General features: G+C 36.1%; 1 protein-coding gene across 1 annotated transcript; it reads left to right on the forward strand.

Annotated features, from left to right (window-relative positions):
• The first annotated feature begins 131,367 nt into the window (after window positions 1-131,367).
• On the forward strand, window positions 131,368-132,864 carry LOC309825731 (olfactory receptor 7D4-like). Its single transcript, XM_082659392.1, is given in 2 exon segments — window positions 131,368-132,040; window positions 132,042-132,864. Coding segments are annotated over 2 exon segments (1,128 nt in total). The 5' UTR covers window positions 131,368-131,566; the 3' UTR covers window positions 132,696-132,864.
• Window positions 132,865-144,179: the final 11,315 nt, after the last annotated feature.

Raw genomic sequence — 144,179 nt, forward strand, 5'->3', positions numbered from 1 at the left:
CTATTATTATTTATTAAGTTCTTATCATAGGCCAAGCCATATTCTAATCACTGTATATGTATGTATTCACTTAATTTTTATAACAACTCTATAATGTAGGCATATAATCATCCTTATTTTATCAAAGTGGAGACTGAGGCACAGGGAGATTAAATAATTAGTCTATAGTCATACAGCTAGTATATGATCAAACCAGTATTTAAACCAATGCAATCTGATTCCAGATGTTTTAAATCACTACACAGCACCTATTAAGCACTAGGCTATGCAAAGTGTTAAAGATCCACAGAAGAATAAATGTAATATTTGCCCTTTAGGATATGCAGTAGGAGACAGTAGGTAATTTTTAAGGTGTGATAAAATGTAAAATATGCTATCATAGCAGTATATGCTAGGTTAGATGGGGCTACAAAGGAGAGAGCAGTTCATTCTACCTATATCAATGGAGATGGTCAAGAATATCTTGAGTTAAACATTGAACTAAGTCCTCCTATTAAAATAGGTATGCCTTTAGTAAGAGACAATAAAATTTATTGAATGTGTCCCTATGTCACACATTATTCCAAGCTCTTCACATGAATTCGGTCATTTAGTATCTATAAAAAACATATGAATTAAGAACTATTTGCCCATTTTACAGCTGAAAAATTTGAGGTATGGAATGCAAGATTAATTTACCAGAGTATAAAGGGGTGGGGCCCAAATTGAAACCCAAGAGGTCTAATTCCAGAATCTGAGCTCTTAACTACTATTCTCTTAACTACACTTTTAGAACTAAGGGCCTATAGGGAGACTCCATCAAATTGTAATTGGCAACATTGTTTCCGAGGATTCCTGTAACTGCAAGTTGATCCGGCAGAAGAACAGATCAAAGCTAAAGTGTTTATTATCCTTCATGCTAGAATCTATTTTCAAACAGCCTAAAACAGTATTGAGGTAAAAGATCAATTGCTGTTTTTCTCTACCATATTATAATAGAGCTGATAGGCAATCATTAACAATCCTAAAAAGAGTCATAAATGAACAAAGAGTGAGAAAGATAATATTTATTGGGGACCTATGATGTTTCAGGTACTGTACAAATTTAATTAACCTTATTTAATCCTTAAAAATAGCTATCATTATGTTGTGTATGACACATTAAATATAAAGATCAAATCATTTACAAAGGATTGTATAGCTAATAAATCCTGAGTTCAAATTCAAGTCAATATGACTCAAAAAAAAATCCTTTTTTTACTTCATTATACCACACTGCTACTTATCTGGAAGTCTAACCACTGAAAGCATCAGAACAAAGTCCAGAATAGTTCTCCAAAAGTTATCATCATCTGTGTTTAAAGTCGTGAATTGAAGCAGTTCTTGTTATATTCTGAAGCATGAAGTGATGGTGCAATCTACCTCCCTGGGAAAGATCTGTCAGGGAAAACTCAGCAGCCCAGTACTCTCATGATCATATGTGTAATGAATTGGACAATGAATTGGGTAATCTACTGTAATGAATTATCACACTGATGTCACAGAGGTATCACTAATAATTCACAGGTGCTCCAGGTTCAAGGTTGTTTGTATGTTTTGGCTAAAAGTGGCATCTTTGTATCATTATAAATCTTTGGAGTCAAGATATACGAAGTGTGGCTACATTGTTTATTTCAAATAGGCCAGACACCAGGTTATTTTATAACAACAGACAATTAAGAATAATAACTGGGGACAACTAAATTAAAGAGAAACAAAATGAGACTAAAAATAACAAAATAAATCAGTATTACAGAATTTTCCTTCATTAAAAAAGATATATAAAATTATTTTTTAAATATGCACAGCAATTAAACAAGGGAAGGCATCTTCAGGCAAAATGTTTATAACTGTGGCCATAAAAAGAAATGGTAAAACTCAGCTATGCTATTATTTCAACAATCTCACCCCCACTTCCAGATGCAATGCTGAACAAAAAAAAAAAGTTTGACAAAATTCTGAAAGTTTTCGTGAATATCCTCCAATTTGTAGAGAAATAGACCAAGGGAACAAATAGGAAATTCTAAAAATAAATAAATAAATAAATAGATAAGGCAAACCCCTTATCATTAGGGCCAACTACATGTTACAGAAGCATCTGTAAATGAATGATAACCAGGACTTGTCATTTTCCAGGACCATGCTCCCAATCGTGTGTCCTCATGAAGTACTGTGTGGAGTGACACCCAATAGGATCTCAGAAGAGAGAGCAGATGCCAGGTCAATAGTCAGCCTAGCGCTTCCTTTCCCCAATCATATACCCTCATACTACTGGACAGTGGCTTGAAAGAAACATCCAGTCCTTGCTCCTACAACTCAAAAGAAAGATGGAAAATTGATCACAGTTCAGATGGGGACTGTGTCAAGGAGAATTAAGCTATAATTTTATCAGAGCAGGAAGACAGTCTAGAATCAGAGCACCCAAATTAAATATAAACAAGATGAAAATAAATGGCATGCCAACTGCACACATGGCACAGCAAAAATACATCAAAATAAAATATGAGGCAAAAAAAAAAAATATGAAGAACCAGTCTGGAAGGAAAGATGACTCAAGCAAGAGAAGTAGGTATTTTGCAATTGTCTCATGTTAGATAATTCTCAAAAATATAGATGTAACAAAAATAGATCTCAAGAAAGAAAAAAGATAATAAAATGGGAATGACAAGGTAAGTTGTGGACTAAGGTGAAATGTTGAAAACACAGCATCATGTCTTACCTAATAAGTAAGCTGGAAACAACAAGAAACAATAGACACTTCTAAACATCAAATTAATGATATGGAGAATAGGTAAGGTAAACAGTGATTGCAGAGGCAAAAAAAAAAAAATCTACTGTAAAGACAACAATTTCTAGGGTAGATAGACTGGTAAGGTAGACAGACTCAGGATGACTCAACATGAAGAAAATTAATATACAATTGACCCTTGAACAACATGGGTTTGAACTGTGCAGGTCCACTTGAACAAGGAATTTTTTCAATAAATATATTGAAAAAAATTTTGATTTGTGACAATTTGAAAAAACTTGCAGACAAATTACATATCCTAGAAATATCAAAAAATTAAGAAAAATTTAGATATGTCATGGATGCATAAAATATGTGTAAATACTATTCTATTTTATCATACACTACCATAAAATATACACAAATTTATTATAAAAAGTTAAAATTTATCCAAACTTATGCACATAAACACTTACAGACCATACGCAGCACCATTTGCAGTTGAGAGAACTGTAAACAAATATAAATATGCAGTATTAAATCATAACTGCATAAAATGCACTGTAATACATATGGTACTACTAAAATAATTTCATAACCTTCTCCTGTTGCTATTGTGGTGAGCTCAAGTGCTGTACCTGCTTAAAATTCCATGTGATGGCATGAACAGTTCCTCTCTCCAATAAATTGCATATCACAGTAAAAATTGATCTTTTGTGGTTCTCTCATATTTTTCATGTGTTTAATTCAATTCCATAAACCGTGAATAACACCATGGGATTCATAGGAAGTGCCACTAGTGATGCTGGAAGTGTTTCCAAGAAGCAGAGAAAAGTCACGGCATGACAAGAAAAAGTTTAATTGCTTGATATGTATTGTAGAATGAGATCTGTAGCTGCCACTTCAAGATAAATAAATTTATTGTTAAAAAAAAGAAAAAAGAATAAAAGTAAAGAAAAGAAAATTTGTGAAACAGTTGCTGCAGCTACACATCAGCTGTGAAAAGCTTGCACTTTCTGTGAAATAACCTTTTATCTTATATCAAAAATGCAGCTTTTAGCAGGATTGCTATAAGAAAGGCATACCTACAGACTCTAATATGATTTGAGAAAAAGCAAATCCATTATATGAAAACTTAGAGCAAAAGGAAAGTGAAGGATCTAAAGCTGGAGAATTAAATGTCAACAAAGGATGGTTTGATAATTTTAGAAAGAGGTTTGGCTTTAAAAATGTCAAGATAATACGAGAAGCAGCTTCTGCTGATCAAGAGGCAGCAACAGACATTTCCCAGACACCATTAAGAAAATCATTGAGGAAAAAGGATATCTGCCTGAACAGGTTTTTCAGAAAAAAGTGCCCTATTTGGAAAAAAAAAAAAAAATGCCACAAAGGACATTTATCAGTAAGAAAGAGAAGCAAGCATTAGGACTTAAGGCAGGAAGGGATAGGTTAACTCTACCATTTTGTGCAAATGCAGTTGGGTTTATCATCAGGAATGCTCTTATCTGTAAAGCTGCTAACACTTGAGACTTGAAGAGAAAAGACGTACACAAGCTGCCAGTCTTTTGGTTGTACAACAAGAAGATTTGGACAACCAGAACCATTTTTCTGGATTGGTTCCATAGATGCGTTGCCCCTGAAGTTAGGAAATATCTTCCTAGTAAGGGACTGCCTTTTAAAGTTCTTTTAATATTGGAAAATGTCCCTGGCCAACCAGAACCCCATGAGTTCAACATCAAAGGCATCAAAGTGATCTACTTGGCCCCAAACACAACGTCTCTAATTCAGCATCTAGATCAGAGGGTCATAAGGACCTTTAAGGCTCATTACACATGGTACTGTAAGGAAAGGACTGTCAACACAGTGGAAGAGAATCCCAATAGACAGAACGTCATGAAAGTCTGGAAGGATTACACCATCGAACATGCCATTGTTGTTATAGAAAAAGCCATGAAAGCCATCAAGCTCAAAACAGTAAATTTCTGTTGTAGAAAACTGGGTCCAAATGTTGTCAATGACTTCACAGGATTTACTATAGAGCCAGTCAAGGAAATCATGAAAGATATTATGGATATGGCAAAAAAGGTAGGGGGTAGAGTATTTCAAGATATGGATCTTGGAGAAATTCAAGAGCTAATAGGCATCACACCAGAGAAATTAACAGAAGACCACTTGATGAAGATGAGTGCTTTCAAACCAGATGATGAGGAAGAGATGTAGCAGGAGCAGTGCCAGAAAACAAATTGACGTTAGACAGTCTGGCAGAAGGGCTCTGATCATTCAAAACTACTTTTGACTTCTTTTACAACATGGATCCTTATATGACATGAGCATAGAAGCTAAAGCAAATGGCAGAAGAAGCAAATGGTACTGTATGGAATCATTTCTAGAGAAACGAAAAAGCAAAAAAGTCAGAGAAATTTACAATGTATTTCCATAAAGTTTCACTGAGTGTGCCTGCTTCTCCTGTCTCCCCTTCTACCTCCTCCACCTCTTCTGCCTCTGCCACCATGACACAGCAAGATCAACCCCTTCTCTTCCTCCTCCTCCTCAGCCTACTCCAGGTGAAGACTATGAGGATGAAGGTCTTTATGATGATCCACTTCCACTTAATGAATAGTAAATAATAGTCATGCTGTACTGTTAATAAACTTATCTGTTGTGTATGTGTGTGTCTTCATGTGAAAATCTAGTGACTGTGCAGCACGTACTGTATGAGACATTTTATGGCATCATCATCATTACTAAGTATTCATTGTGTAGAACATCCTACGCAGGACACGAAGTGGAAAACATGTTCTTACATAGGCATAAGGTGAATGATATTTAACATAGAATTAATAATGTATCAGTTTTCTTACTGTTTTATAACTTTACTTTCAAATAATTACATTACCTATAATATGCATCCCTCTTTCTTAATTGGAGAAATTGCATATCAGCCTATCATTACATGTGAGTTTCCAATACTGTATTATGAATATGACCATAATACTGTATGCCATAAAAATTTTATGATTCATTCATTAGTATATAGCCTAGACTATCATAAAGCAATTATATTGCTGCTTCTGCATTATCGATGCATGGATACCTGTAAATAAATATGAATTTCTTTTTCAGATTATCTTTTTATTTTTGATGTCTAGTGTCAGTAATATATATAACATCTACAGTGTTTTTTATCATATAAGACACTATTGATGTAGGTACTGACAGACGATGCATCTTGTAAACAGATGACGTAAAGTTACAGTATCAGTAAATACAGTTCAGTACTACAAATGCATTTTATCTTCCTTATGATTTTCTTAATATTTTCTTTTCTCTAAATTACTTTATTATAAAAATACAGTATATAATACATATAACACAAAATATGTGTTAATAGACTGCTTATGTTATTGATAAGGTTTCTGGTAAACAGTAGGGTTTTAGTAGTTAAGTTTGGGGGGAGTCAAAAGTTATACATGGATTTTCAACCCGCTGTGCAGGGGTTCAGTAGTCCCTTACCCCTGCTTTGCCCAAGGGTCAACTGTACTTTAAACACACCTAACAGGAAAAGTGACCAGAGATGCCCACTGAAATAAGGGAGAACTGAAGTTACAAAATATAAGATAATATAACGTGTCAATCAAAGGTATATACGTTAATTTTGAGATAAATTCTGATTAAATTGTTGAATTACAGGATGAAGTATTGATGAGGAGGGGAAGTATAATATGAAAATATATAAGAATGTTAATCACTTCACCAGTCATACAAAGTAGTTTAAAATGTGAGATTAAAAAATTAACAATTTTAACATCTTGATTTTTATCATTTCTTTTCTTCAAAGAGGAGTCCCTTTATCAAATATTAATCTGTGAATAAACATCTATATGACATTTGCCAATTTAGTATCTAATACTTTTTCATTTTTGAAAAGGATGTAAGATAACATTTCTTATAAAATTATTTTCCTTCATAGATATTGATCCATTATTCTTTTTATACATCTTTAAATAGCGAATTTTGAAATAATATTGTTAACAGGTTATTTCTTGGTGATGAGAGTTCTTTCTTTCGTTCTTTCTTTTTTTTTCGGTGTGTGTGATTCATTGCTTCCCTCTTTGCAGTTTTCAGTATTGTAAGAATTTGTTTCAGGGAATGTATTAATTAATTAATTTTATTTTAAGGAAAACATTTATATAGTGCTTACTATGTTCCAAGGATCATTCTAAGTGCTTTACAAACATTAACTCAATTTTCATAACTACACTATAAATATTATTATTATATATCCACTTCTTACAAATGATATATATGATATGCAAATGAGGTAGAGAGGTTAAGTATCTTGCTCAAGGTCACACATGTAGAAAGTGGCAGAACCAGGATTTGAACCCAGGCACCTGGCTCCAAAGGCTATACCTCTACCTACTATACTGAGATGACTCTAAGAAATCATTTCAATAAAGTCTTTAGTTTTAAAAAGTGATATAAAAGGCTACAATAGGGAAAGTCAGCATTTAAAAATTCTGATGAAAAGAATTATAGTATTAATCAGTCACCTCCAATGCCTTGTGACAATTTTTGTTTCCCTTGATCAGCCTTTGTGAATAGCTGTTACCTATAAATTCTCAAGATCTTCAAAGTTTAACCCCTGCCAAATGGTAATTCCTTGATAAAAAGTTAAGATGCCATTTGGAAAGTAATAAAATCTAATAACCAGATGCATCCTAATGAAAGACAAGTAGTCCTATATTCTGGAGATATCTATGTATACAAATCAATTTGACTCAATTCTGGTAAAATAATTGGTTTTTAAGTGTATTTGAATTTGATTTTTTGCATGGGTATAATGTAATGACTGAATAGTTGCATTTTTCCATTGGTTGTTTTAATGTAGATACAACTGATACAGGAGGGAAGAAAGCTGCTTTGACACTTCATCAATCATTACTATTTATTGAGTTTTCACTAAATGCAGAGTACTGTACTGCACTAATTTCACCCACAGTTTCAGATCCTGAAACAAGAATATGCTCCTCAGAATAGCAATGAAGATAATGACTTTATTGAGAATTATTATATGAATGGCAGAAAACCTTTATCTTTTGAAATATTTTATTTTGTTTTAAAAAGACTTCTTTATGTTTTTGTGCTAAATTAAAGCATATTGTCAAAATTGATATTTCCTGATTCTTGTATTTCTCAATTAGCTAATAATTAATTAGTGACTCCTATTAGCTTTCAGTTGGCAAACAATGTATAGCTTATTCTGTGGAGTGTTAAAAGTGCTAGAAAGTTATTTTATTTAATCATATAAAATATATTACCCCTAAATGAAGTTCTTTACATGTCAGCTTTGACACTGGAACTGTGCCTAACAATATTTGAGAGCTTTTGAGCTTTGTTTTAATTTGGAAAGCTCATAAGTTAATCACAACATGCTTTTGAAATTTGAAAACAGCAATGAATAGAAACATAAGAACACTCGTCTAAATCAATATCGTCCTGTACATAAATTGGAAATGTAATTTCTCACTCAGTTAAAATGGCCAGGTATGCTACTGGTATCCACGAGATGAAAACACAGTAGCAATTTTAAATATTTATGTATGGTTCCTGTAGAGATCAGTGGCAGTTGCCTTTGCCAGGTTTAATACTAAAAAAACACAAAAAACAAAACAAACTTCCATCTGGTCCAGTGGTAAAGAATCTGCCTTCCAATTCAGGGCACACAGGTTTGATCCCTGGTCGGGAAACTAAGATCTCACATGCCACGGGGTAACTAAGCTTGCATGGCACAACTACTGAGCTCACGCACCTCAACTAGAGAGCCCACATGCCACAAACTACAGAGTCAACGTGCTCTGGAGCCCATGTGCCACAACTAAGGAAGAGAAAACCTGCATGATGCAACTACAGAGAAGCCTGTGTGCCACAATGAAAGATCCTGCATGCCTCAGTAAAGATCCCATGTGCCACAACTAAGACCCGATGTAGCCAAAAAAAAAATTAAATAAATAAATAAATATTAAAAAGTTAAAACAAAAAAACGAAAACAAACAGCAAAAAAAAATGTAGCTTAATACTGATGAGTCACCTAGCTTAAACGTCTGATGGTCAAAGCAGCCCTAATATACCCTGAATCCAGAAGATCCAGTCAAATATATCCAAAACAGAAACTTTAATAAACAGCAGAGTTAAAATGGAAACCATTGCTATGAAAATTATAAATGAGAGGGTAGAACCAAGAATCTAGAATACTGAATGAGGATAAGCGTGAACTGTGTACAGGTTAGGATTAATCAAAAGAGGTCTGGATAAATTATAAAACTATGTTGAAACATTAGTTATCCAAGTCTTGGTTTAAGGATTATTCATTATGGAATGCATGAGTTTTTCAGGACTTTACAGATGTAGGGTTGATATTCACATCTAAACCTGCCTTCCACAGCTTCTTTGTCCTGAGCTCCACTCAAATCACACAAACGTACAACTTGTATGCAAGCACTCTATGGAATTACTTGCATTTGACTAAAGAAACTAGTTGTTTCATGACTTAGTGCGTGTTCTGTCTTCCCAGTTAAAATTCTCTAGATCATCTGTCTGGAAAATTGCTGGTCATTTTTTAAACTGTGTAAGTGTTGCTCTGTAAAGTCTCCGAAAACTTCCTACTCCTTAATTTGAGAGGGTCCTTTCCTCCATTATACACCCACTGGAATGTGCATATATGTTTTTATTATATATACTATACCATGCTTACAATTATCTATATTCTGCCTCCCCTACCATGCTCTGAACTCTTAGATGCTATATATCTACATAATTTATCTTCACATTCCAGTTGCCTGTGACATTCGTTGACACATAAGAGTCACTCAATATATGAGAGAAGAATGATTAGTAAATTTAGTAAAATCTCTGGTGAATCTATATTGAAGATTAAATACAAGGGAAAGTTTGCTTTTTCACCATCAATGGCCTGAACCAATCTCTTTTATATATCTTGATAAATAACTGATTACATATTTTAATAGTATAGATACAAATAGTAGAGTGAAGTAAGAAAAAAAATCTTATCTTACCATATGGTGCAGAGTTCCACATAAATAGTTCAGCTTGTTTGCATTGGTCAGGCCTAGGACCTTGGCAGACGTTGCATTGGGACCCCAGGATTCCGAGCCAAAAGCCGTTGTCCTGGTGCCAGGCCTTTCAGGTTCCTGAAAGGCTATAGTTTTAGGTTTGCGCATGCGTAGTTCACTTCACAGGTCTGGCTACTTGAGGTCCACTCCGTGAGCAGCCTTTGTGCCAGAGTTTCCTCCGCACCTGGCCGGACCACTGGCCCTAGATGTCCCTTCCTAGTGACTCAGATTGGGGGGTGGGGGAGTGCTGTGAAGAGTACACCAAGCACTTGGGATTGCGAGCTCGGTGGTGTGACCTAAATACCCTAAGGACGAGGACAGAAGGAAGGACCTTTAGCACAGGGGCACCCAGGTGTTTCTCAGCCCAGGACTCCGCTGCCGCGCGGTAAATCTCCCAAGATCCTGCTATTTCAGGCTTCCTCTGGAAAGGGATTGCAGCTGCAGCGCCTCCAGCCTTATTCCACCAGTCTCTGAGCCGCTCCTGACACTGAGCATCCCAGCCCATACTCTCCCTGCCCCTCCATCAGGACCCCGCACTTACAGCTCCCAAACACCGGAAATCACATAGCACACCCTGACAGCTCGAACTGCACCCTGTTTGCCTTCATAGGAAACTCCACACTCTACTCACCACAACCAAGCCAGACCTCAACCCCCCAACCTCCCACATGGTCTCCAAAACTTCCTGGCGAGGGTGCGGGGAGGGGGGGAGGTGGATTGGATAAAAGGGTCGCTTCCCCAGTACAGGGTACTGATAGGTGAGCTGTGGAAGAAACAAGAGTGAGGCCCTGAGGCTGCTTTTCATGGCAAATGTTTCAGGAACAAGCAGAGATTGTCTCCTGGGATGAATTTTAGACCTTGCAGCTGCTGAGAGGAGCAGCTGGCCCTGAGGATGTTCATGAGTGCCTGGGGGTGTTTGGGGTTTTTCTTTTCTTTTCTTTTCTTTTTCTTTGGTCTTTGTGTGAATGAAGAAAAAAAGGATGACTGAATACATCCTTCAATGGCTTCCTGAGAAACCATCTATGGAGGCTAACTGGAAGCTTTGCTTCCCTGAAAAATGCCATTAGTTTTTCTTCACTCACATTTAATTAATAGTTTTGACAGGGAACTATATATAATATCCTGTGATAAACCATATTGGAAAAGAATATGAAAAAAGAATGTGTATATGTATAACTGAGTCACTTTGCTGTGCAGCAGTTAATTAACACAACATTGTACTGGATTGGCCAAAAAGTGCCTTTGGTTTTTAAGTAAAAGACACATTTTTCATTTTCACCAAGAACTTTATTGAACAATGTATTCACCCTTTTGTTCCACTACCTTCTGCTATTTTTCAGGCAACTCCATAATTGCATCTTCCCAAAACTTTTATCCTTTTGAACAAACTGTTCCTAGTGCCTTTTATAGTCTTCCAGGGAAATGAAATTTTTTCCATTAAGAGAATTTTGTAAAGACTTAAATAAATGGAAATCCAAAGGTGCAATGTCTGGTGAATATGGGGGATGAATCAGAACTTCCCAGCAAAGCTTTAACAGCTTTTGCCTGTCATCAAATAAACATGTGGTCTTTCGTTGGAAGATTGTATTTTCTGTTGACTAATTCTGGACGTTTTTCATCAAGTGCTGCTTCCAGCTGGTCTAATTGGGAGCAGTATTTGTTGGGATTAATTGTTTGATTTTCCGGAAGGAGCTCATATTAGAGGACTCCCTTCCAATCCCACCATATACACAATATCACCTTCTTTGGATAAAGACTGGCCTTTGGTGTGGTTGGTGGTGGTTCATTTCACTTACTCCATTCCACATTATTGTACAGTATCCACTTTTCATTGCCCATAACAATTTGTTTTAAAACTGGAACATTTTCATTACATTTAAGTTGAGAATCGCATGTGGAAATACAGTCAAGAAGATTTTTTTTGCTTAAATTATGTGGAACCCAAACATCAAAGCGATGAACATAACCGAGCTGGTACAAATGATTTTCAATGCTTGATTTGGATATTTTGAGTTTGTCGGCTATTTCCCATGTGGTATAACGTTCACTGTTCTCAATTAATGTCTCAATTTGATCGCTATCAACTTCAACTGGTCTACCTGACTGTGGAGCATCGTCCAGTGAGAAATCTCTAGTATGGAACTTTGCAAACCACTTTTGACATGTTCGATCGGTCACAGCACCTTCTCCATATACTGCACAAATCTTTTCTTACATTTTGGTTGCGTTTTTACCTTTCTTGAAATAATAAAGCTTAATATGCCGAAAATGTTGCTTTTTTTCTTCCATCTTCAATATGAAAATGGCTACACAAAAATTCACCAATTTTGATGCCTTTTTTTAAATGCACACTGATATGACAGCTGTCACATACAATTTAACAAAATTGTTTCAAATGAAGTTAAAGACAACTAAATGTACTACAGCCATCTTATGGAAAAAACAAAAAGTACATTTTGGTCAACCCAATAATTCAACTATACTTCAATAAAAAATAAATTTAAAAAAGACATAAAAAAGTAAAAATAAAATATACACATAAAAAATAGTTTTCAGTGAATAAAATACCATTTTAGAAGTAGTTTTCCTTCAGAAATTTGAAGCTATTTCTTCTTTAAGTTTCAGTGTATAGTTAACCTCTGAATCTTTTCTGATTCTTGATCCTTTGCATGTGGCCTTCTTCTTCCCTCTGGAAAATTTTGGGAATATTTCTTTTTCTGCAGTGGTCTGAAATTTCTCTGTGATGTGCTTTGGTGATACCTGTATGCATTGTGCTGTGTCCTCAATAGGCCCTTTTAATCTATAACCGTGGGAAATTTTCCTGAATTATTTTTTTGATGAGTTTCTCTCTGTATTTTCTGTTTTCTCCTCTTGGAGTGCATATCACTCAGATGTTTGACCTCCTAGAATTAACTTCTAATTTTGTTATACCTCCTTGATCTTTTGCATCATCTTATATATTTTTTTCTATTCTCTGGAAAAATTTCTCAACCTTCCTCATAAACTTTTTACTTGAGTTATTTATTTCTCTTAAATTATGTACATATTTTTTAACTTTAAAAGTTTATTTTTGATCTCTGATATTTCTTTTGTTGTTTTTAGTAGCATCCTGTTCTTATTTGAGAGTTAAAATATTGTTTCTTGTTTCTCTGATGAATCAATGATGGTTCCTCTGCTTTTCATATTAAGGCATTTCTGCTTTCTTGCTGTATACTCTAATTTAGGTAGTTTAACCCTGTGTACAAGTGTAGGGCTTTTGAATTATGGGCTGCACTGCAAGTTAATAGTGCTGTGCCAACTATTTGAAGCCTCCAGTGTCTTTAAATCTTTCCTCTTAAGCTGGTTGGATTGATGAGGGAAGGATGTTACAAACTCTTGCCTAGAGGGTGTCAAACACATCTATAAGTATTTTAGAAGCTACAAGAGGTAAGAGTGTTAGGGTTTTTAATAATGACTTTGCAAATTTCTACAGAATTATTTTTTTATGTTGTACCTTTACCCTACAATATGACTCAACTTTTCCTGATATCAAAGTCCTACTGTACTGTACTCTCCAGGAAAAGGAGACTTTAAAAAGCAAATAAAACCAACCAACATACAAACAAAACAACTTTGCATCATCTGCTCCATACAGGAAAGGACGTTATCCAGTCTGCTGAGAGAGGAAGTGATCTGGGTGTCCAACTCCTTCTTGAAGAGTGTTCATTAACAGCCACACAATAATCCTGCTTCCAGAGTTACCTGGTTCCACCAGTTAGCGATCCTTTGGGAATTACTGCAATGCAAGTTAGGTTATATCTCCATTTCCTCAATGGGATTCAACTTGCTCTGGTCTGCTACACCAATGACCATTCTTTCTTTAGCTTTCTAGCTACAAAATATTGCTATTTTTCTTCTAAAGAGTACAGTATGAATATAGAGGAAAGAGCAGTTTTATAGTGTAGAAACCTGACAAACAATGTTTAGCCAAGTGATCAAAGTCAACATCAATAGTTTTAAAGTCATGTTGATAGTATACATATTGTTATGATATGATGAAAATGACTCTTGACATCTACGGTATTCCTCCCCAAAACACAAAACCCAAACCCCAGTCTGGTCAGAAAACAACAGCAGACAAATACCAATGGCTTTCACAAAATACCTGACTAGTACTCTTCAAAATTGTCAAAGTCATTAAAAACAAGGAAAGTTTGAGAAAGTGTCACAGTCAGGAGGAGCCTAAGGAGACATGATTACTAAATGTAATGTGGTGTTCTGGATGAGATCCTGGACTAGAAGAGAGACATAAGGTAAAAACTAAAGAAATCTAAATTAAACATGGACTTTAGTTAATGAGTTAATATTGATATTTGTTCATTAATTGTAATAATGTGCCATACTAATGTAAGATGTTAATAATAGGGGAAGATGGGTATGGTGCATATGTCAACCTCTGTAATATCCTTGTAAATTTCTGGTAAATCTAAGACTGTTCTAATAAAGTTTATTTTAAAATTCCAGTATCATCTCTTCTTTGTTCTCTCTTTACTTATGAGTTTATATAATAAAATATTTTGCATTACTGTCATTTAGTGTAGCTTTGAAAGGGATGAACACAGTGTTCAGTCCACTGTTCTTACCTAGAAGCATCTAACATTCAATTTTAATTCATCTGCTCTATGAATCTGTGATGACCCCATGACTATCACTGGATCTCCTTAAATGCAAGCACAACATCCTTATGTGAATGATAATGGGGAGAGGGAGTGAATCAGAGTAATTAAAAGAGTCAGAGTCCATGGATAGGCCACACCTAGGGCATGGTAAACCTAGAGTAGTATTACTCTAGGTTTACTTGTAAACCTAGTTACTTGTAAATTAAGTAAATTAAAACCTCATTACTTGTAAATTAAGTAATGAGAATTCTGCAGAAACTGGAAATCTAATCAGAAGTTACTAGGTGAACCAGAAATATCCAGAAATTTTTAAAAAGAGAGAGAGAAAGAATCTTGGGGAATGGTACTAAATCTTGGATGGGCATTTAATATAATTTCAATAGGATTTCAGGGTCAGGATGACCTTGCTTAGTTGAGTGTGCTGAAGTCTGTCATCCTTAACTCTTGTAACACTCAGTTATTGTAATAAACAATTTTTTGCAGCCACAACTTTGTCTTCTATTTCCTTTATATGGTCTCTACTGTGCTTGATACTGAGTTTACAACAAAATGGATTTATTAAAAATCCTGACTGAGCAATAAATGAAGAATGCTCCTAAAATTAAGAATGTACTTTGTACTTCTTCTCCCCTAGGACACAGTTAAATATCCTGACTTCCCAATTTTTGCTAGTAGCACTTCCATCCAGTGAAAGGACAGATGCACCAATGACTTTTGAAAGTATTTCTTTAGTGGCAATTAAAAGCTGATTGTCTTACTGAAATCCAATTAAAAATTACTTCTACATAAGCTGTGCTAAATAATGTCCTTTAAGTGACTTGGTAGATAAGCCTAAAATAGCCAGCAGGACTACAATCCAATAGCAGTTTCAGATATCTTTCATCTTAAACAAATTCCAATGTTCTGTCATGACACTGACCAGAATTCCAAATGGCCAAAACATTTGGTACTACTTCACTGTAAAAATAACAAGGGTTCTTAAAGATACAGTCTATATTTAAATTTTTATTATTGCATACTTCTGTTCCAGATTCAACTTTGCAGTTTTATGATGCATTTGGCTGTGTCACACCCTTTGATTACCACCATGATTCCTATCTCATGTGTCCTTTTACTCTAGAAATTAGTTCTCTCCTTTCTTCGGTACATATATATCACATATAAAGACACTTTGTTTCCCATTGATCAATCCATCATTTTACATGAACCAAGCCATTCTCTTTCTTTATATTCAAGTTTAAACTCCTATTTTCTCCATTTGAGGAATTTATCTAAATTAGTTGTCTCAGTAGAGGTTAAGATTTTGACTGATGAATGAAAAAACTTTCAGAGCTTATAACAAAAGTCTTACAGAATATGTTTTGCTACTCATATGATTATATTTGAAAGTAAGATAAAAGAAGTAAGGCACTTTTCTTCAGCATGTGATCTATTTAATACCTGGCAAGTTATAAATGTATACAAGAATCTTTATAATTCACAACACTGTGTGTTGGTACTGAGTTCAAACTCACTGTGTATATGCTGTGCCCTAGGCCATAGTTAAAATTCCTATTTCCCTGTTTTTCTCTAAGGAAAGACATACCTTAATATGCAATAATTCAGGAAAATTCCTAGATCTGGAAAATAATATTACCATATATATGTGGCCATTTGATCCTGGCTGAGGTCACTTTATGAAAGAAGAACTTTTAAAATAACTTTTAAGACATAAAAAAATTATTAAGTGGGATGGAATTCTATCTGATAATATTTCATTTATGCCACTTACTACACTATCCCCAGAATCTTTAATCCCAAATCTCACCAGCTTTTGAATTCCTGAAATCAGCTGCTACCAAGAGTTCAGCCAGATGCTGATCTCTAACAAATCGGTTCTCAAAGGAATGGTAGGTAGGAAATTGCACTTTATTTGAACTTTAGTTCTAGTCTCATTTTTAGGGATTTTTAGGAGTTGAGTCATTATTTCCCCTTACCTGTACTCTGAGACACATCTGTTACTCATCAGCTAGAATTGCTCCCATTGAACCTGGGGGTTCAGAACTGCCCATGAAGAAGAAACAGGTCATTCTCAGCAAATGCAAAGACTAAAAAGTGGCAGAATTTTAACTAGGAAGAAAAATTATTGGCCAAGTTCTCATTCAGAGACAGCTCATAGGAGTATTTTCCTAAATCCAACATGCACTTTACAACACCTTTATTCAAAATAAGTAAGTCCTATAACTGAAAATATCTGACATGATAGACTGTGGGAAGTTCTGTAAATGTGTGAGGCTTCAGAGGTCCTGACAAAGACAAAATGTGTTACTGGCAGCAATTATTTAGAATGTGAATATGTAGGGTTAAAAACAAAAAAACAAAAACAAAAAAAAACACCTGAATATGATGACAGTGTTAGGTAGCTCAAGAAGTGGATGAGTCAAGTCTTAAACGGGCTCATTGTTGACTCTGTAACATGGGCTCTCCATATACAATGATATTTTACACTCAGCAATTCCCAGAGATAAACACCACTGTAGCCAGTTTGCAGATGTGGAAGTTGTTTTGGATAAGCTAAATAACTAGCAGTTTCTGAATCAGTTTTTTTGATTCTCATTATTCATAGTAGTTATGTTCTATAAAGTTACTGTGACCACTGAATTAACAAATATGGAACCCTTGCTCCTAGGGGAAATACAGGATTATACTCCTACAAGCCTCTGGTCACAATATTTTTGTAAACTGATCTATATATAACACAGCTTTATGTGTATTTTTGTTTAAAGACACCTTATTTAATATATATTATTGACTCATTAACATTGAATTCATGACCAATAGTACAAGAACTCATGCCTGAGCAAAGCTTATCTGACACATTTGTTTTCTCTGTAAGATACACCACAGCCTTCTTGCACTTAGAAACACTAGACAGCACATCAGCACTACCAAAAAGTGAGGCAACCAACAAAAACACAAAATGAGCAAAACATGGCACTAAATAGACCACAAAATGGACACTGGATTACAGTATGAGATGAAACAAGAAAGTGGTGTCCCCTTGTTCAGCCTCAGCTGGGAACATGCTCTTCAGACAACTCAATTTTTTCACCACCCTGCACGTGTCTACAAATGACTGCAAAAGTGCTTTGAGTATTGATTTTAAGATTACAAATAAATTTTAGTAAGTGGTATATTCACAAATAATGAAGTTGGCTGTATTTAATTTTAGATATGTTGAAATTCAATGTACATTTGCTTTTTTTGTCCCCCACTTATTTTTCCCTTGGTTATAAAAGTAATGCACTCTCATGTAGAAAAATAAAGCCATACAAAAACTCTTGTCAAAAGATTTTTTTTCCATCACCATAAATCAATGATGTCTTTCTGTATATATGTATATATTTACATATATACATAATGCCTATAAAAACAATTCTGGAAAAGAATAATCATAGAGGTCTTTCCCTTAAGTATTGAGTATAGTTAGCTATCATCATTTAATCTCCTACTGATGGACATATAGACTACTTGTAAATATCTATTCTGAACACTGCTGAAAAATCTCAACGTCTGTCTGTATATTTTTATTTTTGCAATAAATTCTAAAAAGTACAAGTTATATTTAATTGCCTATTATATTGCACTTGAGAAATGTTTTCCCAATTTTAAGCCATGCTCTATCTATTGTCCCATGTGCTACAGTGTCAACTTCCCTATTTAAGTTGATGCTGGGACTTCATAACTAAGTGGACATCATACCCTGTAGCCATGGGAAAAGAGATGATTACAAGACATGATTCACACAACCAAATGTCTGTAGGTGACACAGTACTAAAAAAGTAAGCACTGGAAGAATTGCAAGAGTATACAAGTTAAAGAGCCAATATTGATGGATTCTGGGAAGGTGTCAGTTGTGGCAGCATAAATTTTGAATTTCTCCAAAAATAGAGAAGCTAGGTAGCAAAATCGAAATTCCATGGAGAGCATAAACAACAAAACTAGGGGAAAGGGTATTTAAATCCAAGCAGATTCTCAGCTACAGGACCTTCAATTTATTAGCATCTGTATGGGCAAAAACAGGAAACCAATGAAGCAGCTTGATGAACCTGAAATGGAAGAATCCCAAAATAGCAACATGTAATCATTGGAAAGCATCCCTGGTCAGTTTGAAAAATGCAACTGAAATGGGAGGAACTTACCCTGCTCCAACAGCAGGTGAGTTCAAGGGCCCCACAGTAAGACCCTGTGATGGAAAGAAGTCTACTAGCCTTTATGACACTTAAAAACTGACTTTGTTGCCTCCATTCCAGAATAGGACCTAACACTGAGGAAAACTTACTGAGAGTGAATTCAAAATTTAGCAAGTTAGGGGTGATGGAGATAGAAGAAGGAGAATGCCCAGAGAAAATGAGGGGAATGGAAGTGAAACAGAGCTCACATTCTCACAAACTCTTCATATTCTGAACAAGAGAGGAGAGAGAGAGAGAGAGAGAGAGAGAGAGAGAGAGAGTGTGTATGTGTGTGTGTGTGTGTTCTGTTATATCCTTTTAAAAAGGACTGTACCATGAACATGTAACCTGCAAACTCCAGAGGCTGTGGAAAACTGTACAGGTATAACACACTGGTAGGTAAAGAAGTAGATGAAGACTTAAAGGACACATTCGATTGAAAATGGCAAGGTTAAAGTATGGTGTCTAGGAATATATGCCTGGGTTAAAATACACACACGCGCACACACACAAAAGAAAGTGATTACTCTAAAAGTCAGGATACTGTTTATGTATGGGGAGGAAAAAAGGTAAAATCTAGGATGAGTCACAGGAAAGGAGCTTCTAGAGTGACTGGCAAAGTAATATTTCTTGACTTCTTAGTTTCACCATACATTTGATTTGTGTGGTTTTCTGTGTTTTTGTTTTATCTTACAATAAAAGGTTTTAAAAAAGGGCTAATTCATCCAAGTATATGACTAAATTCCCAAAAGATCTGGACAAGAATATGAAGAAATATGAATATCAAACTAACATTTGTTGCAATTACTTTTAATACAAAATGCAATCATTGAATTAAACCATTTAATCTTACAATATGCCAAAACAATTAATTAATTGTAAAAACTTCCACCAAAGATGGCTTTTTTTATCCAATCTTGCCAAATAGTGATCTAACCAAATTTCATTACATTAACTATTTTTGCTGAATTGACTGAATTAATTATTATGTGGCATATTTAAGACAAAGACCCAAGAGCTTGACTAAATTGCCTTTGATAACATTATCTACACTCTGTTTTTTGAAATGAACAACACACAGATATGACAGGAATTACCAACATAGTACATATAAAACTTGATAACATGCAAAAAGCCCCTACTATAAGAATAGTTCTCACATTCTCACAAAGATCATCCAATAAATGTCTTAATCTACACTTCTTCAATCAGGCTTATCCAAAATAGATCAGGCTGATATGGTTGCTATCCCTGAAGTCTGCAGAGAATATTTCCATCTGCCTGGTGAGTTATTAGGGGTGACTTATGGGTCAAGTCAAAGAGGAATTAATGTGTGTGCTTCCCTTTCATTCCTCTACCCCTCTCCATCTTCATTCCCACCTGCAATGGTCCCAGTGGCAGGCAGTTAACGCAAATAGAAATCTAAAGTTGTGTTTTGTAGGATCGAGGAAGGGCAGGGGGGCAATCAAATAAAATAATCAGAACAGCCAGGTCTCAACAGTCTGTGAGAGCAGAGATTGTTAGCCTCAGGAAGAGCCTGACTACATCCCCAGGTAACAGCTGTGGTCCCTCATTAGGGATCTACTGAAGTTCTGAAGGAAATAAGGAAACATATTAGCAAAGAGAATCCTACGTGAGGACAAATTAACTTCTGGAATCTTGCAAGTTTTCCCAACGGTCTCAGCCTGCAAAACAGTATGAAGCAATTTATGAAATTCTGAGCTCTCCAGAATTTAGAACTTTATTTCACTATGGAGATTTTATTTTATTTAGTCTACATTTTTTTCTAACTTTCTATTCATTATATCCTGCTATGGTCCCCATTCTTCAATACTATAAATTAATTCTTTCCTTGTAGCTTTGACTTTTAAATAGATTGCCACCACTTGTCACATGCTGATTACTTAGCTCTGCTTCTTCTAAGTTGCTCTCATTATTGCCTTAATCATGGCAGTCATGCTTCTGTGAATCACCTTCTTACCATGTCACCACTGGTAGTAAAGTGCTGGATCTCAGAGATAATTATTGTTTTGCATTTATATTATTATTACTTTGCATTTATATAGCCTATTTCTTCATCTGATACTTTATTCACAACAAGCCTTTTTCTGGTGATTCTTGCTAAGCGTGCTAAAAAAAATTAAAGCATTACATAAGGAAATGCAAGAGGAGATTTCATGCATCATTTTACTTTATGCCTTAATTTTCAGATGTGAAAACTCAGCCCAACAAAGTTTGACTGAATTTCCCCAAGGCACTTATTTGTAGCAGAGCCAAAATTAAAGAACAGTTTTCTTGACTTGGGCAGCACAAATCAATTTTGAAATAAGGCAAGATATAAATGCATTAATAAATAAATGAATCAATTAACAAACTAATAAATTATGACTCATAACCAAAAGTAAAAGCTGTACTGTTGTAAGTACTGCTTGCTGAATAAGACTTACTTAATAAAACAACATCAACTGAGGTCAGCTGTTACCTGAATTTGTTCACTCTGGGTGCCAGAGGCTTGATGGATGAGTTCTCCCAGATAGAGCTTCGCACTCATAACGTGTCTGGGTGGGTGGGTGGGGGGAGCAGTATGGAGAATCGTTCACTTTAAGGATGGCCAGAGTAAGTCCCCTTTGTTGTCCCACACACTCTATTCTGCATTCATCTCTTTAGGGTTGCCTTCCTACTAAAGAGCTCTTAATACTTGGCTAGTCTCAGTTTGCTCCAGTTTTCAAATTTTAGATTGTAAATGACTTTTTTTGATGTCTTCAATATGTTATTCAAAAGTGCTTGCTACCTGCTTTGCTTGTTGACTTTATGAGGGATTTTCTTTCCTTCTCTGTGTAATTTTCTGCAACATTTTCCTAGCAGGCAGGCTTTTACTTAAAAATAAAAATTACTGAAAGGGCAAATTTCTCATTGAGGCTCAAGTTGCAAACAATTTCTCACTGGGCAAAAATATGATGTCATGGTCCTTTTAAGTGTAACACTTTGAAAATTTTACTTGGTTGCAACAACTAAAGGAGAATGTCTGATTAATTACTTCATTTCCTTATGTAGCAAGCAAAAGAAGAATATTATAAATGTTGCTTTTTAAATTTGGAAATTAGAGAAAATATGTTTGATCTACTCAAAAGTAAAATAGTTACATTTCACAAATTACATAATCATGGAAAAAATACCTGATTCATTTGTTGTATCATTTTGGGGTGCTGAAAGCTAAGAAAGTTGTTAACTAGGTAATTAGAATTGGTATTTACTAGATATCTATTGTTCAATTAACTCTTTGGCAAGTTCTGTGAATCTGCAAAAGAGATACAGGATATAATTTATGACCTACAGGTGTTTACAATCTAATTGGGAACTAAACCTAACATACCTGAAACAATTAAAGAGGAGCTAAAGAGTAAGATGGTAAATTCAATCAAACTTCATGGATTGGAATAGTCCAAAGTGGGAGAAATTTGTGGAGCAGGTGAGACTTGAGCTGTGTCCCTGACATATGGATGGGAGTTAGATTATCAGGTAGAATGAAGTAGGCATGCCAGAAAAGAAAGATTCTGCAGGAAAAAAAATAATCACAAGAAGAGTAAATAAGCATGTTGTCTGTTGGAAATAGTGAGATGCCCCACTCAACTGAAGCTACATTCCATAGAATAATAAAGAATTATTAATGCCCTTGAAAGCATGCTCATGAATTCCAGGCACCTTTGTATCCTGGGCACCAGGCTGCTCAATAAATACTCATTGAGTTAATATTGTCCTCCTCATTCATTTTACAAAAATGAAACTGAGGGTCAGGGAGGTCAGGATATTTGAACAAGATGTCACAGGTAATGAATTGCACACATTGCCACTACCTCTCAACTCCACTACAGAAAGTTCCAGATGGTGGAAGTCATTTTTAAATTCACCTACCCTAAATCCACCAGATGCTTTTAAAGTTTCTGTTGAAGGCAATATATAGGCAGAAAAAGTTAAATATCTTTACAAGCCCTTGTTCAAAGGGAAGTGATCCTCTTCAAATGAGAAGATGTGACTCTGACTTAATTTTCCTCCTGATCTACAGTACAAAGAGGCTGAGACTCTTAGACTGAGGGTTCAAGCTTCACTATCAGCCTTTCTCCCAAGGAAAAATGATAAAACTCCTCAGCTAAACTTTTGTATGCTAAGTGATGGGATGGCAGGGTAAAAGCCATCCAGACAGAGTTTGGAGGGCAAAGTCATTCACTGTAAACTTTTATTTATATGTCTTCTCAAGGAAATCTAAGTGTATCAATGCAAAGTGGAAAATGCCCTTCAATCATCAGCTAATTGCTCCATAACCCTCCAGACATCTAGCTTTTCCAAAACATAACAGAATGTGACAAAGGTAATAGTTTCCAGATTCGTTGACATTTTCACTATGAGTATCAGGCTGAGGAACTGAATTTTTCACTTTATAGCCAAAATTGTTTTCATAATGTAGGAAGTATCCATTTCTCTCAACGTAAATATCATGTTCCTATTTCTATTTCAAATCAATAGCTTCTTTAAGTTAAACTATATCTTTGTTGCATTACCATTCTATGTTTGTGGCTTTCCCTATTTCAGCCTTACTAAAATTAATTAATTAATTAATTAATACTGAAACTAATGAACCTATAAAACACTGAAACTTGACAACATCCAGAGGCTATCACCTGCTAAATGGTCCTTTCTGTGTTTAGTTTTGTCCCTGTCATTTTGATTTTGCTGTATCTATAGTGCTAATACCAGAAGACACTCAAAACTATTTGCTGAATGAATCATTGAGTGCTATGTTCTTAAAAGTAAAGAACAAGGAATGTCTGGGAGAGGATAGAAGCTGTAATTGCAAAGAAAAAAAATAACAGTGAAATAGTTCACGCAATCAGTCACAAAATAACTCATTTCTTACATACATTAAGCACTTTCATGTCTACTGTTTCTTATAGACCTTCCAGTATCCCTATCATCAAGGGAAAGCAGGTATTTCATTGGCCCAAAGGAGTTTATTGACTTATCTAAGGTCACATATTCAGTAAACAGAAGTGTTCAGACTCCTGAATCTGAGTTCATTGTTCCCCCTACTATAACATGCTATGCTCTGAATTGTTTCGGGCTTCACAGACTATAATAATTTGTCCAATAGTTCAGAATTTTGTCTTTAGTAGAATTAATTGATATGAAAGCTAGTAGCTTCTGGATTTTGAGCAGTTAACTGGTGACCTGCTTGGGGAGAGAGTCACTGGAGTTCTGAACACTTTTTTTAATAAAAAGTACAAACAAGATTTAGCAAGAAGGATTATGAGTCAAAAAAAATTAGTAAAATAGTTCCGTAGATACGTTTGTTTATTTATTTTCCCCTACAAGAAATGCCAGACTTTGTTTATTTAAAGATTTGCAACTTTCCAGTTATTAATAACATTTTTAGTCAGACCACATGATGCAGGCAGGCAATGTTAGATAAAACATCTGCAGAGCAGACTTGCCTTCCATGACTGATGTTTTTCCACAGAGATATAAGCAATATACCTGCTGGAAACTCAAATAGCAGCATAAATAAGATATATCCATGGAAGGTTTTGAAAACCTCAAAATAATTCTCCTGTATTTTTATTTTCCTAAGCTTATAATCAAGGCATCATACTTGTCTTGCTATTACAGCGATGTACATCCTCTACCAAAGTGGTTTGCATGGAGACAGATGCTCTGCAGTGAGCAAATATCAAGGAAATACTGAATTGGAAGTGACAAGTGCCTTCAGCCAAGAAGTCCAAAGGGAATTGTCATTTTGAAATCATACATAGCAGAAGGATCCAAAGAAAAAATGAAATGGCAAAAGTGCCAGTGTTAATCCAGAAATTAAACTCAGGGGTTGTGTTAGGCCAAGCTAATTGAACCAACAATGGTCTTTCTTTCATTTTGAATTAAATTGCATTCAAAAAGAGAGGGCATGCCAAAATATCCTCAACTAGGTTGGGGAAACAGGACAACAGAATCAGCAGCATAATCAAGAAATATTTGTTAGAGTGATGTGTATTTATTGGGCAAGATAAATAAATGTCTCCACCCCTTAAGAGTTTACAAATTAGGACTGATAGCCCTGATCTGGGAAAAAGAAACCATCAAAAACAAAATATTGATTAAGTGACATTAGGCTAGGAGCAGTTTAAACATTCTGTGTGTAAGTGTGGTTATTCTAAGAAATATAATAATAGAAATATTAGAAATAAAAATAATCTCTATCATACTTGGTGCCATTTCTTGAGCTACTGGCTAATGCTAAATAATATGCCAAGTGTTTTACATGCATTTTCCCTTCTGATCTAAAATGTTACTATTGTCTCCATTTTACTGTTGGAGAACCTGAGGCTTGGAGATAATAACCTGGCCCAGTCTCATAGCTAGTAATAGGTAGGTGGATTAAGAGAATCTCACTCCAAAGTTTGGGGGTTATCCCTCTGTATTACTGTGTCCTAAATTAGCCACATGTAGACTGAATTAAAAGAACCACATTACTAATCCTAGATGTAAATAGATAGTGAAGAAAAGATAATGATATATCACAAAAAACAAAAGAACAACCAGGACATTTATTAATAAAAGCACTATTTATGATTGCATAGGGAAGGGATAGCTAATATACACATTTAACCCCAATTGTAAGTGCTATTGTGTGAAAGCATTGAATGCGAATAAGTTGCAGTTTCAAGAAATGTAAAATTAAAAATTTGACTCTATTCTCTCTTAATGCCAGGTGCCAATGACTGCAATGAACAAAATGTCTTATTACAGTCAGCCAGTATTTAATAACTAAAAAGGGATGTTAAGATAATCTTTATTACTAAATTTCTTATTAATGTATATTTATAAAACTTCATAGTCTTAGGCAATGACAGAAACACTAAATCTAAGTTAAAGGCAGGCATAGTTTGTTCAGACTTCCTTAAATGATAATGCATGTGTGGTACACCCTTAATTAGAACAGTCAAGAGCCATTTAAATAAATACAAAAACATAGTGATAATGCTCAAAGAACCATAAATGGGAAAAGAGATAGTAGTTCATCAGTCAAACCTCCAAAATAAACTCCATTGGTCTATGGAAGAGCATATGTGAGAACCAGGTCAATATTTATTAAGGAGAAAATAGGTAATAATAACACACATATTTATTGTTCAACACAAGTAACATTTTTCCATTGCAAGCTCTCTATGAAGACTGTTAAAGTAGGTAAATTTATCTTATTTGGGGGGATGAAGAATGTGAGCTTTAGGAAGGCTAAGTGATTTTACAAAGAAAAGACAGTCACTGATGGTTGGCATGGTACTTTAGTTAATGTTTTTTTAGTTAGAGCTGGTTGCCTTAAAAGTGAAAGAGAAGGAGAAAATCAAAGAAAACAGATATAACAGTTCTATTTTTAGTTTAATGGGACTATCTGTTGAAACTCTGGAAATCTAAAAAGTAGGTCAAAAGAACCAGTTTTGCTGGATAACTTCTGTTTTGAAACAAATATGTCTCTGAGAGTCATATGAAGCTGGCATTACTTGCTCCATCATTGGTGTTAAAATAACACTATTTTGTACAAAAATCATTTGGCATTTCTGCAGACTCCCTGTATTTATCTAATCCCCCAGTGCTGAATGTCATCCTAGTACATGGAGAAAGAGTTTATCACTTGTTTTATCTGACAAGATGATTCACCATCAGCCAAAAGTCTAAAGGAAAATTTCATGAAGAAACTACACACAACAACATGAATAAACAAGCATATTTTATAGGAAAAAAGGGGGAGCTGGTGGTGGAATATGTAGTCATTTAAAAAATAATTCATATCCAGAGACCAAAAATGTTTTACTCTAATCTATGTTATAATTTAAATGCACAACTATCTTAACTGTGACAGGTGAGTTCTATTTTCACTTAGGACAAAGAACACTGCAAGAGAACATCATTCATGATGTAAAAATGAGAACAAGACAGGTAACATACAGAATCATAATTTTTGGAGCACATAGCAGATGGCAAAGTTCTCAAGGCAAACTGGGAAACTGAAATCCAAGAGGAGACAGGTCCCTTGAGAACTGCATACATGAATTGGTATAACTTTGACAGAGCCTGGGTAGAAGTGGCCACCATAGAAGCTGGTGAGAAGAAAAAGCTGAAATTTTAACAAATTCTTAAAATTTGAATGAAGAATATCATGACTGTTTAGGATCCCTAGGGTCCTCAAACACAAGGAGAATCAGCACCCACCTACTCACTCGTTTTCATGACTTCTACCAAGTGTCCATGAGAACAACCCAGAGCCGAGCAAGAAAGCTGATTAAAACCACCACTTCTGTGGACTATTTTTGTAAAGTCAGCCTAGTTTTAAGGAGAGAGCAGTAGGATTAGGAGAAATCCATCTGTACTCTGGACCCCACCAGACTGTAAGGTAGTGGTTAGCTACCACTGAGAGATAAACTGGAAATGTCCTCAGCCTGGACTCTCTTCTGATATGAGACAAAAGCCACTGCCACTGGGTGGAAGGATACATAACTCCCCCAGACCCAAGACTCTACTGATTTCAAAAAGATGATGCCTACTACTAGAGAAGGGACAATAAATCTTCCTTTTCTGGACTCTGTGCTGAGATAGCCATCTACCACTAGGGTGGAGTCGGAAACATACTCATTCCTAGAATCCTGAACTGATATAAGGCAGATTTCAGCTGCCTTTGTGGTGGGGGAGGGGGTGGTATAGGAAGGGAGGAAAATAGAAATCCTCTCTATCAACTCTTCACTTGTACAAAATATAGATTCGTTGCACTGAGGAAGAGTGGAAAATGTGCCTGCTCTCTGGAGTCTGGACTGAGTAGGAGGTAGAGATTACTTGCATTTCAGGAAAGGCAAGAATGCTGAAAAACCTGTCTCCCTGCAGTTTACATGCAAATAACTTACCTAAGACAAAGGCAAGATCAGAATAACAAAGAAACACCTCTGCCCCCACAATGTGACTTCAATTGAGTATGAAGCAATAGCAGTGTATCATGGGAGGAGGGGCAGGAACTTTGCACAGGCATGAAGAATCTGATGAAATGTGAAGGTAGAATAAGAACACTGAGAGAAAACCTGTAGCATGCTAGACCTCACACTTAGCACACCCCAGGATGTTTGAAGCCTGTAATGTCCTTAATGTAACTAAAGCAACAACAAGCCAAATTCAGTTCATATACAAAAAATTTTGTCAATCTTTCAGTCTGGCAGAAGAAGAGACACATACAGAAAAGACACTATTGACCTCAATCTCTACTATTTTTACATGCAATATTCAGAATTTAATCAAATATTGGAAGACACATGAGACAAGAAAAAGAGATCTATTATTAAGAGATAAAGTAGTCATCAGAATCAGGCTAGAATTTCTTATTCAGAATTTGGACAAAAGATGATCCAAATGTGATCAGACAGGTAGATAGTTTAAATAACTAAGGCTGATATGTTAAAAGATCTAATTGGAAATGTGAAGAACATGTGTGAATAGGTAGAAAACTTCATCAGAGAGATGCAAACAATAAAAAAGGAAATGTTAGAAATGAATAACACAGTATAAGAAATGACAAATTACTGTGGTGGGATTATTAGCATACTGTACACATAAGAAGAAAGAATTAACAAACAGTAAGATGGATCAATAAAAATTGTGCATGTTTACAGCAAAAGAAAAATATGAAAAGAAAAATTCAAATCAGAATAGAGGATCTGAGATTTTAGAACATTAGCAATCTAATACATGTATATTTGATGTCCCAGAAAAATAAGTGACCAAGTATGGGCCAAAATAAATATTTGAAGAGATAATGTCCCATTTTTTTCTAAATTTAATTTAAGAGAACAAAGATCTAAGAAGCTTAGATAAACTCACATAGGAAGAATATAAAGAAAAACTTAGGTGCATTATACTTAAATGTTAAAACCAAAATAAAGAGAAATGTTGAAGGCAGCTGAGTAAAACAAACAAACAAACATATATATATATACAGGGAACTACAGGTAACAATTTCATCTGACTTCTCATCAGGAAAAACAAAATCCAGAAGTCAATGGAAGGACACCACTGATGTGCTGAAATTTCAAAAACAAAAACAAACAAATAAACCCTTAGAATTCTACCAGTAAAAATATCCTTCAAAAATCAAGGGGAAATATAAACACATTCAGAAATACAAATTCAAAATGAATTCATCTCCCACAAAACTGCAAGACAAGATAGGCTAAAATTAATTCTTTAGGTTGAAGCAAAATGTTATCAGAAAGAAATTCCCTTACTTTCAACCTGTTTGTGGCTTTAAAATTAAAGTGTGGTTCTTATTTTTAAAAGAAAGAAAAAAAATTATAGTTAGATCTTGCTTTTTTTATCCAGTCTGACAATCTTTGTTTTTGAATTGGAGTGTTTATTTCATTTACACTTAATGAAACCATTCATATATTTGGAATTAAGCTTTGCCTTTTGATTTATGTTATTCCATCTTCTCTTTGTCTCTCTGTTCCCATTTGCATAACTTTTTCTGGGTGAAGAAAATTATTTATTTTATCTTACTTTGAAATAATTAGTCTTACAAGAGGTTACATAGATAGTACAGAGAGGTGTTGTTTACCCTTCACCCAGGGTTCCCAATGAATACATCTTGTATTATTGCAGTACAATATCAAATCTGAGAAACTGTCATTAGGATAATGTGTGTGTATACTTCTACACATTTATGGTTGTGTACCAAACACCACAATTAAGACATAAAACTATTCTATCACCACAAAAACATCGTCTATTCTACTCCTTTAAAGTCACACTCACCCACCCAAATCCTTCCTATTATTCCTAATTCCTGGCAACGACTAACCTGTTTTTGATCTATATTATTTTGTGATTTTGAGGATGGAATATAAAGAATATATGACCTTTAGAAATTAGCTTTTTCATTCAGCATGGTACCCTTGAGATTCATCCAAGTTGTGTGTATCAGTAGTTCATTCCTTTTTATTGCTCAGTAGTCATCTATGGTATGGATGTTCAACAGTTTATTTAAACATTCACACATTGAAGTGTATCTAGGTCATTTCTAGGTTGGGCTATAACAAACGAAGCTGCTATGAACAATTATGTACAGGTTTTTGTATAGACATAAGTTTTCATTTCTCCAGGATATCTGTAGTGCAAATACTGGGTGGTATGAAAGGTATATGCTTAGTTTTTAAGGAAATGCCAAACTATTATTCAAAGTGGCTGTACCATTTTATATTCACATTTTATATTACATCTTTAGTGTATGAAAGAGACAGTTTCTTCACATACTCACCAGAAACTGCTATGGTCACTTCTTTTTTTATTTTAGTTGTTCTAATAGTTGTGTGATGGTATCACACAGTGATCTTAATTTGCAAATCCCTTATGGGCAGTGAGGTTTAACACCTTTTCATGTGCTTATTTGCCATCTATATATCCTCTTCAGTGAAATGTCTCTTCATGTACTTTGTCAATTTTCTAATTAGATTTGTCTTTTACTATTGTTGACTTCTGAGATTTCTTTAATATATAAATGTCAAAAAAGGGCAATATTGTTTGGAAATGCACAGATAGGTAGCGAAACTCAAACAAAGCAAAACAATCATTTCTGTACAAGTTCTGACTTGTTAAAACTAGAGGGGAGGAAGAAAGCCGTGATCTCGAGGGTACAAAGTTTCCTGGATTGCAAACAATGCTCTTTTTTTTGATCTAGGTGTTCTTTTTCTCAACACTGGTGTTTATAATAATTTATTAATTTTTGTTTTATGTTTTATGCCCTTTCCTTTATGTCAATTATGCAGTAAAATTTTTTTTCACTTAAAAAAATGTTTACCGTTTACCCTTCCCCCTCCCCATAGCCTCAAGTCCATTCTCTAGTAAGTCTGTGTCTTTATTCCTGTTTCACCCCTAGGTTTTTCATGACATTTTTTTTTTCTTAAATTCCATATATATGTGTTAGCATATGGTATTTGTCTCTCTCTTTCTGACTTACTTCACTCTGTATGACAGACTCTAGGTCTATCCACCTCATTACAAATAGCTCAATTTCGTCTCTTTTTACGGCTGAGTAATATTCCATTGTATATATGTGCCACATCTTCTTTATCCATTCATCCGATGATGGACACTTAGGTTGTTTCCATCTCTGGGCTATTGTAAATAGAGCTGCAATGAACATTTTGGTACATGACTCTTTTTGAATTATGGTTTTCTCAGGGTATATGCCCAGTAGTGGGATTGCTGGGTCATATGGTAGTTCTATTTGTAGCTTTTTAAGGAACCTCCATACTGTTCTCCACAGTGGCTGTATCAATTTACATTCCCACCAACAGTGTAAGAGGGTTCCCTTTTCTCCACACCCTCTCCAGCATTTATTGTTTCTAGATAAAGAGGCATGGACATATATACACTACCAAACGTAAGGTAGATAGCTAGTGGGAAGCAGCCGCATAGCACAGGGAGATCAGCTCGGTGCTTTGTGACCGCCTGGAGGGGTGGGATAGGGAGGGTGGGAGGGAGGGAGACGCAAGCGGGAAGAGATATGGGAACATATGTATATATATAACTGATTCATTTTGTTGTGAAGCTGAAACTAACATACCATTGTAAAGCAATTATACTCCAATAAAGATGTTAAAAAAATGTTTAAATGTTTTATACAATTTTTAAAAGTCACTTTCCATTTATTGTTATTACAAATTATTGGCTATATTCCCTGTGTTGTACAACACATTCTTGAGCTTATCTTACACCCAATAGTTTGTACCTCCCACTCCTCTAACCCTATAGTGCCGCTTCCCCCACTCCCCACTGGTAATGACTAGTTTGTTCTCTATATCTGTGTCTGCTTCTTTTTTGTTTTATTCATTAGTTTGTTGTATTTTTTAGATTCCACATATAAGTGATATCATACAGTATTTGTCTTTCTCTGTCTGAATTATTTAACTGACATAATGCCTTCCAAGTCCATCCATGTTGCTGTAAATGGCAAATTTTCATCCTTTTTATGGTTGAGTAGTATTCCATTGCATATATGTACATCTTCTTTATCCATTCATCTGTTGATGGACATTTAGATTGCTTCCATATCTTTGCAATTGTAAATAATGATGCTCTGAACATTGACATGCATGTATCTTTTCAAATTAGTGTTTTCATTTTTTCCAGATATCTACCCAAGTGGAATTGTTAGGTCATATGGTAGTTCTATTTTTAGTTTTTTGAAAAACCTCCATACTGCTTTCCATATTGGCTGCACCAATTTACATTTCCACCAACAGTGTAAGAGGGTTCCCTTTTCTCCATATCTTCACCAACATTTGATATTTGTATTCTTTCTGATAATAGCCATTGTGACAAGTGTGAGGTGATATCTCATTGTGATTTTGATTTACATTTCTCTGATGATTAGCAACGTTGAACATCTTTTCATGTGCCTGTTGGCCATCTGCATTTCCTCTTTGGAGAAATGTCTATTTAGTTCTTCTGCCCATTTTTTAATCAGCTTGTTTGTTTGTTTCTTTTGATGTTGAGTTGTGTGAGCTCTCTATATATGTTGGATATTAATCCCTTAATGGTCATATCATTGGCAAATATTTTTCCCAGTCAGTAGGTGGTATTTTTGTTTTGTTGATGTTTCCTTTTCTGTGCTAAAGTGTTTAAGTTTAATTAAGTGGCTTTGTTTATTTTTGCTTTTATTTCCTTTACTTTAGGAGGCAGATCCAAAAAAATCTTGCTGGGATTTATGTCAAAGCGAGTTCTCCCTATGTTTTCCTCTAAGAGTTTTATGGTATTTGGTCTTACATTCAGGTCTTAAATCCATTTGAAATTTATTTTTGCATATGAGGTGAGAAAATATTCTAATTTCATTCTTTTACATGTAGCTGTCCAGTTTTCCTGGCACCACTTATTGAAGAGACTGTTTTCTCCATTGTATATTCTTGCCTCCTTTGTTGTAGATTAATTGACCATAAGTGTGTTGGTTTATTTCTGGGCTCTCTATCTTGTTCCATTGATCTATGTGTCTGCTTTTGGGCCAGTAGCATACTGTTTTGATTAAAATAATAACAATAAACACTAGAATTAAACAGGATTTACTAACTATCTGGTATTGTGGCAAATACTTTACTGAATTCAGATATTTAACCTACCAATCTCACCAATGATCCCAAGAAATAGGCTCTATTACTATCCCATTTTATATGTAAAGAGGCTGAGTTTCAGATGGTTAATAACTTCTTTGAGGTAACATTGCTAGTAAGTGCTATAACTTAAATGTGCAATTACATCTGCCTGATTACAGTGCTCACACTCTTAAATATTATGCAATACCAACCACCATATGTATTGGAAAAATAATAACCAGTGTTTACTATTTAAGTTGTGATTCGTATTTAGGGATTCGAGGCACTGTATAAAAGTTGGACCATATAATTAATTTATTAATATGCTTCAAAGGCTGTGGTCATGCTATTTTTGAGACAGGATCTTTTTATTTTAATAATCGGTTATGATATGGCCAGATGAACTCTAACTCTTACAATTAGAAAGAAAAATAATCACTCCACTACCCAATTTTGCCTCTACTAAATTTAGACACATCATATTCACACTATTTCCTATTATAGTAAAAAATAAGTATCATAAATACCTGTTGTGATCACTTTACAGAATTTGTATGAGGGTGCAGAGGGAAGGTTATGCTTGAAAATTGATAATGACATTAGTTCTGAGAACCCCAGGATGGTGCATTTGGATAGTAAATCTCATTAGCAGAAACACTCTAACCAGTCTCACCAACTATATTTCTACTGGGGTGTGGTTGATTTATTCCATAGACTCTTCTCCCAGAAACTCAGAAAGAAATATGTATCAGTTCAATGTTCCAGGCCATGTAGAAGTCACAGAAGTAGAGAGATGAATAAAAGTTTACCCCTACTTTCACAGCCTAGTCAAGATAAACTCTTTTAAAGTATAATTATAATGAAATGTGATAAATGTGATGAACAAGCTATGCACAAGTTGTCATAAATAAGCCAGAGGACTCTTAACTCAGGCTTGGGGGGCTAGAGTTATATTCCAAGTGTAAGAATAACTTGGAATATTAAGTAATAATTATTATGTTATGGTCTGATTATGTGCCATTTCAAAACTGTGTTCTCAGTTCCTACATTTATGCTTCAGCTTGCCTTTATTCCTTTAGCTCTTCTTCCTTCTTACAGAGAACAAATTATGATTTTCCAGATTTGTTTATTCTAAGTGAGTCAGAAAGGACAAGGAATCTAAAAACTAATATTTTTTCACATCTTCATATTATAATAGGAAAAGGGATCAAACAAGAACCACCATTAAGAAATGGTTGGCTTGCATCAAGTTTATACATTTTCACATCTAGAAGGAAAAATAATCAAATTCTCCAGTGACAATCTACATTTAGCTCCTGCATTCCAAAAATTTGTGTGCAAAATATATTAATTATACCCTTCAAAAATATGGATTTAAAATTATTTGGCATCTTATAGTGGTTTGAAATAAAAATAAAATCACAATAATAATAAAAACATAATAAACGTGGAGATATTTATTATCACTATGAAAACAAAACCTCAAGTCACAAGTGCATATTACTATTGAACCATGGGACTGAGTTTATAGAACTCTAAATAGGGTAGAAATTTTCCTTATAATAACCTACTGCAAATTAAACACACTTTTAAATAATTTATTCACCTTTTTTCCCCAAATGCTCTTGAAACACTCAAATAAGGAAGAGTTTTATTCAACTTCTATTTTCACTTAGGATTTTAACTTAACTTTGTATAAGTAGATTTTCTTGTCTCTAGATATTCTGAACACATTTTTGCTGCTGTTTGTTTTGTTTTCTTAAATGTCATTTGAAAAGTTTACTAAAGTATCCTTCAAATTTCAATATAATAAGCTAGTTTGTAATTATCTTACTATGATTTTTTAAATAGCTATAGCATATTACCATTTATTTTAAATCTAGGCACAATTTATATTTTAAATGCCTCCATTTTAAGTATATAGTTCAATGAGTTTTGACAAATTATACACTGATGTAATCCACTGCAAAATGAAGATATATAACATTCTCATCACCATAAAATGCCCCCTCAGATCTGCAATTAACCCACTAACTTCAGCCACAGGTAATCACTGATACGTTTTCTGTTACCATAGATTAATTTTGCCACTTTAGAATTGTGTATAAATGGAATCACAGAATAAGTGTTTTTTTGTGTGACAACTTCTTTGTCATAGAATAATGATTTTGAGATTCATTCATTTGTGGCATGCATTTATTTATCACTAAGTAGTATTTAATTGAATGGATATGCTCCATTTTGTTTATCTACTCATCTGTTGCTAGTCATTTAGATTATTTCAAGGTTTTGGCAATTAGTAATAAAGCTACTATTAACATTCATGTGCAAGTCTTTCTGTAGATAAGTGTTTTCATTCCTTTGGGTAAATATCTAGGGATGGTGTTGCTAGATCAAAATGTAAGTGTTTAACTTTGTAAGATATTGTCAACTGTTTTCCTAAGAGTTTGTAACATCAGTAATACCTGAGAATTCCCGTTGTTCAACATCCTCTCCAACATTGCCAATCTATTTAAGGTTATCCATTCTAATGTGTATATAGTGCTATCTCATTGTGATTTTTTTTTTTTTTTTTTTGCGGTACGCGGGCCTCTCACTGTTGTGGCCTCTCCCATTGCGGAGCACAGGCTCCGGACATGCAGGCTCAGTGGCCATGGCTAAAAGGCCCAGCCACTCTGCAGCATGTGGGATCCTCCCAGATCGGGGCACAAACCCATGTCCTCTGCCTCAGCAGGTGGACTCTCAACCACTGCGTCACCAGGGAAGACCTCATTGTGATTTTAATTTGCAATTCTCTGATGACTAATGATGTTGAACTACTTATAATTGGTTTCTTGTCCATGAGTATATCTTACTTTGTGAAGAGTCTGTTCATTTATACCCATTTTTATTTAATTGGGTTCCTGGCCTTTTTATTGTTAAGTTGTATGGATTTGTTAGAATTCTGGCCTATGCTTTATGAAGAGGTTATCCTACTCTGTGGTTTTTCATTCCATTTTCTTAACAGTAGATTCCAAACAGGAGGAATTTTTATTTTTGATGAAGCACAATTTAACATTTTTTCTCTTATGCTTCATGATTTGGAAACTTATATAGGAAATTGTTGCCTAATCCAAAGTTACAATGATTTTCTTATAAGTGTTCTGCTAGAAGATTTATAGTTTTAGGTTTTACATTTAGGGATATGATCCATTTAAATTTAATATTACTAATGATGTGCGGTAGGGATTGAGAATCATTTTGTATATGAATATTCAGTTGCTTTAGGATCAGTTGTTTGACAGACAATCATATACCTACTGAATGACCTCATAACATTTGTCAAATATCAATTGAGCAGCTGCTTGGGGAGTAAAAGTTTGGCTGAACTTCTCCCAGCAAAACAATAATTTTAACTAGTGAAAATTATAAAAAACAATCAATCATTAAAATCTTTGGAAATTGTCCTCAGGGCATATAGTCAGTGGAGAAATAGTCATTCAAAAAAGCCTACTAGAGGAGACCTTCAAGATGGCAGAGGAGTAAGACATGGAGATCAACTTCCTCCCCACAAATACATCAAAAATGCATCTACATGCAGAACAATTCCTACAGAACACCTATTGAACACTGGCAGAAGACCTCAGGTTTCCCAAAAGGCAAGAAAATCCCCACATACTTGGGTAGGGCAAAGAAAAAAGAAAAAACAGAGAAAAAGAAATAAGGACAGGACCTGCACCTCTGGGAGGGAGCTGTGAAGGAGGAAAAGTTTCCACACACTAGGAAAGCCCTTCACTGGTGGAGATGGGAGGTGGGTGGGGGGAAACTTTGCAGCCACGGAGAGCAGCACAGCAGCAGGGGTGCCAAGGGCAAAGTGGAGAAATTCCCTCACAGGGGATTGATGCCAACCAGCACTCACCAGCCTGAGAGGCTTGTCTGCTCACCTGCTCACCCACCGGGGTGGGTGGGGGCTGGGAGCTGAGGCTTGGGCTTCATAGATCAGACCCCAGGGAGAGGACTGGGGTTGGCTGCGTGAAGACAGCCTGAGGGGGCTAGTGCGCCACAGCTAGCCAGGAGGGAGTCCAGGAAAAAGTCTGGACCTGCCTAAGAGGCAAGAGACCATTTTATCAGAGTGTGTGAAGAGAGGGGACTACTTCCTCATCTTCCCACAGAAGGCAGAGCACCACCTAAAAAAGCTCCAGAGATGGGCATGAGCCACGGCTATCAGCTCGGACCCCAGAGACGGGTGTAAAACACTAATGCTGCTGCTGCTGCAGCCACCAAGAATCCTGTGTGTAAGAGCAGGTCACTATCTACACCCCCTCCAGGAGCCTGTGCAACACACCACTGCCAGGGTCCCGTGATCCAGGGACAAATTCCCCAGGAGAACACACGGTGCGCCTCAGGCTGTTGCAATGTCATGCCAACCTCTGCCATTATAGACTTGCCCCGCATTCCAATTATAACTACAGTACCCCTCCCTCTCCCCCCAGCCTGAGTGAGCCAGAGCCCCCTAATCAGCTACTGCTTTAACCCCATGTCTGGACAGGAACAGATGCCTGAGAGAGACCTACACACAGAGGTGGGGCCAAAACCAAAGCTCAACCCCAGGAGCTGTATCAAAAAAGAAAAGAAAGGGAAATTTTTCCATGCAGCCTCAGGAGCGGCAGATTAAATCCCCACAATCAACGTGATGTATCCTGCATCTGTGGAATACCTGAATAGAGTTCGCTGTCTGTGACTGACTTGTATATGATTTTTATGTTTATCTTAGTATAGTTTTAAAAATTTGTTATCATTGGTAGATTTGTTTACTGGTTTGGTTGCTCTCTTCTATATTTTTTTTTATTTTAATAATTTTTTTTATTTATTGTTACTTAAAAAAATTTATTTTCTTTCTTTTTTTCTCCCTTTTCTTCTGAGCCATGTGGCTGACAGAGTCTTGGTGCACTGGGCTGGTGTCAGGCCTGAGCTTCTGAGATGGGAGAGCCAAATTCAGGACATTGGAGCAACAGAGACCTCCTGCCCCACATAATACCAATTGGCAAGAGCTCTACTGGAAATCTCTGACTCAACAATAAGACCCAGCTGCACCCAATGGCCAGCAGCCTCTAGTGCTGGACTCCCCATGCTAAACAACTAGGAAGACAGGAACACTACACCACCCATTAGCAGAGGAGGTTCATAGATGCCCCAAAACACACCACTGGATGTGGGCCTACCCACAAGAAAGACAACTTCCAGCCCCACCCACTAGAACACAAACACCAGTTGCCTCCACCAGGAAGCTTACACAACCCACTGAACCAACCCCACCTACTGGGGGCAGATACCCAAAATAATGGGAAGCATGAACCTACAGCTTGCAAAAAGGAGACCCCAAACACAGTAAGTTAAACAAAATGAGAAGACAGAGAAATATGCAGAAGATGAAGGAACAAGGTAAAAACTCACCAGACCAAAAAAATGAAGATGAAATAGAGAGTATACCTGAAAAAGAATTCAGAGTAATGATAGTAAAGATGTTCCTAAATCTTGGAAATAGAATAGAGAAAATACAAGAAACGTTTAACAAGGATCTAGAAGAACCAAAGAGCAAACAAACAATGATGAACAACACAATAAATGAAATTAAGAATACTCTAGAAGGAATCAACTGCAGAATAACTGAGTCAGAAAATGGATAAATGACCTGAAAGATAAAATAGTGGAAATACCTACAGCAGAGCACAATAAGAAAAAAGAATGAAAAGAATTAAGGACAGTCTTAGAGACCTCTGGGACAAAATTAAACACACTATCATCAAATTATAGGAGTCCCAGAAGAAGAGAAAGAGAAAGGGACAGAAAATATTTGAAGAGATTATAGTTGAAAACTTCCTTAACATGGGAAAGGAAATAGTCAATCAAGTCCAGGAAGCACAGTGAGTCCCATAAAGGAAAAACCTAAGGAGAAACATGACAAGACACATATTAATCAAACTGTCAAAAATTAAATACAAAGAACAAATATTAAAAGCAGCAAGGGAAAAACAAAAAATAACACACAAGGGAATCCCCATAAGGTTAACAGCTGATCTTTCAGCAGAAACTCTGCAAGCCAGAAGGGAGTGGCAGGACATATTTAAAGTGAAAAAGGGAAAAGTTAAAACCAAGATTACTCTACCCAGCAAGGATTTCATTCAGATTCGACAGAGAAATTAAAAATTTTACAGACAAGCAAAACCTAAGAGAATTCAGCACCACCAAAACAGCTTTACAACAAATGCTAAAGGAACTTCTCCAGGCAGAAAACACAAGAGAAGGAAAAGACCTACAATGACAAACCTAAAGCAATTAAGAAAACAGTAATAGGAACATACATATCAATAATGACCTTAAATGAAAATGGATTAAATGCTCCAACCGAAAGACATAAACTGGCTGAATGGATACAAAAACAGGACCCGTATATATGTTGTCTACAAGAAACCCACTTCAGACCTATGGACACATTCAGACTGAAAGTAAAGGGATGGAAAAAGATATTACATGCAAATGAAAATCAAAAGAAAGCTGAAGTAGCAATTCTCATATCAGACAAAATAGACTTTAAAATAAAGACTATTACAAGAGACAAAGAAGGACACTACATAATGATCAAGGGATCAATCCAAGAAGAAGATATAACAATTTTAAATATTTATGCATCCAGCTTAGGAGCACCTCAATACGTAAGGCAAATGCTAACAGCCATAAAAGGGGAAATCAACAGTAACACATTCATAGTAGGGGACTTTAACACCCCACTTTCACCAATGAACAGATCATCCAAAATGAAAATAAATAAGGAAACACAAGCTTTAAATGGCATATTAAGCAAAATGGACTTAATTGATATTCATAGGACATTCCATCCAAAAACAACAGAATACACTTTCTTCTCAAGTGTTCCTGGAACATTCTCCAGGATAGATCATATCTTGGGTCACAAATCAAGTCCTGGTAAATTTAAGAAAACTGAAATGGTATCAAGTATCTTGTCCGACCACAATGATATGAGACTAGATATCAATTACAGGCAAAAAACTGTAAAAAAATACAAACACATTGAGGCTAAATGATACGCTACTAAATAGCCAAGAGATCACTGAAGAAATCAAAGACAAAATCAAAAAATACCTCAAAACAAATGACAATGAAAACCTGATGACCCAAAACCTATGGGTTACAGGAAAATCAATTCTAAGAGGGAAGTTAATAGCAATACAATCCTACCTCAGGAAACAAGAAAAAATTCAAATAAAACAACCTAACCTTACATGTAAAGCAATTAGAGAAAGAAGAACAAAGAAAACCCAAATTTAGCAGAAAAAAAGAAATCATAAAGATCAGATCAGAAATAAATGAAAAAGAAATAAAGGAAACAATAGCAAAGATCAATAAAAATAAAAGCTGGTTCTTTGAGAAGATAAACAAAATTGATAAACCATTAGCCAGACTCATCAAGAAAAAAAGAGAGAAGACTCAAATCAACAGTATTAGAAAGGAAAAAGGAAAAGGAACACATGACACTGTAGAAATACAAGGGATCATGAGAGATTACTACAAGCAACTATATGCTAATAAAATAGACAACGTGGAAATAATGGACAAATTCTTATAAAAACACAACCTTCCGAGACTGAGCCAGGAAGAAATAGAAAATATAAACAGACCAATCACAAGCACTGAAATTGAAACTGTGATTTAAAATCTTCCAACAAACAACAGCCCAGGACCAGATGGCTTCACAGGCAAATTCTATCAAACATTTAGGGAAGAGCTAGCACCTATCCTTCTCAAACTCATCTGAAGTATAGCAAAGCAAGGAACACTCACAAACTCATTCTACGAGGGCATCATCATCCAGATACCAAAACCAGACAAAGATGTCACGAAAAGAAAACTATAGGCCAATATCACTGATGAACATAGATGCAAAAATGCTCAACAGAATACTAGGAAACAGAATCCAACAGCACATTAAAATTATCATACACCATGATCAAGTGGGTTTTATTCCAGGAATGCAAGGATTCTTCAATATATGTAAATCAATCAATGTGATACACCATATTAACAAACTGAAGGATAAAAACCATTTGATCATCTCAATAGATGCAGAGAAAGCTTTTGACAAAATTCAACACCCATTTGTGATAAAAACCTGCAGAAAGTAGGCATAGAGGGAACTTACCTCAACAAAATAAAGGCCATATATGATAAACCCACAGCCAACATCATTCTTGGTGAAAAATTGAAAGCATTTCCACTAAGATCAGGAGCAAGACAAGGATGTCCACTCCCGCCACGATTATTCAACATAGTTTTGGAAGTGCTAGCCACAGCAATCAGAGAAGAAAAAGAAATAAAAGAATCCAAATCAGGAAAGAAGAAGTAAAACTGTCACTGTTTTCAGATGACATGATACGATACATAGAGAATCCTAATGATGCTACCAGAAAACTATGATCAATGAATTTGGTAAATTAGCAAGATACAAAATTAATGCACAGAAAGTTCTTGCATTCCTATACACTAATGAAGAAAAATCTGAAAGAGAAATTAAAGAAACACTCCCATTTGCCATTGCAACAGAAAGAATAACATACCTCGGAATAAACCTACCTAAGGAGACAAAAGACCTGTATGCAGAAAACTATAGGACACTGATGAAAGAAATTAAAGACGATACAAACAGATGGAGAGATATACCACGTTCTTGGATTGGAAGAATCATCATTGTGTAAATGAATATACTACCCAATGTACTCTATAGATTCAGTGAAATCAAATTACCAATGGTGTTTTTCACAGAACTAGAATAAAAAATTTCACAATTTGTATGAAAACAGAAAAGACAGCAAATAACCAAATCAACCTTGAGAAATAAAAATGGAGCTGCAGGAATGAGGCTCCCTGACTTCAGACTATAATACAAAGCTACAGTAATGAAGACAATATGGTACTGGCACAAAAATAGAAATTTAGATCAATGGAATGGGATAGAAAGTCCAGAGATAAATCTTTGCATTTATGGTCACCTTATCTTTGATAAAGGAGGCAAGAATACATAATGGAGAAAAGAAAGACTCTTCAATAAGTGGTGCTGGGAAAACTGGACAGCTACATGTGAAAGAATGAAATTAGAACACTCCCTAACACTGCATACAAAAATAAGCTCAAAATGGATTAAAGACATAAATGTAAGGCCCAAAACTATAAAACTCTTACAGGAAAACAAAGACAGAACACTCTGTGGCAAAAATCACAGCAAGATCTTTTTTGACCCACCTCCTAGAGAAATGGAAATAAAAACAAAAATAAACAAATGGGACATAATGAAACTTAAAAGGTTTTGCACAGCACAGGAAACCGTCAACAAGATGAAAAGACAACACTCAGAATGGGAGAAAATATTTGCAAATGAAGCAACTGACAAAGGATTAATCTCCAGAATACACAGGCAGTTCATGTAGCTCAATATCAAAAAAAAAAAAAACCCAATCCAAAAATGGGCAGAAGACTTAAACATTTCTCCAAAGAAGATATATAGATTGTCAACAAACACATGAATGGATGCTCAACATCACTAATCATTAGAGAAATGCAAATCAAAACCACAATGAGGCATCACTTCACACTGGTCAGAATGATCATCATCAAAAGATCTACAAACAATAAATGCTGGAGAGGGTGTGGAGAAAAGGGGACCCTCTTGCACTGTTGGTGGGAATGTAAACTGATACAGCCACTATGGAGAACTGTATGGATGTTCCTTAAAAATCTAAAAATAGAACTACCATATGACCCAGAAATCCCACTACTGGACATATACCCTGAGAAAACCATAATTCAAAAAGAGTCATGTACCACAATGTTTATCGCAGCACTATTTACAACAGCTAGGACATGGAAGCAACCTAAGTGTCCATCGACAGATGAATGGATAAAGAAGATGTGGCACATATATGCAATGGAATATTACTCGGCCATAAAAGAAACGAAATTGAGTTATTTGTAATGAGGTGGATGTACCTCGAATCTGTCATACAGTGAAGTAAGTCAGAAAGTGAAAAACAAATACTGTATGCTAACACATATATATGGAATCTTAAAAAAAAATGGTTCTGAAGAACCTAGGAGCAGGACAGGAATAAGCATGCAGATGTAGAGAATGGACTTGAGGACACTGGGAGGGGGGAGGGAAAGCTGGGACGAAGTGAGAGAGTGGCGTAGACATATGTACACTACCAAATGTAAAATAGAGAGCTAGTGGGAAGCAGCTGAATAGCACAGGGAGATCAGCTCGGTGCTTTGTGACCACCTAGAGAGGTGGGATTATGATGGTGGGGGTAGATGCAAGAGGGAGGGGATATGGGGATATATGTACACATATAGCTGATTCACTTTGTTATACAGCAGAAACTAACACAACATGGTAAAGCAATTATAGTCCAATAAAGATGTTAAAAAAATTAAAAAGCCTACTAAATCTCAGTAAGAACAATGAGGGTTTATGGTATTAGAGCAACAACCAGTTCCTTTACCACCACAACCTCTGTGTTATGCAAGCTCAGTGATATGCACTGTACTCCAGGGAGGTCTGACCAAGATCACTGAAGTTTCTTCTCATACCAGCTGTCAGTCTGGGGCTATAATTTTTTCCCAGGAGGGGAAGATTTATCAGGAAGTTCTACACGATGTGTAGCAGGCCCAGAACACTGGGGCACTGATTATCACCACCCACAACTCACTAATAGATTGAAGGTTCCATTCTGGAAAATGAAAAAATAATAACAGAAGGTGCCAACTATCCACTCAAGTACACACTTGTAGAGTAGGGGTATCATTTCCGGAAAAGCAGGTCTCCATCCTCAGCTTCAGTGCAAAGCACAGGGCTTCTACCCAGGAGGAAAGACAGGCTATAAGGACAAAGAGTTCCACAGCTCTACCTGAGGGGAATTACTTTATTTGGGAGAAAGGGTAGAGAACTCCATGCTTAAGGGTCTTGTCAAAAACATTGGAGATCTTGGTGAAAAACGATAAAAAGAAGGCTGACAGCTCCATGATACAAGGAAAATAGCAGAGCAGTTAGAAGTTTAATAGCCAGAACCAAGAAAAGAAACAGTCAAGAAGAGTCCTCCTGGAAATCAGCCATGCTGTGGATCAGGAAGTCTGTGTACATGCACTAGACTGTCCCCACCCGGAAGCAATCAGTGCAGGATGTGGAACAGACTTGAAAGCATTTCCCAAACTGCACACAGACCCATCAACACAGAATGAACCCTCACTGGCATAAGTAGTTTAACAAAACTCCTGATAAATCACAGTCATCCCCACCAATCTGGAAGATTATGTGCTTGCCCAAAGCAGCAACCTCTCATGAAAAAAAAAAAAAAAAAAACAGAGAGGAAGCATCCAAACTACTAATCATTGGGTGAATGTGAGGCAAAACATATAAACTACCTCAACAGACTTCAAACTACATATACACATGTAAAGGTAAAAGGTAAAAATTTAACATAGAACCAATAACTGGCACACCTGGGTAGCCAGATCAAAACCTAAAAACAAGGAGAAACGAATAAGAGTTGCAATAACAGAGACTACACACTGCTGTGGAAATAAACCACATGATTAGTTAAGCTGAGTCACTAAACAAACAAATGTCCAAGCAAAATGTAACCACAATTCCTGAGGATAGGGGTCAGCATCCAGATTTTCTACAGTATACTATCTAGTTTTCAACAAAAAATGTATGAGGCATGCAAAGAAACAGGAAGAACATATGACCTATACACAGAAAATAAGCAGGTAATAGAGGCAGTTGAAGGGACCCACGAGATGGACCTAGTAAACAAGACTTCAAAACAGTGATTATAAATATGTCCGAGGAACAAAGCAAACCATGTTTAAAGAATTAAAGGAGGGGCTTCCCTGGTGGCGCAGTGGTTGAGAGTCCGCCTGCCAATGCAAGGGATGCGGGTTCGTTCCCTGGTCTGGGAGGATCCCACGTGCTGCGGAGCGGCTGGGTCCGTGAGCCATGGCCACTGAGCCTGCGCGTCTGGAGCCTGTGCTCCGCAACGGGAGAGGCCACAACAGTGAGAGGCCTGCGTACCGCAAAAAGACAAGAAAAAAATAAGAATTAAAGGAAGGTATAATGATGATGTCGCACCAAATAGACAGTATATTAAAAAAGAGCCAAGTGGAAATTCTGGATTCGGAAGTATAACAACTCAAACGAAAAATTTACTAGAAGGGTTTAGGAGCAGGTTTGTACTGGCAAAAAAATTAACAAACTTGAAGGTAGATCAGTAGAGATTATACAATAAAATGAATAGAAAGAAGAAAAGGTGAAGATATATGAACAGAGCCTTAGAGAAGTGTGGGGCACTATTAAAGTCACCAACATACATGTAATGGTAGTATCAGAGGGAGATAAAAAGAGAAAGGAATATTAAAAATATTTAAAGGGTTAATGGCTGAAATCTTCCGAAGTTTGATGAAAAATCTTTATCTACACACCCAAGAAACTCAATGAATTCCAAGTAGGATAGACACAAAGGGATTCACAAATAGACACTGTAGAGACAAAATGAAAACCAGAGATGAAGAGAAAAATCTTGAAAGTAATAAAAGAAAACTGCCTCATTATATATAAGGGAACCTCAATAAAAATACAGCTGACTTCTAATCAGAAAGATGTGGAGGCCAGAAGGGAGTAGGAGAACATATTCAAAATGCTGAAAGTAAAAAACTGCCAATAAAAAAATCTTATATTCAGTAAAACTAACTTTTAAAAAATAAAGGCTAAATAAAGACATTCCCACATGAACAAAAGAGAGAATTCGTTGCTAGCAGACATGATTTCCAAAAAACTACTAATGGAATTTCTTCAGGCTGAAAGCAAGTCACACTAAATAGTAACTTAAATCCACATGTTTAAAAAAAAAAAGAATACAAGTAAAGGTAAGTGTGCAGGTAATTACAAACTACAGTATAATTTCATGCTGCTTCTTTTCTTAACTGATTTAATAAGAAATTATATAAAACAATATGTATATAATTGTATTATTGGGCCTATCACATATAGAAAAGTAATATATTTGACAGTAGTGACAAGAAGTGAGGAGGAGAGAGCAAGCTTTTAGAGTAAGGAAATGATATAAGATGGCAAATAGAATCCACAGGAAGAAATTAAGAGAACTAGAAATGGTAAATAAGACATTAAACTTTATAAATACATACGTGCTTTGTTTTCTCTCTTAGCCTCTTTAAAGATATAGGATTATATATTCATTTTAAAAGGTAGGGCTTCCCTGGTGGCACAGTGGTTGAGAGTCTGCCTGCCGATGCAGAGGACATGGGTTCGTGCCCCAGTCCAGGAAGATCCCACATGCCGTGGAGCGGCTGGGCCCGTGAGCCATGGCCACTGAGCCTGTGCATCCGGAGCCTGTGCTCCGCAATGGGAGAGGCCACAACAGTGAGAGGCCCGCATACTGCAAAAAAATAAAAACAAATAAAAGGTATTTTAAGGGTGCACCATATATAGATGCAATATTAATTTTAATATTTTAAATTTTTAATCATTATGATTGATTATTTTTCATATTAACAGTATTAATATAAAGAGATTTGGAGGAATGGAACATTACAGAACTAAAATATCTGTATTTAACTAGAACTAAGAGAATATAAGTTTGAAGTCAATTCTGATAGGTTCAGATGTTTAATATAAGACCTACATTGATCACTAAAAAATACCTCAAAAATATAATAAAAGTTTTCTAAACCTGAATTACTCTCTGAGATGAATAACGTAATTAATTTGGAGCAGTATCCCTTTTGAGATACTGAGACCTCTGCAACCAAGATATACTGAATTTACATTCTAATGTACAAATGGTGGAAAACCTTATGTCTACCTAAAATGACAAAATTATTGCAAGAGAACCAGTTTTGGAATATCTTCCTTAAGATATGACTAATATTATCAGCAAAGCAATGTTCTACTGTATACATAAAATTGAATAATTTTGAACTGAATATTGTAAAATATGTTGGCCACTTGATTTAATTGATTCATCTGATTTTGTGTTGTGTTCATAGTCTTTACTGTTTCAAAGTCCAGTAAATATTTTTGTTCGTACATAAAAATTGTTAAATCGATGAAAAAATAGATTCCTTGAATATCAGCTATGAATTTTTAGCATAATTAGAAGCATGAAACAAAATGGATAAGTCAAATATTTCCAAAAGAAGGTTAATATTGAATTTCTTCCCTATCTTTGGATTTTCACATTATTTTGATTGTGTAAATTCAATATTCAACATTCATTTGAATGTTCTATTGCATAAGATTAAGTTTCTTATAATGTTTATGTTTCCCTGAAAAAAATAAACACTTTTATATTATATGAAGTATTTGAGATTTTTATAATATTATAAATATCTTATTCTGGTATAACTTCATATCAAGTTTCATTTAAATTTCATTATCATTGTATTCCCTGAGATCAGAAGTAATGATATAGAAAGAAGAATAATTCTGTTTCCTTATGTGGTATGAATTTAGTCATAAAAATGTTTTAGTTTTGATTATGTCAAAATTAATTCATTGTTTTCCTAGTTTGCATCTTTATGTGAATGAATGAATAAAAGAGAAACTGAATTGTTGTATCCATTTGTTTTATTAACATAAGCAGAAACTGAGCATATGAAACGAATATTTTTGATACACATAAAAGTCACAGGACTTTAATTTTGAATTTTGTTCTCGAAATGAAAGAACCCCTATCCCATGAAAATTATATTGATTCAAGTTTTTTAACATCTGTATTAAACACAGTATTGCTCTCAGATGGATTTTATTCATTTAGTAGATAAATATGATTCTTTGGAGTAAAATGAAAAAATACCTAATTCCCAGAAATCACCCTAAAGATAAAGCTATAACAAAACTACAGATTTCTTACTAATAAGAGTGTGCATTGTTCTGTAACTCAATAAATATATATTGGGTACCTAATACAAAGCAATATACAATGTGCTAATAATAAAAACAATACAAAAGAGACATCACACCAACACTCCAAAACCTTACAAATTAGCATATTCTACTAAATTGGGCTTTGTGGGACTTTCTGAGTTATGAACATGTGACAAGATGATTGAGGTTTTAACAAACACATCAAAGTTTATAAAACTATGTGGTGTTTGGCTTTATGTAATGTGCATTTATTTTGAAGATGAAGCTAAAGTCATTTGCAGCTCTTCTTTTGAAAATTATTTTAAAGTCTATTTTACATTCTTTTAAATCTCCTGTGGTCTCAAATTTCAACCACTGGAGATAAATTTGAATTTATAAGTAATTAACAAACTGTAGAATTATGAAAATATTTTTAGCAACAAAATAGTAAATTTAAGCATATTTAAGTTTGAATTGGTTGGTTGATAACAGCATTCTCACTATTTGTACCCTCTACCTCTTTCCAGGAGAACAAGGTTATAGTATTCTTTGAGGCATCCACTCCGTGGTCTCTAACCCAATTTAGGAATTTTTGTTTCCCCTTAGCTCAACTTGCCCTCTACAGAATAAATTAGAGTGATTTTATAAGCAACCTGCAGTTTCACAGAATGCAATATTCTGTCAGGATGAGTGTACTTATATGTTGATTATCTATTCTATCAACATGATAACATATTGAATAAAATAACTGAACAGATTAGAGGAAAATGGGATTTTATCAAAATAATGCTTAATAGTTGTCATTATAGTAATTTACAAATTAGTCAACACAGCTTGGAGTTTTATGGGAATTCTTCCTGTGACCTTTAACCAAATGATAGTTGCTATGTTAAAGGGTCATGATCTGGATTCAAACCAACCTAGATTTGAATCTTCACTATATCATTTACTAGTTGTGTGACACTGAATACCTTTTTACTTAATCCTCTCATGACTCAGTTTCCTCATCCATAAAATGATCATAATTATACCTACATAATTGGGTTTTTCTTGGATTTAAATAAAAACAATATAAAGTACTTGAATCGAGCATGCCTCATTCAATCAAAGTCTAATCCATGCACTTTAGCTTTGGAGTGAAGCTTCTCTCATTCACTCAAAAATCTCTCTCCTGTCCTTTTATGCTCCTTCTCCTACATAATGTGTTTTACCTTTTATTTCAAGATAATTTATATCAGCCTATAAACATACCCTCTTTCCTCTCAGGTAAACAAAAATAATAAAAGTAATAATAATAACTCACATCTATGAGCTAATGCCTCTTTTCTCTGTGTCTTTCAACAGCAAAGTTTTCAGGTGTGGACCTTTTTATCACCTCTCAATCTTTCCCATTTCCCTCCAACTGGGCTTCTATTCCCATCACTAAGAAAATTGTGCAAATCCATGTCATCAGAAACCTCCATATTGCCAAATCCATATGACTCTGTACATCCCTTTTTCTAATCTCATAAACTTCTGCTTATCAACACCCAGAATCTGTTTCCTTAGGCCCCTTTAGTCAGTCATCAACAAGTACTGTACATTCTCAATCTCCCCTCTAAACTTTCAATCACCTTAAAGCATTAATTAAACCCAGTCTGTTAGTGATGATCCTGATTCCTTGAGGCCTCTCATAAAAGTAACTGCTTGCTCTCTCACTCCCCTCTCATCTCTGGACCTGGATTAGGGTAGGTGTCCCGTTGTTCTGTATTGGCACGACCAGAGAATGCCTCCACTGTTCCTTCCTTACACTTGAACCTGGAGGATGGCAAGTATTCTCCCTGTCCTTCCTAAAAACTCCTATTGTTGAATCGGGGCCCGTTGCTCACCACTTACAAAATCAAATTTACAAATGTTGATAGAAAAGAAAGTTGTCTTTAATCAGAATGCCGACAGTCTGGGGAGATGGTGGACTCAATGTCCCCCAAAACCCGTCTCTGAAGATTCTGTTCAGCCATGAAGAGATGTAATCTCAATCACTGAGACAGGAAGTCAGAGTCATCACCATCCCCCACTCTGTGCAGGCACCTCAACTTCTTGTGATCTTCCTCTAGATGTTATCTTGTTCCACAGTTTGGTCACACAGTTTGTTCGAAAGATTACTGAAGGGAAAGCTAGAGAAAAGATCTGGTCATGTGTTATTTACTTATTCTTAATTTCTACTTCTTTGACCTATGGAAAGAACTGACAAGTTAGTTAGGCAAAGCATTGTGTGAGTAAAAGATTTGAAAGGTGTGCCTGGGCTGGAAATGAGTAGAGCATGGGGGTGCCTGGTTAAAATTAGTTACAATATAGTTTTGCTAAAGTGACAAGAAAAGGGGCTTTCTACTGAGGGTAGTTTCCTGCAAAGAGCTGCTTTACACTCCCAACTTTGAGTTACCTGTCATGAGATGAGACTAATCCTCCTTATTTGAGTCATCTACTGACCCTAAGTGTAACTGTCTTTAATTTCCTGAAGATTTTAGCTCAAGATTCAATGTCATTTTCTACAATATTTCTACTAACCTAATTTTGATGATTTCATTATACACACAGCTAATCCTTACAATAGAATGATTATTTTTCCACGTTATGCCTATTGCCATTGGACAGAATAGTCTTTGAAAGAACACACTCTGCGAAGCAATGGTCTGAAGCTTACATGAGTCTTTAAACAGAAAATTACACATAACTTAGTTTTGAAAATAAAAGTGAAGGACTTCCCTGGTGGTGCAGTGGTTAAAAATCCACCTGCCAAGGCAGCAGACATGGGCTTGATCCCTGGTCTGGGAAGATCTCACATGCCACAGTGCAACTAAGCCATGCACCACAACTACTGAAGCCTACGAGCCTAGAGCCTGTGCTCTGCGACAAGAGAAGCCACTGCAATGAGGAGCCCGTGCACTATAACAAAGAAGTAGAGAAAGCCCGTGCACAGCAACGAAGACCCAATGCAGCCAAAAAAAAGAAAAAAAAAGTGAGATTTAACAAAACAAAAGGGGCTAAGGTGTAGAGGAATAAAGAGAGGAAACATGGCCTGAGAGAATAATATTTCAGTATTGTTTTCTTAAACAGATGTCTAAATATCTGTTTCTTAAACAGATGTCTGAGCAGATCTTAAAACCTTCATAAAAACATTCCCTGACTCCCTCAATGAAAAGCCAATCAGCCTGCATTTAAAGTTCGAGTGTTCCATAATCAGGACTATCAATGGAACACTTCTCATACATTTCCTTATCTTACATTTTTTTGTGTGTCTTAACACAACTTCCTTACTGCATAGTATATATCATGCATGCTCATGAAGGCAAGGGAAGTGCATAACAGATATTTCATATCTCTCCTTTTAATAAATGAATAAGGGTGGGCTAATATACAAAATAAACCAAAAAAGGAGGAGAATGTAATCTTTGTGAAAAGAAAAAAGCTTTTACAAATAAAAGTATATAATCATTGGGTATTGTGGACCTAAGAATGCCTCCTGCCATATCAGCAAACAAAGGATATTGTGGCCACCAAGGGGTCAACAGCAGCCACCCACAACAATGTACCCTGAGGGTGATACAGGATGGGAAAGAGCATGATACTGTTCCCAGGTAGCTGAAGTGCATATCAAAGGAATGATTTCAATGAGTCCAGACTCTTGCATCTTTCCACAGAAAAGTGCTAAATTCATTAACTTGAGATGGCTGGTTTTCTTTAATTAACAATAATCTTTTGTGTTCAGGTTACCTGGTTTCTGTTCAAAAACCCCTATATATCATTGCTCCTCCCTTATCCCTTCTCCCTTCTCAGAGCTATCTGAGAGCCTGCCTCCTGGGCTTGAGTCCTCAGAAAGTCCTCCAAATAAAACATAATTCTCAACTTTTAGGTTGTGCACTTTTTGTTTTCATTCTACAGTATACATCTTACAGGAGTAGGCATAGGGTTTGCTCCCATGGAATCCCAGGGTAAGAAGTAACAGAAACATTCTAGTTGTTCCCTTTAATTGTGGAAATGCAAATACTGAAGATTATAGATAGTAAGAGGTATATACCTATCACAGAGCCACAAGTCTGGAATGGAAACTCGGGGTCTTTTAATTTCTTACTTATTATTCTTTCTGCTGCACTACTCTGCCTTACAATTATAATAATTATTGGCATCATTATTATACTTTGTTAAGTATATATGAAACTGTGTTTTATTAGAACCCTAAAATCTGTTCACATGTGTCTACACATTATCATTTCCTGCTTATTTCACATTCTTGCCTGCTCATAAATTAATAGGTGCTTCAAGATGCATTGCTTGCCCCAGAACTATATTTGTATTACTCAGTGCCCACATCTTGCTGGAAAATTCCACTCATTAAGAAAACATCTGGTTCTATTAGATTAAGATACTAGTGATTTGGTGTAAATTTTGTGATAAATTTCCATTTTTCTTCAATAATTTATTTTACTTATACAACTAAAAAAACACTGACAATTTTTAAATTCACATTTTACACAAAAGATTGTTTTAACTACTGTTACAAAGACCACTCCAATATTCATAGGCTCTGAATAAATTTATTTAAATTGGTAATTATATATTTAAGTCCCTTTAACACAATTGGTTTGCTATTGCAACTGCTTACAGTGGTAAAAAATTTACTAGAAGATGCTATAATCCAGAGAATAAAATTAAACTACAAACAGCACAGCTTGAAGCCCCAAGCTTTGAAAGCCCTATAGTTTTTTTGAAAACATTGTTACATGATATGTAACATGGTCTCATAATACAAAGAAATTAATATGTTATACAATCATGCCTTTTGTTCATATTATGTTTTTTTCTGTACATTGTCTTTGGTTTTAAATTTCATTATTTAAAACACCCTAGCACTTTTCTGGTGTCCTTGGACTTCCAAATGCTGAGCCCAAGCTACTTTCATGGAATCATACCTAACTTCAATAACTGGGTCCTAACTTTACTGATAACATTGATGAGGTTCACAGTTACATGTGATTGATTTGCCACACACTTTGTAGTGCCTTTGTTGTGTACTCACTAAGAAACAAAAATGACAGAGATTCATCCTCTGCTCTCAGTTTGCTTACCAAACATAATTATGCAGGAGAAATTCCCTTAAACAAACCTAAACTTAACAAGCTAATTCTCCATTCTCTTAAAACACATCTACTAATGTTTATAACATTGTGAAAGGTTGTGGTTAGTAGACTGATATCCTGCTATTTAAACTGTGATCCAAGGACCAATAGCATCAGCCACACCTGAAAACGTTAAAAATGATGAATCTCAGGCCACCACTCTAGACCTACCAAATCAGAGTATGCATTTTAACAATATCAGCAGGCAACTCCTATGCGTGCTGAAATTTGAGAAGCACTGCCTTAGTATACCCACTTACTTGTGCTCCCTCTAGCTGGGTTGTATGCTCACCAAGTGTCAGTTGTATTTTATCCATATGCACAACTGCTTACACCAACTGGTATATTTGTGTGTTCTTGTAATGCAAAATGATGAAATGAGACAAAAAGATAGTTATCGTTTTTATGGACTAAATTGAATACTTTGTCGAGGTTCAATAAATGTGAATTGCTACTATACTTGTCATTGGATTATTTTTAGACAAACAACTATTAAAGAGCAGGAGAAAACTGTGCTATCTGGAAGAATTCTAAATTCCAATTGTTTCAAGTGCATTTAAGTCCCCACTTTAATTTAAATATACCAAAACAGGAAGTCATAGATGTTTCAGGAAACACAGCTTGAAACTATTTGACCTAAATCAGAGCTGGTAAACAAATTGCATCTGTATAGTTTAAGTGAAGTATTAGTAGGGCCATCTCAGAAACCTGTAGGAAAAAAATAGTCAAATACTTTTCCAATCTTGCTTATATAATTCTTTGCACATACACAGTAGGCCGTAAATAACTGATTGCTAAGTGGGGATATGACATTCATGAAACAGAGTATGGCCAATGGAAAGAGTATAAATGCAGTCCTGTATAATTCATGCATTCAACAAATACGTCTGGAAAATATCCGAGACATTGATGGATGCTGGAAATAGAATGTGAGCTAGATACACAAGTATCTGCCTTAAGAGAGGTTCCTACTGACAGATATAACACTGTCAAGTTGCTGGCTTTCTTTGAAGCTCAAGCTTCTCCATACATTCTTATCTACTTCACAGAGTTTTGATGAAGGTTATATGAGATTATGTGAAGTGTCTAGAAGTTCAATAAATCTAATACCCCTCCTTACCTTTGTTCAATATACAATGGAAATCATTGAAGTTTCTTGAAAAGAGGACTTCCTTGATCAGAGACGGTTTCTGGAAATCAATTCATCTTAGGGAGCAATTAGTCTCGGTAAAAAGTAATAAAGACTGTCTTGTATTAAGGAGATATGGGAGACAATTTACAGTAAAAACTTACTTTTCCCAACTGAAAAGTTTCCCAACTAACCTATTTAGTTCATTCTGAAGTGTTAGTTCCCATTTCTACCCTACCAGCTCCACCATCCAATGATCTGGGTAGCTTTATTCTTGACATACATTACTCATGCATGAGAACAAAAAGCAAATAAAATCTCTGGAGTATTTCTTGAACCTGGAAAGTCATCTACTATGTGATATTTTGAGAGAAATATTTTCTAAAAACTAAACTAGCCACATAGACAAGGTCCAATTATTTGTAGTCACACCTAAACAAAGTTTTCCACTGCTTTCTGTACCACAATGGTCCACCTCACCTTCCACTACATGCTTCCAAATCCTATTGTCACTACCAACGCCTTTCTCGAATCTCTTTCACTAGTTCTTATCTCTTCACAGGCTTTTTTACCATTAAATGGATTTTATCCAGTAATGGCAATAATCGTCTTCTTATTCTTATTATTTATTTCAATTAAGCCAAGTTTCTTAATGATTTAAGAACTATTTGAGAAATATAATTTATTTTATAATTCTGAGAATTTTAAGGAATTCATAAAACAAAAATTAATCTTTGTGTTTCTCAAGTTTTATTTTTAAGACTGAGTTCAACTTATAAAACATCTGTGATGCAAAGTGCCCTGCTAGGTTATACAATGCTTATAATTCTGTGAAAACTTGAGCACACACCACTCTCACATACTCTGAATCCAGTCATTTCTTGAAACTTATGAGTCCAGTGGTTCCTCCATGTAACTGCTTCATCTATTTTCCATTTGCAGTCTCAGAGCAGGTAAATGGTTGTATCTACCTCCAATTCTGAATAATCAAAAGAATGACAAAATGGATCAACTCAAAAGCAGCATTCTTTTAGGAGTATATTAGTTATAATTAACAAATTATATCATAAATATTAGCTCAGCTGTTGTATTAAGAAGTGAGACAATATTACAGGAATGTGCTGGTCTGACAGACCTCGATGTGATTCCAGGCTTAATAAAAATACAATATTAACCAGGGAAAAAAAGTCACTTAAGCCTTCAAAAATTCAGCAAAATGGGCAATACTGTCACAGAGAGGTCTTTGAGGATTAAATGTGTAGTTCCAGGCACACTGTAGATTCCAAATAAACAATACTAATTGCTGTGATTTTATTTATTCCTTTTAACTGTTAATTATTTTATATTCTCATCTCTCCTCTTTTACTTTAGTCCTAATCTCTTAGAAGAAGAAAAGAGAAGAGGTTGATTTCCGTCTCTCTAACACAGTGTCAGAAACTCAGTATATTTCCACTGTGTGTCTCAGCTTTATTTATCATGTTTCCTCCTTTTATTCATTTATAAAATATTTGAGCACCTGTTAAATAGTTAACCCTGTGCTTGTTGCCATCTGCTGTGCCATAAAACAGAGATTTTTTTCTATCATATTGCCTCAACACTAGCAAAATGAAATAAATTCCTGAAAAGAAAAACCCATTATCCATTTCACTTATGAACACATACACTACTATAGAACACACACACTACTACAGACAAAGTTTACCTTAGAGTGAGTGTAATCCACTGGATATATATGTAATCTAAGTGTGTGTGCTCTAGGAGACTCTCATATTCTCCTAACCCAGAAAAACTAGAAGCAATTGTTACATGTCCTGGATTTGGTACAATGTGGTAACAGATGAAGGTACATATATTACTGACGATTAAAATTTTCAGTAGGTACTAAGGTAGGTTTAACTACTGCCAAGAATGACAAAACACATAATGAAAGGTTTTTTCTATTTGTATTTTAAGCAGTCAGATGGTTAGAATAACAAACATATCACAAATTTAAAAATATATCACAGATTAAGAAACAAACGTTTACGTGATAGTTATTACATCCTATGGTTAATATGAATCAAAGCCAACTACTTCTTATTTAAATTATAACTTCATTACAATTTAAAAATTAAAAATGTAAGGTCAACAAAATAAAATTAACAAAAGCATAAAATGAATTTGTATGCTAAATAAAACTAAATTCATAAAGATTCACAATCAATTCACAATCAAAGCACTTTTCTAGGATTTATTTAAGAAATAATGCTAAATGATCATTTGCTCTCATAGTTTTTTCTTTTATATTGTTATTAGTATGGTTCTATTAAAGTCCATATTAAAGTAAATATTTTAAATATTAAAGTAAATATTTTAAAATTCAGCTCCACACTTGAATCTGCACATGTCATCTACTCATTCTCCACTTGATAGCAAATCATTCAAGTGAAAATACACTACCAAAATTCTGAGCAATTTGAATGCAAATTAAATCAATACAATAACATAGAAGAATTTGCCCTTGGAAGGAGTGCATATTCAGGCAGCTGCTCAGATTCTTTATTTTGTTTAGTCAGTCTCTAGCAGTATAACTATATTCAAGGCATCTGTTGCAATCTCCATTTTCAAGTGTGAAGGAGCCCAGAGCAACGAGACATAACGAAAAGATGAACGTATTCCGAAAATTAAACATTGGATATCAGGTTTCATTCTAATTCTAGTCAAAATAACACATTTGGTCATATAAAAATTATGAAATTCAGTAGTGGAACTAAATAGGAAATGTTTTTATCTGTGCCAATAATTTTTTATATAACTAGATTGAGTATGACTATAGTTGAAAACGTATATTGTAGCCATAAAGTTTTTTTTTTTCAGAATATTCTATTGAATAATTCCAAAAGGAAAAGAAGTTATTCTAGGAGCTTCTTTTCAATTTATAGCTTTTCCTACGACAAAAATGAGCACCAAAGAAGAAATAGCACTACAAAATCAAATTCCAAACAAACATTAAGTAGGAACTAAAATTTTTTTGAAACAATTTTTAGTGACTTCAACATTTTAATATATATCACCTATAAAGAATAGCAGTATGTAAAGAAAAAATAAATGTACAATGTGATTAGACACACATACAGACTTGGACAATGAGTTCTGGGAACAAAGAGAAAGAAATGCCTAATTGTGCCTTAAAAATGTCAAGGTTCTTTGTCTGACTTACTTCAGTTAACATAATACCCTCCAGGTTCATCCACTTTATTGGAAATGGCAAAACTTCATTTTTTTATGGAAGAGTAATATCCCATTTTATATATATATATACCAGATCTTTATCCATTCATCAGTTGATGGACAAGATAGGGATATGTGATTAAGAGGTATGAACTACTACATATAAAATAGATAAGATATAAGGATGTAATATACAGCACATGTAACATAGCCAATATTTTATAATAACTGTAAATTGGATATAATCTATAAAAATATTGAATCACTATCCTGTACACCTGAAATTAATATAACATTATAAATCAACTATACTTTAATTTTAAAAATAATAAATTAAAAATTCAGGATTCTTACAAAAGAGAAGATAGTTGAGCTGACAGGAGAAAAGAACAAAAATGACTCTCACACTTTCTTCAAAATTATGAAAACTGTGAAATACTCCAGAGGCTCCCAAAGTCCAGAGGCTACCAGTGAGGAATGAGTACTTTAGGGAGGTTAGACTCTCTTAGCAAACTAAAAAGGGGGTAAATGGAGGTGGTGACTCCCTTACAAGTAATCCAGACAAATCTGTGGGATCTACATGTAGGTCTAGTCTACAGCTGGAAACATTTGGCTAACCCTATGGAAATCTTGTAAGACTGGGCAATGTGCTCATGAGCTATGGGCTTAGCACATGGGTGAGTTCTGACTATGCAGGGTCAATACCTATTTTAACTATCAATAACCAAATTGACAAAATGTATTCTGGATTCCTATCTTTGTTAGAACCAAGGATGAATACTCTTTCTTCATCTGTATACCAGTAGTGCTCCCCAAGGCCATGCATTTTCCCTGACTTTTGCTATATTAAAATCCCTCTCTTCACTTCTCATAGCTTCAGCAACCTTTCAAAATTCCAGGAGGTGTGAGAGAATTAAACAGTACTTGCTACAGTTATTTTCTCCCTGGGATTATAGAAAAGAGAACCAAGTCATCAAATTCAAGGCCAGAAAACAAGTCAAAATGTTCTTGGAGAATTGACTTTCAGGACAGAGGAAATTAGAGACAGGCAAAAATGTGCCAAGACAGAATCCAAAGTCAGATGGATTAGAGTAATCAAAGTCAAAGACAGACAGTATTGATAAAAAATAATTTAATCAGAAGAAAGAGTACAAGTATATATAAGGTTAGGTCTGCAGACTAAATCATGACCTGTTAAAAGTAGAGGATCTGTTCCAACCTCCTTAAAAAACAAAGTTAAGACACTTAGTTTAGAAAGTATGGAATCATTCTAGTTTCTGCTGGCTGATCTGATAAACAGTTGTGTTGATGATGGATATTTCACTTAGACATAAATATATATTTGAACCCTTACTAAGTAATGTTCATTGAAGTAATTTCAAGCACAAAGGTAAGCAGATGGTGAAGAAATTTTGGGGTAAATGAGATTTTCCATCCTTAAAAATCTGCACATCATAGGTTGGAAAGTAGTAGTTCTCTCTGGGTGTCAAATTCCCCCATAGTCACTTAAGCCACGTAGGTTGGGATGGGAAGAGTAGAATAGTAGAGTACACAGTAAACATTACCTAATGTTGATTTAAAACCACACTAAATAAATTGACTTACTAAGAGAAGATCAAGAAATCTATATAAACCACATGAGAACTGCTTTCTCTCTTGGCTCTGTTTTCATCTCACCAAGGGTTACCTCATTCCCCAAATAACATTCAGTTGACAATAAGGAGCAGGAGAAATTATCCTATTATACAGTATAAACAACAAACTAACTTATTTAGCTGTATGCCACCCACATAAATTCTTAGTTCCAGATAAATGAAATATAAATGCAGTCTCTTTAATATTCCATTTAATTTGTATGTCTAAACAAACTAAGGTGTTACTTTGAAACAACACATTTCAAGAGTATTGAAAAATAGCCTAAAACTGTTATATCTGGTTTTTAAAAAGTTATGATATAACTATTCACTTCTGTAGATATGTGTTCATGAGAAATGCATACACAACCTATAAGTCAAAGAAATCCCATTTAATAACACTCAAGTGAAAGAAAGGACTAGAATTACGGCTGGGCAATGTCTCAACTTTCTCCAAGGTGATTCATTAGATTTATGGGATGAATGGCCATTTTGTGGAAATTTGCAAAGGGGCCCTTTGAGATAAACTGAGACTACTGACAGGAGGACAAATCTACCAAGTCAGAGAAACCATAGGTAAGGGAGGAGGGGTGGTTGGAGAAAGCCTACATTTCCAAAGGCCACAGAGATTATGGACAACACCTGGGTTATCTGAGGAGAGCATGATTCATGGGTGGCAGGAAAATAAAAATAGACTTTGAGTCACAGAGTTCTGCTTTGATTCTTGAGTATGTAGATGTTAAATTACATCAGTATGATTAGTTCAGCAATAATTACCACTCAGTTTAATGAGAACCAGGATCTCTTGTTAATTCATCTTCCTTTCTCTAATAGATAATTCTTTTCATATCTACCTTTTGAATAGATTACATTATACTATCCCAATTAATTACCTTAAGAAGAAAGAATAAAACCTCTACCAAGAGTGTCTAAAATAAAAGCTACATTTTACAATATGTATAGGGAGATACCACACCAAAGTTTAATGTCTACCGGGGCTGTGTTGTGGTCCAGAAATAGAGGTTTTGTGGGGCTGAAAGATTATCCACTCAGGGTGGAGTTCTAAAAAATATAAATAAAATGACAAATGCAAAATTATATATATATATATATATATATATATATATATATATGTACATTTAGGAAAAAAGATAACAGCAAATTATCTATTTTAAAAGCTGACAAATATATCATCAAAAATTCCAGGAAATAATATAATATTTTATTAGTTAGTTGTCTAATACCCTCTATACTACTCTTTCTTTCCTACAGTTTTCTGGCTGAACACTCTTGATCTTCTCTTCGAAAATGATGATATCACAATATAGTTTTCTATAGAGAAAATAAGAAAGTTAATTTAGCTATTCTTCAGTATGCCTAATTGTCATTTGTTTTTAGTTATTGATAATTTAGAACATTAGCCTGAAATTAAGACATAAACAAGAGTAATTCAAAAGCATTTCAAATTCCTGCTGCAGTGTATTGAACTACATAATATGGAAATTACTCCTATGCTACATATATTGATTTATTGATGATTCCGTGTGAGAGTTTTATTACTAGAACTCTTGCTTCTTAAGATAATTTAATTTCATGGTGATTTTGCATGCCTGTTTTTTCTGGAAGTACCAGGCTTCCTCACGGAAAAAAAAAATGTGTCAGATATACTAAGAAGCAATTCTGTATATTCAGATATACAGAAGCAATTTGTATTGCTCTGTACAAATACAGAGTTTGTGCTCTAGAAACAAAATTATACTTTCTTTCAAAAATGCCCATATAAAAAGTATGATACATTTATATTTTTTATTAATTTTTTATTGAGGTACAATTGATCTACAATGCTATATAAGTTTCAGGTGTACAACATAGTGATTCACAATTTTTAAAGATTATTCTTCATTTATAGTATTATAAAATATTAACTATATTCCCTGTGCTGTACAATATATCCTTGTAGTTTATTTATTTTATACATAGTAAGTTGTACATCTTAATCCTGTAATCAAATTTTGCTCCACCACCCTTCCCAACCTCACTGGTAACCACTAGGCTGTTCTCTGTATTTGTGAGTCTGTTTCTTTTTTGTTATATTCACAAGTTTGTTTTATTTTTTAGATTCCACATATAGATAACATATAGTATTTGTCTTTCTCTGTCTGACTTATTTAAATAATATAATACCCTTCAAGTCCATCCATGTTGCTGCAAATGACAAAATTTCATTCTTTTTTATGGCTGAGTAGTATGGCATTATATATATATACAAACAAAACATTCATTATTCATTTGTCTGTTCATGGACACTAGGGTTGCTTCCATATCTTGGCTATTGAAAATAATGTTGCTATGAACATTGGGTGCATGTATCTTTTCAAATTAGTGTTTTCATTTTCTTCAAATATATACCTAGAACTGGAATTGCTGGATCATATGGTAGTTTTATTTTCAGTTTTTGATGAACCTCCATATTGTTTTCCACAGTGGCTACAAATATTTACATTCCCACCACAAGTGAGCACATGTTCCCTTTACTCCACATCCTCACACATTTTTTATTCATAGTGTTTTTGATAGTAGCCATTCTGACAAGTGTGAGGTAATATCTCATGGTGGTTTTGATTTGCATTTCCCTGATGATTAGGGATGTTGAGCATCTTTTCATATACCTGTTGGCCACTTGTATGTCTTCTTTGGAAAAATGTCTATTCAGTTTTAAAAACTGCCCAGTTTTTAATAGCGTTGTTTGTTTTTTTGATATTGATTAGGAGGGGCTGTTTATATATTTTTGATACTAAACCCTCATCAGTCATATCATTTGCAAATACTTTCTCTCATTCAGTAAGTTGTCATTTCATTTTGTTGATGGTTTCTGTTGCTGTGCAGAAACTCTTAAGTTTAATTAAGTCCCATTTGTTTATTTTTGCCTTTGTTTCCTTTGCCTCAGTAGGCAGATCAAAGAAAAATATTGCTTGAGTTATGTCAAAGAGAGTTCTGCCTATGTTTTCTTATAGGAATTTTATGGTTTCTGGTCTTACATTTACATCTTTAATCCATTCTGAGTTTATTTTTATATGTCGGGTGAAAAACTGTTCTAATTTCATTCTTTTCCATGTAGCTGTCCAGTTTTCCTGGGACAACTTACTGAAGAGTTGTCATATATTATGACATATATGGTCATATATTATTATTGGTCATATATTAATTGACCATAAGTGCATGGGTTTACTTCCGGGCTATATATTCAGTTCCATTTATCTATATGTCAGTTTTTGTGCCAGTACCATGCTGTTTTGATTACTATAGCTTTGCAGTATAGTCCAATAACATGGCGCATGATACCTCCAGTTTTGTTCTTTCTCAAGAATGTTTTGGATATTTGGGGTCTTTTGTTTTTCCATAGAAATTTATATTTTTTTTTGTGAAAAATGCCACTGGTATTTTGATAGGGATTGCATTGAACATGTAAGATTACCTTGGGTAGTATGGTCATTTTAACAATATTAATTCTTCAAAGCATGAACAGGGTCTATCTTTCCATGTGTTTGTGTTGTCTTCAATTACTTTTATCAGTCTTATATTTACTTTTCAGAGTACAAGTTTTTTATCTCCCTGAGTAGGTTTATTCTTAAGTATTTCATGATTTTGATGTGATTATAAAGGGGTCATTTCCTTTATATCCCTCTATGACAGTTCATTGTTAGTGGAAAGAAATGCAACAAATTTCTTTTTCTTTTTTTCTTAATTTTTAAATCTTATTTTATTTAATTTTTATACAGCAGGTACTTATTAGTCATCAATTTTATACATATCAGTGTATACATGTCAATCCCAATCGCCCAATTCATTACACCACCACCCCACCACCCCACCGCTTTCCCCACTTAGTGTACATACGTTTCTTCTCTACATCTGTGTCTCAATTTCTGCCCTGCAAACCAGTTATCTGTACCATTTTTCTAGGATCCACATATATGCGTTAATATACGATATTTGTTTTTCTCTTTCTGACTTACTTCACTCTGTATGACAGTCTCTAGATCCATCCATATCTCAACAAATGACCCAATTTCGTTCCTTTTTAAGGCTAATATTTGTTCCTTTTTAAGCCTAAGAGTAATATTCCATTGTATATAAGTACCACATCTTCTTTATCCATTCGTCTGTTGATGGGCATTTAGGTTGCTTCCATGACCTGGCTATTGTAAATAGTGCTGCAATGAATATTGGGGTGCATGTTTCTTTTAGAAGTATGGTTTTCTCTGTGTATATGCCTAATAGTGGGATTACTGGGTCATATGGTAATTCAATTTTAGTTTTTTAAGTAACTTCCATACTGTTCTCCATAGTGGCTGTATCAATTCACATTCCCACCAACAGTGCAAGAGGGTTCCCTTTTCTCCACACCTTCTCCAGCCTTTGTTATTTATAGATTATCTGATGATGCCCATTCTAACTGGTGTGAGGTGATAGCTCATTGTAGCTTTGATTTGCATTTCTATAATAATTAGTGATGTTGAACAGCTTTTCATTTGCTTTTTGGCTATCTGTATGTCTTCTTTGGAGAAATGTCTATTTAGGTCTTCTGCCCATTTTTCCATTGGTTGTTTGTTTTTTTAATATTGACCTGCATGAGCTGTTTATATTTTTTGGAGATTAATCCTTTGTCTATTCATTCATTTACAAATATTTTCTCCCATTCTGAGTGTTGTCTTTTCATCTTGTTGATGGTTTCCTTTGCTGTGCAAAAACTTTTAGGTTTCATTAGGTCTCATTTATTTATTTTTGTTTTTATTTCCATTACTCTAGGAGGTGGATCAAAAAAGATCTTGCTGTGATTTATGTCAAAGAATGTTATTCCTATGTTTTCCTCTAAGAGTCTTATAGTGTCCGGTCTTACATTTAGGTCTCTAATCCATTTTTAGTTTATTTTTGTGTATGGTGTTAGGGTGTGTTCTAATTTCATTCTTTTACAGCTACAGCTGTCCAGTTTTCCCAGCACCACTTATTGAAGAGACTCTTTTCTCCATTGTATATCCTTGCCTCCTTTGCCATAGATTAGTTGACCATAGTTGTGTGGGTTTATCTCTGGGCTTTCTATCTTGTTCCATTGACCTATGTTTCTGTTTTTGTGCCAGTACAATATTGTCTTGATTACTGTAGCTTTGTAGTATAGTCTAAAGTGAGGGAGTCTGACTCCTCCAGCTCCATTTTTTTCCCTCAAGACTGCTTTGGCTATTCAGGGTCATTTGTGTCTCCATACAAATTTTAAGATTTTTTGCTCTAGTTCAGTAAAAAATGCCACTGGGAATTTGATAGGGATTGCCTTGAATCTGTAGATTTCTTTGGGTAGTATAGTCATTTTCACAATATTGATTCCTCCAATCCAAGAACATGGTATATCTCTCCATCTGTTGGTATCATCTTTATTTTTTTTCATCAGTGTCTTATAGTTTTCTTCATACAGGTCTTTTGTCTCCCTAGGTAGGTTTATTCCTAGGTATTTATTCTTTTTGTTGCAATTGTAGATGGGAATGTTTCTTTTTTTCTCTTTCAGATTTTCATTGTTAGTGTATAGGAATGCAAGAGATTACTGTGCATTAATTTTGTATCCTGCATCTTTACCAAATACATTGATTAGCTCTAGCAGTTTTCTGGTGTCATCTTTAGGATTCTGTATGTATAGTATCATGTCATCTGCAAGCAGTGACAGTTCTACTTTTTCTTTTTCCACTCTGTATTCCTTTTATTTCTTTTTCTTCTCTGATTGTCATGGCTAGGAATTCCATAACTATGTTGAATAATAGTGGTGAGAGTGGACATCCTTGTCTTTCTCCTGGTCTTAGATGAAATGCATTCAGTTTTTCACCATTGAGAATGATGTTTGCTGTGGGTTTGTTGTATACAGTCTTTATTATGTTGAGGAAGTTTCCCTCTATGCCCACTTTCTGGAGAGTTTTTTATCATAAATAAGGTTGAATTTGTCAAATGTTTTTCTGCATTTATTGAGATGATCATATGGTTTTTATTCTTCAATTTGTTAATATGGTGTATCACATTGATTGATTTGTGTATATTGAAAAATCCTTGCATCCCTGGGATAAATCCCACTTGTTCATGGTGTATGATCCTTTTAATGTGCTGTTGGATTCTGTTTGCTAGTATTTTGTTGAGGATTTTTGCATCTATATTCATCAGTGTTATTGGTGAGTAATTTTCTTTTTTTGTAGTATCTTTTTCTGGTTTTGGTGTCAGGGTAATGGTGGCCTCATAGAATAGTTTGGGAGTGTTCTTTCGCCTGCATATTTTTGGAAGAATTTGAGAAGGATGAGTGTTTGCTCTTCTCTAAATGTTTGATACAATTCACCTGTGAAGTCAACTGGTCCTGGAATTTTATTGGTTGGAAGAGTTTTAGTCACAGTTTCAATTCCAATACTTGTGATTGGTCTGTTCATATTTTCTATTTCTTCCTGGTACACTCTTGGAAGGTTATACCTTTCTAAGAATTTTTCCATTTCTTCCAGGTTGTCCATTTTATTGTCATAGAGTTGCTGTAGTAGTCTCTTAGGATGCTTTGTATTTCTGCATTGCCTGTTGTAACTTCTCCTTTTTCCTTTCTAATTTTATTGAGTCCTCTCCCTCTTTTTCCTGATGAGTCTGACTAATGGTTTATCAATTTTGTTTATCTTCTCAAATAACCAGCTTTTAGTTTTACTGATCATTGCTATTGTTTTCTTTGTTTCTATTTCATTTATTTTTGCTCTGATCTTTATGATTTCCTTCCTTCTACTGACTTTAGGTTTTGTTTTTTATTTTTTCTATGGGTAAGGATAGGTGGTTTATTTGAGATCTTTCATGTTCTGAGGTAAGTTTGTATCACTATAAACTTCCCTTTTAGAACTGCTTTTGCTATGTCTCATAGATTTTGGATGTTGTGTTTTCATTTTCATTTGTCTCCAGGTACGTTTTGATTTCCTCTTTGATTTCTTCAGTGATCCATTGATGGTTTAGTAGCATATTATTTAGCTTCCATGTGTGTGTATTTCAGCGTTTTATTTTTTTGTAGTTGATTTCTAGTCTCGTAGAATTGTGGTCAGAAAAGATATTTGGTGTGATTTCAATTTTCTTAAATTTACCTAGGCTTGTTTTTTGGCCTAGCATGTGATCTTTCCTGGAGAATGTTCCATATGCGCTTGAAAAAAGTGTGTATTCTGCTGGTTTTGGATGGAATGTTCCAAAACCAGAAGAATACACACTTTTTTAAAGTGCCTTATAGAAATTATAGAACATTATATGTATATAATTGTTCTATATGTATGTGTGTGCATATCCATTTTTATCTAATGTGTCATTTAAAGCCACTCTTGCCTTATTAATTTTCTTTCTGGATGCTCTGTCCTTCAATGTAAGCGGGGTGTTAAAGTCCCCTACTATTCTTGTGTTACTGTCAATTTCTCCCTTTCTGTCTGTTAATATTTGCTTTATGTATTTCAGTACCCCTATGTTGGATGCATATATATTTACAATTGTTATGTCTTCTTAGATTGATCCCTTGATCATTATGTAATGTCCTTATTTGTCTCTAGTAGCAGTCTGTTTTAAAGTTTATTTTTTGTGGTATAAGTATTGCTACACTGGCTTTCTTTTGATTTCTATTTGCATGGAATACCTTTATTCCATCCCTTCACTTTCAGTCTGAATGTGTCTCTAGGTCTGAAGTGAGTCTTTGGAAAGTAGTATATATATAGGTCTCATTTTTGTATTCATTCAGCCACGTTATGTCTTTTGAATGGAGCTTTTATTCCATTTATATCTTAGGTAACTACTGATGTGTATCTACTTATTGCCATTTTGTTAATTGTCTTGTGATTTTGTAGGGTTTTTTTTTCCTTCTTCTTTTGTTCTCTTCACTTGTGATTTGATGACTATCTTTAGTGTTATGTTTGTATTTCTTTCTCTTTTTTGTATGTGTATCTATTATATATTTTTGATTTTTGGTCACCATGAGATGTGTTTATAGCAATCCATATAAATACATGATTGGTTTAAGTTGCTGGTGTCTAAATTTCAAATGCATTTCAAGAACTCTGTATTTGTACTCTCCTCCCCTCATGATTTCTGTTTTTGACATCAAATTTTACATCTAATTGTTTTGTGTATCTCTTAACTTCTTATTGTGGATATCAATGATCTTACTTTTTTGTCTTTTAACATTCCTACTCACTTTGTACGTGTTTAATTTATTACCTTTACTATATATTTGCTTTTACCCATGAGGGTCTTCCTTTCATAATTTGCATGTTTCTAGTTGTGGCCTTTTTTTTTTTTTCATTTCAAGAATTTCCTTTTAATATTTCTTTTAAAATTTTTTTTTGATGTAGACCATTTTTAAAGTCTTTATTGAATTTGTTACAATATTACTTCTGTTTTATGTTTTGGTTTTTTGGCCACGAGGCATGTAGGATCTTAACTCTCCAACCAGGGATTGAACCCACACTCCTTGCATTGGAAGGTGAAATCTTAACCACTGGACTTCCAGGGAAGTCCCAGTCTTTTTAATATTTCTTGTAAAGCTGGTTTGGTGGTGCTGAAGTTAGCTGTAAAACTTCTGATGTTTCCATCAAATCTGAATGAAGGTCTTGCTGAGTAGAGTATTCTTGGTTGTATGTTTTTCCCTTTCACTTTAAATATTGTGCCACTAGCTTCTAGACTGCAGAGTTTCTGATGAAAGTTCAGCTGATAGCCTTGTGAGAGTTCCCTTGTATCTAACTTTTTGCTTTTACTTTGCTGCTTTTAATATTTTCTCTCTTTATCTTTAATTTTGACCATTTAAATTACAGTGTTTCTTGCTCTGGTCCTCTTAGATGTCAGTTTCCTTTCCCAGGTTAGGGAACTTTTCAGCTATTATATCTTCAAATATGTTCTCTGTCTCTTTATCTTTCTTTTCTCCTTCTAACCCCTACAGTGCTTGATGTTTTCTCAGAGGTCTCTTAAATTGTCCCTGTTTCTTTTTATTCTTTTCTCTTTATTCTGTTTATCTTCACTGATTTCCACTACTCTTATCTTCTACCTTGCTGATCTGTTCCTCTGTATCATTTAGATGACTATTGATTCCTTCTAGTGTACTTTTCATTGTAGTTACTGTATTCTTCATCTTTGTTTGGTTGTTCTTTATCTTTTCTAACCCTTGTTAAAAACTTCTTAATTCTTATCCTCTTTATACATCTTCTCCCTAAATCTTTGGTCATCTTTAAGATTATTACTTTAAACTCTTTCTTAGGTAAATCCCCTATCTCCACTTCACTTAGTTCTTCTTCTGTGGTTTTATCTTGTTCCTTTGTTTGGAACATGTTCCTCTGTTGCCTCATTTTACTTAACTTGATGGTTTTATTTTTATGTATCTTGTAGGTTGGTTACTGTTTTCAGTCTTGGATAAGTGCCCTTTTGTAGGTGACGTCCCATGCACAACAGCAGTGCACTTCCCTCTTGTCACCAGAGCTATATGCTATAGGGGTGCTCCCTATGTAGGCTGCATGGTTCCTTCTTGTGGCAGGCTGACCACTGTGGGTAGTCTTGTAGGTCTGGATAACCCTCAGTCCAGTTTGTTGCCAGCCCCTGCCTTGTGCAAGGCTGTTGGCCACTGGTTGTCAGGGCTAGGCCATGAGGCAGCTGGCTGCAGATCAGAGGAAGTCATGGGGCTAGTGCTGATTTACTGGTGGACAGAGTTGAGGCCCAGGAGGTCCCAGGGCTAGTGCTTTCCCACCAGTGGATAAAGCCAGGTCCTGGGGTTTGTAACTGTCCACTGGTATGATGATTTGTGTCCTGGGGTCTGGCTGCTAGGCCTAGGGTTCCCAGAGCTGGTGATTGGGCCGATTCCTGACATAGCAAGCTGCAGGGTCTGGGGTATCCTGAAGCTTGTGTTGGCCTACTGTGTGGCCCAGCTTGTTTCAGGGCTGCTGTTGACTTTCTGGTGGGTGTGCAGGGTCCACAGTCTGTGGGGTTGTGGTTGCCTGGGGGTTGGTGTCTGCCTGCTGGTAGGTAAGACTGGTCCTGAGTCTAGGACAGGCTCATTGACTGGCAGAGCCAGGGATCCTAGGGCTTGTGTCTGTCCACTGGGGTCTATGGCTGTAGAACCTTGGGGCAGGGTCCAACACCAGTGTGTGGGGCCAGGTCCTGGGCCTTCTAGTGGGCAGGGCCATGTCCAGGGGCAGCCGTAGTCTTGGTGGGTCTTAAAGGAGCTTGTCTACTGGTGGGAGGGACTCTGTCCCTGCCCAGTTTATTGTTTGGCCAGAGGTGCCTTAGTACTGGTATCTACAGGATATTGGAGAAGAGGGGCAGTGGTGGGTCCTGAAGCTAATAAGCTAGAGAGAGGATTCCAAGATAATGGTTGCCAACAGTCAGTGTCCACATGCTACAACAAGCTCCAAAAATTGGTTTCCAGTAGTGTCTATGTCCCCAGATGAGCTCTAGTTGACTCTTGCCTCTCTGGGAGATGCTCTAAGATCAACAGGTGGGTTTGGCCCAGGCTCCTTTCAAATTTTATTGCTTCTGCCCTGGGTCCCACAGCATGTGAGATTTTGTGTGCACCCTTTAAGAATGGAGTTTCTATTTCCCATGGCCCTCTGGTTCTCCTGAATGTAAGCCCCACTGGCCTTCAAAGTCAAATGATCTGGGGGCTCACCTTCCTGATGCAAGACCCCAAGACTGGGCAGCACAATGTGGAGCTTAGTTCTCTCACTCCTTTGAGAGAAGTTCTGCAATTGTAGTTATTCTCCCATTTGTGGGTCACCCACCTGGAGACATAGGACTTGACTATATTGTGACTCTGCCCCTCTTACCCATCTTGTTGTATTCTTTATATCTTTAGTTGTAGAAGACATTTCCTCATAGGTTCCAATTTCTTCTTCAACAATTGTTCTGTAAATATTTATCATTTTGGTGTGCCCATGAGAGGAGTTGAGCTCAGTGTCTTTTTATTCCTCCATCTTGACCAGTCTCTGTTACTTTTATAAACACTGCTGTATCAAATACATGGATAAAAGCAGGAAATTTCCATTTGAGTAGTTGTCAATGAGAAACTTTCCACATATATTTTACACATCTGATGATTGGGGAAATTTTCTGTAGCCCAGCTTCTGGCACAAACATTTTTAAACCTTGTTTCACTTCTACTATCAATAACCTTCTGGTACTAAGTGTCATGAGACATACTTGAGTCAAGATATAGCATCTGGCTCTATGATTTCTTGTCATAAATCCAGACATGATATCAGAATGGAACTATTATTACAATAGAAAACCAATTATAAGTTACCCACACATTTATACTTCTTTTGTGTAGATCCAGCTTTCTATCTGATATCATTTTCCTTCTGCTGGAGGGATCTCCCTTAACATTTCTCATAGTGAAGTTCTGCTAGTGACAAATTCTTTCACCTTTAGATGTCTAAAAAAGTCTTTTTAAATCTTTATTTTTTGAAGATTTCACTGGGTAAATTATTCTAGCTTGCAAAAATAAACTCTTTTACTTCTCTTTTGTCATATTGCTACTCTGGTTTCTGGTTTGCCTTGGTTATCCTGAGCTTATATTTTACCCATCTGTTGATTGAAAGAATTTTCTGTAGACTAGCTTCTGATACATAGATTTCAAACCCTTTGTTTTTCTTCCACCATGTATAAACTTTTAGTACTGAATACCTTTTGTCATTCTTATCTTTATTCCTCTGTACACTGTGCAATGTATCTTTTTTCTTGTGGCTGACTTCAAGATTTTCTCTTTATCAGTGGTTTAGAGTAATTTGAGTAACATGTTCCATTTTCTTTTTGCTTGAGTTTCTTTGAACTTCTTGAATCCATGAGATTATGTGGTGAATCAAATTTTCAGTTACTGTTTCTCCAAGTATTTTTTCTAGTTTTCCTGTTCTTGGACTCCAGTCATGTACATTAGACTGCTTGAGGATTCTCTGAAGCTCAATGAGACTTTCTCATTTTTTAAAGTATTTTTGTATCTGTGTTTAATTTTGAATCATACCTATTGTTATGTCTACAAGCATAGGCATATGAGTCTTCATAGACTCACGAATCTTTTGACCCTTTTTAAAATCTTCTATACCTTTCCTTAACAAACTCATGCTTTTTTTTTTTACCTGAGTGCCTGGAATATATTTATAATTGCTTGAATATCCTTGCCACCTAATTTTATTATCTGTATCATTTTTTAATATGATATGATTTTTAAGTTTTATTTGGCACATGTCATGGTGTAAGTTTAAGGTGTATGGCAAAATTACCTGGGTTACATATATTGTGAACTGATTACCACATTAAGTTTAGTTAACGTCCATCATCTCATATAGATACTAAAAAATAGAAAAAGAAAGTTGTTTTCCTTGTGATGAGAACTTCTAGGATCTACTCTGTTAACAATTTTCAAATATGCCATACAGCAGTATGAAGTATAGTCATCATGTTGTACATTACATCCATAGTACTTAATTATCTTATAGTTATAAACTGGAAGTTTGTACCTTTTGACCTCCTTTGTTTAATACCACCTCCCATACACCCCTGCCTTTGGTAACCACATATCTGATCTCTTTTTCTGTGAATATTTTTTTTTAATTCCACATTTAAGTGAGATCATTTACTATTTGTTTTTCTCTGTCTGACTTATTTCACTTAGCATAGTGCCCTCAAAGTCCATCCATGTTGTCACAAATGGCAGGATTTCCTTCTTTTTCGTGGTTGAATAATATTTTATTATATCACAGCTTTCTATATCTATTTGTGTGTCAGTGGACACTTAGGTTGTTTCCATGTCTTGGCTATCATAAATAATATGAAAATGGGGGTACAGATATCTCTTTGACATACTGATTTTATTTCCTTGAGATATATACCCAGAAGTGGAATTGTTGGCTCATAAACTGGCTCTTATTTTTAATTTTTTGAGAAACCTCCATACTGTTTTCCATAGTGGCTGCACCAGTTTGCAATCCTACCAACTGTGCACAGCAGCTCCCGTTTCTCCACATCCTTGCCAGTGTTGTTCTCTTTTTTTTATAATAACCATTATAATAAGTGTGAGGTAGATCTATGTCATTTCTTGATTTCCTCATTATTAATGTATTTTTCTTTCTTTGCATGCCTTGTAATTTTTCACTGGATGCTAGTTATTATGAATTTTACTTTGTTGATGCTGGACATTTCTTGTGTTCCTTTAAATATTCTTCAGCTTTGTTATGAAATAAAGCTATGTGGAAATCTTGTTTTTTCAAGGCTTTCTTTTAAGAGTCATTAAGCTAAACCACAACATTTTTATTCCAGGGCTAATTTTGTTACACTGTTGAGACAATATCTTCTAAGTACTCTAATTGATGTCTTGTGTATTACAAAGCTCCCTTTCCCCATAATGGGTCTTAAAGAACAGATAACAGAGCCAGGGTTAACCTAGTTCTCTTGGAAAAAGTTAACATTTGGGAAAGTAACTGAGGATGTATTTAAGAACTAAAATAAATGAGTTTGAATTGCCACAAGTTTAGGAGATAAAATATGGAACACACTTGGCCATGCTTTTTAATGAAAGAACGGGCTCATCTGAAGTATATATTGATATTCTAATAACACTATTAGAAGTGTTATATATTGATATACATATCAATGTATATTGATATTCTGAAGAAGTATATATTGATATTCTAATAACACTATTCTGTTTTTCCTTACTAAAGTACTGGTGAAAGCCCTTGGACAGAATAAATTAAGTCTTAATCTAGCCTGGATTAATTTTTAGTTTGGTTCAAGAGCATCTATTGAGTGCTTACTATATGTCAAGTACTGTACTTGATGGCTTTGATTACAAACTGAAAAATGTTTAGTCTCTCTCCTCATGAATTTTCTAGTCTTTTTCATTTAAATAATTAACACATGTAAATATTATGACAGTGCTTGCCTCATAAGTACTATCTGTAGGCAATAGCAATGGTAGCATTACAAGCAATATTGGTAGTTGTACTATATGCTCAAGTTCTATTAATCTTCTCTTCTTCTCCTATCCTGCTTTTGACCAAGTTGACAGCACTGAGATTTTCTCTTACATATTCCAATATCAATTACTTATGCAGTTTCGTTATACCAGTTTTTCCTTGCATTCATATTCAGAGATGGGCAATTATTTTCTGTTCCTTTTGGTAAAAGGAATAACTTCCTGGGGCTTCCCTGGTGGCGCAGTGGTTGAGGGTCCCCCTGCCGATGCAGGGGACGTGGGTTCGTGCCCCGGTCCGGGAAGATCCCACATGCTGCGGAGTGGCTGGACCCATGAGCCATGGCTGCTGAGCCTGGGTGTCCGGAGCCTGTGCTCCACAAAGGGAGAGGCCACAACAGTGAGAGGCCCGTGTACCACAAAAAAAAGAAAAAAAAAAAAAGAATAACTTCTTGGATGTGATCTGAGATGAAATAAATTCCTGAATCTCCATCCTTAGGGAAAAATAATAAATGAAATATAATTCAACATACTCCAATTGATTGGATCAGCTCAAGGGTACTACAGTATTTGTCAGCATTAGTACTTTTACTATATTTTATTCAAGACACTGAAAATCAGGGTACTAAGGCATTCCTGATAACTAGGTCATGAATGTTCTCAATCACCTAGCTTCTCTTTCACTTCTTCCAGTTCTCTCTCTCTCTCTCTCTCTCTCTCTCTCTCTTTTTTTCTGTTGCATCCATTAACTCTTGTGGAATTATGGGCTATAGAAGAGTGTAACAGTTTCTTGACAGAGGTATTTATTTGTAATTCTTCACACTATTCCAAGGAGTAGGACAGCACAAATTCAGTTTATTCCAGTCCTTTGGAATCCTCACACTGAGGTTGGCCAGATGTTCTGTTGCCTTGGAGAACTACTCACACCTAGTAAAGTTCTTTTTTCTCTTATGCCCACTGTTTCACAGAGAAGCCAAAATATAATATTTTTTTAAAAAAAAAGGGATGTGTGGAAAATCTTTTCCAAGATCCCATGGCAAGTTACATTATTGCTTATGAAATATCAATGACCTAAAAATTATCTCTTAGATTACTTCAGAGGAAATACAAATATCTCTTACTATTTAAATGCCTGTTGTTCTGAATCTGGATAGAGCAAATTTGTACTGTGAGAAAAACTATAGTTCCCCATGTGTTTCTTCCTAAGTGTCAGAGAGCCAGTAACAAAAACTTGGTGAGTCCTTTTCCTCCACAGAATCTTATCTCAGAAGCTAAAACTACTAGGCTCTTGAGATTAGATAGCAAGGGATGCCTTTATCTCTATAGCCTGAACAATCAGGAGAGAAATTATCTAATTTTTTTCCTAACACTATGATTTTCTGACATGTTCAAATGCTAATATTGAAATTAAAGTTATAAGTTATACCATAGCAAAACCGTTTCTGAAAAAAATATATATATTAATAAAATGGTGATTTTCAAGTTTTCGTCAATGATTTTTTCAATGGACATTAAACATATGGCTTGATTTACATAGCTTTCCAACAGCCTTCATTGGGGTCAACCTGTCTGCTGTCAGAGCTGGTAAAGAAAAACACAATCCAAAGTTTGTGTGAGTCTACTGATTCAGTTGACTCTGTAGCCTACAAGTGTGAGATGTCACTGCACACCCTGGAGGTGCTATTTTCTTTGTCTCATCACCAGCTGGCAAATGATGCTTGAACAACTGACAAGACAGACCAGCTGCAGGTTCTCTACAGAAAGAAATCTATCTTTGTCTTTTTCAGAGATTAACTGAATTAAGAGTCTTTCCCAGGTGATGAGATAGGTGTAAAACAATGGAAATTACAAACATTTTGTCAAAAAATTATGTTTGCTATTATAATGGCCTTTACACACATCTCTGTGCTTCCTGTCATGTATTTTACTATTAGGTTGGGACTACAAAAACACTAGTTTAGACATATCCTTCCTCAGAGAAGAAAACTTCATGGAGACTGGGCTTACTGCCTCTATAGTCTAGGCCGTGCTATAATTTTTTTATGATGTCTACTCCTCATTCTCTCAGTTTCACACATCCCATCCCCTAAATAGCATCTTCTATCTTCCTGCTTGCTCCTCCTTGTACACCAACAAGTTTTTGAGCCTCCTCCTTTTAACAAAGATGTATAACCCATTAATGCTACTATTCTTTAACTATCCCTCATCCTTCTCCCATCCTTGTTTCTCTCCTTGTACAGCTAAGATTCCATCTCTTGTTTCTCTCTCTTTTGTTATGTTAACTTGGTAATAGCCCAACCCCTGGTTAAATACAACTTTCCATTTAATCTTTGTTTGCTCCAGGGCAGTGGAAATATTGCAGAAAAACATAATTATGCTCATTGGTCTCACTTCAAATAGGAATCCTGCATGAGACCAAATGAACACCAAGTGGGCCCCTAGTGCTATTCAGTAATCATGCTAGTAGTTCAGTCAATTTTCCACTCTCCAAGATGAGAATTAAATATCTTCTTATGTCTCCAAATACTTCATACATCTCCTCCTCTAAGAGCCTCATTCTCAAATAATAATTATGTTTTTGCTTTCACTGAGAAAATAGTAGTAATCAAAAGAGAAATTCCACAAGATCCCCACAACCACATATCCGCCCACAAGGATTTATACCTACTGTGCAGTCATTCCTTTTTCTGTACATAAACACTCCATTTTCTAATCCAATGTTAACCACAATATCTGTGCAATGGATTTAAAACATCACTTCTCACATAATCAAGGGTATCACTCTAACAATCTACTGTCATTTTCTCTGCATATCCAATTTCTTCCTCTTTCTACTGGATTATTCCTATCAGTATACAAACATATTGTTATTTCATCTATCTTAAAAATTAAAATGCACACACTCACACTTTTGACCTTATTTTCCTTGCAGCTGCCACTCAACTTCTTTATTCCCCTTCACAGGAAACACCTGGAAAGAGTAGTCAGTACTGAATTCTCCACTTCTTATCTTCTCATTCTTTGTTGAATCTACTCCAATTAGGCTATCATTATACCACTGTACAAACCAGCTTTTACCAAGTTATCAAGGATCTGCATGTTGTCTAATAAATTAATCATATTTAATCTTTCAGCAAAATTTAACACGGTTGATTACTCTATTCTTCTTGACATAACTTCTTTACTTGGCTCTCTTGATACCTTCTGCTTACATTGCTGGCTTCCTCTTTTAAGCCTCCCTTATTAGTCCTTCATAAACTTCACAACATCCAAATGTTAGACTTCCCAGAGTTCAGTCTATGTACCTCTTTCCTTCTTTTTTACCATTCATGTCTGAGTTACATCATCCAGTCTCTCACAGGGTTACTGTCTTTCACAATTCCAGTGGTCTTAATTATTATGATATTCCATGTGAATACTATTCTGAGGAACTAAAAGTAAGTGGTACCTCTTAAAAGTATGCAGTGTGGAGGAACTTGTTTCACAATGTCACCTGCACCTTGACAGTTCCCAAATGAATAAATTCAGCCTGAGTTCCCTGACTGTTAAACTCATTACTTGCCCAAAACTTATTTGCCATCTTTATTTGGCTATCTAAGAAGTAACTCAAACTCTATATGCAAAAATAGCAAAAGCCTGATTGCACAGCACCCCACCATATGCCCCGCCTGATTCCTAAATCCTACTTTTTACAGAGTCTTCTCCATCAGAGTAAATGGAAATTCCACTGACAGATGTTCAGGCCAGAGTATTGGAGTCATTCTTGACACCTCTCTCTAGTCTCTCCCAGTATGCATCTAATCCTTCAATAAACATGTCTTCTCTATCTTCAGCATATATTTACTTCTTACCCTACCACCTGCTACCACCCTGGTCTGAAACACCTATCATCGAGATTTTTATAATGGTCTCCTAATAATCCTTTACTTCCTCTCTTGCCTTCTTATAGTACTTTTAATAAAGCAGTCAGAGCTTTCATATATAAATCAGATAATATCACTCCTTCACTCAAACTCTTCGAAAGCTCTCCAGTTTACTCAGTATTAAATATAATGGTCTTACCACATCCTCTAAAACCCTATATATTCTTTACCCTTACTACTTCTCTGACCTCTTGTAAAACCACCCCCTTCCTCACCCATTACTACACTACAGCCACACTGGCCTTCTTGCTCTTCCCCACATAAACTCCACAAACTCCTGTCTAAGGACATTAGTACCTGAGACCTTCTTTACCTAGTACATCTTCCTCCAGCAATCCACACAGCCTACTCTCCCTCCTCCCATCAAAATCTGGCTCAAATATCACATTATGCTGGTGGCCTTGCAAAATTGTAACACAGTTCCTCCAGCCTGCTCCCTGGAACTCCCAGTTCCCAAATGGGCCCCTTTATCTTGCATAATTTTTCTTCTAAGTTGTTGCATGCATGTATGGGGGTAGAGAAAATGAATTCTTTATCTCCCCTAGATTAGTTATACATTTCTGTATAACTAAATACACCAAAATTTAGCAGTTTAAAATAACAAACATTTTATTGTCTCGTAGGTTATATGAGATAGGAATCCAAGCATTGTTTCTAGTGTCTCAGGCTCAGGGATTCTCAGAGTCTGTAATCAAATTTTTGGTGAGGACAATGGTCATCTCAAGGCTTAACTGGAGGAGGAGCCATTTCTAAACTCAGTCACTGCTGGCTGGCCTCAGGTCTTCACTGGCCAGTTCCTTACCACATGGGCTTCTTAATAGTAAAACTTACCACAAGGCAGTTAGCTTATCTCACACTGAGAAAGAAAATGAGAGAAAATAAGCAAGATGGAAATCACAGTATTTTTGTAACCTAACCTTTGATGTGACACCCCATCACTTTTGCCATATTCTATCATTAGAAGCAAATGACTAAGTCCAGCCCACACTCAAGGGTGAAGGGATGGGTGGAGTCAAGATGGCGGGCTAGGAGGACACAGAATTCATGTCTCTGCAAAACTAGGACACCTAAGAAAATAGGAGGAGCCCCCAGTGACTGGGTAGGATGTGGGGCATGGGGGGGAGTGAGGGGGAAGGAAAATGGAGATGGGATGGGACTGGCGTCCCTGAGGGCTGGCTGGGGGAGGGTAAGGAATCCCATGCCCTAAAGGGGAAATTGGGGGACCATTGGGAGGGCAGAGAATCAAATGGGAGCATGGCTAGGTTTCCCCTGCTCACATGGGCTGCCAGGAGCCTGCTGAGATCCCAGGCCTGATACTCTGCCCACCTCGACCCCCTATAGCCATGTGGGTCCTGACAGAGTGGGACGGAGGGAAGGGGAACCAAAAGTAAAGCCCAGCCCTTGGGACCAGCACTCCTGAGGGGTGGCTGGGGGAGGGGAGGGGTTCCTACCCAGCAGGACCCACCCATGGTTAGGTGTCCAGCGGGGATTAGGGAGACCCTCGGGGAGATGGGGGTGGGGCGCAGAGGAACAGAAGGGAATGCAGCCAGCACTTTCCCTGTCCACTTAGGCACAGGGGAGCCTGTTGGGCTCTTGCCTAACCCTTGCCCTCAGAGCCTCCCTCCTGCTGCACAGAACCCACGCCCTGCCTCTACACCTCCACCTAGGGCCCTATGTCTACACTCGGAGACCCCCTCCGACATGCTGGGCCTAAACCCCACCTACACAACCTCATCCAGGGCCTTAGCTCCAAACTCTGGGACTCTACACTCTGGAGACCCTCCTTTGGACATGCTGCCTTTCCACTTCCAATAGACCCCAGGGAATATTAATTGGAGTGAAGCCTCCCGGAGGTCCTCATCTTGGCACCAAGACCCAGCTCTATACAACTGCCTGCAAACTCCAGTGCTGGATGCCTTAGACCAAACACCAGAAAGACAGAAATACAGCCCCACCCATCAAAAAAAAAGAAATGACAAAAAAATATGTTACAGGCAAAGGATCAAGGTAAAAACCTACAAGACCAAATAAATGAAGATGAAATAGACAAATTACCTGAAAAAGAATTCAGAGTAATAACAGTAAAGATGATTCAAAATCTCAGAAGAAGAATGAAGAAAATACAAGAAATATTTAACAAGGATCACAAAGAACTAAAGAACAAACAAACTGTGATGAACAACAAAATAAATGAAATTAAAAATACTCTAGAAGTAATCAGTAGCAGAATAACTGAGGGAGAAGAATGGATAAGTGAGCTGGAAGATAAAATTGTGGAAACAACTGCCAGGGAGCAGAATAAAGAAAACTGAATGAAAATAATTGAGGACAGTCTCAGAGACCTCTGGGACAATATTAAATGCACCAACATTCGAATTATAGGTGTCCCAGAAGAAGAAGAGAAAAAGAAAGAGTAAGAGAAAATATTTGAAGAGATCATAGTCAAAAACTTCCCTAACAAGGGAAAGAAAATAGTCAAGTCCAGGAAGCGCAGAGTCCCATACAGGATAAAACTAAAGAGAAACATGCCGAAACACATATTAATCAAATTATCAAAAATTAAATACAAAGAAAAAATATTAAAAGCAGCAAGGGAAAAGCAACAAATAACATACAAGTGAATCCCCATAAGGTTAACAGCTGATCTTTCAACAGAAACTCTGAAAGCCAGAAGGGAGTAGCAAGACATATTTAAAGTGATGAAAGGGAAAAACCTACAACCAAGATTACTCTACGCAAGCAAGGATCTCATTCAGATTCAATGGAGAAATCAAAAGCTTTACAGACAAGCAAAAGCTATGAGAATTCAGCACCACCAAACCAGCTCTAAAACAAATGCTAAAGAAACTTCTCTAAGCAGGAAATACAAGAGAAGAAAAAGATGCACAAGAACAAGCCCAAATCAATTTAAAAAATGATAATAGGAACATACATAGTGATAATCATCTTGAATGTAAAAGGATTAAATGCTCCAACCAAAAGATACAGACTGGCTGAATGGATACAAAAACAAAACCCTTATATATGCTGTCTACAAGAAACCCACTTCAGACCTAGGGACACATACATACAGAAAGTGAGGGGATGGAAAAAAATATTCCATGCAAATGGAAATCACAAGAAAGCTGGAGTAGCAATACTTATATCAGATGAAATAGACTTTGAAATAAAGACTGTTACAAGAGATAAGGAAGGACACTACATAATGATCAAAGGATCAATCTAAGACAAAAACATAGCAATTATAAATATTTATGCACTTAACATAGAAGCACCTAAATACATAAGGCAAATGCTAACAGCCAAAAAAGGAGAAATTGACAGTAACACAATAATGGTGGGGGAATTTAACACCCCACTTACACCAATAGACAAATCAACCAAAATGAAAATAACTAAGGAAACACAAGTATTAAATGAAACAATAGACCAGATAGACTTAATTGATATTTTTAGAACATTGCACCAGAAAGAGGAAGAATACACTTTCTTCTCAAGTGCAAATGGATCATTCTCCAGAATAGATCACACCTTGGGTCACAAATGAAACCTTGGAAAATTTAAGAAAACTGAAATCATATCAAGTATCTTTTCAGAAAAAAACACTATGAGATTAGAAATCAATTATAGGAAAACAACAGTAAAAAACACAAAAACATGGAAGCTAAATGGTGTGCTGCTAAATAACCAAAAGATCACTGAAGAAATCAAAGAGGAAATCCAAAAATACCTAGAAACAAAGGACAACAAAAACATGATAATCCAAAACCTATGGGATATAGCAAAAGCAGTTCTAACAGGGACATTCATAGCAATTCAAACTCACCTCAAGAAACAAGAAAAATCTCAAACAATCTAACCTTACACCTAAAACAACTGGAAAAAAAAGAACAAAGAAAACCCAAAATTAGTAGAAGGAGAGAAATCATAAAGATAAGATCAGAAATAAATGCAAAAGAAATGAAGGAAACAATAGCAAAGATCAGTACAACTAAAAGCTGTTTCTTTGAGAAGATAAACAAAATACATAAACCATTAGCCAGACTCATCAAGAAGAAAAGGGAGAAGACTCAAATCATTAGAATTACAAATGAAAAAGGAGAAGTAACAACTGACACTGCAGAAATACAAAAGATTATGAGAGATTACTACAAGCAACTCTATGCCAATAAAATGGACAACCTGGAAGAAATGGACAAATTCTTAGAAATTCACAACCTGCCAAGACTGAATCAGGAAGAAATAGAAAGTATGAACAGACAAATACAAGCACTGAAATTGAAACTGTGATTAAAAATCTTCCAACAAACAAAAGCCCAGGACCAGATGGCTTCACAGGCGAATTCTATCAAACATTTAGAGAAGAGCTAACACCTATGCTTCTCAAAGTCTTCCAAAATATAGCAGAGGGAGGAACACTCCCAAATTCATTCTATGAGGCCACCATCACCTTGATACCAAAACCAGACAAGGATGTCACAAAGAAAGAAAACTACAGGCCAATATCACTGATGAACATAGATGCAAAAATCCTCAACAAAATATTAGCAAACAGAATCCAACAGCACAATAAAAGGTTCACACACTATGATCAAGTGGGGTTTATTCCAGGAATGCAAGAATTCTTCAATATATGCAAATCAATCAGTGTGATAAGCCATATTAATAAATTGAAGGAGAAAAACCATATGATCATCTCAATAGATGAAGAGAAAGCTTTTGACAAAATTCAATGTCTATTTATGATAAAAACGCTGCAGAAAGTAGGCATAGAGGGAACTTTCCTCAACATAATAAAGGACATAGATGACAAACCCACAGCCAACATCATCCTCAATGGTGAAAAACTGAAAGTATTTCCACTAAGATCAGGAACAAGACAAGGTTGCCCACTCTCACCACTCTTATTCAATATAGTTTTGGAAGTTTTAGCCACAGCAATCAGAGAAGAAAAGGAAATAAAAGGAATCCAAACCAGAAAAGAAGAAGTAAAGCTGTAACTGTTTGCAGATGGCATGATACTATACATAGAGAATCCTAAAGATGCTACCAGAAAACTACTAGAGCTAATCAATGAATTTGGTAAAGTTGCAGGATACAAAATTAATGCACAGAAATCTCTGGCATTCCTATACACTAATGATGAAAAATCTGAAAGTGAAATCAAGAAAACACTCCCATTTACCATTGCAACAAAAAGAATAAAATATCTAGGAATAAACCTACCTAAGGAGACAAAAGACATGTATGCAGAAAATTATAAGACACTGATGAAAGAAATTAAAGATAATACAAATAGATGGAGAGATATACAATGTTCTTGGATTGGAGGAATCAACATTGTGAAAATGACTCTACTACCCAAAGCAATCTACAGATTCAATGCAATCCCTATCAAACTACCAATGGCATTTTTCACAGACTAGAACAAAAAATTTCACAATATGTATGTAAACACAAAAGACCCCGAATAGTCAAAGCAATCTTGAGAACAAAAAACGGAGCTGGAGGAATCAGGCTCCCTGACTTCAGACTATACTACAAAGCTACAGTAATCAAGACAGTATGATACTGGTACAAAAATGGAAATATAGATGAATGGAACAGGAAAGAAATCCCAGAGATAAACCCACGCACATATGGTCACATTATCTTTGATAAAGGAGTCAGGAATGTGCAGTGGAGAAAGGACAGCCTCTTCAATAAGTGGTGCTGGGAAAACTGGACAGGTACATGTAAAAGTATGAGATTAGAACACTCTCTAACACCATACACAAAAATAAACTCAAAAAGGATTAAAGACCTATATGTAAGGCCAGAAACTATCAAACTCTTAGAGGAAAACATAAGCAGAACACTCTATGACATAAATCACAGCAAGATCCTTTTTGAACCTTCTCCTAGAGAAATGGAAATAAAAACAAAAGTAAACAAATGGAACCGAATGAAACTTCAAACTTTTGCACAGCAAAGAAAACCATAAATAAGACCAAAAGACAACCCTCAGAATGGGAGAAAATATTTGCAAATGAAGCAACTGACAAAAGATTAATTTCCAAAATTTACAAGCAGCTCATGCAGCTCAATAACAAAAAAACAAACAACCCAATCCAAAAATGGGCAGAAGACCTAAATAGACATTTCTCCAAAGGAGATATACAGACTGCCAACAAACACATGCAAACAATGCTCAACATCATTAATCATTAGAGAAATGCAAATCAAAACTACAATGAGATATCATCTCACACCAGTCAGAATGACCATCATCAAAAATCTAGAAACAATAAATGCTGGAGAGGGTGTGGAGAAAAGGGAACACTCTTGCACTGTTGGTGGGAATGTGAACTGGTACAGCTACTATGGAGAACAGCATGGAGATTCCTTAAAAAACTACAAATAGAACTACCATATGACCCAGCAATCCCACTACAGGGTATATACCCTGAGAAAACAATAATTCAAAAAGAGTCATGTACCAAAACGTTCCTTGCAGCTCTATTTATGATAGCCCAGAGATGGAGACAACCTAAGTGCCCATCAACGGATGAATGAATAAAGAAGATGTGGCACATATATACAATGGAATATTACTCAGCCATAAAAAGAAACGAAATTGAGCTATTTGTAATGAGGTGGATAGACCTCGAGTCTGTCATACAGAGTGAAATAAGTCAGAAATAGAAAGACAAATAGTGTATGCTAGCACATATATACGGAATTTAAGAAAAAAAAATGTCATGAAGAACCTAGGGGTAAGACAGGAATAAAGACACAGACCTACTGGAGAATGGACTTGAGGATATGGGGAGGGGGAAGAGTGAGCTGTGACAAAGCAAGAGAGACGCATGGACATATATACACTACTAAACATAAGGTAGATAGCTAGTGGGAAGCAGTCGCACAGCACAGGGAGATCAGCTCGGTGCTTTGTGACTGCCTGGAGGGGTGGGATAGGGAGGGTGGGAGGGAGGGAGATGCAAGAGGGAAGAGATATGGGAACATATGTATATGTATAACTGATTCACTTTGTTATAAAGCAGAAATTAACACACCATTGTAAAGCAATTATACCCCAATAAAGATGTTAAAAAAATAATAAAATAAAATAAAATTTAAAAAAAAGAAAGAAATGAAATAGAAACAAAGAAAACAATAACAAAGATCAATAAAACTAAAACCTGGTTCTTTGAGAAGATAAACAAAATTGATAAACCTTTAGCCAGATTCATCAAGAAAAAAAGGGAGAGGACTCAAATCAATAAAATTAGAAATGAAAAAAAAGAGATTACAACTGACACCACAGAAATACAAAAGATCATAAGAGACTACTACACTACAAGCAACAATATACAATTAAGACAGACAACCTTGAAGAAATGGACAAATTCTTGGAAAAGTACAACCTTCCATGATTGGACCAGGAAGAATTAGAAAATATAAATAGACTAATTACAGGTAATGAAATTAAAACTGTAATTAAAAATCTTCCAACAAACAGAAGTCCAGAACCAGATGGCTTCATAGGTGAATACTATCAGCCATTTAGAGAAGAGTTAACACTTATCCTTCTCAAACTCTTCCAAAATATAGCAGAGGGAAGAACACTTCCAAACTCCTTCTATGCGGCCACCATCACCCTGATACCAAAACCAGCCAAAGATATAACAAAAAAAGAAAATTATAGACTAATATCACTGATGAAAATAGATGCAAACATCTGCAACAAAATACCAGCAAACAAAATACAACAACACATTAAAAGGATCATACACCATGATCAAGTGGGATTTATCCCAGGGATGCAAGTATTCTTCAATATATGCAAAACAATCAACGGGAAACACCATATTACATTAAAGAATAAAAACAATATGATCATCTCAATAGATGCAGAAAAAGCTTTTGACAAAATTCAACACTGATTTATGATAAAAACTCTCCAGAAATTGGGCATAGAGGGAACCTACCTCAACATAATAAAAGCCATATACAACAAACCCACAGCAAACATCATTCCCAATGGTGAAAAACTGAAAGCATTTCATCTAAGATCAGGAGCAATACAAGGATATCCACTCTTCCCACTATTATTCAACATAGTATTGGAAGTCCTAGCCACAGCAATCAGAGAAGAAAAAGATATAAAAGGAATACAAATTGCAAAATAAGTAAAACTGTCACTGTTTGCAGATGACATGACACTATACATAGAAAATCCTAAAGATGCCACCAGAAAACTACTAGAACTAATCAGTGAATTTGGTAAAGTTGCAGGGTACAATATTAATGCACCAAAATTGCTTGCCTTCCTATACACTAACAATGAAAGATCTGAAAGAGAAATTAAGGAAACAATCCCATTTTTGCAACTAATAGAATAAATACATAGGAATAAACCTACCTAAGGAGGCAAAAGACCTGTGCTCAGAAAACTATAGAACACTGATTAAAAAATCAAAGATAACATAAACAAATGGAGAGATATACCATGCTCCGGGATTGGAAGAATCAATATTGTGAAAATGACTATACTACCCAAAGCAATCTACAGGTTCAATGCAATCCCTATCAAGTTCCCAGTGGCATTTTTCACAGAACTAAAACAAAAAATTTTACAATTTGTATGGAAACACAAAAGACCCCGAATAGCCAAAGCAATCCTGAGAAAGAAAAACAGAGCTGGAGGAATCAGACTCCCTAACTTCAGACTATACTACAAAGCTACAGTAATCAAGACAGTATGGTACTGGCAGAAAAACAGAAATATAGATCAATCTAACAGGTTAGAAAGCTCAGAGATAAACCTATACACATATGTTCACCTTATCTTTGACAAAGGAGGGAAGAATATACAATAGAGAAAAGACAGCCCCTTCAACAAGTGGTGCTGGGAAAACTGGACAGCTACAGGTAAAAGAATGAAATTAGAACACACCCTAACACCATACACAAAAATAAACTCAGAATGGATTAAAGACCTAAACGTAAGGCCAGACACTATAAAATTCTTAGAGGAAAACATAGGTAGAACACTCTATGATATAAATCACAGCAAGATCTTTTTTGACCATGCCCCTTCCTAGAGTAAGGGAAATAAAAACAAAAATAAATGGGACAAAATAAAAATTAAAGCTTTGACACAGCAAAGAAAACCATAAACAAGATGAAAAGACAACCTTCAGCATGGGAGAAAATGTTTGCAAAGAAACAACTGACAAAGGATCAATCTCCAAAATATACAAGCAGCTCATGCAGCTCAATATCACAAAAAACAAAAACCCAATCCAAAAATGGGCAGAAGACCTAAATAGACATTTCTCCAAAGAAAACATACAGATGGCCAAAAAATGCATGAAAAGAAGCTCAACATCACTAATCATTAGAGAAATGCAAATGAAAATCACAATGAGGTATCACCTCACACTGGTCAGAATGGCCATCATCAAAAAATCTACAAACAATAAATGCTAGAGAGGGTGTGGAGAAAGGGGAACCTTCCTACACTGTTGGAGGGAATGTAAATTGATCCAGTCACTATGGAGAACAGTATGGAGGTTTCTTAAAAAACTAAAAACAGAACTACCGTATGACCCAGCAATACCACTACTCGGCATATACCCTGAGAAAAGCATAATTCAAAAAGAGACATGTACCACAATGCCCATTGCAGCACTATTTACAATAGCCAAGACATGGAAGCTATCTAAATGTCCATCAGCAGATGGCTGGATAAAGAAGATATGGCACATATATACAATGGAATCTTAGCCATAAAAGGAAGGAAATTAAGTTATTTGTAATGAGGTGGAAGAACCTAGAATCTGTCATACAGAGTGAAGTAAGTCAGAAAGAGTTAAACAAATACTGTATGCTAAAGCATATATATGGAATTTTAAAAAGCAGCACTGATGAACCTAGGGACAGGGCAGGAATAAAGACACAGAAGTAGAGAATGGACTTGAGGGCATGAGGGGAAGGGGAAGCTGGGATGAAGTAAGAGAGTAGTATTGATGTATATACACTACCAAATGTAAAATGGATGACTATTGGGAAACAGCTGCATAGCATAGGGAGATCAGCTCGGTGCTTTGTGATGATCTAGAGGGATGGGATAAGGAGGGTGGGAGGGAAGCTCAAGAGGGAGGAGACATGGGGATATATGTATACATATAGCTGATTCACTTTGTTGTACAGCAGAAACTAACACAATCTTGTAAAGCATTTATATTCCAATAAAGATGTGGGAAAAATAAATGGGTGAATTGATAACATAATCAGATAACTTCCAGGAGGTAGAGCTCATTGGGGTCCACTTTACAGGCTACCAACCACATCCTCTACTAGAATATAAGGTTCATATTATTTTTACTGCTATATACCAGAGCATAGAACAATGCCTGGCTACAGAGTAATCACCTGTTAATCATATGAATTAAGTTACTACTCTCCCACTGCTTTCTTGCCTAGGCCTTCTGTTCCCACTAAAATGAGAAGATACTTTCTGTGGTGTCTTAGATTTAGAATTTTGTACATGCCTATACCCCCACTGAGAGTTTTCTCCTTCCAACCCTAACATGTTATGAGTCAGTCCAGCACTTCAGAGCTCAGGTCAGATCATGCCACCACTACCCCCACTACCTTCCCCCCAAATCCCTATGACTCTTTCTAGCTTTTCTGAGCTCATGTGGTGCCTGTACCACATAGCTTTGTGGTTACTTATGTATAAGTCTTATTCTTTCAGACTCTGAGCTTCTTGATATCAAATATCAAATACCATGTGTTCACCCAATATAAGCCCAGCCAAGGTTGGTGCAACATCTGTCTATATGGCTGTCATAGAAACCTGTCAGAGTCCTTTGCCACACATATTAGTGTCAAATATGTTATTGGTTTCACTCTTTTGTTATTTCCTGTTTCCACTAAATGTTTTGTATGTATTTGCTGAGTAACTGAATTCAAGTCCTTGAATCATTTATGAATGAATGTCATGAGCCTCTGTTTTCCTTTTGACACTGAGATTTATGTTGGCCAAGTGTCATGACTCTAATTTTAATTCTAAAATGGAGTTTTCTGCCACTCTATACATATCCTTTCAAGTGGAAGAGTGGTCAGAGAGAAGGCAGGAAGAACAGGAGGAAAAATAGAGGCAGACTAGACATAAACTGAATTAGACAGCAAAGAGCACTGGACATTAGCTTTCCCAACAGTAAAAAAGATGAAGCAGGCAGTGGTGGTATAGGATATGAGTAAATTTCCTTTATGTTCTGAATTCCTAAGTCTTCAAAGGTGGGCTCTTTTGGAGTGTCTTCAAAGCAGCTGAAATTGCCTGGACCCCCATCTTCTTTGAATTTCACCTGCAAATTCTTAGGCGCAACAGCAAGGAGGGCTCAAGCCAGACTAATCCAGGGTGCTCATTAACTACATCATCTACAGAAACTAATTGCTCCGTGCCTCTGTTTCCACCCAGTATTGCTTTATGTAGAGAGAGTAATCCAAGCTCGAGTCTTCCCAGCCATAGGGATTTGTTATCCAAAAAGATACTCTTCAGAACACAGAATTCAAGATTATTCATGTAAGCCAGAATAATAGGGATCATTTTCCTAATTTTACAAGATTGTTTAGAAGGCAGTAATAATAAGTGGATGCTTTTTTATGACATGGAAAGAATTTGTATAAAGTCAGGCTAAGGATTTTATGAAGACATACCACAGCTGCCATATTTGTCATGTTGACCTAATTATCAAAATATTGTCTTCCCTTGGCCCAACTACAGTAGTCCAATAAAGTTGCTGCCTAACGTTTCTAGGGTTCAATAAACCTCCTTTGCCTGAGTCTTGGAGAGCCAACAGATGACACCTGGTTCATCTCAAAATTTGATATGAATCCAAAGTTGCAATCCAGCTAGATTAGTGCATGTTCTACAGAAGGATGGAAGAAAGAACAGAATTGGAGCCATATTTTACTGCCTCTCTGGATGTAAGTAGAATACCTTCTAGGGAGAAAGTTTTGGGGCTATTTTAGGATACTCAGGTTGTACAAACATATAAGACTGGGCTCAGAATCAAACCAAAAGTTAAAACAGATTTTTGAGTATGATAAGAATTCTCATTAGAAGTACAGCAAATGAGTCTTATACCTAAAATAAGCATATAACATTTTAGTAGCTTGATGTTTCAAAGGTCAATAGGCAGTGCCATATGGTGTGTGTGTGAGTGTGTGCCTGCACGTGCGTGTGCACAGGCCTGCATGCCTTAAAACAGCAAACTATATTTGCATCCTCTGATCCATTAGCTCTGACAGCAGTAAACAATTTACAGAAGCTTAAAGCTTATGGATTGCGGGGTTGATTTGACTTAAAGGCAAAAGATTTGTCCAGAATTTTGCATGTTTTGATAAAACATTTCAGAGTTTCCCTCAGTGTACTCAGCAGCATTTACTGCAGGTGCTGGCAAATCACAGTGGGCAATTCTTACTTAAATATGTATAGGATCAAATGGCCTTTCTGCTCACATGCTATCCACTTTTCTGCTTATTTGTTTGTTTTCTCAGCTGCCCAGAATAGTGAAAATATACACCAAAGTTTTAGTTTCGGTTTTGTTTTTTCTGGAGAGTCAACTACATCTTTGTGAGAGCAGTGGTCATGACAGATAACATGGTAATGATCCAAACTTTATCTGACTATGCTGGAATCCTGTTCAATAACAAAGAAATTCATATACATTGCTCAGCTCAAGGCTGTGGACTGCACAGGTTGGGTGGGTACACGATGGCTGTGATTTGGGGAAATAATCATTTTCATGACAAAGGAGGATGAGTGTTTCTTTCTCTTGCCCTTGCTTTATTTTGCCATTTTCTTTTTCTTTGAATGCTACTTACTCAGATCCATGCTCCAATCAAGGCTTCTTTATAATGCTTGTCTCTATTTGTCAGAATAAGGTCATGTATTAGGCTAGTAAGAACTAGCTATTTACGGCACTAATTACTTTTTAAAGAAAACCTCAAAAGAGAGACAAACCAAATCATCTCTACTTGTGTTTTTCTTTTCTATTTATTTTTTATTGAAGTATACTTGATTTACAATTTTGTGTTAGTTTCAGGTGTACAGAAAAGTGTATATATATATATATACACTTATATATATATACACACACACATTTTTTCAGATTCTTTTCCACCGTACATCATTACAAGATATTGAACACAGTTCCCTGTGCTATACAGTAGGATCCTGCTGCCCATCCACTCCATATATAGTAGTGTGTAAATGTCAATCCCCAAATCCCAATTCACTCCCCGCTTTTCTTCCTTGGTAACCACAAGCCTGCCCTCTGTCTGTGAGTCTATTTCTGCTTTGTAAATAAGTTCATTTGTGTCATTTTTTTTAGATCCCACATATAAGTGATGTCATACAATATATGTTTTTAAATTTAGAAGATGTAGAACCTGTAAGATCTGTGTGAAGAAGAGAATTCAGGGAGACAAGGCAATCTCAGCATTTTCTAGCTTATACCATCTCTCCCCAGAGAGGAAAGTAATGTGTTTATGACTCTCTTCTTATCTATTAAATATATTTTTCAAATATTTAGGAAATGTTCAGACTCTTGAAAAATTACATCTAACAGGAAAAAAAGTCCCCAGAAATATATCTATATATAGATATATAGAGAGAGTTTTTTTTCTGGTGTAAGTGCAAAGAAAACCACCAGAGTTGAATGCACAGTTTGGTGGGATGGAAATAATCAGGCAGACAGGCCAAGCGTTTAAAAATTCTGGTTTTAGATGTCAGAACAACATTAGAAATCATTAGTAGAATGAGTCTAGGTTCCAGGTATGATCATTTAAAGAAAAAGCAAGATCACCTTGACTCCCTGTTAAACATACCTAAAGATACCTATGCCAACTAGATTTTATTTTGTTAGAAGTCTTTCCAACTCAAGTAAGCTATGCAAATTGTAGCTATAGTGCACAAGAACAGATGAGCCATGGAGTAGAGAGCCTATACATTTCTACCTTATATTAGTAATGGCATATTGTATACACACAGCCAACTCTTGATCCAGACATAAATGCACACATTTTTATAGATCACCAGAGTGATTGATGTGACAAAATCCAGAACTGATCCCTATGCAATCATTCTACAGATTGAAGAGATGATTAAAAATCCTTTCAAATGGGAAGAATGGCATCAATATGTTATAAGCATCTCTGAGGGAGATATAAATTACAAGCCTGGGTTAACCTAAAATATCACTTGTTTAGTTTTGGATGGGCCTCAGGAAAAGAGGAGAGATACCGAAAAGAAAGTTTTCTTGCCCGAAGTTAAGATTTATAATGTAATGAATGCTCCAGGAGGGCAGAGATTTTGTCTGTTTCTGTTTTTCCCTCTTCATTGCTAAATAACTTACATGCAGAGGTGCTTCACGGTAAATTTCCCTACACGTGTTGGTTTTGAAGTGAACATAATACATCCTCCCACCTGGCTATTAGCATAGTCCCCTGACTGGTCTCTTTGCTCTTATACTCACTCTGCAATTCTCTACCTAGTCTCCAAGCAACACAAGTGCAATTTTTTTTACAAAACAAATCCCTTCCTCTGCTTAGGAGCCCTTCTTGACCCAGCTCTGCCTACGACAAAGACTTTCCCTTTGACCACTCCGCCATCCTCTATGGCCCTCCAGCCACTCCAGCCTTTAATCCAATTCTTAACTGGGTCAAGGGCACTTTTGTCTTTGGGCCTTTGCACCAGCTTTCTCCTCTGGAATGTCCCACTTTGTTCAGGTGGTTGGCCTTTCTGCTCATTTAAATCTCAACAAAATGTCTTTAAATAAAAATAGGAACAAAATGGCAACCAACACTTTTACAGCACGTACCAAGTGCCTAGCATCGAAGTGCTTTACACACATTTTTATTCATAAATTTACAACCTTTTCACCCATTTCTCCCATCTCCCTAACTCCTGCCTCTGGCAACCACCAATCTGTTCACTGTATCTATGAGTTGTTTTTTTTTTTCCACATATAAGAGAGATCACATGGTATCTGTCTTTTCCCTGTCTGATTTATTTTACTCGGCATAAGATCTGGAGGTCTGTCCATGGTGTTGCAAATGACAAGATTTCATTCTTTTTTATGGCTTAATAATATTCCATATATGGAATGGAATATATATAAAATGAAATCTTTTATATATATGATATCTCACATCTATGTATCTATATATCTGTAGATATATAGATATACATATATATTTATAGATAGATAGTTATACTTTACATATATATGTATTACATCTTTTTTATCCATTTATCTCTCAATGGACAGTTAGGCTGTTTCCATATCTTGGCTATTGTGAATAATGCTGCAATGAACATGGGGGTGCAGATAGCTTATCAAGTTGGTGTCGTCATTTTCTTTGGATAAATACCCAAAAGTGGAATTGCTGGATCATATGGTAGTTCTATTTTTAATTTTTAACTCATTTAACATTAATTTAAAAATTGCGGGATTCCCTGGTGGCGCAGTGGTTGAGAGTCTGCCTGCCGACGCAGGGGACACGGGTTTGTGCCCCAGTCTGGGAAGATCCCACATGCTGCGGAGCGGCTAGGCCTGTGAGCCATGGCCGCTGAGCCTGCGCGTATGGAGCCTGTGCTCAGCAACAGGAGAGGCCACAACAGTGAGAGGCACGCGTATTGCAAAAAAAAAAATCAAATAAATAAATAAATAAATAAATAAAAATTGCAAGCAGATCCTATAGCTATCAACCTCATTTTCAGATGAAGAGACTAAGGCACAGAGTCTAAGAAAACTGCCTATGGTCAGACACTTGTAAATAATGGAAATAAATTTGATCCCATATCCGAAGTTCATTATTAACTCCTTCATGATTCTGCCTTTCAGAAAATTGCCACCCAGTTACTTTCTACCATATCACCCTATTTTAATTTTCTTGAGAGCACCTATCACCATACGATGTTTTTCATATCTACTTATTTCTGTATATATATATATATATATATCTTTACTTTTACAAATTATTGTCTGTCTCTTTTCTTCTAAAATATAAGTTTTCTGAGCCAAGGTGCATTTCTGCTTTGTTTACAGCAGAGTATCTGGCATTGAGAATAGTTCTTAACATGTAGGAAGTACCCATCAAACATTTGCTGAAGAATTAATTAGCAGCCTAACAGGTGTGTTCCTATCTGGTTGTCAGTGCAGGCCTCCAAGATGGTGAATTGGATCTGGCTATTCATCTCACGGAATTCAGAGTCCTTAACCATTAGTTTATGTAGAGGCGATCAAAGCTAATGATTCACACTGACCAAGCTGAGTAGAGATTAATCGATAAATCAGAATGACAATTTGTTAATTTACCATGAGTAATGTTTCTGTCAGCCAAAAAGAACATTCACCACCTGTAAGAGAAGCCTCCATGGGAAAGCAAATTAAGATCAGAAGGTTGCTCAGCAAATATAAAACCAAAGCAAAGGGAATTTGAAGATTTACAAGATATTTTAATCAAGCAATGGCAGCTCTTTGAATTGCCCTTCCCAACTACCAGGCAATTCTAACCAATAGGCCAGACTTTCTAGTCAACAAGGACTCTCATCCTTTCACAAGGATTATACAGTCTCACTGTCCAATGCTAGGAATGTTTATTCTCCAGCTGACCTCAAGGCTCTTTTGGTTTTTTTAACATCTTTATTGGAGTATAATTGCTTTACAATGGTGTGTTAGTTTCTGCTTTATAACAAAGTGAATCAGCTACACATATATATATGTCCTCATATCTCATACCTCCTGCATCTCCCTCCTTCCCACCCTCCCCATCCCACCCCACTAGGTGGTCACAAAGCACCGAGCTGATCTCCCTGTGCTATGCGGCTACTTCCCACTAGCTATCTATTTTAAGTTTGGTAGTGTATATATGTCCATGCAACTCTCTCACTTTGTCCCATCTTACCCTTACCCCTCCCTGTATCCTCAAGTCCATGCTCTAGTAGGCCTGCATCTTTATTCCCATCTTGCCCCTAGGTTCTTCATGACCATTTTGTTTTTTTTTAGATTCCATATATATATGTGTTAGCATACAGTATTTGTTTCTCTCTTTCTGACTAACTTCACTCTGTATGACAGTCTCTAGGTCCATCCACCTCACTAAAAATAACTCAGTGTTGTTCCTTTTTATGACTGAGTAATATTCCATTGTATATATTTGCCACATTCCATTTATCCATTCATCTGTTGATGGACACTTCGGTTGCTTCCATGTCCTGGCTATTGTAAATAGAGCTGAAATGAACATTTTAGAACATGACTCTTTTTGAATTACAGTTTTCTCAGGATATATGCCCAGTAGTGGGATTGCTGTGTCATATGGTAGTTCTATTTTCAGTTTTTTTGTTTTCTTCTTATATGTTGAGCTTTCTTTTTAATTTATTTATTTTTATTTTTGGCTGTGTTGGGTCTTTGTTTCTGTGCCAGGGCTTTCTCTAGTTGTGGCAAGCGGGGGCAACTCTTCATCGCAGTGCACAGGTCTCTCACTGTCGTGGCTTCTCTTGTTGCAGAGCACAGGCTCCAGACACGCAGACTCAGTAGTTGTGGCTCACGGGCCTAGCTGCTCCATGGCATGTGGGATCTTCCCAGACCAGGGCTTGAACCCGTGTCCCCTGCATTAGTAGGCAGATTCTCAACAACTGCACCACCAGGGAAGCCCTATTTTCAGTTTTTTAAGGAACGTCCATACTGTTCGCCATAGTGGTTTTATCAATTTACATTCCCACCAACAGTGCAAGAGGGTTCACTTTTCTCCACACCCTCTCCAGCATTTATTGTTTGTAGATATTTTTATAATGGCTATTCTGACCGGTGTGAGATGATATCTCATTGTAGTTTTGATTTGCATTTCCCTAATGGTTAATGATGTTGAGTATTCCTTCATGTGTCTGTTGGCAATCTGTATATCTTCTTTGAAGAAATGTCTATTTAGGTCTTCTGCCCATTTTTGGATTGGGTTGTTTGTTTTTTTAATATTGAGCTGCTTGTGAATTTTGGAGATTAATCCTTTGTCAGTGGCTTCATTTGCAAATATTTTCTCCCATTCTGAGGGTCTTTTCGTCTTGTTTATGGTTTCCTTTGCTGTGCAAAAGCTTTTAAGTTTCATTAGGTCCCCATTTCTTTATTTTTGTTTTTATTTCCATTTCTCTAGGGGGTGGGTCAAAAAGGATCTTGCTGTTTTTTTATGTCATAGAGTGTTCTGCCTATGTTTTCCTCTAAGAGTTCTATGGTGACTGGCCTTACATTTAGGTCTTTAATCAATTTTCAGTTTATTTTGGTGTATGGTGTTAGGGAGTGTTCTAATCTCATTCTCTTACATGTACCTGTCCAGTTTTCCCAGCACCACTTATTGAAGAGGCAGTCTTTTCTCCACTGTATATTCTTGTCTCCTTTATCATAGATAAGGTGACCATATGTGCATGGGTTTATTTCTGGGCTTTCTATCCTGTGCCATTGCTCTATATTTCTGTTTCTGTGCCAGTACCATACTGTCTTGATTACTGTAGCTTTGTAGTATAGTCTGAAGTCAGGGAGCCTGATTCCTCCAGCTCTGTTTTTCTTTCTCAAGATTGTTTTGACTATTCAGGGTCTTTTGTGTTTCCATACAAATTGTGAAATTTTTTCTTCTACTTCTGTGAAAAATGCCAGTGGTAGTTTGATACAGATTGCATTGTATCTGTAGATTGCTTTGGGTAGTAGAGTCATTTTCACAATGTTAATTCTTCCAATCCAAAAACATGGTATATCTCTCCATCTGTATGTTTCATCTTTAATTTCTTTCATCAGTGTCTTAAAATTTTCTGCATACAGGTCTTTTGTCTCCTTAGGTAGGTTTATTCCTAGATACTTTATTCTTTCTGTTGCAATGGTAAATGGGAGTGTTTTCTTAATTTCCCTTTCAGATTTTTTATCATTAGTGTAAACGAATGCAAGAGATTACTGTGCATTAATTTTGTATCCTGCTACTTTAGCAAATTCATTAATTAGCATAGTAGTTTTCTGGTAGCATCTTTAGGATTCTCTATGTGTAGTATCATGTCATCTGCAAACAGTTACAGCTTTACTTCTTCCTTTCCAATTTGGTTTCCTTTTGTTTCTTTTTCTTCTCTGATTGCTGTTGCTAAAATTTCCAAAACTACGTTAAATAATAGTGGTGAGAGTGGGCAACCTTGTTCCTGATCTTAGTGGAAATGCTTTCAGTTTTTCACCATTGAGGATGATGTTGGCTGTGGGTTTGTCATTTATGGCCTTTATTATGTTGAGGAAAGTTCCCTCTATGCCTACTTTCTGGAGGGTTTTTATCATAAATGGGTGTTGAATTTTGTTGAAAGCTTTTTCTGCATCTATTGAGATGATCTATGGTTTTTTTCCTTCATTTTTATAATATGGTGTATCACGTTGATTGATTTGCGTATATTGAAGAATCCTTGCATTCCTGGGATAAACCCCACTTGATCATAGTGTGTGATCCTTTTAATATGCTGTTGGATTCTGTTTGCTACTACTTTGTTGAGGATTTTTGCATCTATGTTCATCAGTGATATTGGCCTGAATTTTTCTTTCTTTGTGACATCTCTGTCTGGTTTTGGTATCAAGGTGATGGTGGCCTCGTAGAATGAGTTTGGGAGTGTTCCTCCCTCTGCTATATTTTGAAAGAGTTTGAGAGAGACACATGTTAGCTCGTCTCTAAATGTTTGATAGAATTCGCCTGTGAAGCCATTTCATCCTGGGCTTTTGTTCGTTGGAAGATTTTTAATCACAGTTTCAATTTCAGTGCTTGTGATTGGTCTGTTCATATTTTCTATTTCTTCCTGGTTCAGTCTCAGAAGGTTGTGCATTTCTAAGAATTTGTACATTTCTTCCAAGTTGTCTATTTTATTGGCATAGAGTTGCTTTTAGTAATTTCTCGTGAACTTTTGTATTTCTGCAGTATCAGTTGTTACTTCTCCTTTTTCATTTCTAATTCTATTGATTTGAGTCTTCTCCCCTTTTTTCTTGATGAGTCTGGCTAATGGTTTATCTATTTTGTTTATCTTCTCAAAGAACCAGCTTTTAGTTTTATTGATCTTTGCTATCATTTCTTTCATTTATTTTTCATATATTTCTGATCTGAGCTTTATGATTTCTTTCCTTCTGCTAACTTTGGGGATTTTCTTGCTCTTCTTTCTCTAATTGCTTTAGGTGTAATGTTAGGTTGTTTATTTGAGATGTTTCTTGTTTCGTAAGGTAGGATTGTATAGCTATAAGCTTCCCTCTTAGAACTGTTTTTGCTACAACCCATAGGTTTTGGGTTGTCGTGTTTTCATTGTCATTTTTTTCTAGGCATTTTTTGATTTCCACTTTGATTTCTTCAGTGATCATTTGGTTATTAAGTAGTGTGTTGTTTAGCCTCCATGTGTTTGTATTTCTTACAGATTTTTTCTGTAATTGACATCTAGTGTCATAGCATTGCGGTCAGAAAAGATACCTGATATGATTTCACTTTTCTTAATTTTACCAAGGCTTGATTTGTGACCCACAATATGATCTATACTGGAGAATGTTCCATGAGCACTTGAGAAGAATGTGTATTCTGTTGTTTTTGGATGGAATGTCCTATAAATGTCAATTAAGTTCATCTTGTTTAATGTATCATTTAAAGCTTGTTCATCCTTATTTATTTTCATTTTGGATGATCTGTCCATTGGTGAAAGTGGGGTGTTTAAGTCCCCTACTGTGATTGTGTTACTGTCGATTTCCCCTTATATGGCTGTTAGTATTTGCCTTATATATTGAAGTGCTCCTATGTTGGGTGCATAAGTATTTACAATGTTTATATATTCTTCTTGGGTTGACCCCTTGATCATTATATAGTGTCCTTCTTTGTCTCTTCTAATAGTCTTTGTTTTAAAGTCTATTTTGTTTGATATGAGAATTGCTACTCCAACTTTCTTTTGATTTCCATTTGCACGGAATATCTTTTTCCATCCCCTTACTTTCAGTCTGTATGTGTCCCTAGGTCTGAAGTGGGTCTCTTGTAGACAGCACATATATGGGTCTTGTTTCTGTATCCATTCAGCCAATCTATGTCTTTTGGTTGGAGCATTTAATCCATTTACATTTAAGGTAATTATCGATATGTATATTCCTTTTACCATTTTCTTAATTGTTTTAAGTTTATTATTGTAGGTCTTTCCATTCTCTTGTGTTTCCTGCCTAGAGAAGTTCCTTTAGCATTTGTTGTAGAGCTGGTTTGGTGGTGCTGAATTCTCTTAGCTTTTGCTTGTCTGTAAAGTTCTTAATTTCTCTGTCAAATGTGAATGACATCCTTGCTGGGTAGAGTAATCTTGGGTGTACGTTTTTCTCCCTCATCACTTTAAATATGTCCTGCCAGTCCCTTCTGGTTTGCAGAGTTTCTGCTGAAAGGTCAGCTGTTAACCTTATGGGGATGCCCTTGTATGTTATTTGTTGTTTTTCCTTTGCTGCTTTTAATATTTTTTCTTTGTATTTAATTTTTGGTAGTTTGATTAATATGTTTCTTTGTGTGTTTCTCCTTGGTTTTATCCTGTATGGGACTCTCTGTGTTTCCCGGACCTGATTAACTATTTCCTTTCCCATTTTAGGGAAGTTTTCAACTAGAACCTCTTCAAATGTTTTCTCAGTCCCTTTCTTTGTCTCTTCTTCTTCTGGAGCCCCTATAATTCGAATGTTGGTGCATATAATGTTGTTCAAGAGGTCTCTGAGACTGTCCTCAATTCTTTTCATTCTTTTTCCTTTATTCTGCTCTGTGGTAGTTATTTCCACTATTTTATCTTCCAGGTCACTTATCCGTGCTTCTGCCTCAGTTATTCTGCTATTGATCACTTCTAGAGAATTTTTAATTTCATTTATTGTGTTGCTCATCACTGTTTGTTTGCTGTTTAGTTCTTCTAGGTTCCTGTTAAACATTTCTTGTATTTTCTCCACTCTTTTTCAAAGATTTTGGATCATCTTTACTATCATTACTCTGAATTCTTTTCCAGGTAGACTGCCTATTTCCTCTTCATTTTTAAGGTCTGGTGGGTTTTTGCCTTGCTCCTTCATCTGCTATGCATTTCTCTGTCTTTTCATTTTGCTTAACTTACATGTTTGGGGTCCCCTGTTAACAGGCTGCAGGTTCATAGTTCCTGTAGTTTTTGGTGTCTGTCCGCAGTGGCTAAGGTTGGTTCAGTGGGTTGTGTAGGCTTCCTGGTTGAGGCGACTAGTACCTTTGTTCTGGTGGATGAGGCTGGATCTTGTCTTTCTGGTGGGCAAGTCCACATCTGGTGGTGTGTTTTGGGGTGTCTGTGGACTTATTATGATTTTAGGCAGACTCTGTGCTAATGGATGGGGTTGTGTTCCTGTCCTGCTAGTTGTTTGGCATAGGGTGTCCAGCACTATACCTTGCTGGTCATTGAGTGGATTGGGTCTTGGCATTGAGATGGAGATCTCTGGAATATTTTCCCCATTTGATATTATGTGGAGCTGGTAGGTCTCCTGTGGACCAGTGTCCTGAACTTGGCTCTCCCACCTCAGGGACACAGCCCTGATGCCTGGCTGCAGCACCAAGAGCCTGTCCTCCACATGGCTCAGAATAAAAGGGAGGAAAAAAGGAAGGAAAGAAAGAAGAAGGTAAAATAAAATAAATTTATTAAAATAAAAAATAGTTATTAAGAAAAAAAATTTTAAGTAATAACAAAACGGACAGAGCCCTAGGACAAATGTTAAAAGAAAAGCTATACAGACAAAATCACACACAGAAGCATATACATACACACTCACAAAAAGAGAAAAAGGGAGAAACATATATGTATCCTTGTTCCCAAGTCCACCTCCTCAATTTGGGATGATTCGTTGTCTATTCAGGTAATCCACAGATGCAGGTACATCAAGTTGATTGTGGAGATTTAATCCACTGCTCCTGAGGCTGCTGGGAGAGATTTTCCTTTCTCTTCTTTGTTCGCACAGCTCCCAGGTTTCAGCTTTGAATTTGGACCTGCCTCTGCATGTAGGTTGCCTGAGGGTGTCTGTTCCTCGCTCAGACAGGGCAGGGTTAAGGAAGCAGCTGATTTGGGGGCTCTGGCTCACTCAGGCCAGGGTAAGGGAGGGGTACGGATGCGGAGCGAGCCTGCGGTGGCAGAGGCCAGCGTGACATTGCACCAACCTGAGATGTGCCATGCGTTCTCCCGGGGAAGTTGTCCCTGGATCACAGGACCCTGGCAGTGGCGGGCTGCACAGGCTCCCGGGAGCGGAGGTGTGGATAGTGACCTGTGCTTGCACACAGCCTTCTTGGTGGTGGCAGCAGCAGCCTTAGCATCTCATGTCCTCTCTGGGGTCCATGCTGATAGCCACGTCTCGCGCCCATCTCTGGAGCTCCTTTAAGCTGCGCTATTAATCCCCTTTCCTTGTGCACCAGGAAACAAAGAGGCAAGAAAAAGTCTCTTGCCTCTTTGGCAGCTCCAGACTTTTTCCCGGACTCCCTCCCGGCTAGTCGCGGTGCACCAGCCCTTTCAGACTGTGTTCACACAGCCAACTCCAGTCCTCTCCCTGGGATCTGACCTCTGAAGCCTGAGCCTCAGCTCCCAGCCCTGGCCCGTCCCGGCGGATGAGCATACAAGCTTCTCGGACTTGTGAGTGCAGGTCGGCACTGATCCTCTGTGCAGGAATCTCTCAGCTTTGCCCTCCGCACCCCTGTTGCCAAACTCTCCTCCATGACTCCGAACCTTCCCCGCTCTGCTACCCACAGTCTCCGCCCGCGAAGGGGCTTCCTAGTGTGTGGAAACCTTTCCTCCTTCACAGCTCCCTCCCACTGGTGCAGGTCCCGTCCCTATTCTTTTGTCTCTGTTTATTCTTTTTTCTTTTGCCCTACCCAGGTACGTGGGGAGTTTCTCTCCTTTTGGGAGGTCTGAGGTCTTCTGCCAGAGTTCAGTGGGTGTACTGTAAGAGTTGTTCTACATGTAGATGTATTTCTGATGTATTTGTGGGGAGGAAGGTGATCTCCGAGTCTTAGTCTTCCGCCATCTTGAAGCTCCTCCAAGGTTCTTTTGTATTTGTCTTTTCCTGTCCCTTTAGATTTGGAGGAGCAACCTACTTCAAATGCCATTTCCAGGAGGCACCCACCTCCACTCTGTATAAGTCTTCACACTAGATGCCTTTTCTGGTGACCCCTTACTGTAAGTTAGTTCCCAATGACTCAACTCAGAGCCTCAAGATATAATCTAATTTTCGCAAACCAGTTATGGATTGGTTGTTTGGGGGTCAGTGTTCTATGCTGAGTTAATTGTTTATGTGTCAGTCAGAGTGTAGAAGGAAACAAGGAGTTATACAAAATGTCAGCTGACATTTAGGAGAAGGAAGAGGATACTTCTATTTGGCACCATCAAATGAAATGGTTTCTTTCACATTTTTCATTTCATTTTTCTCTTAGTTCTAAAGCAGTTTCATAAATAGCCTTGCTATGTGGTTGATTGCACATTTGTATTATTTATCAGCATCTCTGCTAATAGATTATAATCCTTTAGGTTATTTGTTTTGAAGACAATCTTAGAAAAGGAAATACTAATTTAATGATTATGAATATTTTCTGACTCCTTTTAAATTTTGAAACAAATAATTTTAGACTTACAGAACAATTACAGTAGTACAGTGTTTGAATGGTGAACCAGCCTTTCCTAAAGATAACACTTTACATAACCATAGCACAGTTGTCAAAACTAATAATTAACATTAGTACATTACTATGAATTAAAGTACAGGCTTTATTTGGATTTCACCAGCTTTTTATTAATGTTCTCTTGCAACCAGTCATCATGTTTCCTTAGTCTCATCTGATCTGTGACAGTTCCTCAGTCTTTCCTTGTCTTTCATAATCTTGGGACTTCTGAAGAGTACTGATCAATTATTTTGTAAAAGTTTTCTTAATTTAGGTTTGTCTTATGTTCCCTCATAATTAGACTGAGGTTATGCATTACTGGAAAGAATAACACAGATGCAAAGTGCCTTTATTAGTGCATGTTTTCTGGAGGTGCATGATGTTGATATGTTAAATTGTGCTGACTTTAAATTTGATCATTTGGTTAAGGCAGTGTCTGGCATATTTTTCCAGTGTAAAATTACTATGTTTCCCCTTGCAATCAATATTTGTTTTGTGAAAAATACTTTGAAATAATGCAAATATACTCTTTGTCCTTAAATTTTTGTCCACTAATTTTAGCATCCATTTTTGGATCTTGTTTGCTGCCATGATGTTTCCATGGTGTTCTAATGGAGATTTTCTATTTCCTTTATTCCTTCTGCATTTATTCATTAGATTTTTTTTTCTGTAAAGACTATCCACCCTGCACTAATTAATTTATTCAGTTACTTTTATATCAGTTTGAACTCAAAGATATTTACATTATTCTTTGGGTTACAATCCAATATTACTACTTATTTTATTGCACATATTGTTCTTTGGCTATTAGGTGTGGCTTTTATGCCCTTTCAACATACTCATATCTCTTTTTTATGTTGTTCAAGAATTCCCTCACTTTCTGTCATCACACAATTCTCTAGATTTTTTTTCTGAGTTGTAGTTCATTCATAGACATACCACAGTTTGTTTATCCATTAACCAATTGAATGACACCTGAGTTGTTCTGAAATGTTCCTGTTTATTTTGTCTTATGAATTGAACTGCTATAAACCTTTATACACAGGTTTTGTGCAAACATAAGTTTTCATTTCTCTTGGATAAATACATAAAAGTGGGATTTCTGGGTCATACAGTATGTGGCTGCTTAACTTTATAAAAAATGGTCAAGCTCTTTTCCAAAGTGACTGTACCATTTTCATTTCTACCAGCAAAGTGTGAGAATTTTAGTTTCACATACTTACTAGCACTTGGAATTGTCAAATTTGGGGGGTTTGTTTTTGTTTTTTACTAGCCATTCTAAAAGATGTGTAGTGAAATATTAGTGTGGTTTTAATATCTATTTCCCTAATGACTAATGATGTTGAGAAACTTTCATATAATTACTTGCCATTCATATATCTTCTTTAGTGAAATGTCTCTTCGTCCATTTATAAAATTGGGTTGTTTTATTATGGAGAATATTATTTACAGATTCTGGGTAAAAATTATTTGTCAAAATATGATTTGTAAGTGTCTGTGACATGTCTTTTTCATTGTCTTTATGGTGACTTTTACAAAGCAAAAGTTTTAGATTTCTATAAACTCCAAATTACCTTTTTTTTAATGGTTCATGCTTTTAGCATTGTATCTAAAAACTCATTCTCTAACCTAAGAACATACACATTTTCTACTCTTTTCTTCTACAAGTTTTATGGTTCAATGTTTTAAATCTTGGTCTATTTCCATTATGAGTTTATATCTACATAACACATGAGGTGCAGGATGAAGTTCATATATTTGCAAACAGACATCAAATTGTCCCAGCATCATTTTTGAAAAGAATATCTCATATCTATCCATCTATCTATCTATCTATCTATATATATATATATATGAGGGTATGTGTGTGTTTGACAAACATATATGTATGTATCTGTGACAAATACATTTATCATACATATGTATATATTAATAACTATGAGTTTTTATTTCATGTCTTTAAAAGTGATATTAAAGATAGTTTTTTAGAGGTAAAATTGTAAGTCACTCAGAACACTGAACAATATTAGGTAGGTTAAAATAATTTAAGCCTGGCTCATGTAGGTAATTAAAAGATAAAAGAAATAATTTTTAGTGATTTATTACATTTATATATAATACATGTAATTAAACCAAATGCTTTGTTTGGTTTACTATGCAAATATAACATATTTTTATTTCAAACATAGTGTTTATGTTTTTATGAAGCAAGTTTAAAAACAAACAGTGTGGAATATGAAATACACTATGGTTTTTCTTAAAGTTTTCTGCACTGACCTGGAAAAGGATGCCTCACTTAGGTAGTAAATATGGCTGTGTAGCATCTTCATTTTTCAGAATAATTTGATTTATATCATTTAAAATATAATAATTATTATAAAAATAAATAAATAAATATAAATAATTTGATTATATAATAAAAAATCATTTAGGAAGACACTATAACTTGATTAAATTTGATTGTATCCTCATCTATCTTTATATTTGTTTCAAGGCAATTCCAAATTTATCAGACAAAAGGTTAATCACAATGACTCATGGCAATGGAGTGGGATGGCTATCATATAACCACTTTGGTTTAGACGTATTATGTGAGGTAATTCCATCATTAAAGTATAAAGCTTCAGAAATCCATAAGAGGGCATTGAGAACATCTGTGTATTCAGTAGCAATTTGATTTAGCAAGGAAAAGTCTTAAGGGAGACAGAGAGGGAGAGAAAGAGAAAGAGAGAGGGAGAGAAGAAAAAGAGATGAAGATGGTGGTAAAGGAGAAAATAAAAAATCACAGTTGCCAAATGGATATTCATAATAAAAATGTGAGAGTTGGAGACAAAAGAAAGCCAGATGAGAAACTTCATGCTTTATGTCAGAGACAAAGATTTGCAGATTTGTGATTGAAAGAGAGAGTTTAGGAGAGATGAACTAGGGGGGTTGTGGGAAACTGAAAAAGGGATAGATAATTAAAGACTGTTAGAAATTTTGCTAAGGGCTGTTAATTGGATCCTCTCTGACATTCTACAATTGGCTTTTTAAATAAGGCTTAGAGGTATTTCTCAGTTATTCTTATTTTCCAAACTGGTATTTATCACACTACAGTTTTATTTTAAAAACAGACTAAACCATGAAGATGTTTGGTTTTAAAACCAGTTTCTGTGTTATTATTATTTTATCTTCTTACACTATTTTCTTACTATTTTCTGAAAAGAAATCACTCCCCAGCAACAGCTTTTATCATAAAATCTTTGAGAAATGGGATTGTAATCTCCACAGAGTCTGGTATAAAAATAAGGGAAAAAATACTTCTCCCTAAGATACATTATAATAAATTGAACCAGCCATTGATTCACAATTGTAGGATGTCAGGTGGCCTCTCAGGCCACATTTTAGGAGCTCATCTTGTTGGAGACACTGCTTAATTTTGTATCTGAAAATACAACTGCAATTCTTCAAACAAACATATCTCCAGTATTTTATCTTTATTATTTGAAAGAATAATAATAATAACTCAATGTAAATACACTTTTGCCACACACAATTGCATTTGGTCTGTACCACAGCCCTGTGCAACAGCCTGAGGCATGATCAGTATTGTTTCCATTTTACCTTAAGAAATATGAGGCTCCAAAAGAAAAGTCACTTGTTACTGGTCATGTGGCAGAATCAGATTAACACCCAGGTGTTTGCACTCAAGCTTATGTTATTTCTAATATGTTGTACTACTTATTTTAAAATAATAAATCATAATTATTTTAGTTTTTTGAAATTAAAAACCTAATACAGTAAAATATTTTATTAATGCATTTATTAAAAATCAGTTTAGATGTTTTAAAGCAATAGAGTAACAGGATATATTACACATTAAATTTTTATCCATGTTTTACCATCATACATACAAAAATTATTGTATAGATTATTTAATTACTCTACTTAATGCTAAAATCTACCCCCTCTCTTAGCAAGAAATAAAGATATGAACACATTTCCATCAACAGTGGGATTAAAGATAACTCATAAAATAAAATGAAAAATTTCTGCACAATGTTAGATTCAACCCAATGATATTCAAATAATTATTGATGTAAAGCTTAAATGTCACTCTTAACTACAACTGCTGACTTTCTTTAGTTCCAGATAAATGTTTCCTTGTGAAAAGAATATAGCAGCAAGAATCTAGGACAAGTAGGAAGAAGACAGGAGAGAAGTTCTTCAGCCATTAAAGGTGCCTCAGAGTTCACCATCAATAAAGGATGAGCTCATTCTTCAGCGACGACACTCTCAAAGTGACATGTGCTAAAATCTCATCTATCCCAAGTTGTAAGAAATCTCCTTTCATCCCTGGAGATTCATTGTCATTTTCTTTCCCTGTGTTTCTTCAACAAACTGTAAGACCCAAAAGAGAGTTACCACAAAAAGGTCTTCATACACTAGAACATTATTACCAGCATTTTTTTAAACTTTTAAGTTTAACTTAAACTTTTTTTTTTATTCCCAGTAGAGTCCATGGAAGTCACAATTGGTCAAACATCACAGAGGTTTCACTGTGTAATTGATGCCAGCAGGAATCTTTGCATGAGGTAGATGAGGAGATAATCACCGGAAATAACTTCTAACATTCCATATTCACATTTTATTAGTTGAATGAGTTTTCCTTGGGGTTTATTATTTAAAAGACAAGAAGAAAGAAAAATGAAGGTGAGGAGGAGAATATTTATTCATTAGGAAATGCTTTATGAGAGAGAAAGAGAAAGAGAGGAATTTTTGGCTTCACAACTTAACCCAATCTTACAGGTCCTCATAGGATTAGATTTCCTTAATTAGAATAGATAGAAGCTACACAAATACACTTATAAAATTGTGCCCTCTCATTGCTTATTATGAGGTCTTCAGTGAAATTTGAGTTAATTCAAAATGCTTAGCTGGCTTTGTTTTCTGCTACAGTTTCTTAGCCTGGACTAACAGAATAATTGCTTCCTTTTTCCACCTCAGGTTAATATTATAGATCTGTTTTAAGGTCCTAAAGAGAATCTGGCAGCATGAGAAAGCAATTATAACTCAATTTCATGTTTCCCAACAAATATGTGTCCTTATGAGACTTTAAACCAGAAAAAAAAAAAAAAAAGAGAGAATGAAGAATTCACATAGCAGCATAAAATCCCTGGTAGCAAACCACAAAGTGATATTATTACACTGGAAAGAAAGTATTTGCTGCTATAGGAAACATATACTTTTTACCACTTTTAAGTTAGAAATCACAAGTAACCTTCATATGCCTTTTGGCCACTGTGAAACTGTCAGACACAGGGTGACTCAGAGAAAAGGTGGATAGACACTTAAGAAATGGAAGAATTCCTGTTCTCTTTAGTCCTTACTCTATACTCAGCCTCCTTGGAGTTCTTTCCTACCCACAAGTGACTCATTTATTTATTCATCATAATTCTGAATTATTACTTACTTCATTCTGTAAGCATGAATATAGGAAATACTAAGTGTCAGACAAAGTTCTGGAAGCAGGGGGTGCAAAGATGAAGAAAAACAAATTTTGTTGTTTTTTTTTTTCAGTCTGCTTACAGTCTAGTAAGGAAAGCATCCAGACACAAAATGATATGATATACAGTCATCCTTCAGTTTCCTTGGGGGATTGGTTCTGAGACCCCCCACAGATACCAAATACATTATGCTCAAGTGCCTTATATAAAATGGTATAGTATTTTCATATAACTTACACACATCCTCCCATATACTTTAAATCAACTCTAGATTACTTATAATGCTTAATGCAATGTAAATACTATGAAAATAGTCACCTGAATGTAGCAAATTCTAGTTTTGTTTTTTGGAACTTTCTGGAATTTTTTTACCAAATATTGTGACCCATGGTTTGTTGAATCTGCAAATGCAGAACCTGTGGATACAGAGGCTGACTGTGTGCTTTGTTAGTTAAACACAAAGTGATATAGGTGCATTTAGAGGGATATGTCACAGCCATTGGGAGAGAGACAAGGAAGGATTCCAGGTAGGAGCTCATACCTGAGTCCAGTATTAAGTAGTAATTCAGTAAATCAAGCAAACAAAGGAGTGAGGGATACACCAGACATAGGGGCAAAACAAGTAACTTTGTGAGGTGAAGAATACATTAACTTATCTTACTGTAATAATCGTTTCACAGTATATATGTATATCAAATCATCACATTATATACCTTAAATTTACACTATGTTATTTGTCAATTACATCTCAATAAAGCTGGAAAAAAATTTTAAATGTCAGAAATCTGTAAGAGACGTAATTCCTTAACAGATGATCACTTCTCTCTTCTTTTTTAAGAATATACAAGGATTTTTTTCAGTGGGGGAGACTATCAGAAGTTGAAATCAACCTAATTTTAACAATGGGCATGGGACATCCCTGGTGGTCCAGTGGTAAAGAATCTGCCTTCCAAAGCAGGGTATGTGGGTTCAATCCCTGCTTGGGGAACTAAGATCCCATATGCCACAGGGAAACTACACCCATACGCTCTAACTACAGAGCCCACATGCCACAACTAGAGAGAGAAAACCCGCACGCCACAACTAAAGAGAAGCCCGAGAGCTGCAAAGAAGAGAGTACAGGCCATAAGGAAAGATCCCATGTGCCTCACCAAAGATTCCGTGTGCCTGCAACTAAGACCTGATGCATTCATCCGATGATGGACACTTAGGTTGCTTCCATGTCCTGGCTATTGTAAATAGAGCTGCAATGAACATTTTGGTACATGACTCTTTCTGAATTATGGTTTTCTCAGAGTATATGCCCAGTAGTGGGATTAATGGGTCATATGGTAGTTCTATTTGTAGTTTTTTAAGGAACCTCCATACTGTTCTCCATAGTGGCTGTACCAATTCACATTCCCACCAGCAGTGCAAGAGTGTTCCCTTTTCTCCACACCCTTGCCAGCATTTATTGTTTCTAGATTTTTTGATGATGGCCATTCTGACTGGTGTGAGATGATATCTCATTGTAGTTTTGATTTGTATTTCCCTAATGGTTAATGATGTTGAGCATTCTTTCATGTGTTTGTTGACAATTTGTATATCTTCTTTGGAGAAATGTCTATTTAGGTCTTCTGCCCATTTTTGGATTGGGTTGTTTGTTTTTTTTTGTTATTGAGCTGCATGAGCTGCTTGTAAATTTTGGAGATTAATCCTTTGTCAGTTGCTTCATTTGCAAATATTTTCTCCCATTCTGGGGGATAAAGAAGATGTGGCACATATATACAATGGAATATTACTCAGCCATAAAAAGAAGTGAAATTGAGATACTTGTAGTGAGGTGGATAGACCTAGAGTCTGTCATACAGAATGAAGTAAGTCAGAAAGAGAAAAAAAAAAATACCGTATGCTAACACATATATATGGAATCTAAGAAAAAAAAAAAGGTCATGAAGAACCTAGGGATAAGACAGGAATAAAGACACAGACCCACTAGAGAATGGACTTGAGGATATGGGGAGGGGTAAGGGTAAGCTGTGACAAAGTTAGAGAGTGGCATGGACATATATACACTACCAAACATAAAATAGATAGCTAGTGGGAAGCAGCTGCATAGCACAGGGATATCAGCTCGGTGGTTTGTGACCACCTAGAGGGGTGGGATAGGGAGGGTTGGAGGGAGGGAGACAGAAGAGGGAAGAGTTATGGGAGCATATGCATATGTATAACTGATTCACTTTGTTATAAAGCAGAAACTAACACACCATTGTAAAGCAATTATACGTCAATAAAGATGTTTAAAAAAAAAAACCTGTTAACTACAGATACATGACTTCATGCATTTGTCAAAATCCATAGAACGGTACAACACAGAGAGTAAACCCTGATGTAAACTGTGGATTTTAGTTAATAACAACGTATCAATATTGATTCATAAATTGTAACAAGTGTACCAAACTAATGCAAGATATTAATAGTAAGGGTAACTGTGAGGGGTATATAGGAATTTTCTGTACTATCTGCTCAATTTTTTATAAGCCTAGACCTGCCCTAAAAAATAAAGTCTCTTAATTAATATTTTTAAATAAAAAGACCTGATGCAGCCAAAAAAATAAGGAAAATAAATAAATATATTTTTTTAAATGGGCATTCTGAGAAGAGAAGGGAGAGAAGAGAAGAGAAGAGAAGAGAAGAGAAGAGAAGAGAAGAGAAGAGAAGAGAAGAGAAGAGAAGGGAATGGCTTGCAACTGAGGAAAACAGGTGACAGGTAGCAAAGCCTGGTGATGTTAATAACAGTAAAGATACAAATAACAGTTTGCATGAAGTGAATCAGTCCTTACTCCACTGTTTATATGCTTTAAAAATATTAAAATAAGAAACAGATTCAGTAAGCTCCAGTATTGCTGGGGCATAGAATCCAAGTGCATGGTGTGGCATGAGATGAGCCTGAGAGGTAGTAAGGCATCAAATCATGCAGAGACTGTTTCCCAAGGGCAATAATAAACTAATGAAGAGAAACATGAATAGACTTTTATTTACAGATTACTCTAACTATAGGAGGGCATTTGGGTGAGGAGGATGACAACAGCACAGCAAACATTTGCCGAGTGTTTAATATGGGCTGGGTAATAAGGATAGTATCTAAAACTACTAACTTTCTGAGTGTTAACCACATATCAGACCCTTTGTATACATCATTTTATTTAATCCTTTTCAAGATTCTTACAAAATATAGCATAATTACCCAGTTTTACAGATAAAGGAAACAGAGGCACAGATGAGCTAAGAAAATTGTCAAGGTTAGATCAATTGCCCAGTTGTGAAGTCTGGATTCAGATCTAGATTTCCTGACTTATGAGCACATGTTCTTAATCTCCAATATTGTTATTTTTTGTTTGATTTTTAACATGGTTGAGACTTGACTAGTCTAAATTATAAAAGACAAGGAAATCATAGGAATATAATGAATTACAGAAGTAAGACAAAATAAGCAATGACACAATATTGCCTAGAAATGAGGGGGCATAATTCACAAATGAAGAGACAAAAAGAAGCTGGTGTATGTGAGCTCATTGTGTACAGTTTGCATCTGGTTGCTTCTATTTTCTAAGCAAATTATCTGCTGATGAACGGTCATAGTTTGGAAAAAAATGGTATATATATATTTTAATAAAACATGAAGAGTGCTGACTAGGACAATATAAACAAATTGTATGTCACTATTAAAAGTCTGTTTGAGGGACTTCCCTGGTGGTCCAGTGGTAAAGAATCCACCTTCCAATGCAGGGGACGCAGGTTCAATCCCTGGTTAGGGAACTAAGATCCCATATGCCGTGGGGCAACTAAGCCTGCACACCACAACTATTGAGCTCACATGCCTCAAAGAGAGAGCCCGTGTGCCGCAAACTACAGAGCCCATGCACTGTGGAGCCTGTGCACCACAACTAGAGAGAGAAAACCCACATGCCACAACTACAGAGAAGGCCGAGTGCTGACATGAGGAGACTGCACACCTCAGTAAAGATCCCACATGCCGCAACTAAGACCCAACGCAGCCAAAGACTAGTTTTTTTAAAGAAAATAAATTTAAAAAATAAATATTTTAAAAATTCTGTTTGAAATTAATGATAATTAATTTATGCTAAGAGTAATACAGATAAACTGGATTAACATTTATGGGTGAAAATTAACTGCATGTACATATGTACAGACCATGGTTGAAGCCTTAAGGAGAAATGACAAACTGGAGAATGTGTATACCAGGATTTGAGGTAGAAAAATTCCAGGAAAGGGAAAGTCTTTCCTTGATATAGGAGCATCTTCTGTCTAAGTCAGTAGGATTCCATGTGAATAGCCTGACCCAGCCATTCTTTTTAGACAGAGTGCAGAGGTAAGGAAGGAACAAGTATCCTTATGTTGGGAGACATCTTAGCTTTGTTATTACCAGAAACAAAGGCATGAGGTGGAAAACCATACTTTGTAAGTTAAAGATTTAAAAAAACACCCTGTAAAATAGAAATTTCAATAGGAAACATGATCTCAGCATATCTTGTGAGTCAGGTTATGCTTATGGTTTTTTCTTATTTGAAAGTGTTACCCAGAACTGAAAAGATATACTACCTGAGGGTGGACTAAGTTAAAGGACAAAGAAAAACTAAAAAAAAATAAAATAAAACATTACACAATTGTCAATTAGTAACACTTTTATTTTAAATTATATTTTCTATTTCTCTTATTACAACACAAATAGATTAAAAATTCTGAATCTGTCTTTAATCTTTGACAATGGTGAAGGAACCTTGAAAACTTTAATGTATTTTGATAATGATTTTTAAAAAACACCTTTGCTGTTTATTCATTGTGTGATTAATTCAATATCATGTAAGACTGTTGGAGTGTGTGGTAAAGAATGGAAAATCAGAGATCAATCAAGATGGTGGAGTAAGAGGGCAAGGAGCTCACCTCCACCACAAACACATAAAAAATACATCTATATGTGGAACAACTCACACTGAAAACTAACTGGAAACTGGCAGAAGGACTCCTGTACAATCAAGACTATAAGAAATATCACATGTAATCAGGTAGCAAGGGAAGATTGGGACAGGACCTGTTCCCCTGGGAGGTGACTCAGGGGAAATGAGAGGATGCCTAAGTGAACACCTGCCATGGGGATTGAAGAGTGAGAACTACAGATTGGGCACCCCAGTCCTGGTGTCCTACACAGGGAAGACAAGCCCCTTTGGATGGTTGAATACCACTGAGACTAACAGGAGGGCCACGGGAATCCTGGACTCCATTTGTGAGGTGTGTGCCCGTGCTGGCTTGCCCCAGAGTCAGGGTGGAAAGAGGTCCACCCTGGAGGCTGACAGGTTTCCGGTGACCACCTTGCCATGCACCTAAGCCTGACCTGAATGAACACTCCAGTCCTTCTCACTCCATGGCACAGGACAGCACTGAATCTGAGGTAGCCACTATCGAGGAAAATACTTAACTATAGGATGTAGAGGTGACCTGGTCCTGGGTCATAGTCTGGGTGTGGAGGCAGCAGCCATTGTTGGTGCTTACTCAAGTACTGCATCAAAAGCAACTCTGATCTCTGCAGTTGGCCACTTTAGCACACCTCACATCCTGATTCTCACTGTGGGTCCACACAGGCCCCACCAGCTCTGCAGTGTGACATCACAATAGGATGGGGGCAACAGAGGCTAAGGACAATAATCAGATGTGAGTGACAAAGGACGGTTGCAGTCAAGGCTGTGTCTCAGTGGAGCAATGGAAACAATCGTTGGCATAACTGTGGAAACAAATGCACAAGCAGTGCATCAGAGAAAGCTCAGACCTCAGTCTGCAGCCAACATGAAGCAAGAGCCCACATAGGTCCATGTGCTTCAGACCTCCTCCTTCCTGGGGCAAGTATCCCGATGCTGGGAGAAGGGAAAGCACACACTTAAAGGGAGCAGAACCAGCTCAGGCCAGACCCTCAGGGCTTCTGCTCCAGCAACTTGAGATCAGACCCCACCTCCCAAGGGCAGTGATGGTCACTAAGCAGAGGGGAAGTCCCGCCTCACACCTGGTGCTAGCACTAGCTCCCTCTATCTCCAGCCTCACCCCCTACCAAGTTGATAGCTGCCTGCACACCCTGAGGTAAGGTGTGACTTGTTTCCACTTCAAATCCAGCTCTACCATCAAGCACATTAGGCATACACAGTATGTATAGGGATGTTCCCATGTAAAAGCATTATTTGAAGGTTGCAATAGGTAACTGTTTCATGTAAATTCATAGAGACAGAGAAAGTTAAGCAAAATGAAAAGGCAGAAGAATTGCTCTCAATTGAAAAAGCAAGAGAAAATCCCCCCCAAAAAATAATAGTAAAAGAGAAAGACACAATTTAACAGATAAAAAAATTCAAAGCATTAATAATAAAAATGTTAACCAAGATAGGAAAATGAATGGATGTCCACTGTGAAAGTTTTAAAAAGGAACTAGAAAATATAAAAAATACCCAATCAGAAATAAATAATTCAATAGCTGAAATTAAAAAGAAAAATACTAGAAGGAATGAATAACATACAAAGTGATACAGAAGAATGCATAAGTGATCTGGAAGATAGAATAATGGAAATCACCCAATCAGAACAGCAAAAAAAGAAAAATAATTTTTTTTAATGAAAACAATTTAAGAGATATCTGTGATAACTTTGTATACCAACATTCCCATTATTGGAGTTCCAGAAAGAGATGAGAGAGAGAAGGGGATCAAAAATTATTTGAGGAAATTATGACTGAAACTCCCAAACCTGAAGAAGGAAACAGATATCCAGGTACAGAAAACACAGAGGACCCCAAACAAGATAAACCCAAACAGACCCAAACCAAGATATATTATAATTAAAATGGCAAAATTTAGAGAATTCTGAAGTCAGTAAGAGGAAAACAGTCATATACAAGGGAATCCTCATAAGGCTACTAGCTGATTTCTCTGCAGAAACTTTGCAGGTCACAAGAGAAAGGCATGACCATCTATTCAAAGGGCTGAAAGGGAAAAACCTGCAACCTAAAATACTCTACCCAGATAGATTATTATTTAGAATAGAAGGAGAGATAAAGATATTCTCAGACAAGCAAAAACTAAAAGATTATTATCAGTATGAAACCTACCCTAAAAGAAATATTAAAAAAAAAAGAAATGTTAAAGGGTCTTCTCTAAATGGAAAAGAAGTAAGAATTTATAGGACAGTGAAAATCTTATTATGAAAAGCAAATATAAAGTAAGGACTGAGGATCAATCAACCATGTCTATAAGCAAGTACGAAGACTGAAAGACAAAAGTTGTAAAAGCAACTATAATTGCAATAAACAGTTTAAGGTTTAAACATGAAGAAGTAAAATATGACATCAAAAACAAAATGTGAGAGAGGGGAGTAAAAAATGTAGATCACTTAGAGTGTGTTTAAACTTTAATGACAATGAGTTTAAAACAAGTAGATATAGTTGTAGGTCAACATACATGAATCCCATGGTAAACACAAATCAAAAACCTACAATAGATACACAAAAACCAAATGAAAGGAACATAAGCATACTATTAAAGAAAATCATCAAACTCCAAGGGAAGAAACAAAAAGAAGTAACAGAGAAAAACCATAAAAACAACCAGAAAACAAGTAATAAATTGGCTATAAGTACATAACTATCATTAATTACTTTAACTGTCAATAGATTAAATGCTCCAAGCAAAAGACATAGGGTGACTAATTGGATAAAAAGAACAGGACCCTTCAATATACTACCTACAAAAGACTCACTAAAGACACACAGAGTTTGAAAGTGAGGGGATATAAAATATTTCATGCAAAGAGAGATGACTAGAAAGTGGGGTAGCTATGTTTATATCAGATAAAACAGACTTTAAAACACAGGTTATAACAAAAAACAAAGAAGATATTATATAACAATTAAGGGATTTATACAAGAGGAAGATTACACTTGTTAACATAGTCACCTAACACAGGAGTACCTAAATATATAAAGCAAATGCTAGCAAACATAAAGGGAGAAATTGACAATAATACACAAATATTAGAAGACTTTAACATCGCACTGACATCGAGAGACAGATCATCCAGAAGGAAGATCAATAAGGCAAGAGTGGTCTGAAATGGCAAAATAACACCGTTAGACTTAATAGATATCTATAGGATATTCCACCCAAAAACAACAGAATGCACATTATTTTCAAATGCACATGGAATGCTCTCCAGGATAGATCATGTGCTATGCCACAAAACAAGTGTCAACAAATTTAAGAGGATAGAAGTTATATCAAGCATGTTTTCCAGCAGCACTATGAAACTAGAAATAAACCACAGAAAGAAAAATTGGAAAAGAACAAAACGTGGAGAATAAAAAACATGCTACTAAAAAAACCAGTGGGTCAATGAAGAAATTAAAGAGGAAATCAGAAAATACCTCAAGACAAATGAAAGTGGAAACACAACACCCTAAAATCTATGGAATGCAGCAAAAGTAGTTCTAAGAGGGAAGTTTATGGTGACTAAGTCCTCCCTCAAGAAACAAGAAAAATCTTAAACAACCTAACATACCATCTAAAGGAATTAGAAAAAGGAGAAAAAGCATAGCCCAAAGTCAGCACAAGGAAGGAACTAGTAAAATCAGAGAGGAAATGCATAAAATAGAGATTTAAAAAAAATTATAAAAAAGATCAATAAAACTAAGAGCTGGTTTTTTGTAAAGATAACCAAAATTGATATACTTTTAACCAGGCTCACCAAGAAGATGAGAGAGAGGACCCAAATAAACAAAGTAAGAAATGAAACAGGAGAAATAACAACTGATACCACAGAGATACAAAAATTGATAAGAGGATACTATGAACAGTTAAATGCCAACAAACTGGATAATCTAGAAAAAATAGACAAATTTCTAGAAATATACAGCCTTCCAAGACTGAATCAAGAAGAAATAGATAATTTGAAGAGACCAAACACTAGTAATGAAATTGAATTAGTAATTAAAAAAACCTTCAAAAAAAAAGAAACAAAAGTGCAGGATTGGATGGCTTCACAAGGGAATACTACCAACCATATATACAAGAGTTAATACCTACCATTCTCAAAGTATCACAAAAAATTGAAGAGGATAGAACACTCCCCAGTTCATTCTAAAAGGCCACCATTACCCTGATACCAAAGTGAATCAGCTATATTTATACATATATCCCCATATCTCCTCCCTCTTGCATCTCCCTCCCATCCTCCCTATCCCACCCCTCTAGGTGGTCATAAAGTACCTTGATACCAAATCTAGACAAAAACACTAGAAAAAAAGAGAAAATTACATGCCAATATCTGTGATGAATATAGATACAAATATCTGCGACAAAATATTAGCAAGCTGAATCCAACAATATATAAAAAGAATGACACCACACAGTGATAAAGTTGTATTTATTCCAGGGACACAAGGATGGTTCAATATTCACAAATCAATCAATGTGATACTTCATATACATATATATATATATATATATGTGTGTGTGTGTGTGTGTGTGTGTGTGTGTGTATGTGTGTGTGTATATATATATATATATATATATATATATATATGTACACACATATAATGGAATATTCCTCAGCCATAAAAAAGAATGAAATTCTGCCATTTGCAGCAATGTAGACGGACCTAGAGAATATTATACTTAGGAGGTTAGTCAGAGAAAAACAAATATGGTGTGATATCACTTTTACGTGGAATCTAAAAAGTAAAGCAAATGAGTGTATATAGCAAAACAGAAGCAGACTCACAGATATAAAAAACAAAGTAGTGATTACCAGTGTGGAGAGAAAAGTGGGGGGAGGGGCAAGATAGGGATATGGGATTAAGATATACAAACTATTAAGTATAAAATAGATAAAACTATTATGTATAAAGAGCAACAAGGATATATTTTGTAACAGGAAATTATAGTCATTATCTTGCAATAACTTTTATGTAGTGTATTCTGTAAAAATACTAAATCACTATCCTGTATACCTGCAACTAATATAATATTGTAAATCAATTATACTTCAATTTTAAAAAGAATGGAAAATCCATTTTTATAGTGTATTTACAAATAATAAATGTAATAAGCCCAAACTCATCATATCTAAATGACTATATTTAATCCATCAGCATCTATGCCATATTTCACCAAAATAACAAGAAAAGATTTTCTAAGATCTGCGACCCATTAGAAAAGAGACTTTCCTTTTTCCTTCAGAGAGATGTAACCTTGAGTCCTCTTTTTACTAGTACAAAACAATACGTAATTAACAATTTTAGCACTTGACATTCTTATCTGATGGACAGTGGAAATTCTATACCCAAACTAAAAGATTTTGAAAGCAATTTCAAAATAAAAATAAAAGCTACTATTTTGGACTGAATAATACACCCCTCCACCAAGAAGAAAAAAATGTCCATGTCCTAATCACCAGAACCTGTGAATATGTTACCTCACATGGCAAAAGAGACTTTGCAGCTGTGATTAAGAGTCTTGAGATGGGAGTTAGCTATTATATTCCAGGTGGGCCTAATGATGTACTAATATGGGTACTTATAAGAAGGATGCAAAAGGGGGCCTTCCCTGGAAGTCCAGTGGTTAAGGCTCCATGCTCCTAATGCAGGGGACCCAGGTTTGATCCCTGGTCAGGGAACTAGATCCTGTATTCCGCAACTGCCTGCATATGACAACGAAGATACCGCATGCCATAACTAAGACCCAGGGCAGCCAAAATAAATAAGTATTTTTTTTAAAAAAAGAAGGATGAAAGAGGGTCAAAAGTAGAGAAAGTGAAATAACAAGAGAAGAACTGGGAAAGAAAGAGAGAGAACTGAAGATGCTATGCTGATGGCATTGAAGATGAAGGAAGGGATCATGAGCCAAGGAATGTAGGTGATCTCTAGAAAGTGGAAAAGACAAGGCAACATGTTCTCCCCTAGTGTTCTACCAATGTTCTCCAAGAGGAGCCAGCCTGGATAACACCATGTCTTCAGACCAATGAGCCTGTTTGAGGACATCTGAACTCCAGAAGTATAAGAGAATAAAGGTGCATTGTTTTAAGCCACTAAGGTTGTGGCAATTTGTTGCAGCAACAATAGAAAACTAATATAACTACGCTTTCATATTGTCCTCACCACCCAATACCCAATTCTGGGAAAACAAAACTTATAATCTACTTTGAGAAATATTTTTTCCCCATTCAGGAGGGTGTAGATGAACTAGTGAAAAACAGTAAAATCAGTTCATCTGTCACAGGCTTATGGTAGCATAGTATGCACAAAAAAATAGAATATGGCACCCATGTTTACAGATGCACATAATTTTTTATATTAGAAAATAGCCTCTTAAATGCCCAAGCCCATGTCATGTTAGTCATCTGAGCACAAAAACATTCTCATTCTCTAATTGTTGTTTTTCCATACCTTAGGAAACTAAAGTTCTTTAAGGAAATTAATTTTCCTTAAAGCAAGTCTTCTTTAAATCTCACAAACACAATCTCTGCTTCCTGCCATCAGCCAGGATTGACAATAAATGTCTTGGCGAGTATACATCTGTAGAGCAGGGGACAGATTTTAGGATTAAAAACCCTGGTTTTAAGTCCTGGCTCTGCTGCTACACTTGAGCAAGTCTCTTAAGCTCTCTGAGCTTCAGTTTCCACCATCTCTAGACCATGATTGATAATGCCTACTTCGGGGAAATATGAAAATTAAATGAGATGATAGGTGACTGAATAACATGTAATCATTGCAATTAATAACATAATAAATAATGCCATTTAAGTAATGTAATACATTTACCTAGGTTTAATACTTGTTATATCATCATCATAGCACCTCTTAGTTGGCAGTAAGTGGATTTGACTGCTTTCCCCACTTGGTTAAAAAAAAAAAAATGAACTCCAAGCGAATGTCTTGTCCAAGAGCTATCAAATGGCAAAGCAAACACTTGAAACAAGGTCTTATGACTCCAAATACCACAATCTTGCCCCCTCAGGCCTGGAATAGAGCCTTTATTCTTCAAATAGAAAAGAGAGCAAAAAATCTTCCTAAAGTTTAACGGCATACTGTGATGACACAACAACGTTCATAAATTGGAACTGATACCAGATGTGCAGGCACCACTCTCCTGAACACTGAAACGGGGCACATGTAACACAAGACCTGTGACTGGAAATGACTACCACTGATCCTAGCACAATAGAGTTTTCATGAAAAAAGGTGCTTATTGAATGAAAAGATAAAGATTTGCCAGAAAATGCATCTGCCACACTAAAGTCCCTGCCCCAGAAAGCACTTCGCTGTCCCATTTCCACAATAATATTATATTTGTGCTTCTGCAATATTTTTAGTACCTCTAGATTTTAATTTGAAATGGATTTTTAATTTAATTTAACTAGGTACTGAATATCTAATTAATACTTAAAGCACTTCAGTTTGGATCAGAATGAAGATGCCTACTAACAATATTTAATGATTATTTAGGGCAATATTTCAAAAATGAGCATTCTAATGGTCTTACATAAATATTTGACACAGCTTAATTATCTTTACAAATATGAATAGAAGCTGAGGAAGTAATACCACTTCTCAGCAGGCATTCCTATCTAATAATGTGGGTGGTAAGTGGAATCCATTTGGGAAAACAAGGTTTCATGCTCTTTCTAATGAAATTTCTATTTTTTACTAATTCCTCAGAGATGAAACATTTAATGAGAAAACAAGTCTCACTTTTGCGACTTTATCTTTATTGTTCTCTTCTACTTTTATAAATGCAGAGAAAGTGTCAGGTTCAGATGGTACATTTTCAAAACACTTATTGATACGGACACTGTCTTCTTCAGGATCTGCCTAACTCCTAAGAATGCCATCATTATCATTACTGCCAGCAATCACAAATATTTTTATTGTCTATTATTTAGAAGTCATTATACCAAGTCTGGAAATAAGATAAAAATGAGAGTATTAACCATTATTTATGTCTTCACAACAAGTATACAGACCCATGGGAGTGAGGACTATGTTTTTCTTATTTATCTTTTCATTTTCAATCTTCTCTCAGGCATAGACAAAGGACTCTAGATTTTTTTCAATAAACAGATCTACAAAATTAAAATTATAATAGTAATGACTCCCTGGCTGATATTCCACCAGTTCCCTTAGTATGGTTTTCAGTTGTTTATGGCCAGCCTCCATTCTGCTTGGTCACTGTTCATGATTTACAGATTCTTAAATATTTTGAAAATCACTTATATCCATATCAAAGAAAAGTGTCTTAAAATGTAATGCATGTGAAAAAATTTTTAAAGGTTGAAAAATTGTTAATAATAATGATGGTGCTGATGATGGGGATGATGATTAAAATTAGAAAAATGAGCATAAAAGGGAAAATTAATAACATGTAGTATGTTAATAACCAGGTTAATAAAGTAATAAAATTCTTAGAAATTCAGAAAGAGAGAAATTGATGGGTCTAGTCTAAACTAAGAAATATTTATAAAATATATTACACTTGAAGAGGTGTTAAATTACTGTTATGACATGATCAAATAAAAGGGAAAATTATTTTTGCAGGTCCAATTACCTAGCCATATAATTTTTATATTAAATGATGAGACATTCAAGTAAAATGTTTTACCTTTCTGAAAGACAATAAGATTGGGAATTTTAAGAAATGTAATAACAATGAATGGACTATTTTGAATGAATGGACAAAGGTAAAGAAAATTATGATGTCTTGATTAGTTTATTCTACACCAAATATTTCTGTATTTTTTACTGTGGAGATGGAAAGGAAAACAAAAATTAAAAATGGGTATAAAGGTTGCTAATTAAGCATATAAAATATGCTTAGTAAATATTTTAAAAATTAAATGCTTACCACTAATAATTTAACATTCAAAGTTAAAATATGATTTGAAGAAAACACAAAACTATCATTGCTGTAAATCAGACTACACAATAAAAAGGAAAAATATTGACATAATGTTGTTGAATGCATAAAATACCATGGTTTTGTTGGAATTTTAGATAAATGTGATATATGTGAAAACAATAGCACAAAGTAGGGAGATGAAATGGAATTTGCTTGAAATAAAGTCTCTATTTTTACCAAAATTTAGTATTAACCTAAAGTAGCTTGTGCAAAATTAAAATGCATATTATAATCTCAGAACAACCACTAAGAAAATAACTCTAAAAATATAATAAAAATATTAAATGAGACATTATAATATATCTATTTAGCACACAAAAAAGGCAATAAGGAAGAACAAAGAAAAAGTACATGAGACACATGGGAAACAAATAGCAAAATGGTAGATGTAAATCCAACAATAGCAAAAATTATAATAAATATAAATGCACCAAACCATCCAAAGGCAGAGATTATCAAACTAAATTTTTTAATAAGCTCAACTATATGTTATTTGTCTAAGCAACAATTTAGATTCAATGACAAAAATTGTTAAAATTTTTAAAAGATTAAAAAATTTATATCAACAAATAATAATGGTAAGTGAACAGAAGTGGCTATATTTTTAACACAGAAAGATAGACTTTAAGACAGGCAATATCAATAGAGTCAAAGATCATTGCTTAATGACAGAAGAGTCAATTCATGAGTAAGATATAATAATTATAAATATGTATGCACCTAACAACAGAGCTCCAAAATGCATAAATCAAAAATTGACAAAATTGAAAGGAGAAACAAATTATTCAATGATAATAATTGGAGATATCATTGCTCTACTCTTAATAATTGACAGAAAACCTAAGCAGAAAATCATCAAGTACTTAGAAGACTGAACAACATTCTCAGCTAGTTTTGATAAATTCAGAAGTATTTAAAGCACACAAAGTATGTTTTCTGACCACAGTGGAATTAAATTATATATATATATATATATATATATATATATATATATATAACAGAAAGGAACTTGATAAATCTCCAACAATATTTTTTTATTGGAGTAAAATTGCTTTACAACGTTCTGTTAGTTTCTGCTGTACAATGAAGTGAATCAGCTATATGTATACCTATATCCCCTTCCTCTTGGGCCTCCACCCCACCCATCAAGGTCGACACAGAACACCAAGCTGAGGTCCCTGTGCTATACAGCAGGTTCTCACTAGCTATTTTACACATGGTAATGTATTTATGTCAAACCTAATCACCTAGTTCATCCCACCCTCCCCTCCCCCACCGTGACCACATGTCTGGTCTCTACATCTACATCTCTATTCCTGCCCTACAAATAGGTTCATCTTTATGATTTTTCTAGATTCCACATATATGTGATAATATACGATATTTGTTTTTCTCTTTCTGGCTTACTTCATTCTGTGTAACAGACTCTAGGTCTATCCACATCTCTACAAATAACCCAATTTCATTCCCTTTTATGGCAGAGCAATATTCCATTGTATATATGTACCACATCTTCTTTATCCATTCATCTATCATTGAACATTTAGGTTGTTTCCATGTCCTGGTTATTGTAAATAGTGCTGCAATGAACACTGCAGTACATATGTCCTTTTGAATTATGGTTTTCTCTGGGTATATGCCCAGTAGTGGGATTGCTGGGTCATATGGTAGTTCTATTTTTAGTTTTTTAAGGAACCTCCATACTGTTCTCCATAGTGGTTGTATCAATTTACATTCCCACCAACAGTGCAAAAGGGTTCCTTTTTCTCCACACCCTCTCTAGCATTTACTGTTTATAGATTTTTTTTTTTTTTTTTTTTTTTTGCGGTACACGGGCCTCTCACTGCTGTGGCCTCTCCCTTTGCAGAGCACAGACTCCGGACGCGCAGGCTCAGCGGCCATGGCGCACGGGCCCAGCCGCTGCGGCATGTGGGATCTTCCCGGACGGGGGCACGAACCCGTGTCCCCTGCATCGGCAGGCGGACTCCCAACCACTGCGCCACCAGGGAAGCCCTGTTTATAGATTTTTTGTTGATGGCCATTCTGACTGGTGTGAGTTGATACCTCATTGTAGTTTTGGTTTGCATTTCTCTAATAATTAATGAAGTTCAGCATCTTTTCATGTGCCTCTTGGCCATCTGTATGTCTCCTTTGGTGAAATGTCTATGTAGGTCTTCCACCCATTTTTTAACTGTGTTATTTGTTTTTTTGATATTGAACTCCATGAGCTGTTTGTATATTTTAGAGATTAATCCTTTGTCCATTGCTTCATTTGAAAATATTTCCTCCCATTCTGAGGGTTGTTTTTTGGTCTTGTTTATGGTCTCCTTTGTTGTGCAAAAGCTTTTAAGTTTCATTGGGTCCCATTTATTTATTTATTTATTTATTTTCATTACTCTAGGAGGAGGGTCAAAAAAGATCTTGCTGTGATTTATGTCAAAGAGTGTTCTTCCTATGTTTTCCTCTAAGAGTTTTATAGTGTCTGGTCTTACCTTTAGGTCTTTAATCCATTTTGAGTTTATTTTTGTGTATGGTGTTAGATAGTGTTCTAATTTCATTCTTTTACATGTAGCTGTCCAGTTTTCCCAGTACCACTTATTGAAGAGGCTGTCTTTTATCCATTTCATGTTCTTGCCTCCTTCATCATAAATTAGGTGACCATATGTGCATGGGTTTATCTCTGGGCTTTCTATCCTGTACCATTGATCTATATTTCTGTTTTTGTGCCAGTACCATACTGCCTTGATTACTGTAGCTTTGTAGTATAGTTTAAAGTCAAGTAGCTTGATTCCTCCAGCTCTGTTTTTCTTTCTCAAGATTGCTTTGGCTATTCGGGGTCTTTTGTGTTTCCATACAGATTGAATTTTTTTTTGTTCTAATTCTGTGAAGAATGCCATTGGTAGTTTGGTAGGGATTGCATTGAAATTAAGTAACACACTTCTAAATAGCCCATTAATCAGTCAAAGATAAAGGGAACTTAGAAAATATTTTGAACTGAATTAAAACAAAAACAAAATATATCATAATTTATGTGCTGCAGCTAATGTAGTCCTTACAGAGCAATTTAGGTATTTAAATGTCTGTATTAGAAAATAAGAAATGTCTCAAATCAATAACCTATGATTCTTAAGGAACTAAAAAAGAGGAGCGAGCAGAAGAAAAGCAGCCAGAAGGAAAAAAAAAATAGTAAAGATCAAAACTGAAATGAAAGAAACAGCAAAAAGAAAAACAATTTTAAAAATCATGAAACTAAGAGATGGTTCTTTAGAAGACAAAATAAATTAACAGGTTTTTTAGCTAATCAGATGAGGAAAAGAAGGAGAAGACAAATATTAAAATCAAGTTTGAAAGACATACATCACTACTAATCCCACCAAAATGAAAAGGATTATAAAGAAACACTATGAATGAATTTATTCCAACAAATTTAGATAATATATCCAAATCCTTGAAAATACACAAATAACAAAAACTGACTGGAGAGAAAATAAAATGAATAGACCTAAAGCAAGAAAAGAAACTGAACTAGTTGTGTTTTTTTAATCTTCCTATAAGGAAAACCTGAGGAACATATGGCTTCACTGTTAATTTCTGTCAAGTATTAAAAACTAAACTAAAGCAGTATTAATCCTCCATAAACACTATAAAAAAGGAGAAGGAATCATTTTCCAATCCAATCCTTAAGGCCAGTTTTATCCTGATATTGACAAAACCATCACAAGGGAAAACAAAACAAAACAATAGCCCAATATCCCTCATGAACACATACTACAGAATCCTTAGCAAAGGATTAGTAATTAAATTCAGTTTCATATAAAAAAGATTATATAGCATGACCAAGCTCAATTTATTCCAGGAATGCAAGATTGGTATGACCTTAAACAAATCAATTAGTATTATAATCAATATTAATAGAAAAATAGGTAAAATCCAAATGATAATCTTAATAGTCAAATACAAAATGTCTGATAAAATTCAGCACTCATTCATCTGAAAAACTGTTCAGATTCTAGAAATAGAAGGATATTTCCTCAATCTTATCAAGGGTGTCTGTCAAAAACCTACAGCTAAAATCCTACTTAATGGTGACTGAATGCTCTCACCCTGAAATTTGGCATTACAGTGGCAGAGTTCCAACAGAAACCATATAGCTTACAAGGCCTACAAAAATTATTATTTGGCCCTTTAGAGAAAAATTTGTGGATATCTATCTTACATGAAAGTAGTCACCTGCAAAAAAAACTACATATTGTATGATTGCATTTATATATTTCAGAAAGACAGAAAGAAAACCAGTGGTTGCCTGATCCTGAGAGTGGAGACATGGATTGACTACAAACATGCAAGAGGGAACTTGTTGGGGATGAAAATGTCTTAAGATTGGATTGTGATGATGATTGCACAATTGTATATATTTATTAAATAAAACACTAAATTGTAGTTATAATGGGTGAACTTTTATATATAAATTATATTTCATTGAAACTTAAAAATTAACAGGTCCAATAATTATTTTACAAAAATTATTTTAATCCAAATGACTTAAAGTACTCATTTACTGTGATTAAAATTTGAATTTTCTATTATTTAATTTCAAAATTTTGATATAAAAATCTTTGTGTCTCATTATTATTGTTATTATTTTTAAAGATCATCTAATTAAAACCTTTTTTTTGTCATGAGAAAGGGCACATATTTTTCTAATTTTGCACAAAGGCACTGTATGGACTAGCAGTATTCATGTTTCCAGTAGCATGTTACAGAGCTTCTTAATTAATATTTTGTTTAAAACATTAAGAACCATATTCACAGGTGAAAGGAGCTGGTAGAGGGTGGCAGATACATTCAACCCAAAAAGACTTTGTCAGGGTAGACAATCTAAGAAGATTTAAACTGGTATGCGCATAAAGTCCTACTCATCTTGAGTTCCAAAATCCAAACATCATGTAAAAGATGGATATGAAACGACATAACAGTAGTACACATTAAAGGGAGGTTTTAGTTGAGAGTAAGCTTAATAGCAGTTAAGAGTGGGAATTCCTTAAATGTGTGACATCCTATCATTTAGGAGAGAGATTAGATTCCTCTTTATAGCAACCAAGAAGAGAACCAAAGCCAAAGGACAGAATTGAAAGGAAAGCAAATTTCAGCTCAGCATGTTTTAATGATTACAAGTCCCTGAAGCAGCAGATGATATAAAATAAGACCTGAGATATTTCTAAAGCCCATTCAACTTCTGTTATTTAATAATTCTATGTCAATGAACAGTATAATAACTCAGGTTCCTGATCATCCAACGTCAAAATCCACAAATTAGAATTTAGTGTTTCCACTTTAAACTCATGGCAGGCTCATTCCTTAGTTAAGGGGTTTGTTTATATCTGTAATTAATTTTGTAAGTCTCCTTTTTTTCTCCCTTATGTTTCTTCTCTCATGTTCTATCTCCACCTGTACACTATGGAGGAGAAATTGGAGAATTAACACCCGATACATCAGTTAGGTAGTTGCTATCTCCACCAAGTTAGTCACCCACAAGGAGGATGGGGCTATTGCCTATCTATGACTGGGGAAAATAAGGCTGCTCTTTCTGCATTACCCATATTTCTCCTAAGCATAAACAATACAGTGGATGTTGATGAAGATTTAACTTATATGTATAGATGTATGTGTGTACACTTGTCCATATACAATAAAATTTCATTATTTGTGGATTCTATATTTGTGAAGTCATATACTCCCTAAAATTTATTTGTAACCCCAATGTCAACATGCATTATACTTCCATGGTTATGTGTGGACATGTACAGAGTCATCTGATGTGTATGTTCTCAGCTGTGGTTGAACAACACTCTGCCTTCTTGTTTAAGCTTTCATACTGTAAAAAAATATCCCTTATGTTTTTCACATTTTTGTGGGTTTCTTTTTAGTGAATTCACTGTTTAAAATGGCTCCGAATTATAGTGCTGAAGTGCTGTACATTCTTCCTAAGTGCAATAAGGCTGTGATGTGCCTTATAGGGAAAATCTGTGTGCTAGATAAGCTTATTCAGTCATGAATTATGGTGCTGCTGACTACGACTTCAATGTTAATGAGTCAAGAATTATATTAAATAAGGTGTCCTTAATCAGAAACACATAAAACAAAGACATGTACTGGTCAGTTGATGAAATATTGTGACCAGAGGTGTGCAGGAACCTAATTCTAGGATCAATGGCTCAGTATCAGGATTCACTAATTCAGTGTTTATAGCGACTTTATAGAACAAACTACTATGAATAATGAGAACCAAATGTGTGCTTGTGTTGTGTGTGTGTGTGTGTGTGTGTGTGCGTGTGTGTGTGTGTAGAGAGAGAGAGAGAGAGAGAGACACAGATTGAGTGGTTCTTTCAAAGTAAGCTAGGAGTGAGAGGAAGGGAAGGTGATGTACACTGAGAGAAATGTCTTATATATCATAACATCTGATGGAAAAACCTGAACAAATTTTTTGGCCAGCACAGTATATACTGAATCTGGAAGAAGTAATACCTATGTTAGAATCCTGGCTTTGTATGCCAGATAAGAAATCATATTTTTAGAGAATTAGTTACTAATAGTCTGTCTCTTATTATTTTAATTTCTATAAACATCAGTTTCTTCATCAGGCATGTAGTAAAACTCAAATTAATATTAGCTTTTACATAATACTGACAAAGTTGGGTACTACAAAGTAAAATTATTAAGATAAAATTATTGCTCAGTTTCTTCCCATTCAAAGAAAAGTATTGGCTCCAATGAGCTCTACATATGTCTCCGCTGCTCGAGATTCAACAGTTCTTTCTCGAGGCAGGCAGGATTCAGTTTGCTTCTGGTTCTGGGTACGCTCACCGGGGAAGGGTCTCCTGGAGCCGAAGGCAGTCGGCAACCTACCTGAGATACTTCAGAGAGAGGTGACCGTACGTTAATGGAATCAACCTCTTCATCCAGCAGGCTCACAAATTTGACTTGTCATCCTTAAGTGTATCAGCCTCCAAAAGAGGAGGTAATCCGCTGAACAGGCTGTAGAGAATTATTTTCCATGTTTTTTTATGCTTGGGGTTACTGTTGGTCAATACATTTCTTTAAACAAAAGTCAGGTAGGGAGTTGAGGAAGATGGCGGAAGAGTAAGACGGGGAGATCACCTTCCTCCCCACAGATACATCAGAAATACATCTACACGTGAAACTTCTCCTATAAAACACCCACTGAACACTGGCAGAAGACCTCAGACCTCCCAAAAGGAAAGAAACTCCCCACATACCTGGGTAGGGCAAAAGAAAAAAGAATAAACAGAGACAAAAGAATAGGGACGGGGCCTGCACCAGTGGGAGGGAGCTGTGAAGGAGGAAAGGTTTCTACACACTAGAAGCCCCTTCACAGGAGAAGACTGCAGGTGGTGGAGGGGGGAAGCTTTACAGCCATGGAGGAGAGCACAGCAACAGGGGTGCGGAGGACAAAGCGGGGAGATTCCCACACAGAGGATCGGTGCCGATCAGCACTCAGCAGCTCGAGAGGCTTGTCTGCTCACCCGCCAGGGCGGGTGGGACTGGGAGCTGAGGTTGGGCTTTGGTTGGATCTCAGGGAGAGGACTGGGGTTGATGGCGTGAACACAGCCTGAAGGGGTTAGTGCACCACGGCTAGCCGAGAGGGAGTCCAGGAAAAAGTCTGGAGCTGCCGAAGAAGCAAGAGAATTTTTCTTGCCTCTGTGCTTCCTGGAACAGGAGGAGAGGGGATTAAGAACGCTGCTTAAAGGAGCTCCAGAGATGGTCGTGAGCCACAGCTAAAAACCCGGAACCCAGAGACGTGCATGAGACGCTAAGGCTGGTGCTGCCGCCACCAAGAAGCCTGTGCGCCAGCGCAGGTCACTATCCACACCTCCCCTCCCGGTAGCCTGTGCAGTCTGCCACTGCCAGGGTCCCGTGATCCAGGGACAACTTCCCCGGGAGAACGCACGGTGCACCTCAGGCTGGTGCAATGTCATGTTAGTTTCTGCTGCCGCAGGCTTGCAGTGCATCTGCACCCCTCCCTCTCCCAGGCCTGAGTGAGCGAGAGCCCCTGAATCAGCTGCTCCTTTAACCCCATCCTGTCTGAGCGAAGAACAGACGCCCTCAGGCGACCTACATGCACAGGCAGGGCCAAATCCAAAGCTGAACCCCCGGAGCTTTGCGAACAAAGAAAAGAAAGGGAAATTTCTCCCAGCAGCCTCAGTAGCAGTGGATTAAATCGCCACAATCAACTTGATGCAACCTGCATCTATGAATTACCTGAATAGACAACAGATCATCCCAAATTGAGGAGATGGACTTTGAGAGCAATATATATTATTTTTTCCCCTTTTCCTCTTTTTGTGAGTGTGTATGTGTATGCTTCTGTGCAAGATTTTGTCCGCATCGCTTTGCTTTCACCATTTGTCCTACAGTTCTGTCTGTCCGTTTTTCCTTTTTTTTCTTTTCTAAAAAAAACTTTTTTCTTAATAATTATTTTTTATTTTAATAAGTTTATTTTATTTTATATTTATTTTATTTTATCCTCTTTCTTTCTGTCTTTCTTTCTACTTTTTCTCCCTTTTATTCTGAGCCATGTGGATGAAAGGCTCTTGGTGCTAAAGACAGGAGTCCGTGCTGTGCCTCTGAGCCGGGAGAGCCAACTTCAGGTCACTGGTCCACAAGAGACCTCCCAGCTCTATGTAATATCAAATGGTGAAAGTCTCCCAGAGATCTCCAACTCAACACCAAGACCCAGCTTCACTCAATGACTAGCAAGCTACAGTGCTGGACAACCTATGCCAAACAGTTAGCAAACAGGAACACAACCCCACCCACTAGTAGAGAGGCTGCCTAAAATCATAATAAGTCCACAGACACCCCAAAACACACCACCAGATGTGGACCTGCCCACCAGAAAGACAAGATCCAGCCGCATCCACCAGAACACAGGCACTAGTCCCCTCCACCAGGAAGCCTGCACAACCCACTGAACAAACTTAAGCCACTGGAGACAAACACCAAAAACAACAGGAACTACAAACCTGCAGCCTGGAAAAAGGAGACCCCAAACACAGTAAGTTAAGCATATTGAGAAGACAGAAAAACACAGAGCAGATGAAGGAGCAAGATAAAAACTCACCAGACCTAACAAATGAAGAAGAAATACGCAGTCTACCTGAAAAAGAATTCAGAATAATGATAGTAAAGATGATCAAAAATCTTGGAAATAGAATAGACAAAATGCAAGAAACATTTAACAAGGACCTAGAAGAACTAAAGATGAAACAAGCAACGATGAACAACACAATAAATGAAATTAAAAATACTCTAGGTTCGGCCCAATCTGGCGTCCGGTAGGCCGGCGCGTAGGAGAGGGAAGCAAATGGAAGGTGGAATTAGAACGAGTTTGTCCCGGGCCGCCCTGGGGTCAGCTTAGAGACGCCTACGCCGCTCACTTCCGCTGCGGCCTCGGGGCCTCCCGGAACAGCCAGGTCCAGAGGCCGCCCCGGCGAAATATCCTAAGGGCGCTTCCGCGGGGTCGTTTAGGTTTCATCCTGTGCTCCCCTCTTCAAAAGCCTCCAAAGCAGCCTTCGTGATTTTTCTTCGAGAGGTGTTCTAAGGACACTTTCGCCTTCCTGAGGAAAAGATAGATGCAGAAAGGATAATGGCTGAGTGTTTGAGAAGTTGTTCTCGGGACTCAGTGACCTTCGCTGATGTAGCTGTGGACTTCACCCAGGAAGAATGGACTTTACTGGACCCCATTCAGAGAAAGCTATACAGAGGTGTGATGCTGGAGAACTACAAGAACCTGACCACAGCAGGGTATCAATCATTGAAACCCACTCTGATCTCTTGGTTGGAACAAGAGATGATTTGAGGACAGCAGAAAGAAAAGGAGTCCTCCAAGCCTCCTGTTTCTTTCTACAAACTCTTACATTTATTATTTTTTTATGGGAAATGCAACTTAAAACCAAAGGCTCAGCAATTCAGCAGGATAATCTTGGGGGAGAAACATCTGTTGGGATGGAAACAGTAACATTGTGGCTGACCAGATGTCATTTGCATGTGAAAATTCTCCATAAGCCAAGTTGACGTGTCAACCAGGAGTAGCTTATTGAAGACCCTCCTCTGTGCATCGCTCTTGCCCCTGGTCATCATGTTGTACATGTGAATACAAGGCTATGATCCCTTTTTTTCTCAGAATTGAGAAACGCAGTGAGGAGCTTGGAAAGACGACATCATCAACAAGCCATCAACAAGCAGGCTTGGTTCCTGCTTCAAAGAAACAAATAAATTCCACAACCTCAGCATTGCTCTCCTGTAAGACAACCCAATGTAGTGCAGACTCGACATGGGCCCTCTGTGTCACCCCTGAGAGACTCAGGGACAAAGAGACAAAGGGAACCAATACAAACAGGCTAACTTTCCTTGGAGGAAGGGAATAATCAAGTCACTGGTCCAAAAGTATTGGTGATGGAGACGTGGCTTCCTGGAAGAGGCAGAACAGTAGTGGCCAGGCTGGGTGGAAAGACAGAAACACATCTGGAATCCAGTAATGAAAGCTCTTCCCCAGACATTTGCCCATGTTTGGGGCAAGAAGAGGGAACAAGGATCCCTGCTGTCCTACTTCTTAATGAGGCTCAACACAGACGCACCAGCGACATGGGAGCAGGAAACCATACAGGAGTATCACAGTTCCTCCTCCTGGGCCTCTCAGACGATCCTGACCTGCAGCCCCTCCTCTTTGGAGTGTTCCTGTCCATTTACCTGGTCGCTGTGCTGGGGAACCTGCTCATCATCCTGGCCATCAGCTCAGACCCCCACCTCCACACCCCCATGTACTTCTTCCTCGCCAACCTGTCCTTTGTTGACATCTGTTTCATCTCCACCACTGTCCCAAGGATGCTAGTGAACATCCAGACACAGAGCAAAGGCATCTCCTACATAGGGTGACTCACTCAGGTGTATTTTTTTTTTTATTTTTACTGTAATGGATAGTTTTCTCCTGACTGTGATGGCCTATGACTGGTTTGTGGCCATCTGCCATCCCCTGCACTACATGGTCATCATGAACCCCCGCTTCTGTGTCCTCCTGGTTCTGATGTGTTGGCTCGTCATTTTCTGGGCTCCCCTGATTCATATTCTACTGTTGAGGCGGCTGAACTTCTGTACTGGCACTGAAATTCCACATTTCTTCTGTGAACTGGCTCAGATTCTCAAGGTGGCCTGCTCTGACATCCTCATCAATAACATCTTCTTGTTTGTGGCCACTGCCCTGCTGGGTGTGTTTCCCCGCATTGGAATCCTCTTCTCTTACTCTCGAATTGTCTCCTCTTTAATGAAAATCTCCTCTGCAGCGGACAAATATAAAGCATTATCCACCTGTGTGTCTCACCTCTCTGTGGTTTCCTTGTTCTATGGGACAGGCGTGGGGATCTATCTCACTTCTGCTGTGACCCATTCTCCCCAGAGAAGCTCCATCGCCTCAGTGATGTACACCGTGCTCACCCCCAGGCGGAAACCCTTCATCTACAGCCTGAGGAACAAGGATGTGAAGGGGGCCCTGGGAAGGCTCCTTGGTTTAGGTACCACTTGTCTGTGAGGGGTCACTGGCCTCAGAACTAAGTGGACACTGTGGGCTGCAAAAACAAATTTTGTGAATTTATATCTCCTGATTTTCTTTTCCCTTAAAAGACATGCTTCATTTCTTCCATTCTCAAAGCAATTATGACTTTGCTTTTATTTGTGTTTGTATTAGTTTCTGCTCAACACCCTCCTCAGTAATTCCTTTTGACTTTTGCTTCCTATTTGCAGCCCATACATTTCTATCTTGGGCTGGGTTTCTTACAGCCATTCTGGCGATTTCCAACATTAGATTTGAAGCACTTATACCACGTATGGCATGGTTTCCCCCCAAATTATCCTCTCAAATGTTCATGTTCTTCATGTTAATTTTTCTGTGTGTTTGCTTTTCTCTGGAAGAAATGGAATGAAAATCACACAACAGTCATAACCAAAGTGCTTCACATACCAAGGCTGTTCTTGTTCTGTGTACGTTTTATGTTATCTTGACAAAATTTCAAAAGATGTTTTCTCTCATTTATCTCATTTTTCAAACAGATTGGGAATGGAATAGAGTCTACCCTGAAAACCTAACACTATGCCCACATTCCTAACTTTGCTATCCAACATTTTCCTGAAGACTGTGAGATTTTCAGCTTCAAGAGTGGGAATCTAGTTTTGAGTTAGTTTTTTCACGTGATTCATAGAAGTATATAGCATAGAATAATTATGAGATATTGCTTCATTCTTTGCCTTCTTTCTTCCTCCCTCCCTCCCCCTCCCTCCCTTCCTTTCCTCTTTCTTTTGTTTTGCTGGACCTTTATTTGCTATCATTGCTGTTTTAAGATATACCCCAATATCCTAAAACATCTAATAATGAATGCAATAGAATAAAAAAAAATACTCTAGAAGGGAACAATAGCAGAATAACTGAGGCAGAAGAATGGATAAGTGACCTGGAAGATAAAATAGTGAAAATAACTACTACAGAGAAGAATAAAGACAAAAGAATGAAAAGAACTGAGTACAGTCTCAGAGACTTCTGGGACAACACTAAACCCACCAAAATTTGAATTATAGGGGTCCCAGAAGGAGAAAAGAAAAAGAAAGGGACTGAGAAAATATTTGAAGTGATTATAGTTGAAAATTTCCCTAATATGGGAAAGGAAATAGTTAATCAAGTCTAGGAAGCACAGAGAGTCCCATACAGGATAAATCCAAGGAGAAACATGCCAAGAAACATATTAATCAAACTATCAAGAATTAAATACAAAGAAAACATTTAAAAGCAACAAGGGAAAAACAACAAATAATATACAAGGGAATCCCCATAAGGTTAACAGCTGATCTTTCAGCAGAAACTCTACAAGCCAGAAGGGATTGGCAGGACACATTTAAAGTGATGAAGGAGAAAATCCTGCAACCAAGATTACTCTACTGAGCAAGGATCTCATTCAGATTTGATGGAGAAACTAAAACCTTTACAGACAAGCAAAAGCTGAGACAGTTCAGCACCACCAAACCAGCTTACAACAAATATAAAGGAACTTCTCTAGGCAAGAAACACAAGAGAAGGAAAAGACCTACAATAACAAACTCAAAACAATTTAGAAAATGGGAATAGGAACATACATATTGATAATTACCTTAAATGTAAATGGATTAAATGCTCCCACCAAAAGACACAGACAGGATGAATGGATACAAAAACAAGACCCATATATATGCTGTCTACAAAAGACCCACTTCAGACCTTTGGACACATACAGACTGAAAGTGAAGGGACGGAAAAAGATATTCCATGCAAATGGAAATCAAAAGAAAGCTGGAGTAGCAATTTTCATATCAGATAACATAGACTTTAAAATAAAGAGTATTACAAGAGACAAAGAAGGACACTACATAATGATCAAGGGATCGATCTAAGAAGAAGATATAACAATTGTAAATATTTATGCACCCAACATAGAAGCATCTCAATACATAAGGCAAATACTAACAGCCATAAAGGGGGAAATCGACAGTAACACAATCATAGTAGGGGACTTTAACACCCCACTTTCACCAATGGACAGATCATCCAAAATGAAAGTAAGTAAGTAAACACAAGCTTTAAATGATACATTAAATGAGATGGACTTAATTGATACTTATAGGACATTCCATCCAAAAACAACAGAATACACATTTTTCTCAAGTGCTCATGGAACATTATCCAGGATAGATCATATCTTGGGACACAAATCAATCCTTGGTAAACTTAAGAAAATTGAAATCATATCAAGTATCTTTTCCAACCACAATGCTATGAAACTAGATATCAATTACAGGAAAAGAACTGTAAAAAATACAAACACATGGAGGCTAAACAATACACTACTTAATAACGAAGTGATCATTGACTAAATCAAAGAGGAAATCAAAAAATACCTAGAAACAAATGAGACACGACGACCCAAAACCTATGGGATGCAGCAAAAGCAGTTCTAAGAGAGAAGTTTATAGAAATACAATCCTACCTTAAGAAACAGGAACCATCTCAAATAAACAACCTAACCTTGCAACTAAAGCAATTAGAGAAAGAAGAAGAAAAAAACCCCAAAGTTAGCAGAAGGAAAGAAATCATAAAGATCAGATCAGAAATAAATGAAAAAGAAATGAAGGAAATGATAGCAAAGATCAATAAAACTAAAAGCTGGTTCCTTGAGAAGATAAACAAAATTGATAAACCATTAGCCAGACTCATCAAGAAAAATTGGGAAAAGACTCAAATCAGTACAATTAGAAATGAAAAAGGAGAAGTAACAACTGACACTGCAGAAATACAAAGGATCATGAGAGATTACTACAAGCAACTCTATGCCAATAAAATGGACAACCTGGAAGAAATGGACAAATTCTTAGAAAAGCACAACCTGCTGAGACTGAACCAGGAAGAAATAGAAAATATGAGCAGACCAATGATAAGCACTGAATTTGAAACTGTGTTTAAAAATCTTCCAACAAACAAAAGCCCAGGACCAGATGGCTTCACAGGCGAATTCTATCAAACATTTAGAGAAGAGATAACACCTATCCTTCTCAAACTCTTCCAAAGTATAGCAGAGGGAGGAACACTCCCAAACTCATTCTACTAGGCCACCATCACCTTGATACCAAAACCAGACAGAGATGTCACAAAGAAAGAAAACTACAGAGCAATATCACTGATGAACAAAGATGCAAAAATCCTCAACAAAATAGTAGCAAACAGAATCTAACAGCATATTAAAAGTATCATATACCATGATCAAGTGGGGTGTATTCCAGGAATGTAAGAATTCTTCAATATGCACAAATCAATCAACGTGATACACCATATTAACAAATTGAAGGAGAAAAACCATATGATAACCTCAATAGATGCAGAGAAAGCTTTCAACAAAATTCAATACCCATTTATGATAAAAACCTTGCAGAAAGTAGGCATAGAGGGAACTTTCCTCAACATAATAAAGGCCACACATGACAAACCCACAGCCAATATCATCCTCAATGGTGAAAAACTGAAACCATGTTCACTAAGGTCAGGAACAAGACAAGGTTGACCACTCTCACCACTATTACTCAACATAGTTTTGGAAGTTTTAGTCACAGCAATCAGAGAAGAAAAAGAAATAAAAGGAATCCAAATCATAAAAGAAGAAGTAAAGCTGTCACTGTTTGCAGATGACATGATACTATACATAGAGAATCCTAAAGTTGCTACCAGAAAATTATTAGAGCTAATCAATGAATTTGGTAAAGTAGCAGGATACAAAATTAATGCACAGAAATCTCTGGCATTCATATACACTAATGATGAAATATCTGAAAGTGAAATTAAGAAAACACTCCCATTTACCACTGCAACAAAAAGAATAAAATATCTAGGAATAACCTATCTAAGGAGACAAAAGACCTGTATGCAGAAAATTATAAGACACTGATGAAAGAAATTAAAGATGATACAAATAGATGGAGAGATATACCATGTTCTTGGATTGGAAGAATCAACATTTTGAAAATGACTCTACTACCCAAAGCAATCTATAGATTCAATGAAATCCCTATCAAACTACCAATGGCATTTTTCAGAGAACTAGAACAAAAAATTTCACAATTTGTTTGGAAACACAAAAGACCCCGAATAGTCAAAGCAATCTTGAGAACGAAAAATGCAGCTGGTGGAATCAGGCTCCCTGACTTCTGACTATACTACAAAGCTAAAGTAATCAAGGCAGTATGGTACTGGCACAAAAACAGAAATATAGATCAATGGAACAGGATAGAAAGCCCAGAGATAAACCCACACACATATGGTCACGTTATCTTTGATAAAGGAGGCAAGAATATACAGTGGAGAAAAGACAGCCACTTCAATAAGTGGTGCTGGGAAAACTGGACAGATACATGTAAAAGTATGAGATTAGAACACTCCCTAACACCATACACAAAAATAAGCTCAAAGTGGATTAAAGACCTAAATGTAAAGCCAGAAACTATCACACTCTTAGAGGAAAACAATGGCAGAACACTCTATGACATAAATCACAGCGAGATCCTTTTTGACCCACCCCCTAGAGAAATGGAAGTAAAAGCAAAAATAAACAAATGGTACCTAATGAAACTTAAAAGCTTTTGCACAGCAAAGGAAACCATAAACAAGACCAAAAATCCCTCAGAATGGGAGAAAATATTTGCAAATGAAGCAACTGACAAAGGTTTAATCTCCAAAATTTACAAGCAGCTCATGCAGCTCTATATCAAAAAAACAAACAACCCAATCCAAAAATGGGGAGAAAACCTAAATAGACATTTCTCCAAAGTAGATATACAGATTGTTCAACATCATTAATCATTAGAGAAATTCAAATCAAAACTGCAATGAGATAGCATCTCATTCCAGTCAGAATGGCCATCGTCAAAAAATCTAGAAACAATAAATGTTAGAGAGGGTGTGGAGAAAAAGGAACCCTCTTGCACTGTTGGTGGGAATGTAAATTGATACAGTCACTATGGAGAACAGTATGGAGGTTCCTTAAAAATCTAAAAATAGAATTACCATATGACCCAGTAATCCCACTACTGGGCATATACCCTGAGCAAACCATAATTCAAAAAGAGTCATGTACCAATATGTTCATTGCAGCACTATTTACAATAACCAGGGTATGGAAGCAACCTAAGTGTCCATCAACAGATGAGTTGATAAAGAAGATGTGTCACATATATACAATGGAATATTACTCAGCCATGACAAGAAACAAAATTGAGTTATTTGTAGTGAGGTGGATGGAACTAGAGTCTGTCATACAGAGTGAAGTAAGTCAGAAAGAGAAAAACAACTACCATATGCTAACACATATATATGGAATCTAAGGGAAAAAAAGGTTATGAAGAACCTAGGGGTAAGACGGGAATAAAGACACAGACCTATTAGAGAATGGACTTCAGTATATGTGGAGGGGGAAGCGTAAGCTGTGACAAAGTGAGAGAGTGGCATGGACATGTATACACTACAAACGTAAAATAGATAGCTAGTGGGAAGCAGCCACATAGCACAGGGAGATCAGCTCGGTGGTTTCTGACCACGTAGAGGGGTGGTATAGGGAGGGTGTGAGGGAGGGAGACGCAAGAGGAAAGAGATATGGGAGCATATGTATATGTATAACTGATTCACTTTGTTATAAAGCAGAAGCTAACACATCATTGTAAAGCAATTTTACTCCAATAAAGATGTTAAAAATAAAAGACAGGTAAATGAAAAAAATAAAAAATTATATTACAAAAAAAGATATAATTATTTAAACTGTTTCAAAATTTCCTAGAATAGAAAATATTATCAGCGTATTATTTAGCACATAATTTCAGGCAGCCATACTTTTAAACATGCATTTAGGATCATCGAGAAGAAGATTTATAATTAATTAATGGTGTCTGCCAGAAGCATCATTATAGGGAGTAGTATACTCAGTTATATGAGGGCTTACAGACTTTCATTGTGGACATATAGTTTATATTTCTAGTATTACACCCTTGTTTATGTCTCGAGAGAACTGCAAGTCACTTAGCTCAGGAAATACTGAAAATTAATTTTAATACAAAAGTTTTACAACTGTTGAGCATGAGTGGCCTCAAACTTAAGTATGTTGACAACATGGGACTAGGAAGAAGCCATGCTGTGAAACTGGCATAACCTGCCGGTACACTCAGTAATATAATTGACACAAGCAGGATTTACAAATTAGTGAGCATAAGAATGTAGAAAGAGAGCTGTGGCTTATGTATCAATTTGATGATTGTTTAATTATGGGGCTGTGGGAATCTGTATTTTTGAGGAGAGACTCCACCCCCCCACCCCCCTCAAGCATCTGGCTGAGATATGGGACTAGTTAGCCTAAACAGTAGGAATGGCAAGAGTGAAATGTGTACCAAGGGCCCAGGTTCTGTCGGAGTTCCTGGGAATAGTTCTTGTTCCATCAGGGGGACTTCAAGAATGGGTACAGAGTGGACATTCAACTATGACGTTGATAAAGCTATAGCTTCAGGGCCCCTCACATGCTTGATTTTCTCTCAAGACTCTGGGAGAACCCTAGCAAGGTGTTCATATTGTCATGTGGTTTTGTAAAACTTAACCAAAGTGAAACATTTTTGCATGTACGACCACTATGTCTTTGTAAAGCCTCTTCCCCTCATCATACCTCCTTTTATACCCAGTGGTTTAGAGTGGCTATGAGTAATTTTGAAACCCTGCTAAGAGGGAAATAAGTTAGACACACATTTAATTAGGACTTACTTAGTGAGATAATTATTTGGCTTTCAGTCACTTCCATGAACTTGTTATTAGTAGCCAGATATAAGCATGGCTTCTTAGAATACTCTTACCTTCAGGCCAATTCACTTGGAGTTCTGACAAAAAAGGTAAAGGGCCAGAGACCATATCTGAATATGTCAAATTTCAAAACTTGACAATAATTCTAAAAATTTATTTTATGTTACCAATAGTGAGCTGTGAAGAGGAATGATGAAATGCTTTCAAACTATTAATAATAAAAAAAAAACACATTTCAATCAACCCTCCTAGGGGAAATACTGAATTTTCTATTGTAATAGATAATTATAATAGACATTGTAATATCTACATATTACAATAATAGATATTTTAATATCTATTATTGTAATATTTACATATTAAAATGATAGATATTTTATACCCATAGATATTACAATACATAGTTATTGTAATATCTATATATATTATCTAATATCTATATTGTAATATCATTGTCAATAGTCAAAGAATATAAAGTCAAATAATGTTTAAAATTATAAAATTGTTATCAGGTAGCTAACTAGTACAAAAATTATTTCATTTGGCTGGATTGTGATATTTGTGGTATTTATCACCTTTGTAATTTTTTATTTCTTTTTCATGCTAGATATTCAGTCTCATACCTCTTAAGATAGGGAGGATGTCTGTCTTTGGGTCTGGCTAGAAAGAAGCTTGACTGATCATTGAAACTTTCAGTGAATTCAGCTTCAGGGAACTGGCAAACACAGGAGCATAGAAAAGGGAGTAAAGGCAGTGGCTGGTGGAGCTAGCCAGAAGAAATATGCCTCAGGGAAAATTCCACTTGAGACATTATTCAGACATAATGAGAAGACAATATGTATCCCTCAATTTATTTTATGAGTCTATTTAATGAAGAAGATGTTATTGCTTATAACTTTGTTTTTCTGGTCAATGGGGATCTCAGAACCATAGAAAGTATAACGTTTTAAAGATCACATACTTCAAGAACTTTTTCTTTTAACGAGTAAACTGAGGCCTAAAGTGTTCAAAATATTATTTCTTAGTGGCAGAACATACTAACATTTTCTGTGAATATATACCTTCTGAGAACTGATGTTTTATGAAAACTGTCTGGGAAACTAGTTTATACCAGTGAAAGCACTCCATATTAATCAAGGGATTTAAAACATAGCAAGAAGACACAGTAACTGCTTATTGTTAAATGGATGCAGAGACCTTCCTAAGTCCCTCTCAGCATTATATCACAAGAGAACATGCACTAATATTCTGTGCACATAACATTTATCAGGAGCAATTATAGATCTCAAGAAAAGGTGAGCTAAAACCCAAAGAAGCCCTTAAAAAATCACTGCATTAATTTTAAAGACTCAAAATAGTTATTTAACTAGAGATCACATCAGGTATTTTACCTACAGGCTCCGGATGCGCAGGCTCAGCGGCCATGGCGCACGGGCCCAGCCGCTCTGCGGCATGTGGGATCTTCCTGGACCGGGGCACGAATGCGTGTCCCCTGCATCGGCAGGCGGACTCTCAACCACTGCGCCACCAGGGAAGCCCACCTAACTTTTTTAAAGTCATTCAATATTTCACTTGGGTGGCAGGTACACATAGGCATGAAATATAGTATTCCAATCTGGTAAATTTCTTTGTATCACTATAGGTGAGGCTTCACAATTCATGAATTAACTCACAGTTGACCAGATGCCACTTTTACAATGATCCAAAATTTGGTGTTTTTTCCCTCTAGTCATCCTAATAATCAGACTGAGCCATAAAATTGCAGTTTTATTTATTGATTAACTTCTATGTACCAAGTGCAGTCCTACATTTTATATTCACAATCTCATATAATTTCCACCAGGTATTATTTTTCCAATTTTACAGATGAGAACACAGTCTCATAAAGATTAAATAACTAGGACAAGGTCAAATAGCCAATATCTAACAGGGCCAGAATTTAAGATAAAGCTTTCTCTTTACCAAAAGCTACCTTGTAGAGCAGCAGCAATATGATGACCCCCTCACTGGCCTCAAGGGGAGGTTAAAACAATAGAGGAGCTGGGCTTGAGTCTAGGTTCAGCCACTCACTAGAATCCAACATAGCCTCTTATAGAATCATTGTGACACTGGATGGAAAGAAGGAAAGTAAGCTGAATAAAATAAACATCCTCCTAACAGACAAAATTGACTACATATTGCACCACATTCATGCAGATAACCTGACTCAGACAGTTCTGTATCAGTGACAGCCCAGACAAGAGAACTGGCTGCCTCGTGCAGTTCAGTGACACTGAGGGAAGGGTCCCAAAGCTCAGGCTCCCATCCTGGTTCTCGACTTTTTCCTCAACTTCCTTCTAGATGTTTTCATCTGAAAAGTCCAAAGCAACAGTCTTTAACAGAATTTACTAATTCATCCTTTTATTCCATAAACATTGTTCTTGGACTAGGATGTAAAAACCTGTGTATGCCTCATGCTGGAGCAGGTGCACATTTAAACAAACTACCATAAATGTGATGTTCATAAAAATATCGAGACCCTTAAAAAAGTGGTCTTTATCATGACTTTTCTGTTTTAGTTAAATAGTTAAATATACATACATTTCTTGATATATATCTTATATTTCACCGTCAAATCTGACTTTTCCCTCTTGTAGCATATTGCACTGTACAAAAATGGCTGCAATGTCATTGTCTACTGCCCGTGTTCTTTTATAATCTTGTCATGCCCCTAGAGATGAAGTATAATTTCCCTCCTCTTGATATGGGAAGGTTTGGGACTCACTTATAATAACCAGAATGCAACCAAAGGGACACAGGGTTGCACTTTAGCAAGGTTAGAAAAGATGGCACAGATTCTGTTTTGTTTACTAAGACACTGTGTTGGAGCTCTGAGCCACCATGGAAGCAGTAAACTGCCCTGAAGCTGCCATTCTGTGAGGAAGCCCAAGCTAACCTGTGGCAAATGAACTGCAGGTGGCTTATAGAAGCTATAAAGAAGCTTAGTTTCTACAACCACAAGGAACTAAACTCTGCCCACAAACCGAATGAGCATGTGGGTTCTTCCCCAGGACAGCCTCCAGATGAGAATGCAACCCAGCTAGCTGCTTAACTGCAGCCTGTGATACCTTGAGCAGAGCACCCAACTAAGCCATGCCCAGACTTCTAACCAACAGAAATTGTGAAATAATAAACATGTGTGGTTTTAAGCCACTAAGTTTTTGGCAATTTGTTACATGGTAAAAGAAAACTAATACGGAAACGAAGAATGAGTTTAGTGTATAAATTTCATGGCATGAAGTCCTGAAGAGGTACATTGGAAGTCTGGATCTAAGCAATACTAACAGGGTTAGAAGGATCAGATATGAGACTTGGAAGATCCATGAAATTAAAAGGAAATCATGGAAAACACTATTCTTCTGACTTGCAGTTGGAGGAGCAGGCCACCCTCTCTTAGGATCTTACTTCAGGCAATCCCTCAAGGCTCTGTCTTTGGGCTTCACTCTCAGCTTCTTGCCTATTCCCTGTCTCAGATTCTCTGTGCTGCATTTGGCCCCAGCTTTATTATTTTCCCCCAACTCTCTCTAACTCCATTTCAACTGCTCCTCTGAGTTCTCCCTGAGTTCTCAGTCACAGGCTTTATTTTTCCCTGGTCGCAGTCTAGCTGTGTCTTTGTCAAAATTCAGCCTGACTTTAGGAGTCCCTACCCAAGTTCTGCACTCCCAGATGGGAAACCAGTATAGCTAAGGTATCTGATTTGGTCTTTTTATCTCCTGCTTGATAGAACTACCATTTTCTAAGAGCACACACTGTGTCAACATAAGGAGGAAGAAAATAACAGCACTGATTCAATTCAGCACTATCTGTGCAGATGTTCTGACACTTTGCTATGGGGCCAGAGTCATCGTCAGGATGGAAAGGGTCCCTCCAGGCCTTGTCCAGGCCTTCTTGTAGGCTAATTTTGCTTCATGTTAAATTGGCCAGTCACTTTATGATGGGATCGAATGGCTTCTTTAAAAAGTGAACAGGTGCTATATTACAAGCCAGTGAAATCCATTCCCATGAATTGTGGTAATAGGCAAGCTGCAATGTCATTCCAAAACTAGTAATATAATAAAGCTTTCAGAGAAATCAGGGTTTTCTTGTCTCCCAAAACTAGATGAAGTGGAAATTCGTAAAAGAAATTAGTCTGTACCCTTCCTACTTCCACAAGACTAGAGATTGCCTCTGTACCTGGGAATAGATTGAACCTTAGGGTCAAAGTAACCAATTAACTTGGGTACATTAGAGCCATGTACATCTGTTGAAATATATACATTTTTTTAAAGTTTGTCTTTATAGATCAGAAAAATATCCTCGGGCAGAATCCTAAACAGGACATATTGTCATGGACAACAATGTTTATAAATATTTTGGCAACAGTTACACACATTTTACATCTTCACTTCCTATGATTTTAAATGTCTGCTTCCATCCTTAGCAAAGCATTTCTAGTTCAGCCTCTTCATAAATCTCCCCTGAATTATTTCCAGTCATCTTCATGAGCAGAAAAAACTCAGCTGGCTAATAAAAGTAATCCAATTTGCATATTTTAATTTATTTAAATACATACCAGTAAATTAAGATGTATCACAGCTGTGCCAAGCCCTCAGGATACAAAGATGAGTGTACAATGAGCTTACAGCCTGATGG

The sequence above is a fragment of the Grampus griseus genome, assembly GCF_964374135.1.
Source record: "Grampus griseus genome assembly, chromosome: 8".
NCBI classification, from domain to species: Eukaryota; Metazoa; Chordata; class Mammalia; order Artiodactyla; family Delphinidae; genus Grampus; species Grampus griseus.